Source organism: Crinia signifera, chromosome 4 (genome assembly GCF_055691185.1).
Source record: "Crinia signifera chromosome 4, ASM5569118v1, whole genome shotgun sequence".
NCBI classification, from domain to species: domain Eukaryota; kingdom Metazoa; phylum Chordata; class Amphibia; order Anura; family Myobatrachidae; genus Crinia; species Crinia signifera.
In genome coordinates this window covers 283,244,536-283,367,441 of record NC_139220.1, presented here as the reverse complement: position 1 = coordinate 283,367,441, position 122,906 = coordinate 283,244,536, and the positions used below count along the sequence as shown (strand labels likewise).

Genomic DNA, 122,906 nt, shown 5'->3' with positions numbered 1-122,906 from the left:
CTCTGCACATGTTACATCTGCCCCCCTGCAGTGCACATGGTTTTGTCCATCTAAGAAGGATTTGGTCAGAAAGAGTGGATTAGAATAACCCCCAATGGGAGGACACAGCTGAGACAGGAGGGGCGAGTGTTGCTGAGAGTGGAGATTGGGGCACATGTGAGGGTAGGATTACAATATAGTAATGACATACCTCCCAACATGACCCATGCCAGGAGGGACACCGTGCTCTGCTCCTGGACTTCCCTCTGAATGTATGATTGCTATCACCTGTTAAGTGATAAGAAAGGTGTTTCACCACGTAATCATACATTCAGAGGAAAGTCCAGGAACAGAGCATTCTGTCCCTCCTGGAGAGGGTCATATTGGGAGGTATGTAATTAGTTTGCAGAGGTCATGCTCAGTCTTTCTCTAGTCTCACAGTTAATCAATGTATACCCAGCAATGTGAAGAGCGCTCCGCTGCTGCCTCCATCCATAATGCAGATAACTAGCACCTGCCAGAACTCGTCCAGCAGCCCGATCTCTGACTGATCACAGGGAACACCAGGTGCAGGCACCATGTATGCGCAGTAGCACATGTCCGAGGTCAGGCTGCTGGATGAGTCTGTAGGGGTCTGAGTCTGATCACAGGTAACGCCAGGTACAGACACCATGGATGCCCAGCAGCACATCAGAGGTCGGGCTGCTGGATGAGTCTGTAGGGGTCTCCGAGTCTGATCACAGGGAACGCCAGGTACAGACACCATGTATGCCCAGAAGCACATGTCAGAGGTTGGGCTGCTGGATGAGTCTGTAGCGAGTCTCTGAGTCTGATCACAGGGAACGCCAGGTGAAGACACCAAGGATGCACAGACTCGGAGACTCGCTACAGACTCATCCAGCAGCCCAACCTCTGACATGTGCTTCCTTCCATTGCTCTTTATCTTTTCTGTCCACTCTGCTTAGAGCATACTTATCTATTGTGCCACCATATCCTCCAGGATGGGGCTGCCTGGTAGGCACATAGGGGGCATAGTTAGCAGGAAGGCGGGCTGACCGGGGGCATGGCAACACAGCTCTGCTACCTGCTATACAATGTAAAAAAAGCAGGCACTCTACAGTGTGGGGTGGCACTATGACAATGTGATCTAGTGAAAATAGAGTCCCCCTTGCGCCCCCCCCCCACTTGTACTCAGTTGTGGGGGGCACTGTATTTATTTTTGACCATCTTAGGTTACTGTGATATGTGACTCTCAAATTGTATTATAATTATTTTTTTTATTTCTTATTTCGTAAAATAAAAAAAACTTTATTCAAAACAAAAACTGCTTAAAACTTGAAAAATACAATTCCAAGTACAAAATCAAAACAAATAGCAGAATACAACTGTTGTACAACTGTCCATCCTTTCCATTCACATTCACCATAACAAGTTACTGCTTTGCTGCAGTGTGGTCACTACTGAATGTGAAGGATTTGGTCCTGATACTATATACTGGGCCAACTCGGTTCTCCTTCCCGCGCCACTTCCAGCAGTGTACTGAGGTGCAAGCTCACAGCAATGTCCTCCTGCTGGTAGGCTCTTAAGCTCATCTGCAGGTTCCTTAGGCTGTCTTGTAAAGAGGAGGTTTGAGAGCTTGAGAGTACAGCCGCGTCTGATAGAGGTTCTGGCATGGTAGGGGAGCAGATACCAGTGAACATAAATGACTGCGGCAGGGTGGGAACAACAGAACTTTCCAGAGACCTCTGTAGAGATGGGAGGGCAAGGTACAGAGGCAGGCTGAGAGATGCGTTCAGAGGTTCCTCATCAAGTAGATGCTGCAGTCTTTCATTGTACCTGGAAATCAACATTGAAGATTTATTTTAAATGCAATGACTGGTTTCATAAACATTATTAGCTGTAACTCCTGTACTGCTAGAGTAAGCCTATTTGGCGCTTGGATTTGGTTGATCATCCGAGGCTACTAACATTGAAAGTAAACTGCCCCGTCACATACCCCTTTCACATTGCACAAATAACCCTGGTTATTGTCGGGTCGACAGAGGTCCACCGTGAAAACATCAAAGTAAATAACCCAGATCGAACAACCCAGCATTTTAACCTGGGTTAAACCCAGATCGCAGTGTGTGTAATGGGTGATCCGGGTTTAGTGTGAAAAGGCCTGACCCTGGTTGGAACTGGGTTAAAAATCCAGAGTCTGGCCTGGGTTTCCAATGTAAAAGCAGGACGTGAGACACAGGACCAGGAACTCTGGGCCGGATTGATTTATAAGCAAACCCGATGGTTTGCATACAAATCTGATGTGGGTGATCTGCGCAAGGACAAATCATAGATAGATGTAGAACGAGTTCTGCAATCACGTTTGCAATGACCACCAGACATTTGCGGTTTGAAGAGGGGAGAGGACAAACTTCTCAAATCCGTGGGTTTTCTGGGAGTGTCAGGGCGGGGTCAATGCAGATATCCTAGCCCCCCTCTAAGGAGCAGCAGCGGCCAACCGGGTAACGCAGATGACCAATGGTCCTGTAGAGTGATCTGATGCTGTGCTCTTGGGCGCAGCGGCGGATCATACATGCAGGAGGCCTCTGTTTACTCCAAATGCCTCCTGCTGCATTAGCATGTGTTGGCAGTATATTAATTCTTTAGTGGATGCTTTGACTGGAGATCAGGTCTCATCCAGCCTTACCTTTCATTTTCCTTTTTCTCAGCTAACACTGTGCGGCTGAGCTGTGATAAGAGGGGCTTCAGGTGAGACAGCTCGGCGTGTTCCTGTGCATGTTCTTCTCTAGTTACACACGGAGAGCACAGACTATGAAACACTGGCAAACGGAGCTTTTTCCTGCACGGAGAGCTGCAGTGGGAGGGGCGAGAGAATAGAACAGATAAGTAGCAGCAAAGAAAATACATAATATAATACTATAACATTACTTTGTATGTCTTAAGTCCCCCATACATTACTGCGACTTCTCTGATATATCGCATGCGGCCCTTCTGCATGAGATAACACATGCGATCCCATCCAAGGCTCTGTCCCAGATAGATCCTAAGTACAGAACTAGCGATGTAGTGCCTCCGATTCGATGTGCACTGGGCCACGCATCGGAGCTTAAACACATCCGATTGGCTAGTTTTCACTTGATTTATTGGCCCGTTGCATCGAAATCAGATGAAATCTTGCAAAATCAGACAAGTGTATGGCCGGCTTTAGTCATTATTAGTAATAAACTACAAATACTGATAATCACAACAAAAACAAATATTTATATAGCGCTCTCACTATTCAACGAGTGTAACAGATAGGGTGATCACCACCCTAGAGAAACCATGAACACAACTAAGAGGTTTAGCCTTGTATGGAGAGAATGCTAAGGGTGTGGCAGCCATTTTGGGTCATCAATTGCAGGATTTTTCATCCTACCCAAGAAGAGGATCCAGGTGAGGCAGCCATTTCAGGCAACTACACTGGGCAGAATAGTTAATGCATGGAACTTATGACACCTAATGGGAGAGGTACAATACTTGGCAAGATCCTTGCAAGTACGTCAGAACCATGTTTCATTGTGCACAGAGCACCAGGCGAGGCAGCCATGTTGGACGCAATACATTGGGTACAACGTGTGAATAAGCATTACGTGGAAATAGGACACACAAGGAAAAGATGTGAACAGGATATCACCTGCATGAATAATTCCATGGGTTGCTCAGTCTACTTGTGGATACTAAACTCCTTAATATTGCCTTAACTGGACCCCTCATAGCCGGTAAGGATCCTTTGTAAGAAACAAAGTACTGCTTTCATGTAGAATACTGGAACATAAAAGAAATGGGTACTTATGTAATATCTGGGCTCCCGTTTTTCTTATGAGACCGCGTCCGCTCGCCGCGCTTCGGGCACGGTGGCTCGCTGCGCTTGCCACACTATATAAAATCAACTCCATGCGTAGTTGGATAGTAGGGGTATGAAAAAATGGGGTGCATTTAACATGGGAGCCCAGATAATACATAAGTACCAAGAAATGTTCCATAAGCTGGGAGGCACCAAATGCACCAAAGGAAATCTGCAGCTCTGCGTGTCATTTAAACGCTGCCCGCACATATACATCCATTCGCAGGCTTGTGTGCAGGGACAAAATCATTCAACGGTCGCTGATCATCGAATGATTTTGCAAGCGCTTGCAGACATCAAGTGCACTGTACAGGATGCGGGCGGGCAGCTGACTTCCATGGACACATAAGCATGGGAACGCTTGGCATTTTCATGGGCATGTCCCTTTGCCGCTGCCCCACGCCCTGCTAGGTGCGAATGGGATGGCAAACAGTCTGTCACTGTGCTGATTAGTATAAAAAAAAAAATAATCAAAAAAAAAATCAGTGGAGTGCTGCACCCCACACCTAGATATACCCATGTTTTTGCAAATATATGTATCAAACATGTCTGTCTCACAACTACCATGTGGTTTTTAAATCTGGTTACGGATATCATTCAGTGTGCTGGGGGAAACATTTTGTTTCTTTTCGCTCACCATTGGCCAGCTGCCTGACCAATGGGGTACTGCAAGCTGGCCGTCGAAGTTCCTACAAAGAGGCCAGGTAATAGAACCCATCTAAATTTTTGAAAATGGGGAACTTTATTGCGCCCAAAATGCTGAAGATTGTCAATCAAGCAAAGTCTGCAGGTGTTCTGCAGAAAACACTGGGCCCATATAGAACACGCTCAGTACCAGTCCTGCCTATGGACCCAAAACCGAACACCGGTACTTTGTGGCATGTATTGCAAAACCGGTGGGGCCTGATTCTGGCCTATGGTGTTTTAGGTACTGTGTTGTCATAAAATGGTTATAAAGTGGCAGATTAAGGAAAATAATGCATCAATGTTTCTCGTATTGGCACTGTGTTTTGCCTATTTAACCTGGAATGTGTACTTTTTTTTCTTCTTAGTTTTTCATTGTTAGTTCACTTCTAGCATCATAAAGGGCTGATTTAGCAGCAGGTTGCAGTGTTGCTCAAATAGAAAATACTTTCCCATGCCGGGGGCCGCCCAGCACAGAACAAGGCCGCCCAAGCAAGCAAAGGACCACACTGCACTTGCAATCTAATTGCGAATGCAGCTATTAGGGTTGGCACCTGGCCTTTGTGCAGGCACTGATGCAATTTTTTGCTGGGTCTGGACACGTCTGCGTTGTCTGGATAGCGCCCCCTAAACGCATCACTGTCATTCAAACTGCGATTGCATCCTTCCAGAATGCGACAGCTCCTTGACACTTCGCATGTGCAGAAGTATGAAAAGAATCTGTTTTGCAATGTCTATTGAATCGGGCTTAGCATTATTGTTCTGAGGTAGCTCGGTAGCAGTGCCGTGGAGTGGTACATGGGCTATTTGGTGTGATCTGATGTTTGGTGTATGTGGGCACATATGTAATAGGTGAAATCATCACCTGTGGTCGGCATACAGAGAATCCGTATCGGTGCGGAGGCTAGCTGCCCGCCATGATTCTGGCTGCGAGAAGTTTTTCAAATCCTCCTTGAAGAAATATACATAAAGATCTCCATGGAAACCTGTGGAACAAGACGTGTTCTTTATCGGTGAAAGAAATAAGAGATCATAAAGCAACAAAATGTTTATAATATCCAAACTGTAGACCAGGCATGTCCAAACTGTGGCCCTCCAGTTGTTGTGAGACTACAAGTCCCATCATGCCTTGCCATATTTTTAGCATTCCCGAATAGTAAAATTGTAGCAAGGCATGATGGGACTTGTAGTTTCACAACAGCTGGAAGGCCATAGTTTGGATATGCCTGCCAGTGTAGGCTGTAGTATTAGCAAAACAGTATATGGAACAAATGACTTCATGCTAGACAAAGGCTACAAAGACCGATGCTCCCACAGTTGTGAGTAACGCAGAGTTCACGTCTTTGTTCATATTTATTTTTACATATATTACGAATATAAGATCTTGGATTTTTTTTATTACACAAAAGGAGACTTATGGGCCTTATTCATACATTTTCTCTAGCGAACAGGTAAACGCCGCCCGGCCAAATGGGGATTTGTACGCAAATGAATCCCCTCAAATGCTGCCGAATGGGAGAGAAACCATTCGATGGTTGCTGACCATCGGATGATTTTTCTCCCCTTTTGGTAAAAAAAAAAGGCAGTCTAGTCTGACTTTTATTCCACCGTCATCCGCTGAATTCGGGACGGCGCTGACATCATGTGACACCAGCCCCCTGCCCTGAGCATGTATAGCTATTCCTGCATCATCAGGGGAAAGCCCAATGTTTTTATAGTGACGAAAAACACTGGACGTTTCCCTGCTACCGCCATGTGTGCAACCCCCCCCCCCCCCCCCCCTCCTTTCCCGGAGCGAAGGGCTCGGTGAGTGTGAAACATCGGGGACGGGGATGAATTCGGATCCAAATGAATGGGTCTGAATCGGGCCCCTTCATGCAGGGTACATTTGGCGAGTACCTTTGGCATCTGCAGGAGGTTCCCAGTCTCGCAGTTTGTGGTTTATACAAAGAGCAATCAAGTCATCCCAGGGAATATCTTGCACCGATGGCTCATAACCTCTGACCTCTCCCTTCTTAAGGCACCGTTCCCTTGTGCGCCATAGAAGACACTGCACTTCGGAGATGAGCAGAGGGAGAGCATGTGAGGACTGAGAGATCTGAGACACGTAGTCCATAATCATGGAGCAGACCGGTGTCCAAGGAGCTGTAAGGAAGTGAATATGGAATGGAAACGATAAATGATAAATAAACAACCAATCAGCAGCAAGACACCGATTTCACTACAGTAACAGTTGGCTGAACTAAAAGCGAATAAAAACTTCCGGTACTTGTTTCCTAGCACGCCACCCCCGATTTTCATCTTATGCCATCGTATCGATCACATCGCATGTGACCTGATCGCATGCGATGCGATCAGACCCGATTTTTAATTGTACAGGCACCCTGATGGGTGATTACTATGTTAAATGCACCCCCTATTGTTAACGCCACCCCCACTATCAACGCCAACCCGCGTCCTCCGACCTTTTCATACCCCCACTATCCACGGCGGCGTGGAGTTGATCTTATATAGTGTGGCGAGGGGACGCGGATTACTTCACATGTATTCTGCGTCCCCTCGCCGGGCTCGGTGGCTCGCCACACTATATAAAATCAACTCCACGCCGACGTGGATAGTGGGGGTATGAAAAGGTCGGAGGACGCGTATCGCTGCGCTCGCCATGCTTCGTGTTGGCGTTCATAGTGGGGGTGGCATTAACAATGGGGGGCATTTAACATAGTAATCACCCATCAGGGTGGCTGTACAATTAAAAATCGGGTCTGATCGCATCACATGCCATTGTAATGGCATGCGATGCAACGTGATATTAAAATTGTACTGTGCGGGTCTTTAAGACCCGGAAATCAGGTCCCATCGCATACCTTAATTAGTGGTATGCGATGGCATACGATGGGCGCCGTGCTAGGAAACAAGTACCAAACTTCCTGTCCCACTCTACAGCTACAGTAACATCGATCATATCTTCCCCAACTTAGTGACCTTGATCTTAAAATGTAATTGCTCACCTTCTGGCGGAGGCTTGTCCATTTGTGGAACCTGGAAGGAGAGTATGGACTTCCTCAGTGATGCAAGATGTTCAGGGCTATTCCAGTCAGTAGGTGGCAGTAACGAGCTGCCGGTAGTTGATGCAAATTCTGTTACAGGCCAGGACAATTCACAAAGTTGCTTTGAGGAAACGGCCTCTGCCAGAAATGCAATAACATTGTTGTACAAATCAATGATGGGAGTGGGGTCCTGTGAGGGAAGCCCGGACTCCCTGCGCTCAGACTGATCGCGATGAAAGGGATCGCTGAACGCATTCCACACACCATCCTCTACGTACTGTTGGAAAGGGAGCGAGGCCACTTCCAACGGCGGAGAGCAATGGGACAGTAGGTACTGCACAGCAGAGGAGACCTATGAAGTAAAAAAGCAGAAAAAATATGCGTCGATAAATCGGGAAGACAATGCGATGTTGTTTATATCACTTTATAACATGTTTGCCTACTTCTGAACACTTGCAATGTGCACACACACCAACCAATCGTCCATCTGACATGATGTGAAGTCACAACTGGGCGGGCATTGTAATGTGCTCTGCAGGCTGGATACACAACCACCAGTACACACAGCCAGGTGTGCCCATGTATATATAGATATTTTGGGCATCGGCTGAGCCGTGGATGTTGTCCACAGACATGTTGGTGAGCACAGCCATAGACGGCCTTGTGATATATATCAGCCGCTCACTGTGCAACCCAAGTGTGAATACGCCCTGCAGCTGTGCGTTAGATCTACATGTTGATGACGACACACTGAGCCTCCTCAGAGCTTGTCTATGTGTTTAGTTTTTTACAGGAGAATCCATATAAGCGGCCATGAGAAACCTTATTAAAAAATACATATAGCCATAGGGCATTGTGCTTTATAACCCAAGGCAGGAATTGGCACTGATTACCCCATTGGTATGGGAACATACAGTTACATAATGTGGGTAAGGTGCAATCAGCAGGGCGGGATTATGCAATAGGCTGACTACGCTAAAATATAGGGGGCCCCACACAGATGGGGGCCCCATAGAGATAGGGGGCTCATCAATTATTTTTTTTTGCCGAGGCCCTGTCACCTGTTCCCTAGGGCTCCAATGGTTACAAGTTACACAGCGCAGTGGCCGGGCACACTCGTAGTCATCTGATCCATACTGTGGAGGGGTAGGGGTCATTAGGTCAACCGCGTCTAGGTCAGCACTCAATAAGGTCATCCACTACTGGTCAAAACTTCAATAGGTCGACACGGTTTAGGTCACCATGGTCAGAAGGTCGAACCAAGCAAAAGGTTGACATTACAAAGGTCGACACACGGTTTTCATGTCTATGTCGTCCTATGTCGACAAGGACACTGTAATAGTGTACGGCTGTGCTTGCCATGCTTCGGGCCCGGTGCCACGCTGCGCTCGGCACACTATTATATCCTCCCTCTATGACCACTGGGATCGTGAATGGTGCTTGTGTCGGCCTTTAGCATGTTGAGCTTTTTTCATGTGTTGACCTATTAAGAGGTGACATAGGCACTGTCAACCTAATGACCACATACCACTATACAGTCTGAAAGGAATTGGAGACAAATCGCAAGATAGTGAATACAGGAAAAGCCGTCTACATATTATAAAAACACAGTCACATGATGCCCCATTAAGGTCCAGCTTTTTGGGCACTACCCCAGCGTCACACCCGTGGGCCGAGTGTCCTGCATGAGAGGGTACGGTTTATTAGATGCCATGCACACTTAAACAGTGACCTGGGATGAGCTGAGGGCAGTACAGCATCATGGGCAGTGCTGGTCACATCTCCAGAGTGATGTCAGTGGGTGTTTGATGAGAGGCCACGCCCCCTTCCTAGGACACGCCCTTTCTAGGACACCACGCCCATTTTGCCGATGTAAGCAGAGAGTCCCGACTCCACACTCTCTTATGTTGGGAGTTATGCTCATACACCACCTGCCATAATGCACAAGAACCTGAAGCAATTCCCATGCAGTTCACGTTTTCCCTGATGCCTTACTAAACAGGCATCATTGTGCGAGACTTACCATGTCAGACCCTTTTAAGTTATTCACAGCATCGGGTATTGGGACCACGATATAATCAGATATGAGACCACATGAGACGAGTTCCGGAAGATCAAGTTCTGAGGAAAAAAACACATGGACAATGTAAACTGTCAAGAACATATACAAGAACATATCAGTGGCTGTACTACTGAAGAGTTCCCTCTAATGGGACATCATCGCATTGCATCGCATCAAGTGGTGCACAGTGCAGCACCCGATGTCGCATGCCATCTGCGATGGACATTGGGTGCTGGAAGAGGGGTGGCGTGACGGCTGTGTAGCTGGGACCGGAGCTGAGGAGCTTTCCGGTGGCGGGACTCAGCAGCAGATGACTTTAAAACACTGGACGGCCCTCTGATTGGCTGAGGCCACTCAGAGAGAGCTCTCTCAGTCAATCAGCAGCCTCACATTCAGACGGCCACTGATTGGCTGATTGCATGCGATTGCTCATGCAATTCCATAAATATTATGTGCAGCACATGATATCTATTGATGCGACATCTGACGGCGTGGCTGCGCATCGCGTCGAATGTCCCCTTAAAAATGCATGCAATCATTCGATTTATCGGCCAGATGTGGCCGAAATTGAATGATTGCATGCAATATCTCACATATGTATGGGCAGCATTACATACATACAATGGGGCTGCTAGGTTGCAGATGGCTGCTAGATTACAGATTACAGTCCTAGGTTGGCACTATAATTCCCACTGACCTTCTTCCACCTCTCTCTGCGAGCCTGGGAGAGATCCTGGTACCAGGACAGCAAGGCTTGGTGGTGGCTTGAAGGGCTTGGCTTGGAGCAGCTGCTTCAGCTGAAGTTTTGCAGAGAGCCAGTATACATCAGTGTCATGTGACCGAGGTGGTAAGAGGAGGAGAACCCCACTGGTTCCCAATAATTCCTTCTTGAACTCGGCCTGCTCCAGCTCCGAGTCGGTGAGCGGGCCATGAACCACCTGCCACAGATAAAAGCTATGATGTCCAGTACATTGCAGCTAACAAAATCATCCAATATAAAGACTGTCATTTAAAACAACATATGTTAATTTGCTTGCAGAGCTTACACTCCATTATTTGCTTTCTCTTCCGAATGATCCTTTTACCACTTCCCAGTACTTTCCTGTCAATTTGAACAAAGTGAGATAATACACTCCCATTATTATAGCGAAGCATGTCCTAGGAGTAATGTGTTTGACCGGCTTGTAGGATAGAGCGTCATTACCGACATTGGCCAGATCTGTAAATAGGACTCGGTGCTGGCAAGGAATTGGTAGACCACGCCCTAATTTTTGGATGCAGAATTTTGTTGGAGTTCGAATAGCGCAATTAATTGAGAGGGTGCAGCCTGCTAAAACTGAGAGAAGGTACACCACCTCCTAATAGTACTAAAAAAACAACAAGACCAGTTTGTAGCCTGGCGCAACACTCTCAAAAAGATGTGATGATAAACACCATTTAAAACAACAGGGGTTTATTTGGAGAAGTTTTTTCAATAAAAAAACAGATAAAAAACACATTAAACATACAGACAGGGATATACTTGGGACATCAATGGGGATCACAAATTTTCATATGTTCAGGGTTTTGAATGCATTAAGTCATCTCACCATAAATCGGTGCTGCAGTGGGCTATACTTCAATTGAAGTTTCTGCGGCACCACCGCAGAAGGCTTGATTTTGGATGAGTCCCCAAACATAAAGTGCAAAGTGCCAGAAGGTGCGGTCCCAGTAAAGTGTCTCCAGCTTGAAAAAGGAGACCTGCGTGTCTCCGAAACGCGTTGCTGACCATTTCAAGGACACACTTTGATTGATCCAAACCGTGCTATCCTGAACCTGATGCACTGACACCTGGACACTTGGACACTTTACTGGGACCGCACCTTCTGGCACTTTGCACTTTATGTTTGGGGACTCATCCAAAATCAAGCCTTCTGCGGTGGTGCCGCAGAAACTTCAATTGAAGTATAGCCCACCGCAGCACCGATTTATGGTGAGATGACTTAATGCATTCAAAACCCTGAACATATGAAAATTTGCGATCCCCATTGATGTCCCAAGTATATCCCTGTCTGTATGTTTAATGTGTTTTTTATCTGTTTTTTATTGAAAAAACTTCTCCAAATAAACCCCTGTTGTTTTAACCCCTTCCCGACACAGCCTGTTTTTGCCTTCCTGACAGAGGCCTTTTTTTCAAATCTGACAGGTATCACTTAAGTGGGGATAACTTTTTTTTGCTTTTACTTATCCCAGTGATTTTGAGATTGTTTTCCCGTGACACATTGTACTTTAAATTAGTGGTAAATTTTGGTCGATACAGTTTTTTTTTTTTTGTGAAAAATACCAAAATGTCGTAAAAAAATGGAACATTTTGCTATTTGCAAAATGTAAAATTTTCTGCTTGTGAGACAAATAATCATACCACTCAAAATAGTTAATAACTAACATAAACCATATCTAAACTTTATTATTACGTCATTATTTCAACCTCCTTTAATTTTTTTGGACACTAGGGGGCAGCAGAGTCTAAATTTTACACATCACACAGTTTAACGCTGCTTTTGGCTGTTCACGTATGAACAGCCAATCGCAGCGATCGCCCATGACGGGGGGCATCGCTGCCCCCCCTGGGCAATGAGGGAGGATGTCTGCTGTCAGGGACAGCAGACATCGTCCCTCTGTCACCGCGTCTGTAGACGCGGTGACAATTCAAAGGCATGACGTACATTTATGCCATGTGTCGGGAAGTACATCCCGACCATGACGTAAATGTACGTCAAATGTCGGGAAGGGGTTAAATGGTGTTTATCATCACATCTTTTTGAGAGTGTTGCGCCAGGCTACAAACTGGTCTTGTATTTTTTTTAGACCACTCCCTAAGTTTGATCATAGACACCTGTAGGTATCCTATGGCATCCTGGCTGCTGTGGAACTAACCATGCCGGCATGTAGTGACAGTTTTGCTCTTATTGTAAAACTGTAGCAGGGCATGCTGGTACGTGCAGTTCAACATCTGCTGGAGTGCCATACATTTCTTATCACTTATCTATCTAGCAAAAGCATGTCTATGTACTCGGCAAACATCTGATTTCCATTAACTTCCTTCTGAGCAAGTCTCAGAACCAAGTGCTGGGTGCAGCTGACGAGCCAACCCAATTACCTCTAAGCTGTGCCAGTACTGCACTCGATGGTGCAGGGATTCCCCCATAGGCCTGTGACTTGCTCAGGTACACTGATACGGTGTCCATGTCAACTTACATTAAAAATTCTGGAACCCAAAAAAGTGAAAAAACCTCATGTCAACTTTTTGACTTCCCATTGTCTACCTTTAGTGGTCGATGTTCATAGTGTTGACCCTATGACCCATAGCCGCCGATAATGTGTCAAAGATAAAGAGCGGAATAGATCAGTCAGAATTGGCCGATGGCTGCCATGACAGAGTGCCCAACTCCAGAGGGCACTTCAGAAACACACCTATACCCACCTGGCTGCAGGCTTAAACATTTAGGGTCAGATGTATCAAGCTTCAAAAAATGATAAAGTGGAGAGTGATAAACAGCCAGCCAATCAGCTCTTACAGATGGAGCGTGCTCAATCTTTGCAGGGGCCGGCGAAACTATCACCAGCCCCCGCCAGGGACCACGTGCGCACGAGACGCTCGCGCACCCCGTGGCGACGGAGCTCACCGGCGCTAGAGCCGGTCCCCACCACCGCCCGACCCCCCCCCCCCCCTAACCCTGCCCGTCTCCCTGAAGCGGAGATGGGCAGGGACCTGCTGCCCAGCCGCAGTGAGACGCACGCGATGCACAGTTTAATGGAGTCCCTCACCGCCGGCGATTGCCAGAGGGGACGTTCTAGCGGGCACCGGGCAAAGACAAGAGGGGCTCCATCTGAACCTGTCATTTTTCAAACCCAGCCTGTAACATGACAGGTAGGAGCTGATTGGCTGTTTATCCCTCTCCATTTTATCACTTTTTGAAGCTTGGACCTTAGAGACAAATTTAGAAATGTATGTATCCATTTATTAATAAAAGAAAAATGGCTCTGAAAACCCCGGACTACGGGCAACCTCACCTTAACACACACATTGACCCGCACAGGGTTTCCTTGTTGGGACTCGAAGGAACTGTACTGTGTCAGTGTTTGAACTGACTGATTCTGATCATCTGAAGGCTGAAAATCTGCCCAGGAAAACTTTGCTTTTAACCAGTCCGAGAGAACACTGTAGCGGAGAATAGAACAACACAAAAAATTATATTAAAACTGTGACAATTCAGTTACATATATATATAGTTTACCTGGCACATGCAAAGGTTGATCGTTATCAAACCATCTGAGGATGACAAGAGGAAGTATTGCCCACTGCAACCAATCAAATTGTACAGATGTGTCCTTAAACACGTTTCCCTTTGGCTGCACGTTTTGCATCTTAGTGGGGTATTCAATAAGGGATTCCGACTGTCGGAACGTCCTGACAGTCACAATCCCAGGCCATTTGTGCCTGACCCGACAGTAACTCAACAGTCGGAATTCAATGTTCCGACTGTCGCAAAGTCTGTGGATCAACGAAGAGGGACGTAGATTGACGATAAACGTCCGTGAATTCGACAATCCGCGGCCATTTCTGACAAAACCGATCCAACTTTTAAAAAGTCAGATCTGACAGCCTACAATGCTGTCGGTAACGACAGCATTTAATGGGCGAGTGCTGATATTCCCACTGTCAGGAGATATAGGCATAGATTGAATACCCCACTACGTTCACACACAGTGTACTAGGTATTTAGGATAATTTTGTCTGGTCACAAAGGAACTGGTATATAGTCAATGATTAAATATAACGGTGCAATGAGTGGTTCACTCCTATTGGGCCTTTGGCCTATTTAACCTGGATGTTTTTTTGCCTTAATTGTGCTTTCCCCTAAATTTCCTTGCTGTTAAATCTGCCTCTTAGCGCATCTTCCCCTGTGTACTAAGAGGTAAATTTAACAGCAAGTGATATTCTTGCTACCACTTGTTACTAATGGTGCTCAACCAATCCGCTCTGGTCATGCGTTTGTAAAAATGCCAGTTAAGTTGGGTATATACTTGTTTGAATTCTCCCCTTGGAGACGTCGCATGCAATCTCCCCTTGTTATATCTTATGCGGTCCTTTCACATGTGATCCTAGCCTGCACAGATGCGTTCCAATAGAACGCTTCCGCAGCTCTGGTGCGATGTGTATGGGACTGCGCATCGCATCTGCTGTCAATAACATGCGATTTGGAAGTTTTTCATATGATTTATTGCAGCAATCACTTGAAAAGATCCCAATTGCATGTGAATCACCTTTAGGAACAGATTGGTTGGAGCACCATTTGAGATTAGTAACGGGTGATAACAAGAATATCACTCGCTGTTAAATCTTCCCATAAGTACTTCGTATGAGTGTTTTGCGTGCTAATTGAGACTATTTGGCACAATTTGAAGATAGGTATATAAACACATCTGTAGCAGCAATCTATCTAATACTTTCTCAGAAGAACAGACGCCCATATCCTCCTAGGCAAGACCAGAGGTTGCAGACAAAAAGAGCTACAGTCTTACAGAGGTTGCATCAAGTGTTCTTCAGACCCTTCAAGCAACCCATGGGAGCAGTGGTCCCCAGGTTGGAAGGATAGCTATAACCTGATTGCTGGTTAATGGCAACATCCCCACTTATTTTCTTTACAAGGTCCAATAGATCTCCCACAACTCACCTGTTGGGGTCACTAGGCTCGGTCATTTCAGGCAGAGCGAGGACAACTTTCCAGAAGATGCACTGCTTCCATGGGGAGAGATTCTGCGCAATCAGAGATGGCAACTCTAATGGCTTCCACGCAGCTTCACTGTATTCCAAGAACAGGTAGATTTTAATTGTAAGACTACATGGACAGAATATATATATAAACAAACAAAGGAGTGTACAAACCAGAGTGACTCCTGGAGAAGTGTCTGAGCCCTCATTTGTTGGAAGTTCTGCTCCCTGAGCTGTAGACATCTGGAGGGGAAAAGGAAATGTGGTAGTTACTAGAGGTTAGCAAACAATGACTTTGGGCAATTACTAGGGTATGTTCCCCTAGTGCTACAAAAGCAGCTGTCAATAAAGGCTATAAAAAGCCTAGTTGGGTGTGGCTCACAAGCCAGCCCCTGAATAGAGGTTCCCCCCTGTATCTGGAAGGGTGTACACAATACAGCGTGAACGTTGCCTGTCTTTTTAAAAAAAGTTGTAGTTGCCAAAAATGCATCTTAATCGCAACTGAGATGCACAACTACGCCGATTAGATGTAGGACACTAGTATATTACATGTGACTGACTCTATATATGGAGCAGAACAGAAAAATGCAGCGGTTGCTACACTTTATGCACAGTTTCGGAGACTCAGGCGCACACACACACACATATATATATATATATATATATATATACACACACACACACACACACACACACACACACACACACACACATATATATCAAATTAATATATCAAATTAATCAGCTGTGTCTCCCCAATGTACTAGTTACAATAATAAAGTGTCTGGTGTGACTGCAGCAGGAGTGTACCAGGACACATCTGTAACAACAATGTAATGCTGCCCTGGAGTCCCTTGACACTGGTTTGCAAGCTTAAGGTGTTTTATTTACAATATGATCAAATTCATTCTGTTTGACTTGCTACATACACACATATTTGTGTAGGTCATTATTGCTGCCGATAGCAGAAGTCTAGGCTCACCTGGTTATGGAAACGCACAGTTTTCCAACATTGCCCAAGTCAACGATTCCCTTGGCCAGGTTCTGCATATCATGTACAGCACTGGGTGCCAAAGCCTTCAGCTTTCCATCCTGTCCCAATAAGCCAGGGGCAGCCGGAAACCCTCGCATCTGACGTCTTAGCTTCTTCCTTGCAGCCAAAACTTCCCGCCATCTGACAAAATATCACATTGGTACCAAGAGATTACAAGATGTATTACATTACATATCCCTGCACATAAGACTCTATGGGACAGTATGACAGACCTCTGAATGTACTTGCTGCAACACTGCATCTCAGAAAGTGTCTCCTTGGCTAGATCGCAGATCTCGTCATTCAAAGACTGAACCACAAAACGTTCACAGACATGCCTAGAGCATTGCCGAATGCGTTTTTCATGATCTTGCTGCACTGCTTGCCTAGAACACAAGTATACTGCATCAGACCAAAGCAAACAATTTCTATCATAAAGGCAAATTAAAAGACAAAAATATAAAACCAAACCTCTCCCCCTCGAAACATCATGACCGGAAAGGAGGAATGTAGAGAAAATGAAAGAAAGCACAAAATATTGAGTTCAGGAGGAGAATTTTTTTTCTCTCAAAAGATTGGAGGGCACAGACAGATATAGTCCCTCTTTAGGTAGTACAGGGTACTCGAATGTCTCCTTGGGGACCACAAAGCCTTTATGAAACTCTCATACAGGGACACAAACGTGCAATCCAATGCAATTAAATATGCCAGCAGGCATGTGAATTCTCAGCCATATGCGAGGTAAGAAAAGTGCATAAATAAAGGTGCGGTGACCTTACTGGACCCCAGAAAAGTGACAATTTTGTTAGACTCATATTAGTGGGCAGAAGGAAAATCAACGCATTTAAAAAGGTGTCAAATGGCTGATTTGTGATTTAAAAAAAAAAAACAAAAAAACAATTGGCTAGTGCTTCCGAATTTGCAAGAATGCAAACCAAATTAGAGGGGTAAAAACAGTGCATGTGTGGGAATTTGCAGCTATTTTAAAGTAAGTATAGAAATGAACAAAAGTAATAATTTTTGGCATAAATTATTGCTTTCACTAAACTCTAATGGAAAAGTTGCTTTGGGGCAAATTATGTCCATTTGTTATTTTTTTACTTCCAAATATGGCATGTAATTATTTGCCAAATGAAGCTAATTGAAAACTTCTAAATGCTTAGATACTCATTAGGGGATTGTGGAATTGGAATTCACTCTGGTTCAGTGTGTGTGATTCTTATTGGATTGCAAAATTGATTTTATAATGTGAATGTGTGGAGAAAATGGTGACTCACATCTCACGCATCACACCTAATTGAATTGACACTGGAAAATATGTACAAATAAACCAGCTGAATGTAAATATCCCCGTTGTGACACTCACCGAAACTCTTTGCTGGATATTTTGTAGATGCCATCAGTAATTACTTCATTTAACAGGTCTTCACACTGAGACTGGCTCAACATAGACAGCATCCGCTCTTTTTCCAGAATTCGCCTGTTATAAAAGTTAGACTTAGACACCCACCAGCTTGGCAATACAGTATTAGGTTATGATAAAACTTCACACACAATAGACTTATTCACCCAGCATGCAATACTTGCCTGGCTTCTTCTTCCTTCCGCCTCTTTTCCTCCTTCACTCTTTCAGTCTCTGCTTTTACTTCCTCTACGGCAATTTTGTGGGATAAATCCATTGTCAAATCCCCAAGGAGCTTGTCAGCAGCCACAGAAGACTCTCTGCAGAAGCCAGAGGAATAGATAAATACTGCATTTAGAGAGGAACTGTCAAGTACATGAGTTTTATTGTGTATTGAATAGAGTAGACCTAATTACAGATGAATGATCTCCTAAGCGCTGGGCCACACATAGCGGCCAAGCGGGACCCCCTTGGCCGGAAGAAGCCTGAACAAGGCTCCCATGCAGCCGCCCACACTTTCGAGGACAGGATGTCAGGACATTCAAGAAGAACACTGTGTTTACCTTGAAATCCATCAGGCAGTGGCTGGATCCTGTTCTGCAGGCCACAACACAGTGTATGACCCCACACAGCCTCGCTTGTATGCTATGTGTGGCCCAAACCTTACCCAAGTCATTATCACCTTGGCGTGGATGCTATGTATATTTGCTTTACAAGTTTATCATAAGTGAGCCGCTAGCTAAACTGTACCTCACATATTAACCGAAAAATAGATGATCAACGGCCTAATTAAGATATTGCTTGATACAATGGGGGTTATTCAGACCTGATCGATAGCAGCTGGGGTACTATAAGGAGCGAGAAGACGGGAACGGCATACTACCAAACATGACCTATTACAGGAGGGACAACATGCTCTGTTCAGAGGTGGGACTGCAGCACAGTCCGTAATTCAAGTAGGGGAGTCCTGCCACCCCAACACTGCCATGCACCACAGTCTGGGACTCAATGGCAGTTGGCCCCACCTCTGCAACTGCCACTGCCAAGGAAGTCCAGGAACAGAGCATGTTGTCCCTGTTGGAATGGGTCATGCTGGGAGGTATGCTGATCCCCATTCTTGCTCCTAGCCCCAAGCTGCTATCTATCCCCCCCCCCCCCCCTCAAGCTGGGGGTGGGGGGTGGTGGTGGATCGGTTAGATAACAATTAGGCAGGCAGTATTGGGTGCAGTAGTTACTTCCTTCTTCCTAATGGGAGCCCCCAAGCTAGGTTACGAGTACCCTCTCATCCAGCACCACCTAGATGTCCTTCATAAATGCAGCATCTGGGATGCTGTTGTCTACCTCTAGGCTAGATGAACTGCAGCATTTCAGCTCTATCTTGCATGCTGGCTGAATGAAGTTGGTGTGAATGAAGCGGATGGGGATAGAGGTCCCCAACGTATTGGGGACAACAAACCTGCTTCTGCAACTGGGAGAGCCACAGGGTGGGCTGGGGGTGGGAAGGTGTGGAGTGCCTGAGTAGGAGGATGCGGAGGTGTTGCAGGAGAGCAGCACTCTGGCAGGGATGGAGACCCTGCAGGTGGCGATGAGCTGCGGCGTAGGCTCACAGCGCATCCTGTAAGATCTACTTCTATACTAACATTGAGTGCCAGGCAGCCCAATTTGAGTGAGTCATTGTCATATGGGTTTCTAGCCCCTGGAGGCATTGCTTGTGTCTGCAAGAGCTAAACAGGTAGCAGAGGGGAAGGCAAACATGTCATTTAATATTACATTTCCCACAAATGTAAATCGAACACTAAGGCTGTGGCCTTGCAACCCATGGTGTAATGGTTAGCACTGAGGTCATGGGATTGATTCCCACCATGGACCTAACTGTGCGGAGTTTGTATATTCTCCCCGCACTTGCCAGGGTTTCCTCCGGGTACTCCGGTTTCCTCCCACATTCCAAAAATATACTGGTAGGCTAATTGTCTCCCAACAAAATTAACCCTAGAATGTCTGTGTTTGCGTGTATATGTGGTAGAGATATAGATTGTAAGCTCCACTGGGGCAGGGACTGATGTGATATAAATATTCTCTGTAAGTGCTGCGGAATATGTATACGCTATATAAGAAACTGGAAGTAATAATAATAATAATATATTGGGTATGCCCACACCCCAGAAGGGAAATGCTGTCTCTAGGTACCCTTTCAGCTCTCCCAATTACATATGAGCTTCAATAGAGAGTCAAAACATTTCTCTTTACATGTGTTGCACCTGGACACTCATGCTCCCAAGCAGACGTGCCAAGTGAGGCTCAAGAATAAAATCTTCAACGGCGAGCTGAAACGCATTGGAGCTCCTGGGCTAGCAAGAGGAACATGAACTAGACTCAGAACTCCCTCCTGAAGACACTGCGATGACCAGAGCACTAAAACCTCCAAAGCTGCAGCCGAGCACCAAGGGGTCCAACCCTTCAACAGTCTAGATGACTAATGGTCCACAGGGTTCAGTATGATTTACTACAGTCAAAATACCGACCACCATTGACCGACGGACAAAATACAGACACATTCAAAATGACTACATTCATTATGCTGACATGGTCAAAGTGTAGTCACTATTGAAGTGCAGACACTCAAAATGTCGTCAGGCCAAAAAGTCGATATGATTTTTGTGTGTGTGTGTGTGTCTATGGCGACATGGATACCATAGAGGTTATTCTGATCACCACACTCCCCTGCGTGTTTGTGCAAAGGTGCGATTGTACATAAACTTTTATGCGCATGTGCAGCCGGTTTGTTCACACCAAGCAGTGCGGGCGTGAGGCGGCGGCTGTGCCCATGGGAACGCCCATGCGTGGGGGGATATTCGGCGTGTATGGGGGGCAGGGGCATTTGCGCTGGGGGCGTTTTAATGACATGCAAAGCTGAAAATGCAAAGCTTTGGCTGTCAACCATAATGCCCCCCCCCCCCCCATATGTGTACCACTAAGCTCGCCATGATTCGGGCACACTAATATAATCTAACTCTATGCCCACTTGGATCGTGAAGTAAGAACAAGTCACTTTAAAAGACAAAAAAAATCAGGAAAAACTCGTCGACTTTTTGAACTGTTCAATATTTTAAAAGACAACATTTTGATCATGTTGGCATAATGAATGCCGGCATTTTGAACTCAGTATTTAGACCGCCATTCAATGGTGGATGGTATTTTGACTGCAGGTAATCTGACTGCATCCCGAACCACATGATCAAAATGTCGTTAAAGCTAGAGACAGGCGTGGTGGCAGGGAACCAGCAGTGGAAGCTAAAAGGTAACCCTGCAACCCCCCGGCCATATTCCAGGTATAGCGGAGGTTACCCTTGGCATAAAACAAAACCCCAGAATAAATTATTTAGTAATCCCTGCGTCCATCGCCAAACTGGGCAACTTGAAAATGGAATAAGGAGAAGATAAGAGAATCAGCGACCTTGGAGTTAACAATACGATGCAAATAGTATCTCCATGCCGCTTAGTAAAGGCCCCGATTTTCCCTGAGCTCCTCGGGAGGGGGGAATCTGAGTCAAAAGTGTGGGCAGCCTAGATTGGCTGACAGAGCTCTCTCAGCGGCCTCCTCTTCGGGCAGCCACTGACTGGCTGAGAGGGCTCTCTCAGCCAATCAGCGACAGCCCACTCTTATAGGATTTTGGAATTCTCGCCACACACCGGACCCCGCTCTGTATTGAATACGATAAATCACGGGTGCTGATGTGCCGCTAATGGCTACACATAAGATTTAGCTTATGTGCAGCTCGTTTGACCTCCGACTGCGATGCGCACGGGACCACGCATTGGATTTGATCTAATATCATACACTGGGCCCAAATCGCGTAGTGTATGTAGAAACATTTTTTCCACTTTTATTTTTTATTTGTACAGCAATTAGCACAGCAGAAGTACTGTAAAAAGAATGACTCTAAAGTATTGCCCACAATGCAGAATTATGAACAACAACAGCAGCAGCTTCTGGTAGAGACTATAATATAAACAATAAAGGAATACAAATAACAGAGCAATATTATACCCAAGTGCAGCAGCAATGTACGCAGCTCCAGTTTGGCCAAGATCAGCACTGAACTCTCTCACTGTATCCTCCACAATATCCTCCATCACTGCAGCCACATCCTGTATAAAAGTATAGTACATAAAAAAGGTTAAAAAAATAACGAAATATATCTTGAATGACATTTCAATAGTCAGCATTCATTGCGCATCTACCTCATCAGTAAAAGCCGGCTTAGGCGGAGACGGAGGTGGATAACTTGCAATAACTGGCGGCATGACTGGCTGAGCAGGAACAGAAGAAGATTCCCGAGTGTCTGGTAGAGGCACAGTAGTTTGTTTGACTGACATCTCTTCTGGGGCAGAGACTTTGGCCTCTGGTCTATCTGTAACTAAAATAGTGGAATCAAGAATAAAATGTGTAAGTCATAAGGTGTGTTTAAGTCGGTGTTTTAGCTAGTTAGAGTTAACAATAACATAATAATAAATAATTAAAACTCCATAAAATAAGTCAGAAGTAATAATAATAATGACATATCTGCAGGCTTAAACGGCTACCAGAGGCTTCTTGCGAATGGTAATTCCATTCATGGCCTATTTTTTGCTGCCATTTAAAGTTGAGTAGCTCCATTGGGTATTCTGCCAAAATCATAGCAGTCGGGAGCCCAACAGTTAGAAGACAGGCAGCGGGATCCCATTGGACAGAATCCTGACAGAACCCACCAATAAGCAGCGGGCTTATACTTCCCGGGATGCGGCAAAATCCCAACGTGGGTCTTTTAAGTTTTAGGATCCGGACTGACGTGATATCGTACCCAACCTTTTCATTAATTTAAAGGTTCTTCAATAGTGAACCAGCAGATTTCAAGTTCACCTGGTTGCACATGACATATGAGATGGGAAACCTTACAGAAATCTGTTACCTAGGTGCTGGCACTGCTGAAACTGAAGGAAAAAGCCCTGCGATCAGGTATACGCCTCCCCGCCAGAGTGAAATCCCGCCCTGCGCAAGGATGCGATAAGCCTGTGATTCGCTGCAAATCCATTTGCAGTCACTCACCATCAAATGATTGTTCTAGTGTGTGTGCAGTCTGTGCGCAACCCAGGACCTACTCGGTGGCTGCGATAGAAACAGGCTGTTCGGGGTCGGAGCTTCCCTTCCCTTCAAATGCCTGGGCACACCTGCGTTTACCTCCGATACTCCCAGAAAATGACCAGTTACCAACCACTAAAGCCGCTTCCTGTCATTTAAGTTCCATACGGCCAGCGATAAAAAAAGTAGCATGATTTTATCGCCGAATGGCCTCACGCAGGCATAATACGAGACGCAAGCACGCGCAGTCTATCGATTATCACCTGGCTGACGAATTTGCAGCTGTGCGATCAGGTGTCAGAGTAACCACCTTGTTCCGGGATTTCACAACTTTAAAGTCAATTGACAGAATAACCCGATTGTGTGTTCTCTGTCACTGACCTGTTTCGTCTCGGATTCCTTGCTCGACCGAAGCGTTACTTCCAGTATACTTATTCAGCTCATCAAAGCTGCAGACAGGCATGTGCAAAGTAAACTGTGGCAGTGGGGCTCCATTCACTACCTCCCCAATAGACACTTGGCGCTTATTGCTGATAAATGCGCACCTCTTTGGCTTCAACGGCACCTCGGGCTCAGTAAAGGCTGTACGATTCAACTCTACAAAACTTTAGGGTACACAAAATAATAAGGAAAAACAAGCATCAGTTGATACAACAATGGACTATTTCTCCTGGACTGAATTTGGCCTTGGATAAAAATTCCATTCCCACTTACCCATCCGACACACACAGGCCGTAAGCTGTGAGAAATTCCGAAGCTTCGTCCGCATCTTGGAAAGATAAAAGACGGACTATGTTCTCCAGTGGGAACAAGGTGGGTCTCTGCGCACTGGGCGTGTATGCTACGTTGAAGACACTCAGCGCATTTCGCCGTATCTAAGAGAAAACAAGAACATTGGTAAGAACATTTATAAATGATAAAAAAAATATAAAAAGACAAGCTTTTATGTAGGAGAGGCCAGAATTGACCCATTACCTGAGCAAAATAACAGTGTAAGACACAACTGTTCAGGTACGACGCAGAACGCACCAGTCTGAAGAACCGGACAATGTTTGTGCTGTTAAGTGCAGAGAAAACCTGAACAGCAAATTTTACTTCTTCCGAGTTCCGAACGGTCTCAGGAAACTGCTGCACTTCCCTGTAACAGACAAAGCACAGAACCTTCATTAGAAGAATACACGAGGTGAGTAAAATTGCGAAGGGAAAAAAGTATAAGGTCGATTGGTCGAGCCACATTAAGTCGACATGCATTGGGGCATCCACTGAAGGTTGACAATGGCAAGGTTGACAGTCAAAAGGTCGACATGAGTTTTTCACGTCTTTTTAGAGCCCGAAAGGTGGTGTTTCATGCCCTACCCTCTACTAGGTGTTGAGGGAGAACAAAATTGTGTGCCAAGCGTATCAAGCCCATGTGAGGGGACGCAGTACACTTTTACGGTGTCCATGACGTCATTCAGGATAAAAAAAAAGTGAAAACCTTGCCATTGTCGACCTTCCAACCCTGCCGACCTCAGCCATGTCGACTCAATGACCCATACCTGAGAAGAAAGTGAAAAATGGATGTCCCAAGCGATACATCAGTTTATCTAATTTCCCACCAATCAACTATAGGCGACACTGCGCGGGAAACAGAGGGTTCCCTATAGGATACTGGCACGGTAAAAAAAAAGGGGGGGGGGATTTTCCCTTCTATACTCCCTTATTGTAGGGAATCCACAGTGACTACAGGAGTTGGGGGTTTTCCCCTTTAGCAGCTCTGCTATTGGCAATGTTATTTGAACCCTGTAACTGCTTTGGTGGATACACACATTGATACAGACTCTGGGACTGCTGGATTCCAGAAAAGGAGATACCAAATAAATTACACTTGCCGACCTTTGTTCCAGGCAAGGGGTTGAATATTGAGGGAACCAATCCCGTGCGGTGCAGTACTAGACTGGAGGAATACTAACCTGTGATAGGCCGTTGTGCGCGTCAGTGCTGAGTGTTGCTTCATGCAAGCGAACTCTAGTTTCCTGACTCTGAGCTTACTGAGTCCTTGCAACGCCGCCCTGGCGAATGCACGTTCACCCTCGCAACCATGTGACGGGATGTATCAGGAAGACACATCCCCTTGCATGTGCACACAGCCAGAAAAATCCTTCGCTGGCGACTATGGAATGATTTCTCCAGACGCGCATATATAAGTCAGTGGAGACGGACTTATATTTGCGGGCTTTTGGCCGAAGACAGGGTAGGCAGCTGATGTCATGTGACGTCAGCTGCCCACCCCCGGCACACCTTGTCCCACCTGCAATCCCATGGGATGCCCAGTGTTTTCATGGGGACACCCATGAAATGCTGGCCATTCCCTTGGGCCACACCCAACTCCACCTCCCCGCATCGCTCCATGTTAACGGCTTGGCGACTATGCAGTCCGTTCGCCCAGGGTCCCTGTATATGCGCAGTAAAAAAACATCAGTCCCCAGTGCGAACGTGCAGGGAACCGAATGAACCAGAATGACCCCCTTCGTCTGCAGAAGCACTTACGCCAAGACAGCAATATCTTAAACCCAAGATAAACTGGTGTCCCCAAGACTGGGTGATGGATCTATATTATACTATACAATACAAGTGGAGACATGTTTGTTACCACATGAGGTAATGTTAGCAGACCGTTATTGGGGGCCCCTCAGTTCCTACTTTCAGCATTTCTGTACTGATCCCTTACCTGAGAATATCTCCCTGGTTGAGGTTGAGCAGGACACTGTATCCCCTGAATTCTGGCTCGCATGTGCCCGTCTCCCCACGATTGTGCAAATCCTGATACATCTCCTTCAGGCTTTGCATGCACTTGGTCAAGTTCTCATTGTTGATTTTTGGGTCAAAGGCGCGCAATGGTTCCTCGCACAAATCATAAGAACAGTGGATGTGAAAGCGCGTGCACTTCTCCATCAGGGACACAGTAAAGGGGTCACTTAAGTGCTGCTGTGTGATGTCCTAGCAGGAAAAAGACAACCTCAGATGATTCAGGGTTACAATGAGATGATCCACCACATTATTATTACTTACGCAGTGAGAACAGAGAGACTACGGTTCATTGGGATCAGTCGCTGAGATCATGGAATTTACCGTTTACATTCCCTAACATGAAATCCAAAGCCTACAGCCCCTTCTCACCTTCCGGATCCCGCGTGTCCTGTTCCATACAAAGTCATACCAGTCTCGGTAGTTTGCCTCCCCCTGATCCATGATGTGGGTCACCATATAATCCATAGTCATGCACAGGACGGGCACGGGTCGTAATTCATGAGGCAGCGGCTCCTCTTGATCGGCTGAAGAACGGCTGTACTCTTTAATGGCGGCTGCATGGTTCAGCTGGGAAAACCGGGAATAGAATCAGTACATCGGTTTATAATCTTTTTATTAAATAGTAAACAAATCCATTAAAATTCCCATATTGTGTCATTTTACACAATTATCCATTTTATAATACATTACATCTTAACAGTCATTTATATCATCACATTTTATATGACCTTGTAGACCATTCTCTCTTATTCTATTCTACCTTTTACTCCCTCTTACTTCTTTTCTAATTCTCTACGGTTTAGATTGGATCTCCCTATCCTGGTCAGAAGGGGCGTTCTTCATATCATACCATGTTGTCGTTGAAGCTATTACCCTTATTGTAGTTTGGGCTTGTGGGGACAGGGTTTTGACATATGGCCACCATATACTAATTTTTTTTTTTACATTTTTTGTCTTTGTTTTTATTCATTTCTATCCAATCCATTTGAAACAGATGTGTTATTCTTGGCGTTAATAATGTTATTGTTAAGGTGTTTGACTCAATCTATTGTGACAGGATTGTTTTACGAGTTGCTGCTGCTATTTTCGCTATGAATATACGTTGACCATGTGAATATTTGTTCTGTGAGGAGTTTGTGTATATGTCCCATAAGGCCCATTCTGGTGTGAAGCACATATTTATATTATACATGTTTTGTATATACTGGCTTACTGTGTTCCAGTATCCCAATACCTCCGGGCAGCCCTGCATGCAATGGAATACATCTGCTCCAAGCAATGTGCATTTAAAGCATTTTGAGTCTGTGGACGCTCCCATCAGAAACCTTTTTTGTTTGGAGTATAGTATGCCCTGTGGAGCAGTTTATATTGCATTTCCATGTACTAGGTATTTATTTATGCGAATAAATGACATTAAAATAACCAGGAGGGTCAACTCTGGTAGATCTCTCCATTTTACCATCCCAGTTTGCGTATTTTCTATCTGGATTATTCTTTTAATCCGTGCATATAACAGGGATGTAGAACATTTCTTATTTTTCGCTTGGCCTGTCATTATTTCTAGACCTTCTGTTAAGTCGGATAAAATGACCTTTACATAACTTCTTATTTGAAGGTAGCTAAATCTAGAAATGTTTAGGTCCTTCTATTTCTCCAATAGTTTCTCATAAGGGAATATATCGAGGCTCTTTTCCTCTAGGACATCTATTACCGACCTAATGCCCCTTTCTATCCATTTCTGCGATGTCTTCTTATTCTGACTCAGTGGGGTTTGATTCGTTATATTATAATGTATTGATAAAAATGTTGATCTATTGGGCGATAAGCCCTGTCTGGAGTGTGCCATCCTCCATGCAGTGCAAGTGGCTGTCAACAGTGGGTTAGTTGATACTTTGTTTGGGAATTTTGATGGTCTCATGTGTAATAACTTATTTAGCGGTATGTCTGGACATAGGGCCTTATTCTACTTCACTCTTTCTGACAAAATCCTTCTTAGATGGACAAAACCATGTGCACTGCAGGTGGGGCAGATGTAACATGTGCAGAGAGAATTAGATTTGGGTGAGTTATTTTGTTTCTGTGCAGGGTAAAGACTGGCTGCTTTATTTTTACACTGCAATATAGATCTCACTTTGAAGTAAAACCCCACCCAAATCTAATTCTCTCTGCACAAGTTACATCTGCCCCCCCTGCAGTGCACATGGTTTTGTCCATCTAAGAAGGATTTTGTCAGAAAGAGTGGACTAGAATAAGGCCCATAGTGCTTGCTCTATCGATACGTTTGCGTAGTTGTCTGTGTTGTTTATCCAATCTATCGCATATCTATAGTTGGCCGATAGGACATAGCTTCGTATACAAGGCAGATTTATTCCTCCTAAATGGGGGCCCTGAATTAATTTAAACATGGATATTCAAGGTTTTTTCCCCGCCCAAATAAAAGTTACTTGTTGCCGTGTTTAATACTCGTAGATCTATTTCTTTTATCATATATGGCAACATTTGTATATAATATAATAATCGTGGAAACGCCACCATCTTAATCAAATGACATCTTCCGATGTATGATAGTGGTAGGCACTTCCATGATTTGAAGTCTTTCAATAGGCGTGTAATTATCGGCGAAATATTATTATCATATACATCATTCGTGTTTTTTGATATTTTAATTTCTAAATAGGTCAGGGTTGATGTTGCCCAAGCGAAAGGGAAGGGGTCATGCCAGTCATGTTTTGCTTTGGCATGTAACGCCAATACTTTTGTCTTTGTTTTATTTATCTTAAATCCAGAAATTTGTTCAAAATTAGCTAGTATTTGTATCAAGCCGGGTATTGCTTCTTGTGGGTTTTTAAAGTATAACAAGAGGTTGTCCGCATATGCCGATACTTTCAATATCTCTTTGCCAAACTGGATGCCTTGCCAGGTTTTATCTAGGTAAAAATGTCTTATCAGGGGGTCTATTGCTATATTAAATAATAGCGGAGATAGGGGACAACCTTGCCTGGTGCCCTGGGAGAGTGTGAATTCTGGTGTATTTATGCCATTGACAGTTAGAAATGCTGTAGGAGAAGCGTATAGTTTGCGAAAAAGGGTAATGAACCCTACTCCTAAATTTTGGGCGTGTAGCATTCTGAGGAGGTGTGGCCATGCCACCCTGCCGAAGGCTTTATCTGCGTCGCAGCTGACCATAGCTGTTCTTCCCTCAGTGTTGCTCTCTGCTTGTACCATGACCGCCAAGGCTAGACGTATATTATGTACAGACGACCTTCCCCGCGAGAACCCCGACTGCGACATATGAAGGAGTTTGGGCAGTACTAGTTGTAACCGGTTTGCCATAATGGATGTTAAAATTTTTAGATCTTGGTTTAATAGGGAGATGGGTCGATATGATGCTATTTGAGTGATGTCTCTACCAGCTTTAGGTATAATAATTCTTGCCTTATTAAAGTCTTTATATGCTGGCACTCCTTCTAAAATAGAATTGAATAATGACTGCAGGTGAGGTGTCAGATGGGGTATCAAGATTTTATAATATTCTGCACTCAGCCCGTCCGGCCCAAGTGCCTTGCCCCTGGGTAATTTCCCAATACTATCCCTATTTTCTTGTTCTGAGATAGGTATTGCCAGGTCTATGTTTTCTAAATTTGTTAATTTAGGGATCCCTGCTCTCTTTATAAATTCCATCCCTCTTATTGGGTTGTCGACTGGCGCTTTGTATAATTGGGAATAATATTCCAAAAAGGCCTTAGCAATTTCGGTTAGTAGTATTTATTTGTTGTGGGCCTACCAGCAATTTCGGGATGTGTGTTATTGGGCGTCTATTTCTGATTAGGGAGGCAAGTAGTTTCCCTGCCTTATTTCCCCCTCTGAAGTATCGATTGTTTTGACAATCTAGATCAGGCATGTCCAACGTTGACCCTCCAGATGTTGTGAAACTACACATCCCAGCATGCTTTGCCACAGTTTTGCTATTAGAGAATGCTAAAACTATTGCAAAGCATGCTGGGACGTGTAGTTTCACATCTGGAGGGCCAACATTGGACATGCCTGATCTAGATTGTACTGTGCTTTCTCCGTACAGAGTGCATCGTACATCGCTTTTGTCTGTGTACACTTTACGAGTTTCTATTGTGTTGTTTCCCCAACATGCTAGAGTATGCCCTAGAGACCTCTCTACTAAGTTCTTCAAACCTCTTATTTATTTTTTTGCGTTTGACTGCTGCATATGCAATAATATGTCCTGGTTTGGATGTGGCCCAAAACAAGTTTATATCTTCTATATGTTGTTTATGGTCTTCCGCATAATTTGAAAACTGTTGTTCTGAGAATGTCTTAAATTCGATGGACTCTATCAAGTAGCTGGGAAACCTCCAATTAAATGCAAAAGCTTTAGGAGTAGCAAGTGCCAGGGTGAACCATGTAGGGGCATGATTAGAAATTACTATGTTTTCTATTTTTGTTTGTATTACTCTAACCAGTACATCAATCAGTTTAAATGAGGAATTATGCCAATTGTATCAGCTATATCAGCCACATAATCCATACAATGAATGGCTGCTTCATTCTTTCCCACAGAAGGACAATGCACACATTATTGCAGAGGTAATATGATGACTTCTCATATGACTGTACCTGGTCAGTTCCAGGAAAGAACTCATAGAGACTAAGCTGCTTGCGGGTCTCCCTCATGTATCTCTCCTTTTCGGGGCACATGTCAGGACATGTCCCTACAAACAGTTTGGCTTGGTCCAACTCCGTCCGCTTCACACGGGCTACAAAGGGAGAGGGAGCGAGAAATAGTAGAAGCTGGTGTAACACAAATGTCTACGCATCAAACCTGCTAAAGAGGAGGCATTCGGACGTTGTCCACAGTAACCAGATTCTACCTGTCTTGTTCTAGAATCGACTTGATAAATGACAACTAGAAGCTGTTGGGGTGCTCTGGGCATCTTCTTCAAGTGTCGTCTTTGGAAGGTTTGATAAAACTCCCTCAATTTGTGGAAATGGTCATTGAAATATATCAAGTCTGAAATGTGTTCTCTCTTTGCTACACTGCAAAGCCCACATTCACCCATACAGATGGGACTTCTCAGGCCTCCTCACAAGACCCCTAGCCATAGGCTATCTGTAGCTTGTTCCCCTTCAAGCTAAAATCAATGTGGAAAGAAGAGGGATTTAAAGAGAAGAGACTACTAACTGGTGAATGTGCCCCTCTAGGAAGCAAAGCTACCCTGATAGCAGGTAAGATTCTAAAGCAGGCATGTCCAAACTGTGCCCTTCCAGCTGAAACTACACATCCCAGCATGCCTTGCCATAGTTTTAGCATGCCCTAATAGCAAAACTGTGGCAAGGCATGATGGGGCTTGACGTTTCACAACAGCTGGAGGGCCATAGTTTGGACATGCCTGCAGGGCCGGCGCCACCACTAGGCAAATCTAGGCATTTGCCTAGGGCGCCGGCCACTGGAGGGCGGCATTTTGCCCCCCCCCCCCTGCCGCCCGGGTACCTGTCCTACGGCGCTGTGTATTTAAATCTGGCGGCGGAGGCAGCGGGGGTCCCTGCAGTCCATTAGAAATAACGAGCGCTATCCGCCGGGCTATGCAGAAGCGCTTCTGTTGTGAAAACACTGGCAGCACGACGCACGCTGATCTCAGCCAATCAGCGTGCTGCCAGTGTTTTCACAACAGAAGCGCTTCTGCATAGCCCGGCGGATAGCGCTCGTTATTTCTAATGGACTGCAGGGACCCCCGCTGCCTCCGCCGCCAGATTTAAATACACAGCGCCGTAGGACAGGTACCCCCCCGGCACCGGGGCGCCCCCACCCCGACTCGCCTGGGGTGCTCCGGTGCCTTGCACCGGCCCTGCATGCCTGTTCTAAAGGGCATATTTCATAAGCTCAACTAGGTGGAACCGGAGTAATTTATGCGATATATCTGCTAATTTTCCTGCCCCCTCCCCTTCTACGCACCATGGTACTAATCACCACTGTTTACTGTAAAAACATCAGCTAGAAATGAAAGTGAATTAGAAAAACACTTGAATAAGAAAGAATCCCAAAAACAGAGAGGGAAGGAATGCAGAGTCCCCCAGGTGAATTAAGAGAGACTGAATAACCTCGGCAATTTTTCAAAGATGGCCCAATGGGAAAATATGCTCATATAGGGTTATACAGTAAACTGGGAACTGGCTATAAAAACATCCTATTTCCCGAACTTAATGTACAGATGGATGGCCAGGTAGCAATTTGACACTGTGTCATGTTGCCCAAGAGGTGCTCACCCAAAATATGCACTTGTAAGATTTTTGTGGTGATCCATCTTCCCACCTGTTAAACTTAATTGTGTGTATCAGAGAACACAGAGGTTAGGGAATACAGCAGATCTGTCCACATAAATTCGCAGAGAGCGGATAAGGTCAAGAATCCCAAGATAATCTCCACTGCCACGTATCATGTCTTGACCTACATCCAGAATCACAATATCCTAATTTATATGAAAAATAACCTTAGGTCTGAAATGCAGAACCACCCCAGGAAAATGTACCTACAAAAAAGGGACCACTAACTCTAAAACCAGCCTGCAAGAAAGAAACCTTCCAGGTTAGAAAATCCTATCCTCCGAATGCAAAGGCTCAAAAGGTGGTTTCTGTAGTGCTAAGAGGACAAAATATCCCAAATGAACCAGAGGATAAACATATTGTTAGATATGGGGCACATCCTGGGGAAAAGTTTTAACTTAAAGGTTGGCAGACAACACATGCTGTAAAAATATGGAAAGGGATGAAACTTTGGGAAGGACAGCTTCAAGCCCTGTCCAAGTCATCCTGTATGGGAGGGTGGGGCTAGTTGATACAAAAATACAGTCATTTCAATATATCAAAATCTTTCATCATTACCAAACAGAAAAAATGTACACACAAAACAGTATTTTTTCTTCTATTTATATTGGGTGTAAGATACATGCAACAATTATTTTTAACATTAAATGTTTTTCGGAACAAAAATAATCGTAACAATCTGCCATCTACAGGGGTAAGTGACATCTGGGGAAATTAAAAAGGTGTTTGCTACCGCCTCTCCCCAGGCTTAGGAAATAAAGATATGGAATTCTAAAGACATGCATCACACATCATACACCACTTCTTCACTGTAGATATGAGGACAGGCGGAGAGGAGAGAGAACTGCTGGAGCATTCTGCCTTCATTCCTTTATGCCTCGCCAAGGAGTAGGTGCTCAAGTGATGCCTCATTCATCCAGGGCCCAATATGATCGATGGCTGCCATTTAATTAATTTACAGCAATCTTCATGAAACATGCCAAGTTTGCTGCTTAGAGAGGCCAATCCTTGGATTTGTGATTGAACAACGCTCAATCCTGGGATCCCTGATACTAGAATATGGATTGCTGTAGGGAGTAGAAAAAGTGGGTGTGGGGGCTGCAGCTGCTTTCCTGATTGGCTGCCGGTCCGCCAGCTACCATGCTGCTGGCCCTGTCTGCGTGTCTATGGCTGCCCGCCTAAGTGTCATATACACTGGAGCCAGGCAGTGTCTGAGCCAAGTACTGCTAATGTTCAGAACATATGCGCATATGCAACATAATCCTGTGAATGGTGGCTCCAATCCAACATTCAATACCCGGCATTTCTAGCACCAAGCACCCTGCCCTCAATTCTGAAAGACTATACCCCACAATGTATTGAGCAAGCACTATTTATGCACTCTATCAGAGGTACATATTTAGATATAGCATACACTTTTTTCAAGCTTTGCAAACTGTCATTCTCTCCATCACTATGACATCCCCTCTGATATAGAACAATCTTGACAATTAAGTAGGTAATCTACTTTAGGACTAAACTTTCGGTACACATTTTTTTTTTTTTGATCGAAACAACAATCGGACCGATTATTAGGTGTTGGAGAGGTGGAACAAAAATTGGGTTTATCCATGGACATTTGATCAGATTATTGCAAATGTACACACACTGGTCGATATCAAGAGATTGAGGCCGAGAGTTTTGGTCTTGACCTAACAATTGGATAATGGTAGGCGCATGTTTGTGGCCAAGATTTTACAGATTAATTGTTAAAACACTGTACAATAGAGCATACCAATCACACATACAATTGGCCCAATAATGGTATTGTCTGCACCTAGTGATAGCTTCAAGGTTTTCCCAGTACCTATAGTGTCCAGGAAAAGTATTAAATTCATTTATGATAGCTCCCATGACCACATAGTATTTTATAAGCCAACATTTAAAGAACCCCACCTTGTCGCAACAGCTTATCCCTCTGGTCTAGAAGACGATACTTGTCTTCTGATGTTTCAGCCACTGTACCGACAAGATGCAGAAGTGAAAGTTTCTGAGATGACCACGTGGTGTCGGAGGAAAGTGCCGCAGCATCTGAATTGTCAACATCAAACTGAAGACTTTTGGACAACACTGATTTCTTAATGATGGATCTATGGACACACACACCAAATAATTTAGTATACAACATCTTACAGTCTAATAAGCCAAATGATCAATAAGCGATCCACACTCACCCCTTCTGTCCCTGGATCTGAGAACTACGCAAAGGGGAGGAAGTGGAGCTGGTTGCCTCCTCCGCCTGCATGTCATCCCGCTCTTCCATCGGTTTGCCTTTCTTGGAGTGTAACATCTCCCTCTTTGTTGGACCTGAACAAGAGCATTCGTATAAGGTTTGTCCCACACATTATACCACAATATTCTACTCGAGAAAAATCAAACTCACTGATTTTCTTCCGATGCCAAAATACGGACACGTCCCTGTGCAGTTTCTTCCCTACCTTCTTGGCAGCGGCAGCAGAGTTCTGGATAAAGAATAACAAAAAACACAAAGTGAATTTGTGAAATACAATTTTCTAGGATGGTTATAATACATTTTTCGGTACTTGTGTATTATCTGGGCGCCCGATGCATCGCATCGCATACCACTAATCAAGGTATGCGATGGCATGAGATGGGACCCGATTTCAGCCTTTCCCGGGCAGAGTATACAATTTTAATATCGGGTCGCATCGCATGCCATTATAATAGCATGCGATGCGATTTCACATTCTATACAGGCACCCTGATGCCTATGTTAAATGCCCCCCCCAGACCCCATTTTTAATTGTACACCCACCCTGATGAGTGATTACTATGTTAAATGGCCCCCCATTGTTAACGCCACCCCAGTATCAACGCCAACCCGAAGCGTGGCGAGCGCAGCAAGCCCGCGAGGGGCGGCGGTACACGTCCTCCGACCTTTTCATACCCCCACTATCCACGTCGGTGTGGAGTTGATTTTAGATAGTGTGGCGAGCGCAGCAAGCCCTGCCAGGGGACGCTGAATAAATGTGAAGTAATCCGCGGGGCTCGCCACGCTTCGGGCTCGGTGGCTCACCACACTATCTAAAATCAACTCCAGGCCGACGTAGATAGTGGGTGTATGAAAAGGTCAGAGGACACGTACCGCTGCGCTCGCCACGCTTCGGGTTGGCGTTGATACTGGGGTGGCGTTAACAATGGGGGGCCATTTAACATAGTAATCACCCATCAGGGTGGGTGTACAATAAAAAAAAAAATCGGGTCTGGGGGGGGCATTTAACATAGGAATCAGGCATCTGGGTGCCTGTACAATTAAAAATCGGGTCGCATCGCATGCGATATGATTGCATGCGATGCGATTTTTGGTTGTACAATGCCCTTCGATGAAAATATCGGGCGCCCAGATAATACACAAGTACCCATTTTTCTTCAACTCTGATATAGTATCACAAGTTAAAAGCCCGTCAAAATGATGGCTTCTGCAATGTTTGAAACAGGATCATTGCTCCTGCAAATATTGCCTTCACTTTACACAAAAGGAGAAATTTGGTCCATCATTGAGTGGCCTCTAGTGGTCAGTGGCAGTACTTCACCTCTTATTAGTACTCACCCTCCTGTGTCCAGCAAGGATCAGTGCACTGAGCAGTTGAAACGGCTGTTGGGCCGTGCTTGCGTTGCAATACATGTCCTAATAAAACTGCGTTGGACCTTTTAATCTGAGTGCCGGTTCTTTGATCCTTGCTGGACACAGGAGGGTGAGTGCTACTATTGAATTATATGAACTGTGCACCAATGTTTTTCTAAAGAATAATTATTCTCTGCAAATGAGTGCTGTCTTCACTACTGCAATATATATATATATATATATATATATATGTATATATATGGAAAGAAGGTAGTGGTCCCAATAATGCGCTTTAGAGAGAAGCACCTCTATCGTACCTCGCTGTCAATAAAGGTACAGGTTGGATAGGATAAGAAAAGGAAAAAGTAGGGGTGCGCTGAGTGTACCACTCTGTGGCTTTACATACAATAAATCAATAAAATGGATAAAAACAAATATACATTTATTGATGGTTAATCCAGCATAGCATTTTCATTTCACTGTTTCTGACTAGTGCCACATATAATTCAGATCCGCGGCCCGACGCGTTTCGTCCCTTGGGACTTCATCAGGGGCGATGAACCAATCTATATGAGTGGTGAAATATGCCAGTACTTTTTCCTTTTCATATATATATATATATATATATATATATATATATATATATATATATATATATATATATATATACATATATACATATATTTATATATATATATATATATATATATATATATATAGCATATATCAATCATCGGTTAGGCACTTCACCAATCCTTTGACAGACAGGGCCAGCACACCCTTGCAAATATAATGCAAAAACAGTTCCTTTTATTGAAACATGAGAACAAGATTCATATACTCATCATGTATGTGGCAGTAGCTGAAGACAGCAGACACTTCAATCCACAGTGTAGCCCTATATATATATATATATATATATATATATATATACACACACACATACATACATACACACACACACACATACATACATACATACATACACACACACACAAGGACGTTCAAATGCCAGCAATGGCACCTCATTCTACCCCCATAGTGACCCAATCTCGCCCTAGGCTCTCAGATTTTTGTATGCAGCCCTATGGGACAGGAGTAGTAATTGCTGCTTTTAGCTGCACCAACTTGTGGACCAAACCTATTTGAACTTATGCCTAAAAGCAAACATATTGCATTTCTATGCATGAATTTCTTACTTTTGACCCCAACCTTACAGTATGGAGTAGATCCTTCAACAATAGCAGTTTGAAACCTATATTATTAGCTACAATGGGCACCTCAATGGAATTGGGGGCTTTATAGTGCTGTGCGTACCCATAGATACGCCTGATTCAGATGGCTTTATTTCCTCCAAGGATAAAGGCTGCGAGAGAGTGTGTGGATAATGATGGCCTCTATGAGGTCGAGAGTTTGTATTAGTGACTGCTGCTGAATAGAAAAGAACACAACTTGGCACACTGTGGTTGCAATTGCAGCAGGCTTGTATTCAGCGCTGCATCGCCCAATAATGTCCCTTTAATGGTATCGAGAAGTACGAATGCACCAGGTGAACTCTTGCAAGTGCAACAGAGTGGAAAACTTCTACCACTATAATGCAGCTCCATCAGCCTTTCAGACCACGAAACATCATTTTCCCCAATAAACACTGCACGTCAAATCTATCCCATGCAAGCATGGAGGTACACAAATGTAACAAATACCATGTCAACACGGCACATCATTCAATTCCAACGTAGCTTATAAGTAGGTTACAGATTTACCGACTTACATGGTTATAGAAATGGATAATAGCCATCTTGTTCATCGGCCTGCAGTACAAACGCTGGATTTTGCCAAACTTTTTGAAGAAATTTTCCAAAACCTGTTTTTGATTCAGATTTGGAGGCAGGTTTTTCACACTGATGGCGTTCAGCTCACCAGGAGTTACAGAGCGGTCCACACTATCAGAGCGTTGTCCTTTTTTAACCGGTGTCTTGCATGAGGGCTCTGTACAAAACACCAAGCCCAGTTATTCCTTGCATATCTCTTCCACTCCCGCCAACAAAATGCATTATACACAACCTTATTAGGTTGGCTCTATATAAATAACCCAACCTCCATTTCTGTATAAAAGCGGCTACGGTTAATAAGAAAATAATATAGTGTATGCTACAATAGTCCAGCAAACAGTTACTTATACTCAAGTCACTGGGGTCGATTGTATTCAAAACAATGTAAATAGCGCCTGTGAGTGTTTAGTCATAAATAACGGGATTTTCCTCCCCCCAAAAATGATTTTTTTTTTAAATAAATCAAGATAATTTTTAACTACTTGTGAAATACCTTCAATTTCTTCAGGCAGCTCTCCCTCCTCTAGCAGAGGCTGGACTCTGATGGACATTAGTGGAACAGGTGCAGCTGTAGCGTAGTCTCTGCCCGGAGCTTGCTGGCCTGGTCCTGCCATGGGTAGCGCTCTACTAGCTGTCTGGGTTGTTGTAGCTGGAATTTGGGGCTTACTAAATGTCATTTGACTGGCTACTGCTCCAGAGTTAGTTTTTACTGATCCGGCTGGTCCAGATGCGGCAAGAGGTGGACTTCTTTCCACTGAAGGACTTGGTGCTGGAGCATCTGGTTTAGGAAGTAGAGGGAGATCTTCGTCTTCCTTTTTGGGACTTTTATTGTGCGAGGTTTTCATTTGGCTTTTAACAACATCATATAAACTCCTCACCAAGAGGTTGGCACCACCTGCAAGATCTCGATTTATCCTCCTAGATCTTTTCACTGGAGCGTGATCCCTGTGCAGATCTGGAGAGGCATCAACCAGGCGACTTTGGTCTTCTTTTCTTTTCATTGCTTCTTCTTTTCTGGGATCTTCTGTAAAACTACTGAAACTACTATCAACACTTGCAAACAGAGGCCTGGAAGTCCCGGTTTCATCTTTGCTTTTCTTGTCCGAGGAGAAAGGGAAAAAACCACGACTCTGTCTTTCCCGCGATGAACCTGGAATTCCGAACATGGGCTGCTCCATTGCCTCACTTTTTGCTTGTGAAGATATGGTAAAAGAGGTTGACACTGGATTTGGTTTACTTGTCCCAGGTAAGATTGGCTTGAAAGTTGTATTTACAGGAGGCTTAAAACTGAGGTCAGAACTTGCAGAAGACATACTCGGTAAATGTGAAAATGGTGTGGCTGCCATGCTGGTGGAGGACTTGGAGTTGAGTACAATAGAACCCGCACTCACTTGTGTGGTAGCTCCAAATGCTTGACCTGCACTTATAGTCTGACTAGAGGTTGACATGTCTGGTGCATTACCAGCTGTATCCCCAAACACACCAGCCTTTCCAGAGTGACCAGACTGTGTAGTTGCTGCGATTCCAAAGGTGGATGTCTGTACAGATGTGGCCTGAGCATATGAAGGTAGTTGGTCAGAGTTACGCTGCCCAAATTCAGGAACACTATTGGATTCCTGCCTGGTACTTGGATTACCAAATGTTGCTTGGAAGCCAGATCCACTAAAGTTACTTTGTCCAATATTTGCCTGGCCAGATTGTGTGGAGGCTATCTGACCAACACTTTGGCCAGTTGTAGTCTGACCATGCAAAGTAGCCTGGCTTGTAGCCGGTTGTCCAAACAGTGAACTTGAGTCTCCTACAGTCTGTCTAGATGCCGACTGCTCAAATGCGGATGAGCCAGTAGCTGCTTGTCCAAATATTGTGGCATTGCTTCCAAAGGGGGTTACAGATGACACAGCAGTAGCTTGTGTAAATATAGAAGTAGGTTGGTTAGTATTTGCCTGGGTAAAGTGGGAAATAGATTGGCTGGATGGTGTTTGTACAAAGGGGGATGCAGACTGGCTAGTAGCAGTCAGTCCAAAGATAGATGCTTGATTGGTATTGCCTTGTCCAAAAGGGGAACCTGTCTGCACACCAGAAGACTGCCCAAATACAGCACTTGGTAATGATTGGGCAATGGTTGACTTTCCGAAAAGGGAAGAGGGCTTTCCAGTTGTCCCAAGCCCAAACACTGGAGCTTTTTGACCCGAAGTTGTCTGTCCAAAAGCTGCTGGTGACTGCCCAAAAGTTGGGGCGGACTGTCCAGTTGTGGCCTGCCCAAAAGATAGGGCGGGCTGTCCAGTTGTGGCCTGCCCAAAAGCTGGTGCAGGCTGCCCAGTTGTGGTCTGCCCAAAAGCTGGTGCGGGCTGCCCAGTTGTGGTCTGCCCAAAAGCTGGTGCGGGCTGCCCAGTTGTGGCCTGCCCAAAAGCCGGTGCGGGCTGCCCAGTTGTGGCCTGCCCAAAAGCCGGTGCGGGCTGCCCAGTTGTGGCCTGCCCAAAAGCCGGGGTGCTCTGTGCACCAGTGGATTGCCCAAAAGCTGAGGCAGGCTGCCCAGTACTGGCCTGTCCAAAAGCTGGGGTGGGCTGCCCGGATGTGGCCTGCCCAAAAGCTGGGGCGGGCTGCCCGGACGTGGCCTGCCCAAAAGCTAAGGCGGGCTGACCGGACGTGGCCTGCCCAAAAGCTGGGGCGGGCTGCCCAGACGTGGCCTGTCCAAAAGCTGAGGAGGGCTGCCCGGAGGTGGCCTGCCCAAAAGCTGAGGCGGGTTGCCCGGACGTGGCCTGCCCAAAAGCTGGGGCGGGCTGCCCGGACGTGGCCTGCCCAAAAGCTGGAGCGGGCTGCCCGGACGTGGCCTGCCCAAATGCTGGGCCTGGCTGTCCGGACGTGGCCTGCCCAAATGCTGGGCCTGGCTGCCCGGACGTGGCCTGCCCAAATGCTGGGCCTGGCTGCCCAGACGTGGCCTGCCCAAATGCTGGGCCTGGCTGCCCAGACGTGGCCTGCCCAAATGCTGGGCCTGGCTGCCCAGACGTGGCCTGCCCAAATGCTGGGGCTGGTTGCCCAGATGTAGCCTGACCAAATGCTGGGGCATTCTGTGCAGCAGTGGTCTGCCCAAAAGCTGGGACGGGCTGTGCAGCAGTGGCCTGTCCAAATATAGAACTAGACTGTCCAGCAGAGGCCTGTCCAAATGTAGGAAGAGTGGACTGTCCAGCAGCAGCCTGCCCAAACATAGAACCAGACTGTCCCACAGAGGCATGCCTATATATAGAACCAGACTGTCCAGCAGTGCCAAACATAAAACTGGGCTGCCCGACAGAAGTATGTCCAAATGTTGGCGCAGACAGTCCGGTGGAGGCCTGTACAAATGCAGGTGCCGAGAGTCCTGTAGAAGCTTGTCCAAAAACAGGAGCCGATTGTGTTGAAGTAGTTTGCCCAAAGACTGAAGAAGATTGGCTGCTACTGAGTTGTCCAAACATTGGAGGTGACTGACCAAGAGAAGCCTGTCCAAATGTAGGAGCAGACTGATCCACCGCCGTCTGGCCAAATAAAGAGGTCTGTCCAAAAATCATGTTGTTTTGGTTATTGGAGCCTGAGGTATGCTGCTCCCCGAAGAGGCTGCTTGGGTTCATCTTGTCTGCAGGAACCAAACGCATGTGAGTATTCTATGTCCCAGCGCAGATATCATAGACCTAAACATCAAACAAAGAATAAAACACAGTAAGAAAAAGAATCAGATTTGTTCCTAAAAATACTACATTGTTCTGCTACAGATGAAAAAAAAAAGAATGCAGAAATAGAGACAACTTACTCTACACCGCACACATGTAAACATAGATTTGAGCAGTGATGCTGAACGGTTAGGACTATAGCAGCGATGCCGCAAGAGAACGATATAGTGCATACACACTGACCGATATCATTCATGGTATCGGTCAGTGATGTCACCTTGCCCCGTATATGCCGTAGCTGATGACATTAACAGATTAAGCTGCATGTACAGACAACAGAGAGGGTGGTTAAAGATGTGCAGGAGCACGCATGGTTAACTGTACAAGGATCTGGTTTAAGATCTTTTCTTTAAGTTCATAGACTCCCCTACCCTAGTCTATCAGGTGGATGTTGTCTTGTTCTGTTATGTTAGATCATTGGTCCTCACAGTTCATCCAGCAGGGGCAGGGTGTATCATCCACTGTCACATTTTTAAGAACCACAGGTGACCTGCAAAACATGAACTGTGTGGGGTGGTGAGAACTGAGTTTTGAAACCATTGCGTTCACAAAGGCGATGAAGGCATTTTGACATAGAACATGTACTTAAGTATAATTCTGCCCTTTTCACGTACTGTGGGAACATTACCACTATTTGCATGGATACTGATGATTAGTTACAGGAGGGTTATTCAAAAATCCAAATGGTCTCCGTCACCAGCATTAAGCAGATAATATTGTTAGGAATGTATGACCAATGTAAGGGATGTACTAAAATAATGATCACAGAAAATGACGAGGGTGAGGATCAAAGGGGGATACGGTCATATTGTCTACAGCATTTAGGTCTACAAGCATTAGGTCGACCTGCATTTAGGTCGACATGACTGAAGGTCGACAGGGTCATTAGGTCGACTTTTATAAGGTTGACAGGGTCATTAGGTCGACATGGGGAAGGTCGACATGCAAAAGGTCGACATGGGGTCATTTGACTGTTTTATGAGCCGACATGTGCCGACAGGCGGTATTTCATGCCCTACCATCCACTAGGGCGTGGTGGGAGAATAAAATAGTGTGCCGAGCATAGCGAGTGCAGCGAGCCATGCGAGGGGACGCAGTGCTATGTTGACACTGTCGACGCTTGAAAAAAATAAAAAACCGTATCGAATTTTTCACTGTCGACCTAATGACCCAGTCGACCTTATACCTGTCGACCTAACCCATGTCGACCTTCAGTCAGGTTGACCTAAATGCAAGTCGACCTAATGGTGTAGACCTAAATGCAGTATGACGAATGATCCCATTCCGATCAAAGGCACCTCCAAAAACACCGGGGGCCAAATGTAATAGGGTGAGAGTTTCAGAAAGTGAGAGATTTTGGGAGAGTTTTCCCATGTTTTTTAAAGCAGCAATCAATTACATGGCAAAATCAACCTGCTTTAAAAAACATGGTAAAACTCTCCCAAAACCTCTCACTTTCTGAAACTCTCACCCTATTGTAAACCTGTATACGGATGGAAGCAAACAACTGTAAAAGTATGATTCACAAAGTGACCCACAATGCATCATATCATTATTATATATTAGAGCATATCTAATGTGTACATATTACACAGCTTAGGGATGATGGTATTTTAAGCACAGATATTTAAATACATAGGACTGTTTTATATGTGTTTTCCGTGGGAAGATGCCTATTTTATTTACATGGCATGATGGCATTATAGATACACAATTATGAAAGAACAAACGGCATCTCTCTCAAAGATTGTCCGTTTGTTCTTTCATAATTGTGGATCTATCATTCTTGCTGACCACTAGCCACAGAGGTGTGCCCATACAGTGATGCTGATCGGTGATTCCAGAAATAGTGGCCCTGTAGGGGGAGATTTCACACACTAGACTGGTGTCAATCGCAGTTGTCATATCTTTTCTGGAGCTAAGATAGTTTCTAACAACTTGTCCAAGGTTGCAACTAATGACCAAATTACTTTGGAATAGTGCCAACTATCCTGTTGATTTATAAACTGAAGACCGTCCTTTTGTCAAAAGGAAAGGAGCAAAACGTAAAGTCTGTTACTACAAAACTACTAATGGTCAAAAGGAGCTTATTTCTACTTATAGCCTAAGAAACTCTTTGATCAAGCACCACACAGGGATTCTAGGGTATTTTTGTCTTTGAATCTGCAGTCCAGGACCTTAGCCACATTACATCAGGGAGAAAATGCTCTGTTCCTGGACTTCCCTGGTAATGTATGATTGCCATCACCTGTGGTGAGATAGTTAGATATTGATAAGAAAGGTGTTTCACCACAGGTGATGGTAATCATATACTGTATTACCCGGGAAGTCGAGGAACAGAGCATTTTCTCCCTGAAGGAGAGGGTCAGGAAGGCAACCCTGCATTACATGCCCTAAGTAAACATTTCTGACAGATCTGACTCTCTGGGCGGTATTCAATGAGCCAGAATCGCCAAGTTTTATGGCGATTCTGTGTTTTTTTCATGTGTGCCGGCGATTTTATGAGCTGTATAAGCGAATCACCCTATTCAATGACCTATAATCGCCGTTGAGGACCGGTGAATGAAGCACCAATCGCCAAATGTAATTCTCTAAAAATCGCCGTTTTTAGTCTATAGGATTTTGCATGGGGAATCGACGGTAGTCGAGGGGAATCGCCAAAAGTGTATTCAATGTGAAGTTGGCGATTCCTTTTTCTTGTTACATATCGCCGTTCCTCACCGAGTGTCCCTCGTCATTTTTTTCTGGTGAACTTTGATAGGAACATGTCAAATAATTGGTTTTAAGTGTTCTATTTAACTGTGCAAGTGTAATGTATTATTATTTGCTGCCCTTGTGTGATGTGATGGTCGTAGAAGTGCTATACAAATATATATTTAATTTTTTTAGGTATTTTTTTTTCTCCCACAAAGCACTGTTCTTACCCATGGTGCACCTCACTTACCCATGATTCTCCTCCCCACCTCACTCCTTCGTTTGCCCTTTGTGCAGATTACCCCGATTTTGCCGTCTGCAGTATTGGAAGCGTTTATTCAGGGTAATTTGCATTTCTCTTGCATTTCACTGCATTTTTTTAAACACTGACGACATTACTGACGCTGTTTTGGGAAACGCAGGGTTGGCTGAGAATCGCCGTTAGGGCCGGCGATTCTCAGCCACGTTGAATAGGGTGACTCGGCGACTCCACACGAATCCCCATGCATGGCGATTGGCAGCAAAAAACCGGCGATTGGCAGGCGAATGAAAAAACTGAATCGCTGTGACAAACGATTCAGCTCATTGAATACCGCCCTCTGACTACAACTACCATCCAAACCCTCAACACTATACCAACTGCACTGGCCAATCTGCCGCCAGGGGTTGTGTATGTATGAACTGCAGGTGGTCAGCATTCCAACAGATCCGTGTGAGTATTCTACCCCTATCTGACCCCTCTGCTTCTGGCTCCATCAGCATTGTGATCATCGAGATTCCGATGCTGGGAATGTGACTGTTGGGATCCTGCACCCACTCCGCCACCTGACCCTAGTTTTTTCCCTAACTGCCCCCGCCACCAGTGGCGGAACTTGTGAGTGGCGGGCCCAGGTGCAAAAGAACAATTTAGGCCCCACACCAGTGGGTGACAGGGGTACAAGCTGCTGGCCTAGACAGCAATGGGCCCCTTAGTCCTCAGGGGCCCCGGTGCAATGCACCTGCTGCACCAATGGTAGTTCCGCCTCTGCCCGCCACTCTCAACCCTCTCTGCCTCCAGCCTCCTCGTCCCTCTCTCTCTGCCCCAACATTGTTGCCTACCATCATCCCCTCTAACTCCTCCCAGCATTGCCGTCTGCCCTCACCACTCGCTCTGCCCCCCAGCATTGCCTCCTGCCCTAAACCCCTCTCACTTGCCACCTGCTCCCACCCCTCTCTCTGCCCCCAGCACTGCTGTTTGTCCTCACCACTCGTTCTGCCCCCCAGCATTGCCTCCTGTCCTCACCCCTCTCACTGCCACCTGCTCCCACCTCTCTCTCTGCCCCCAGCACTGCTGTTTGTCCTCACCACTCTCTCTGCCACCAGCACTGCTGCCGGACCTCACCCCTCTGCGCTCACTCATCTCTTTGCCCCAGCACTGCCACCTGCCCTCATCCCTTTCTCTGCCCCCAGCACTACACATGCTGCCAGCGTGAGAGCAATGTATTGTGATGGGACCCAAAAACAGTTTTTTTAATGTGAGAGTGACTGGGTCAGTGCTCCCCATGTTCTGCACTTTTAGCTGTCACATTACAATAATACACATGATTACACAATGTAATAATAACCACATTTAGCAGAAACTACCCACCGAGCAGCGGCATACGGCACACGGGGGGAGAGGGCTCCGGCCTGTGTGAGGATAAATCACCCCATGCTACTGATGCTCACTTCCAGGAAACATTTCACAGTCGTTTGTAAAAACAAAATTCGCATTCCGGAAACACTTCCGGTTCCGGTGTCACCGGAGCTCCTGCGTCCCCAGTCCTTCAGAAAAAGTGTTCCCAGGTGCCCGCACAGCAACGTTCCGCCGTCTTCCCCACTGTCAACTAACTCAGTCAGCCTGCTCTCTGGTCGGAAAGAAAGAGGGCGTTAGGGGCTGATGGGAGGAAGCCATAGGGCGGCAGTGGGTACCCAGCCTCGTCTGTACCACCAACAGGTAAATGTACGTTTAATGTAGTATTATAGGTAATACAGGGTTGCCTACTTTTGAAAAATAATTTCAGGGTAGTGTCTAGATCCCAGGCAGTTTAGGTAATTTTCCCATCATGCCCTGGGTCCACGTATACCTGGAGGGGGAATATAAATCTGTGGCGAGCGAAGCGAGCCACCGTGCCCGAAGCGTGCGAGCGTAGCGAGCCCGCGAGGGTACAATGCTGCAAAAATAAAACAAAATAAACGACACCTACATGAATTACACATACATTTAAAAACGTTGTGAGGGCATCTAACAACTTCCGCCCTCACTGAACGTCACTTCCTGTAAGCTATACTGCATGGGAACTAGTCTCTACCATAATAATTTCAGGGAGAAAAGTAAAAGGTAGGGGACGGGCCTTGCGTCGCCAGGGGGCGGGCCTTGCAATATTTTGTTAAGCATGCAGCCAAATTTTTTTGTAGCACAGTGGATACTTAGGCAGAAGCCTGGCAGATTGGACAGGGCTGGGGCAGCGAGAAGCTGTACAGCACTTGCAGAATATGCCATCAATCTGCATGAATGAAATCAAGTGCTGTACAGCTTCTCGCTGCCCCAGCCATGTCCAATCTGCCAGGCTTATGCCCATCCACTAAAATGATTTGGTACTTGTGGAGTATCACGGCTCCCATCGTATGGCATCGTATGCCATATGTAGTGGCATACGATGCGATGCGATTTTTACCGATTTTTGGTCAAAAATCGTATGCGATCGCATCGGATGCCATACGATGGCATACGTTTTTGATCTTAAATGCATTAAAATTAGTACGAAACATGTTAATTGGCCCCCAACTGTCATTTTTCACTGTGTACCACCCCCAATATCAACGCCAACCCGAAGCGTGGCGAGCGCAGCGGTACGCGTCCTACGACCTTTTCATACCCCCACTATCCACGTCGGCGTGGAGTTGAGAATAGAAAGTGTGGCGAGCGCAGCGAGCCGCCGAAGCGTGGCGAGGGGACGCGAATACCTGTGAAGCCCGCGAGGGGACGCGTATAGCTGTGAAGGTATCCGCGTCCCCTCGCGGGGCTCGCCCCGCTACGGGCTCGGTGGCTCGCTGCGCTCGCCACACTTTCTATTCTCAACTCCACGCCGACGTGGATAGTGGGGGTATGAAAAGGTCGTAGGACGCGTACCGCCGCCCCTCGCGGGCTCGCTGTGCTCGCCACGCTTCGGGTTGACGTTGATAGTGGGGGTGGTACACTATGAAAAATGGCATTTGGGGGCATTTCACATGTTTACTAAACATTTCAATGCATTTTGATGCATTTCAGTGCAAAATCGGGTGCGATCGCATCGCATGCGATTTGATTGTATGCGATGCGATTTTTTTATCATACGATCAGCATACGATCAAGGTCGTGGGAGCCGTGATACTCCACAAGTACCAATGATTTTAGTGGATGGGCAGAAGCCTGGCAGATTGGACAGGGCTGGGGCAGCGAGCTGTACAGCACTTGATTACATTTTTCTGTAGCACAGTATTAGATGGGTGGTAGCCTGGCAGATTGATGGCCGGGGCAGCAAGAGGCTGGACGGGTCATCACATGTTGCACTTGCACTGTGCACTTGGAAGGTGACGACCACTGAGGCACTGAATGAGGTAGGACAGGTGTAGGGGGAGGAGGGGGGTTTTGGAGTAAAATATGGAGATAAAATATGGAGAGAGAACAGGTCACAGATCATACTTATCACTCGGACCAGTAACCTGTCTCCCGCAGCAGACGTTTTCTCCTGCAGCCATCGCTCCTCTGTCCTCTCTGCGGCTCTGTGTGGTTCAGCCGTGTCTCTCCCTGGATGGCTACTGCGCATGTGCAAGATAACAGCGATGACGCCGCCAACGTGATGACGCTGCATCATCGCGTCATTGCGTTGGCGGCGTCATTGTGATTATCTTGCGCATGCGCAGTAGACATTGTGGCAGGGGGAAGCGATGCTCCGGGAGAAAGGGGGCTCTACCCGGGAGTCAGTGAGATTACCCACAATTCCGGGAGTCTTACGGACATTCTGGGAGAGTCGTCAACACTGCGGTAATACTTAATTACCCACTGTTAATACGGTTAGGTCTAAATTGAAGGGGATACGGTCGATGGGTCGACCATAAGATGGTCGACATACTGGAAGGTCTGCAGGGGTCTAGGTCAACATGGGACAAGGTCAACAGGTGTGTAGGTCGACACATGTGTTAGGTAAACATGGGTTAGGTCGACAGTCAAAAGGTCAACATGTTTTTTTTTTTATTTTTTTTTAGCCGACAGGTGGTATTTCATGCCCTACCATCCATGTGGTGGGAGAATAAAATAGTGTGCCGAGCATAGCGAGCGATGCGAGGGGATGAGGTGCACTTAAAACTGTGTCGACGTCGACTGTGTCGACATCCGGGTAAAAACTGTCAAAAAACCCATGTCGACCTTTTGAGTGTCGACCTAACACGTGTCGACCTATATCCAGTGCTATTTTTCAGCAGGCTCCAGCAGGAACTGAGGCCCTTATTCTAGTTCACTCGTTCTGACAAAATCCTTCTTAGATGGACAAAACCATGTGCACTGCATGAGGGGCAGATGTTACTTGTGCAGAGAGAATTAGATTTGGGTGGGGTTTTACTTCAAAGTGAGATCTATATTGCAGTGTAAAAATAAAGCAGTCAATATTTACCCGGCACAGAAACAAAATGACTCGCCCAAATCTAATTCTCTCTGCACATTTTAAATCTGCCCCCCTGCAGTGCACATGGTTTTGTCCATCTAAGAAGGATTTTGTCAGAAAGAGTAAACTAGAATAAGGCCCTCAGTTCCTGCTGGAGCCTTCTGAAAAATAGCACTGCCTATATCCCATGTCGACCTAGACCCCTGTCGACCTTAGCCTAGCTGGGTACATGGCCAAGGCACAGATGGGGAACTTTGAAAAACCTTTGCAATATGTGTGGCCATATGAAGCAGAAGAGTGGGGCATTGACACAGGAAGAAGTGGTTACTTGAGAGAGAGTGCCCCAGGGCATACACATCCCATGCCTTCATACCAGTCTACTTCTGCTGGCGACGTTTATCACAGTCTGACCATGGGCCCTGCCAACAACGATGAACATGCAGACTTATGTCCACTAACAGGCAGACATCAGCCGTAAATAAAAAGCAGCATGTGTCTGGGATCATTGGTGGCGCTGGGACCACTGTCACTACAGTCACCCTACATTAATATCCCCTCTTACTCTTATGATGAGGCCCTGATAACAAGACCAAAGCCCAGGCCCTAAGTAGAAGGCCAGGGGTACAGATGGTATCAGCAGACTCGGCCAGTTGTTGCTGTTTGGGTACCAGGAGCCCAGATATAGAGGATGGTGAGATGTTCAGCCTAGGCTGAAGTTATGGTGGAAGCTGTTGTGGTGATCTGTGTTGGATGAGTAGTTAGGGTACAGGAAATCCCAGATTGCTGCATGTACAAATGGTCTAATTAACCCCTTCCCGACATTTGACGTACATTTACGTCATGGTCGGGAAGCACTTCCCGACACATGGCGTAAATGTACGTCATGGATTTAAACTGTCACCGCGTCTATAGACGCGGTGACAGTTTCAACATGTCTGCTGTCCCTGACAGCAGACATGTCCGTGCATGCCCAGGGGGGGCTGCGATGCCGCCCCCCCGTCGGCGATCGCTGTGATTGGCTGTTCAGTGTGAACAGCCATTCACAGCGTTTTCCTGTGTCACCGGCGAATAACGTTCGCCGGTGACACGGGATCGGAGGTGATTGGTGCTGTAAAGTACAGCACCAATCACCGCGGGGTGTAAGGGTGACACTGGTGTCACCCCACCTCACCCCGCCCGCCCCCAAAGGCCGTGATTGGTCCGTCGGACCGACGGACCAATCACAGCCATGGAGGGGGGTTTAAACTAACGGTGACTGCACTGCAGACGCCATTCCGGTCTGGAATAGCGTGCAGTGCGGTCACCGTGCCCACCTGCCGCCATATACTGACCAGAACCTTGCTCCATACTTACCTGATCACTGCTTCATCACTGCTTGATCACTGCTTGATCTGTGCTTGTAGTGTGCTGGATGCTTCCTGGATCCTGTTGCTACTTGTGCCTTCCTGTGCTGTGAAATTGTGCTGCTGCAGTGTAATAGCTAGATAGAGAGATAGATAGAGAGAGATAGAGAGAGATAGAGAGAGAGATAGTGTCAGAGAGTGCTATATTTTGTGCTGCTGCAGTGTGATATAGTTATAGATAGAGAGAGAGAGATAGAGAGATAGAGAGAGATAGAGAGAGAGAGATAGATAGAGAGGCCTAGTGACAGAGTGCTATATTTTGTGCTGCTGCAGTGTGATAGTTATAGAGAGATAGAGAGAGATAGAGAGAGAGAGATAGAGAGAGATAGTGACAGATTGTGCTATATATTTTTTATATAACTGACTGCTGCCCCCTCCTTTTGTGCTGATCAGTATAAATTAACTGATCAGCAACTTTTTGGGGGCGCAGGTTTTTTTTTATATATAGATATACCTGTCAGTGCTGCTGCTGCAGTGTCATAGAGTGATAGATAGTGAGAGATAGAGAGAGATAGTGACAGAGAGTGATAGAGAGTGCTAAATTTTGTGTCTGCTGCCCCCGCCTTTTGTGCTGATCACTATATCTGAGGTGATCAGCAACTTTTTTGGGGGTACAGAGGTTTTTTTTTTTTTATATATACCTGTCAGTTGCACTGTCAGTTGCACCAAAGGTTGTGCACCTGCTGCCCCTCACTGGTAATCAGTGTCGCATCACTGATCACCTTTTTTTTTTTTTGTGGGTGCTGTGTGGTCTTTTTTTAATTTTTTTTTTTACACACACTGTGATTTTGTGGGTGTCCTGTGGCCACTGTGCGCTGATCAGTGACGTACATCACTGATCAGCTTTTTCGGCACAGGGTTGATCTATTTTTTTTTTTTTTTGATCAAATTCCTGTTGCCTTTGAGCGCTGTTCAGTGACAGACGTTACTGACCAACATCTGTGCTCAATTTTTGGCGCAGGACCTTTTTTTTTTTTTTTTTTTTAACCCCTTCAATTTTTTATTTTTAACCCCTTCATTTTTTTTTTTTTTTATTGGTATAAAGTATTTTTTTTTTTTCTGCACTACATACACACTACACACTACATACCCCCCGGGTTGAAATAAAGTTTGTACCCCCCCCTACACTATACACGTGTTGAAACATTTCACTACCAGTAACACAAAAATAAAAATGGCATCCCAAATGTCCTCCCAAATGTCCTCCCAAATGTCCTCCCAGTCATCCAGGAGAATGTATTCAGTGGAGGAGGCATATGCCATGCTTGCCTCTGACTCTGACACAGCCAGTGATGCAAGCGGGGAATTTGAAGGATTCGTCTTAAGCTCCTCTTCCTCCTCTGGTGATGAGGGACCCCCTCAAAGACGCCCCCGTAGAGCAGCTGAGACCCCCCCCCCAACAATTGATCTCGTATGGACCCCACCACCAGACAATTTTGAGCCCCAGGTTCCTGAGTTTTTGGCCATGCCAGGAATCCAATTTGATTCCACAGGTCTCAGAGAAATTGACTTTTTCAAATTATTTTTCTCTGATGATTTTATAAATTTAATGGTGGACCAAACTAATTTATATGCCCAGCAGTTTATTGCTCAAAACCCCACGTCATCATTTGCTAGGTGGACCCCTGTAGATGCAGTAGAGATGATGACGTTTTGGGGTCTGGTGTTTCATATGGGCATAGTAAAAAAGCCAGAAATTAGGCAATATTGGAGTACAGATGTTCTGTACAGTACTCCATTTTACCGTATGGCCATGACCCGGACTCGATTTGAGACAATTCTTAAATTTATACATTACACCGATAATGCACAGTGCCCACCCAGAGATGATCCCACCTTTGACCGGCTATTCAAAGTCAGGCCGGTCATTGATCATTTCAGTGCCAAATTTGAAGAGGTGTACATCCCTGAAAAATTTATTTGTATCGACGAGTCCCTTATACATTTTAAAGGAAGGGTTAAATTCCGCCAGTACCTTCCCAGTAAGAGGGCAAGGTATGGCATAAAAATGTATAAACTGTGTGAAAGCACCTCAGGGTACACCCACAGGTTTAGGGTTTATGAAGGGAAGGATTCAAGAATTGAACCGCCAGAATGCCCCCCCTCCCTCGTAGGTGTTAGTGGGAAAATTGTCTGGGATTTAGTGCACCCCTTCCTGGATAAAGGTTATCACCTCTATGTGGATAACTTTTACACTAGCATCCCCCTGTTTAAGGCCCTTGGTTCAAGAGGTACAGCAGCTTGCGGTACTGTGCGCAAGAACCAAAGAGGCCTCCCAAAAACGCACATTGCCCAAGTAATGAGAAGGGGTGAAAGCAGGGGAATATGCAACGAAAATATGTTGTTGGTCAAATATAAGGACAAGAGGGATGTCCTTATACTGACAACAATTCACGGAGACAGTACCACCTCCGTCCCTGTACGAGGTACCAGTACCCACACCTCAAAACCTAATTGTATCCTGGATTACAATAGGTACATGGGCGGAGTGGATCTTTCAGATCAGGTACTGAAGCCGTACAGTGCCCTGCGGAAAACAAAAATCTGGTACAAGAAGGTGGCCGTGTATATCATCCAGATGGCACTGTATAACGCTTACGTGCTATTCCGTTCTACCGGCCAGAGGGGGACATTTATGCACTTTCAAGAGGAAGTCATAAAGGGCCTAATATTTGGGAACCAGCAGGCAGAGGGCCCCAGTACTTCTAGTACTGGCCCCCGTATTGTACCAGGGCAGCATTTTCCTGATGAAATCCCCTCCACTGGAAAAAAGGGCAGGACACAAAAAAGGTGCAAAGTTTGCTATAAAAAGGGAATAAGAAAGCAAACTATTTTCCAGTGTGACACTTGCCCCGACAAACCCGGCCTATGTATAAAGGAGTGTTTTAAAATATACCACACATCTATGGAATATTAGGTTCATAATTTCACCGTGCTTCGGGGGTCTTGCTAATGCCACATAGCACCCACCATTCATTCCACCAGAATCTGAGCCGCAAAATCCAAAAATCACTCCTTCCCTTCTGAGTCCTGCCATGCACCCAACTGGTATTTTTTGGTCACATGTGAGGCATTGCCGTACTTGGGAGATATTGGGGCACAGATTTTGGGGTGCTTTTTCTCCTTCATTCCTTGTGAAAATGAAAAATTTTGAGCCAGAACTGCATTTTTGTGTAAAAAAATGTAATTTTTCATGTTCACTGCCCAGTTTTATCAAAATTGGTGAAACCCCTGGGGGTTTGAAATGTACACTATACCCCTAGATGAATTCCCTGAGGGGTGTAGTTTGCAAAATGGGGTCACTTGTGGGGGGGTTCCACTGTATTGGTGCTTTGGGGGTCTTGCTAATGCGACATAGCACCCACCATCATTCCACCAGAATTTGTGCTGCAAACTCCAAATATCACTCCTTCCCTTCTGAGTCCTGCCACTTTTTGGTCACACATGAGGCATTGCCGTACTCGGGAGAAATTGGGGCACAGATTTTGGGGTGCTTTGTCTCCTTCATTCCTTCTGAAAATGAAAAATTTTGAGCCAGAACTGCATTTTTGTGTAAAAAAATGTAATTTTTCATTTTCACTGCCCACTTGTATCAAAATTGGTGAAACCCCTGGGGGTTTGAAATGTACACTATACCCCTAGATGAATTCCCTGAGGGGTGTACTTCGCAAAATGGGGTGACTTGTGGGGGGGTTCCACTGTATTGGTGCAACATAGCACCCACCATTCATTCCACCAAAATCTGTGCTGCAAAATCCAAAAATCACTCCTTCCCTTCTGAGTCCTGCCATGCACCCAACTGGTATTTTTTGTTCACATGTGAGGCATTGCCGTACTCTGGAGAAATTGGGGCACAGATTTTGGGGTGCTTTTTCTCCTTCATACCTTCTGAAAATGAAAAATTTTGAGCCAGAACTGCATTTTTGTGTAAAAAAATGTAATTTTTCATGTTCACTGCCCACTTGTATCAAAATTGGTGAAACCCCTGGGGGTTTGAAATGTACACTATACCCCTAGATGAATTCCCTGAGGGGTGTAGTTTGCAAAATGGGGTCACTTGTGGGGGGGTTCCACTGTATTGGTGCTTTGGGGGTCTTGCTAATGCGACATAGCACCCACCAAAATTCCACCAGAATCTGAGCTGCAAAATCCAAAAATCACTCCTTCCCTTCTGAGTCCTGCCATGCACCCAACTGGTATTTTTTGGTCACATGTGAGGCATTGCCGTACTCGGGAGAAATTGGGGCACAGATTTTGGGGTGCTTTTTCTCCTTCATACCTTCTGAAAATGAAAAATTTTGAGCCAGAACTGCATTTTTGTGTAAAAAAATGTAATTTTTCATGTTCACTGCCCACTTGTATCAAAATTGGTGAAACCCCTGGGGGTTTGAAATGTACACTATACCCCTAGATGAATTCCCTGAGGGGTGTAGTTTGCAAAATGGGGTCACTTGTGGGGGGGTTCCACTGTATTGGTGCTTTGGGGGTCTTGCTAATGCGACATAGCACCCACCAAAATTCCACCAGAATCTGAGCTGCAAAATCCAAAAATCACTCCTTCCCTTCTGAGTCCTGCCATGCACCCAACTGGTATTTTTTGGTCACATGTGAGGCATTGCCGTACTCGGGAGAAATTGGGGCACAGATTTTGGGGTGCTTTTTCTCCTTCATACCTTCTGAAAATGAAAAATTTTGAGCCAGAACTGCATTTTTGTGTAAAAAAATGTAATTTTTCATGTTCACTGCCCACTTGTATCAAAATTGGTGAAACCCCTGGGGGTTTGAAATGTACACTATACCCCTAGATGAATTCCCTGAGGGGTGTAGTTTGCAAAATGGGGTCACTTGTGGGGGGGTTCCACTGTCTTGGTGCTTGGGGGGTCTTGCTAATGCGACATAGCACCCACCAAAATTCCACCAGAATCTGAGCTGCAAAATCCAAAAATCACTCCTTCCCTTCTGAGTCCTGCCATGCACCCAACTGGTATTTTTTGTTCACATGTGAGGCATTGCCGTACTCGGGAGAAATTGGGGCACAGATTTTGGGGTGCTTTTTCTCCTTCATACCTTCTGAAAATAAAAAATTTTGAGCCAGAACTGCATTTTTGTGTAAAAAAATGTAATTTTTCATGTTCACTGCCCACTTGTATCAAAATTGGTGAAACCCCTGGGGGTTTGAAATGTACACTATACCCCTAGATGAATTCCCTGAGGGGTGTAGTTTGCAAAATGGGGTCACTTGTGGGGGGGTTCCACTGTATTGGTGCTTTGGGGGTCTTGCTAATGCGACATAGCACCCACCAAAATTCCACCAGAATCTGAGCTGCAAAATCCAAAAATCACTCCTTCCCTTCTGAGTCCTGCCATGCACCCAACTGGTATTTTTTGGTCACATGTGAGGCATTGCCGTACTCGGGAGAAATTGGGGCACAGATTTAGGGGTGCTTTTTCTCCTTCATACCTTCTGAAAATGAAAAATTTTGAGCCAGAACTGCATTTTTGTGTAAAAAAATGTAATTTTTCATTTTCACTGCCCACTTGTATCAAAATTGGTGAAACCCCTGGGGGTTTGAAATGTACACTATACCCCTAGATGAATTCCCTGAGGGGTGTACTTTGCAAAATGGGGTGACTTGTGGGGGGGTTCCACTGTATTGGTGCAACATAGCACCCACCATTCATTCCACCAAAATCTGTGCTGCAAAATCCAAAAATCACTCCTTCCCTTCTGAGTCCTGCCATGCACCCAACTGGTATTTTTTGTTCACATGTGAGGCATTGCCGTACTCGGGAGAAATTGGGGCACAGATTTTGGGGTGCTTTTTCTCCTTCATACCTTCTGAAAATGAAAAATTTTGAGCCAGAACTGCATTTTTGTGTAAAAAAATGTAATTTTTCATTTTCACTGCCCACTTGTATCAAAATTGGTGAAACCCCTGGGGGTTTGAAATGTACACTATACCCCTAGATGAATTCCCTGAGGGGTGTAGTTTGCAAAATGGGGTCACTTGTGGGGGGGCTCCACTGTATTGGTGCTTGGGGGGTCTTGCTAATGCGACATAGCACCCACCAAAATTCCACCAGAATCTGAGCTGCAAAATCCAAAAATCACTCCTTCCCTTCTGAGTCCTGCCATGCACCCAACTGGTATTTTTTGGTCACATGTGAGGCATTGCGGTACTCGGGAGAAATTGGGGCACAGATTTTGGGGTGCTTTGTCTCCTTCATTCCTTGTGAAAATGAAAAATTTTGAGCCAGAACTGCATTTTTGTGTAAAAAATGTAATTTTTCATTTTCACTGCCCAGTTGTACCACAATTGGTGAAACCCCTGGGGGTTTGAAATGTACACTATACCCCTAGATGAATTCCCTGAGGGGTGTAGTTTGCAAAATGGGGTAACTTGTGGGGGGGGTTCCTAAATTTTAGCATCTTATGGTGCCTAGAAACCTACATGGTGCCTAAAAAATAATCTCATAAAAAGGAGGCTCCAAAATCAAGTAGGTGCTCCTTCTATTATGAAGCCTGTGGTTTGGTCAACGTGCACACTAGGGCCACATATAGGATATTTTTGAAAACAAAAGAATTGGGGGAATCAATTTTTAGTCACATTTCTCTAGTAAAATGTACTGTGTTCCTTAGAAAAATGTATTAAAATTGCAAATCTGCAAAAAAAATGAAATTTTGAAATTTCACCTACACTTTGTTTTAATTCCTGTGAAACACCTAAAGGGTTAACAAACTTCCAAAATGCTGTTTTGAATACTGTGAGGGGTGCAGTTTTTGAAATGGCATCATTTATGGGGGTGTCTCACATACAAGTCCCTCAAAGTCATATCAGAACTGAACTGGTCCCTAAAAAAATCAGTGTTTGAAATTTTCTTGAAAATTTGAGAATTTGCTATTCATATTGTAAGCCTCCTAGTGTCCAAAAAAATTAAAAGGAAGTTGAAATAATGATGGAAACATAAAGTAGACATATGGTCTATGTTAGTTATTAACTATTTTGAGTGGTATGATTATTTGTCTCACAAGCAGAAAATTTAACATTTTGCAAATCGCTAAATTTTCCATTTTTTCACGACATTTTGGTATTTTTCACAAAAAAACACAGACTGTATCGACCCAAATTTACCACTAATTTGAAGTACAATGTGTCACGAAAAAACAATCTCAAAATCACTGAGATAAGTAAAAGCAAAAAAAAGTTATCCCCACTTAAGTGAGACATGTCAGATTTGAAAAAAATGGCTCTGTCAGGAACGCAAAAACTAGCTCTGTCAGGAAGGGGTTAATAGATCTAAAAAGTCATACTATTATTATTTTTAATTTATAAAGTATGCATATTACAGAGCACTGTACATTGAGGTGGCCATGGTGTCATACCAACAAATTACCATTTTGTGCCTGCAGAGCGATGTCTCTCCTTATACGGAACATGCAGCACGTGGTCTGTCTGCGCAGAGCTGCTCTTCGCAAGAATCTAGAGATTGCCAGGAGCTGTCTCGGAGTAGGCGGTTTTCATGTCGGGGTGATATGTATAAATGATGCAAGGATCAGACAAATTAACAAACATTATAGAAAGAAGGACGCAGCTACGGACGTTCTCTCATTCCCGTTTCATGAGGTACAAGATGGCTGCTCTCTCATGATGTGTAACATGCTGATCTTTCTGATGTTTGCAGTATTATACTTTGTATGCTTGCAGGGTCTGTGTCCTGGTTTCTTGCCTGAGCCATCATTTCGGGACGAATACAGTTTAGGTGACATTTACCTTGGCGCTGAATATATATACCGCCAATGCCAGGAAACACAAGAGGACTTTACGAATGTCTTGACAGTAAGTTATACAGTATCTGCATTATGGTATTTATGATAGCAGATGGTATGGAGAGGTACTTGTGAGTTATCCGGGCTGCCGATTTTGTCCTTAAGTTTAGTTAACTTAAGGACACCCGACCGACGCGATGCCCGCGATTTAGCCCCAAATCGGGGGCATCGCGTCGGTCGTGGCCGTTATAAGGGGCCGCGACGCGATGCCCGCGATTTCCCATAGACAGTAATGTTAAAAGACGCGATGGACCCGATTTCCCATAGACAGTATTGTTAAAAGACGCGATGGACCCGATTTCCCATAGACAGCAATGTTAAAATAAAATGACAATGTGAAATTGGCCAATATGGGCATTTCACATTGGATATGTTTTAAAAAAAAATGTTTCATGGCCCCCCACCACCGTTAACGCCACCCCGCTATTGACGCCAACCCGAAGCGTGGCGAGCGGCGGCGGTACGCGTCCTCCGACCTTTTCATACCCCTACTATCCACTAGGGCGTGGAGTGAGAATAGAATAGTGTGGCGAGCCTGAAGTGTGGCGAGGGGACGCGGATACCTTCACAGGTATCCGCGTGCCCTTGCGGGCTTCACAGGTGTCCGCGTCCCCTCGCGGGGCTCGCCACGCTTCGGGCTCGGTGGCTCGCTGCGCTCGCCACACTATTCTATTCTCACTCCACGCCCTAGTGGATAGTAGGGGTATGAAAAGGTCGGAGGACGCGTACCGCCGCCCCTCGCGGGCTCGCTGCGCTCGCCACGCTTCGGGTTGGCGTCAATAGCGGGGTGGCGTTAACGGTGGTGGGGGGCCATGAAACATTTTTTTTTAAAACATATCCAATGTGAAATGATATTGGCCAATTTCACATTGTCATTTTATTTTAACATTGTTGTCTATGGGAAATCGGGTCCATCGCGTCTTTTAACATTACTGTCTATGGGAAATCGGGTCGGAAATCGGGTCCATCGCGTCTTTTAACATTACTGTCTATGGGAAATCGCGGGCATCGCGTCGCGGCTCCTTATAACGGCCACGACCGACGCGATGCCCATGATTTCGGGCGCGATGAAAAAATCGGCAGCCCGGATAACTCACAAGTACCTATGGAGACAAGCGAGAACAATGTGGCTGTAATTTCTTTGTACCTGGATGGAAGATAGTATATAAGATAATAGTTCAACAACAGATGGTCAACATGTTCAAAATGTCGACAGTTAAATGGTCAACATGGACTTAAGTAGACAGGGTCAAAAAATCATCACGTTTTCATGAATTTTATTGTTAGGCTGCAGAAGGAGTCAGTTGGTATTAGGCGCTATGAGGGTTATGGGTAGGCGCCAGGAGGAGGGTTATGGGTAGGCACCAGGGGGAGGGTTATGGATAGGCACCAGGAGGAGGGTTATGGGTAGGCGCCAGGAGGAGGGTTATGGGTAGGCACCAGGAGGAGGGTTATGGGTAGGCACCAGGGGGAGGGTTATGGATAGGCACCAGGAGGAGGGTTATGGGTAGGCACCAGGAGGAGGGTTATGGGTAGGCACCAGGGGGAGGGTTATGGATAGGCACCAGGAGGAGGGTTATGGGTAGGCACCAGGAGGAGGGTTATGGGTAGGCACCAGGAGGAGGGTTATGGGTAGGCACCAGGGGGAGGATTATGGATAGGCACCAGGGGGAGGATTATGGATAGGCACCAGGGGGAGGATTATGGATAGGAACCAGGGGGAGGATTATGGATAGGCACCAGGAGGAGGGTTATGGCTTGGCTCCAGGTGGAGGATTATGGAGAGGCACCAGGAGGAGGGGTACGGATAAGCACCAGGGGGGAAATTAAGCAGACAAGATTCTGTCTTGTGTTGTTTGAGTGCACAATCAGGCATTTGCCTATCCTTAGAATTTAGTATGTTATATTGTGTTCTTATTTGTTCTGGCCTATAGTGTAACAATGACAGTCCAGGATCTATTGACTAAACACACAAGTCTCAATTGTTCGTGCTTACAGTTAGGGGTGTCTGTCTTACTCAAAAACCCAGTAAAATGGACAAAAACTTTCACCGAAATAGTTTAAATCAAACATCCATCTACAGCACCTTGTCTGAGCGACAGTTCTTGTCAGTTTCCAGCATTCGGGAGTGAATGACTGAATTGTAAATTCATTTGTAAATTATATTTGCTCCCAACCAGTACCAGGTTTTTATTCCATTCATCCTAGTTGGACAGTTGGAGAAAACTTGGTCTGATGTATGGCCAGCCTTAAGCTACCCACACACTAGAACGATTTTTGGGCCGATTGGCCGATTTCCGATAAATCGGCCGATATATCGTCTGATATTTACCGATAATCGGTCGAAAATCGGCCGATTTTTGTCCGATGCGCGCTCCCGTGGATCTTTAGCTGAATCTTCTGATCTTACGTGCTGCACAAAAGATCAGAAGATTTAACAAATCAGCACAGGGGATCTTAAAAAAAATCTTTGGTAAAGATGTGCGCTTGCCTGAAATCTTTTGTCCAGGATGGACAAAACATTTCAAGGCTAATTTATGCGCACATCTTACAATCGCAGATCTTTCTAGTGTGTGGGCACCTTTAGTTTCCCACCACCCCTCCAAAATCTGTATATAAAGGGACTGGCACAACCCTCAGAGTTGCTGAAAGAGAATGTTCATTTGTAAAATAGTTAATCTTAGGGGATGGACAGAAGTGTGCCGGGGAAATGGTTGGTGATCTACTCGGTCCCATCTGTTAGAGAGTTATGTTATACAGTATATAATTATTGTGTTCCTTTATTCTCTCTGACAGGTGACTGCTGTGCATGGCTTATGTCACCTCCTTGGCTATACACATAACAGCCCAGAAAACTGGAGGAAGGTTGGTTTAGTAACATAAATGAACATTTTGCCGTTTGAAGCTTTTAGAGAGCAGATTGGGAGCCCCGGGAGGAACTGGCCCCCTCTCCCAGGGCCCTGCACCATCCGCAGTCCTTGCAGTGATGGATGTTTCACCATTGATCCTGCTTGAAGAGCGGAAATTACCAACTGTCATTTTTCAAACCCACAGTCTGTAACATAAAATGTAGGCGCCTATTGGCTGTTACCAGTGGGACTGAGACAGGAGAGGAGGGGGTACTATTTACCCGGGTCTGATGGAGGGGCCCAGTGGGGCCCATGTTACAGTAATAAGGAACCAATAAGCGAGATGAAGCACCAAGGAGAGTTTGACTAAACTTGAATTAGTGCAAATATATCTTTCTGTGCCCAGTCTCGCTGCAGCTGGCCACACACAGGCTATGTGTATGCCGCTCTCTGGCACCAGGTATAGGTTTGGCCAAACACATAAGTGTTTCAGCCCCAAAGTATAAGTAGCTCGATTGCTTCTGGCATCCCTGGTGACGGTACACATATTTGCGCATGCCTAGACCCCCACCATCGGAAAAACGGGGCTGAATTCTGACTATAGTAAACGGGCTGAATCACCCACATAGTGTAAAGGGAACGCTCTAAGGGGGTTATTCTGATTCACTCGGAAAGGCACAATCACTCTCTAATGGACAAAACCATGTGCACTGCAGGTGGGGCTGATGTAACATGTGCAGAGAGCGTTCGATTTGGGTGTTTTATTGTTTCTGTGCAGGGTAAATACTGGCTGCTTTATTTTTACACTGCAATATAGATATCCGTTTGAAGTACACCCCCCCACCCAAATCTAACTCTCTCTGCACATGTTACATCAGCCCCACCTGCAGGGCACATGGTTTTGTCCATTAGAGAGTTATTGTGCCTTTCCGAGTGAACCAGAATAAGGCCCTTAGTGTGGACGTATAGGATTTTCTGCTGTACTTTGCCCCGGCGCATCCCTTTCAAGAATCCAACAATAGTCTGCAAGCATACTTGGACGCCACTTGCCCTGATATCACTCTTCTATTATGGAAATATCCTGATGGGCCCGTTTGCCTTGTTTAATGCTGACTGCTTCAAGATTTGCTGGGCAGAAATCCAGGTGCGAGTACAAGAAATGGAAAGACGTGTTACATCCCATGGTCTAAATAGATTTTAGACAATTGTCCCCTCTTTCTTTGTAGTCTGCCTTATGTTTCCCTATGAAGTCCCGGCAGATATTCCTGAAAGACTGCCATGCAGCTTTTTTTAGCCTGATTCAACTGACCATCGAAGCTTTAATATTGAATCAGTTCTCTTATTTGAGGTTTTACAGAGATCCCCTCCCTGATCTTTGCATCACCAATATATACCAGAGCCCAATTCAATCTATTGCTTTAATAGAACCAGCTTTATACGGAGGGGCGTTAGGTATAGTGTTTCTGGATCAGCAATTGGTGCATTGACAACATTATTCTTTCCCAGGTTACTAATGTTCGCTTTGGCCACTGCTTCTGAGTGGAATGATTTCTCCATTCTCTGCTGTCAAAGAAAACAGCAGTACATTATGTCACCAAGTAGTAGTCCAAGAAAAACAGCAATGACTTTTAGGTCACTGTAGACTTGTATTGGTCATGCTAGAGCAGGACTTCCATGCTGTCATATGTTTCTTTCAAATCAGCAGCATGAGCTAGTGGTACTGATGGAAACTTATACTAGGCACACACTGGTCTACATATCGGCCATTCTAAAGCTGATAGAAAAATATGAGGTAGGTTGATAGATAGATATGGCATAGATAAATATCGGATAGATATGACATGGATAGAAGGTAGACGGCTATGGCTGGGGGGGGGGGGGGGGGGGTGGCGTTGCACCTATACACATTGGCAACAAAATACTAGACCCCATTATACTTGCCCCTTATACATGATGCCAAATGGAATGAGCCAAAATTCACATAATGCCACATGGATTGTGTCAAAATTCACATGACAGGGGGGGCACGTGCCCGGGTGCCCCCCCTGTCATGTGAATTTTGACACAATCCATGTGGCATTATGTGAATTTTGGCTCATTCCATTTGGCATCATGTATAAGGGGCAAGTATAATGGGGTCTAGTATTTTGTTGCATAATGTGTAGAAGTCGAATATGGTGTTGTACACTACACTCAAGGACACGCCCCCTGTTGAGTGGCCACACACCCTTTTCCGGAGCACGCCTTCGGCGCGCGCACAACTACATCCTTCACTTTTGTCGCTATGGTGGGCCTGCATACTTTAAATGCCAGGGCCTATTTTTAATCCCATTCCCACCCTCTCTCTGCCGCTCTCTTAGCATGTACACTGGCACCTTTGACACCGCCACTCCCCCACCTAAACCCTCTTTTATCATGGTGCCCCCCCTGTCATTTTATCCTGGATCCGCCCCTGCCTATACACAGGGAGTACACGATAGATAGATGTACTGCACTAACTGATTACAGGCTATTACTAATTGGTAATAGTAGCGATTTGAGAGTATAGCATACACAAATCATTCATTTATATTTGTTCTCTCCAACAGATGTTTAAGAAGGAAACTGAGGTTCTAATGGAGATAAACAGAACCACTGGATCTACATTGAAGCCACTGTCTACAAACCACTTTGAGCATTGATACAGCCTAGAATGACACTCCCAGTTCTCCGTACGGGGAGAACATTCGGGACAAAACACACATAAAAAACTCATGTCCACCTTATGACTGTCAACCCATTGCTAACCTAATGCTTGTGTCGACCCCTTGCATGTCAACCTAAAAGCAGTGGACCCTATGACCGATACCCATGGTATCTACAATGACTGAGATCATTTCAATATCCTTACATTTTTTATTTCGTTATCATGTACATTTTCTTTTTAATAAATAAAGAGACTTATATATATATTGATATTTAAATATTTTTTTCCTTATTACTTATCACATACATTATGTATGTATAGTACTGCGTACCCAACGTCTGTTAAAACCATAGGGAAATGATGTCAGTAAGTCCATGCTCCGAGAGGTCCTGAGAGTGTGACGACCAGCAGCGCCCATCCTGAGCTTATCATGTGTGGTATCTAATAGGCATCGCCATTGAATCAGGATGCGTGTGTTCAGTTAACACAAATTTACCCTTCAACGTTGATAGTTATCGCCTGACCAATACAATAAGGGTCTGTGCAAGAAAAATGTGTGTGTTATAATTAAGTATTGTTGTTGTTTTTTTTCAAAGAATTTGGTAAAGTGTGCAGGAAAAAAAGAAGAAAAAATAAAATGCAGGTCACTGCTGAGGAATAAAATGAAGGCCTAATTTATCCCAAGCTCGCCAGCTATCACCCATGGGCAGTATGACTGGCGAGTCCCTGAGCGCCCATTCACATGTGTTTAGCATCATTACAAGGGGGGTTACATGTGTATTAGCCTAGGGCACCTGGAACCTTTTGTCAGGCCTTGGGTCCTGCACATGCACAGTCCAAACAAAACATCAGAGATGTACGTAAACTATAGTGAAAAGATAATTAAGTTCTACCACTAGATGGCGGCAGAATTCTAAATAATATATAATCGAATTGCAAAGTATAAAACCAACAGAACTAGATGGCCCCAGTCTGTGAAAAGACCAGACCAAAGGAGCCCATACTGGTCTTTTGGAACAAAGTATCTTTCCATTACACCATGCACATTCAAAATTGAATCTTCCTATGACCGTCTTTCATAGGAGGACCCTAATAAGGGAAAACTTCCAACAGTGCACTTTCCCTAGGCATTCTCTAACACCAGATCCACTGCCTATAATCTTTATTGTCCATGTTAGATTTCTGGGCCCTCACCCACCTGTTCACTGCTGACAGGTACTCAGGGCAGTAGAAACATTGGATAGTTCTCCACCTTGTACTCTTTATTCTGCATACTTTCCTACATTACAGTACATTGTTGAACTTTCTTTATACCAATTCTAAAGTTATTATTTATAGTTTCCATAGATACAGGTTTATAAAAAAGAAACTGATTGTTTAATGGTGGTTTCATCTTAACTTTTGAGTGCTCAAATAAAATAGTTTTCATGTTACTGTATATAGAATAATTGATGCAATGCGCGATCCCGCACGTGTCTCCCCGGAGCCTGGGAGTCGCATTGGCTGCACAAGAAATCTCTTGCTTTGCTTCTTAGCCGGGCCGGCTTGGCTGGGATCGCTTGTGATGTATTGCGTGCAAAAGCATCGCATGTGATTCAAGGTTCCATTCGGCTAAAGGGGGGATCGCTGGTGACTTCTCCGAGGGGAGGAATCACCCTAATGTATCTGGCCAGAGAACAAGTCATTTGCTTCCACTCATTGGGGAATATTCAATTCCAGCCGCTATTTCTGACAGGGGAAATAGAGGCCGCAGCCTATTTAATGCTGCGTTTCCGAAAGCATTGAAGGCGGGTTTCGACTTTAAAACAAGGTGGATCTGTTTTGTTGGAAATGGCCGCAGATTATCGAATTCAAATTTTTCAACAATCTGCGGCCATTTTTCGCCAACACAACGCCTTTTCGCCACTTGAAATTCCGACTGTCGAGATCCTGTGAAGCGGGCCTGGGATTCCGATTGTCAGGATGTTCCAACAGTCTGAATGCCAGATTGAATACATTGTTTCCATTCTCTGTGATTTACAAGTGTTTGAGTTTGTTACAATCTCAGTACAATAATAATGGTTTGATGTATGTATACACAACAATACAGTATTTACTTTTACTACCGAGTAGTCTTCTTGAATTTACAGGCTGAAACCATAGATTGTTTGCCTATTTATATATGACCCGGCATATATATTTTGATACATTCCCAGGAATATTAAACCCAATAATTGATACATATGTCTCTTTATCATTTTGGTTTATTCTTTTATTTTTTGAGCAGGCAAATTTGTTTACCTTAATATTACCCTGAGATATGTCACAAACCTGTCAGTTTACTGTGGTCAGGGCAGCCAAGAGGGGGGGGGGGAGCGTGTATTAATTACCTTGGCCCGGGCTTACTGGAGGGGCCCTTCGGGGGGCCCTGGCCTGACCCCCCCCCCCCCCCTTCCCTCTGTCCCTCCTGGGCAGCAGCAGCACACACCGCTACAGCATGTGTTGTGCTGGCAGCAGGCTCTGTGGGAGGTGGCCACATCTCCCATAATTAGGCCACGGCCACAAAATTTAATCAGCTGCCATGACTGTGGTATGTACTGCAGAGAGCCCTGGAGTACTGCTTCATGTTACAAGCCTCACAGATCATCTCTGCCTTGTGTTATAAATGCACTGTATGTATTCATCAAAACAAATGAAGTAAACCACAAAGTTAAAGCCATTATTTTAGTAAAAGTCTTAGTATGTATGTAAAATGCATTTAAACAACTAATTTATTACCTATTTAATTAAAATCATACTCTTGTATGAAAACATTTGCATACCTCCCAACCGTCCCGATAATCGCGGGAACCGTCAAGTTTTCGGGGATGTTCCCGCGTCCCTCCCGCCACCAGCAGTGTCCTGCGGTGGGGGGGACAGTTGGGAGGCCCCCGTTAGTTGCTGGCGATCGGAAAATAGACGCTGTGCGCATGTGCACAGCGTCTATCCTCCGCATCCAGAGGGGCTGGGGGCTTGGCTATAGGCTCACAGAGCCTCAGGGCCATGCCCCCAGTGTAAAACGGGGCGTGGCCTCATGGTACGACATGGTTATAGACCCCTAATTTCGGTTGTGCGCCTTCTGCGCGCGCAAGTGTCCCTCCTTGGTCAAACTAGAAGTTGGGAGGCATGCATTTGTCCTCCCCTACTAACTAGAAGTTGGGAGACATGCATTTGTCCTCCCCTGGCACATACTGTACAGTGTATTTATATTACTAGTCTATGAATTCTCCAATACCAGTATGCAAAGTATGCCAAGCTGCACATTCAGGTATAGCCACCAGATGGCAGTCTTCCAATAGCAGAAAATGTTCACACTGTGGCCCTTATTCAGATCTGATCGCAGTACAAATTTTTTGGAAAATGGGCAAAACCATGTGCACTGCAGTTGGGGCAGATGTAACATGTGCAGGCCTGTGGGTGAAATGTAATAGCTTGAGAGATTCAGAAAGTGAGAGAGATGGTAAGAAATCTCCAGTTTTTTTTAAAGCGGCAATAATTTACACTTCAGAATTAAACTGGTCTTGCAGTGTAAATCTGATGAAGCCGCTGATTTGGAGAAAGGCGGGGAAATGCGTCATCGCACGTCATCACCTATCGCCACAAACAAGCTAGCCACGTGAGCCGGGGAGACCTTTTGCCGGAGCAGAGAGTCCCAGAGAGAGCTGCACGCAAACACTAGCAGCGGGGACCCGCTCCAAAACAGCAGCACGGTTCTATTCCCAAAGTGGATTACAAATTATTCCTAAATTGCCGGAGCTGCATACAAGTGGAAGCCTAAAGGTGCCCACACACTAGAACGATTTTTGGGCCGATTGGCCGATATTTACCGATAATCGGTCGAAAATCGGCCGATGCTCACTCCCGTGGATCTTTTGCTAAATCTTCTGATCTTACGTGCTGCACAAAAGATCAGAAGATTTAACAAAAGATCCATAGGAACGCACACGGGATCTTAAGAAAAATCTTTGGTAAAGATGTGTGCTTGCCTGAAATCTTTTGTCCAGATCGGACAAAAGATTTGAAGGCTAATTTATGCGCACATCTTATGATCGCAGATCTTTCTAGTGTGTGGGCACCTTAAGTATTTCTACAAATCTTACTATACGCAATCTTGCTTGTATGAATGGGCACCTACAGCTCTATCTAGAGCACTGAGCATTTTAAAGGCTGTATATTTTGCAAAGCTTTCTGCATGACTGACTAATCTGCTTGCTATCTAAAGCTAAAACCTATATGCCTTTGCTGAGACCTTTTTTTGAATCTAACATCACTAATATCCATCAAAGTGAAAATATTATTCATCAAGCCTCAGGTCCTACTTATATCGGCCCAATTGGGTCCTCAAATCATTAGGCCAAATTAGGTATGGCCAGTAGCCTTCTATGCTGCAGCTTAATGTTTTAACTTAATTAATTTTATGATTGTGTACACATTGGATTAATCTACCGGCCGGTGGTATTGTAACATGCAAATTGTTTGTTGTGCTGTTTAAAATAAATTTGTACTTTCTGATACTAGTAGTATTGTTCATTAGCGCCGTTTACTCTCTGTGTGTAAATTTGCAGTGTAAATGATTGCCGCTTTAAAAAAACTGGAGATTTCTTACCAAATCTCTCACTTTCTGATTCTCCCATCCTATTACATTTCACCCTGTAATTTTGTTTATCTTTCCAGGCAAAACAAGAGAGCTCTAGTTATGGGAAGATGACTTGTAGAGTCAGTGGACACAAACAGAAAACCGAGAAAGGTGCGCCAGTGAGAACCTAGTCCTTGTCTATACTACAAAATGCTACTACTGCTGCTGCTGCTATTATCATACCTTCCAACTGTCCTGATTACAGGAGGACAGTCTCGCTATTTGGTGGGAACCCATTGCCGGCAGTGTCCCACGGGTGGGGGAGGATAGTTGGGGGAGCCTGTAATCACTGCTGCTCTGCACTCACATCGGGTGCCAGACAGCTCCCCGACAGTCGGGATTCCGACAGTCATTACTCCGAGGTCGGAATCCCAACTGCTCCCTCGTGGGGGTCCACGACCTCCATAGAGGGAGAATAAAATAGGTGGCAAGCGCTCCTCCCCCCCCCCCCGCGCTGTGCAGTCGGGATTCCGACGTCTGAGTAATGACTGTCGGAATCCCGACTCTCGGTCAATTATACCACACCCGTCACATCTCCTACACCTTGTATAAATAATAATTGGGGCAGTACGAACGGTGTAATGGTTAGCATTACTGCCTCACAGCACTAAGGTCATGAGTTCAATTCCCACCATGGACCTAACTGTGCGGAGTTTGTATATTCTCCCCGTACTTGCGTGAGTTTACTCCGGGTACTCTGGTTTCCTACCACAATCCAAAAATATACTGGTAGGTAAATTGGCTCCCAACAAAATTAACTCTAGAATGTCTGTGTGTGCATGTACATGTGGTAGGGAATATAGATTGTAAGCTCCACTGGGGCAGGGACTGATGTGAATGATCAAATATTCTCTGTAAAGTGCTGCGGAATATGTATGCGCTATATATAAGAAACTGTTAATAATAATAATAGTAAATTGATTTTATCAGCTAATAAAATAGTTGGATTGAGTTTTTATGAGTCATGCATAATTCTAAGAAAATTCTAATTCTAAGAAAATGGGAAAACACAAAGCTGTCCATGAAATTCCACCCCGATGTCTATGTCTTTGTGTCTGTACATTCTACTCATAGCAGGTACACAATGCTGCCTCCTGCACAGGGTTTATACAGCACATTGTGGAGAATGGCAGATACAGTGTAGCCACTCATTTAGAATTTTTGATCAAATGTTTTTCACAATGTCAGACCAAATGTGACATGGGGCACGGATTTCAATGTCAGCCAGTGCTTGGGGGCCCATTAATCAATGAGTGTTAAAACTTGCTGGTAGCCGCTCACCTGCTCCAGTGGGGGAGCAGGCGCCATCGCGACCGCCTGAAGCTGCCTGGCGTGTGGATGCGCCGGCCCTGTGCATACATGTATTTTTCACCATGATGGTGGCATAAATGCAGTTTTCTTAATATTGCTACAGACTTTCCCAGTAAGTATAAACCTGTTACCTCGTATGGGTAATTTCAATGGGAGGCGACTCTTACCTACTGTCACTAAGCTCTAAGACAGGGTCAGTTCTTATCTCCTACAGTTTCCTTATTTTCTACATAGAAAATATCTTGGTTGCCACATCCTCCTGTTATCCCAATGGCCATGACTGATCTTTGAGAAACAAAATGTATGCAGTTCACTGTGGAGTAGATTAACTGTCCCTTTTTAAACCCAGCCTGTAACTTAACAGTCAGGAGCTGATTGACCAGTGATAAAGTACCAGGCACTTTATCACTTCTTCTCCCTTATCACTGCTTCATACATCTACCCCTGTGTTACTTCTCCCATGTTATCGGATGCCCCGGTACACTTCTTGGCTGAATAGAATCAATCAAGCCCAAGCGCCTTCAAGCATCTCAGAAACATTAATGGTTACCAGCAGAAACAGAATGGTGTCAACATGCTATCGGTGGGATGGAACCATGGGGCCTCTGCCATGTACTGTAGTTGTGTTAGTTACCAATCAGGTTTTATTGTTTATTATTTTTTATACAAACAGTTTTTATTGCAGGAAGTCATACAAACTTAGGAGCATACACATAAAATAAAGGACAGCAGGATAGATAACAGTACAATACATAAAAACATTCAGTGCAGGACTAATGATGGATGTGAGTTGAGGAGGATCATCTGTGGATTGATTGCACTCTACATTGAGGCTGCTGTATAAACGTAAAGGGACCCTGATGTTTACTCTCAAGACCCACTTCTTCAGCAAACCCCACCAACTCTCATCCTAACCCTCTGTCCCACGTTCTGTGTTTACCCCATCTGTGTCACCCCACTCTATCTGGTCCTCTAAAGAGCAGGGTCTACTTTCACATGTGCTCTTCCATGTCTTACTTAAACCATCTTCTACTCGATAAACCCTTAGATGCACCAAATCCTGCAATTTTCTGCCAACCTAATACTTATTTCAGAGTCATCTGCTAATGTACAGTAGCTATGTTTGTATACCCTGTACTTATCCTATACTGCCTTGAATTGTACAGATAGAACCATTCTTAACGTCTGCACCAGCGGTATAATTCTGATGGCTGGCGCACCAGTGAACGTGGCCGCATGACCGTCTCTCAAGCTCACACGTCTATTGCCACGAATGGGGTGTAATAGAGTCTCAGATGCACACGAGCCACATTCGCTGACTAGGTGAGTCCGGCTGCATCTGTAAGTCACTGTTTTTTGTTATCCTTATTTGTTTAGGTATGCTGTAACTGGGCGCCCCTGATCCCTTGTGGCCCTATATAAAGGACAATAATAACTGCTGTTGCGTCCACTCTCCAGTGTGTAGACCACGCTCAGAGCCCTCTGCCAGTTACGCTCTTGTGTCTGCCCATTGTGTAGACCATGAAGTTGAATATCCCAGTAAGGATTGTGTCATCAATCATGAGACAATTGTTGTGGCCAAAATAGTCCATATTATCTTCCGGGGAACATGATGTTTATGTTCTTGCGCCATAACTTCTGTCCTGTCGGTTAAATGATGAACGTAACACACAACAAATGCACAATGCATCCGGTTTCTGTATTAAATGCTATCATAATTTATTAGTTACAAGTTTAGTAAATAATATACATAGAAGCATTTCCCAATGACTGTATAGGATTCTGAGTGAGTCAGGGGAAACAAAATAACCTGAAAGGGCAAAATCCTCGATCGGACAGTCCTCTCGCAGGCATCTCAGGGTGACGGGAGCCGTGACCCGATTAGGAAGACAGCTGCACACACTACTAAAGTAATTCTAGGAACAAATGATTTATTTCTCTGCATTTATATACATAACGCCTCAGCCAATCCTTGGGGCTGAAGGCACATAGACACACAAGATGTGCCCAAGTACGGCAAGCAAAATATCAATGAATCACTTGCATGGCCATTAATGGTTCTGTGCAGTCAGCCTAAAAGCAACAGCCTCTGGCCAAAAACCACACTTCCATTAAGAAGAACGTCTGCTTCTGCGGAAGAGACCACCAGGTTGTTTAAGGTAATGTCCTGGCATAATCATTTTTTTTACTTAACTATGTTATACATTAACAGATAAAATAAAATGGTCCGTTTGCCTATGTAAATTTCTCATTGCTGACATAATGACTGTGAGCCTGATAACGATTGTTCCTTGACAAGTCCCGTGCAGAACCTCAGAGCTGACTCATGGAGAGGTGGAGAAGACCTTCCAGGGGGAGATGATGAATGAGCCTTTAGATTGTGTCATTCTCATTGCTGGATGACAAATGTTGTGGAAACTCAGGAATACAAATGAAGGATGCCAGATAGTCTTCCCTTAGCAGCTTGCTCCACGTTCTGCACTTGGTAACATCTGTGTGATTCCCATCTGGATTTCATATACTATGAGTGCTATATGTAACTAGATGAACCCTGCACTGTAGACAAAACAAATGAAAGTAAATGGCACCATTCCCATGTTGATGTTCTGTATTATATTTTATATTTGCAGCATTCCACAGTCTTCCCGTACCAGCATTGCTGACGGAAACACTTAATGTAGTGGAGTGGTCCACTGAAAAAACTCGATTGGCCAGGACTTCTCTAATGCAGAATTGTGACATTGTATTGGCAGCAGAAATCCATTACAAGGTATTAGGGTTGTGTTGCCCACCTACCTCTTTCTGGCTTAATAACTGGGATGGGGGGTCATTTAGATTTGCTCAGCTGAGCAGACTTCAGTAATGCTTCAAGCCAATGGTTAACCATAGTGCCATCGTGTGAGGTGGAAAGTTTGGCAATCGCATCACTGTTATATGAGCACTGCGCCTGCAGGTTAAGGCTAGCCACCTGATTGTGCAGCCAAGAAGACATTTGCCGGCCTGCCATCTTTTGGGTCATCGATGCTGCACACACCTGCCATAGTCCGTTACCGCAAATGATCTAGTCATACCTGTGTCGTTCGGACCACTCCCCAGCAATGCCACGTTGCGGCCTGTCCTCTGCCGGCTCATAGACTGAAGTTGCATTTTTTGGGGGAATACGACCAGAGTTTCAGGGCTCATGCATACACCCCACAGCGTGCAAATGCGCAGATGACCAAAAAACACAATCTAAATCTTAAGCTAATTGAGGGCCCATATTCAGGGCCATCTTTCCCACTAGGCTAGGTGGGCTACTGACTGGGGCCCCGCAAGCATAGGGGCCCCAGAGCAGCCTATGGCAGGGCAAATAAACAATAAATAAAAAGAAAATGTTGCTTATGGCAATCCCGTTAGCGCTGGCCAGCATCCCTCTTCCCCCTGTTCTCCTCCTCCAGTGGTTGCACTGAATGTCAGGTGTGATGTCATCACACCCAACGTTATCAGTGAGGAGCGTCAAGAGCGCTGAGGTTGTGTAGGTATTGGCCCCACTGCACTGATTTACTCAGGGTCCCATAATGCTGGTATGATGCCCCTGCCAATATCGTCAATGACAGCATGCTCCTGGATGTGGTCACTGATCGATATCGTTTGCAACATTGTTTAGTGTGTTTGCCATATATCGTTGTCGGGGAGTTCCAGGCAGTTTAAGGAAATCGTTGATGACATTGCATCATTTGAGGTGTCATCTAATGTGTACCCTGCTTATTAAGGATCAGGTGTTTACCAGTGATGCCTACAGGGAAGTAACGTCTGATCATCCTGACAGAGAGAGAGGTAAACAAGCCAAGGTCAGGACAATGAAGGCTATGCGAGTAAGCGCAGGAAATCAATTAGAAGAGCAGAGTGCAGGACATGTATCCCCACAGGTCAGCAATCAATATAAGCAGCACTGAGCGGGTTGACTTCCTGCCTTACATATAATCCCCACAGCCTGCCACTTATAAGACCACAAGGTCCCAGGATCAGTTTATGTGGAGCAGGTCCGTATTCCTTATTGCAGGATCATGACCCTATGGTCTTACAACTATAAAATGTTCTGTATATCGAAGTGTGATTGGTGGATGGGATTGGAGTACTAAAAGTATTGGTGCCTACAAGTTTCAGTAATGTGACTCTAGTCCAGATGATAGACCCTCTTGCCAGAATGATTCGGGGAAACAGCTGTAAATGATTGTAAGCTATCCTTTATCTTATGGCCCCCATACATCAGCAGCCCTGATTGCCGGCCTGCCAGCACCACTGATCCGCTGACCCTATCAGCGTCCACCAATGATTGACAATCTGCCAGGGAAAGATTAACAGATGGGATCAGGGAACTTTAATTTTTAACCGTTTAATTTCCCAATTCCCTGACCTGGCTGTTAGGGATTTGGGACAATCAAGGGGTTATTAAGCAGCTCCGTCCCCAATACAGTGGATGCACTGCTAGATGGCTGGGCAGAGAGGAGTCCTCTGTACCCCCTGACAAGTAATTCCAAGAGGCTAATACTTCCCTTGTCTAACGATCCAGGTTTTAACTCCATGCTTGACCACAGTCGACTTGATTAACATTCATTTTGAGTAAACGATCTGTGCTAGAGCTTTGAATATACGTAAAACCTGGACTGTTAGGGTGCCTCGAGGAATGACTTTGGGAACCACTGCTATATACTTTGCTAATAATGGGGAAATAATCAATGGCGTAACTACAAAATCAGCCCCCCCCCTCCCCTGGAATTACGGCCGGCAGATAGGCAGTCCCTCCCACCCAGAATTTTAGCAGGCAGCCCTGCCTTCCCCCTCCGCTTGCCACTGCCGGGTCTGTGACTAGGACCCACAGATCTACTTGCCTGCAGTCCCGGCACTTCTCCTGGACTGACTCCTAATGAAAAATGACCTTCATAAAATGGCTGCCCCTAACAGCAGACCGTTATTAAGGTGTCTGCTGTAAGGGGGCGGACATTTTGTGAAGGTCATTTTTCATTTAAGAGGCAGAGCAGAAGCCACTAGGAGTGCCAGGACCGGTGCAGACAAATAGATCTGTGGGTCCCGGTGACGGCAAGCAGGGAGGGTGGGGTTTAAGTCAGGTCCCAGTGCAGCACAGCAATAGCCCCGCAGACGCCTGGCACCCTCACTTACTCAGCACCTCCCTGCCACCACGGGGTCTGCAGGGCTATTGTTACGCCACTGGAAAGAATAATCTGTAGTGCATATGAAAGAGAATGTCTACTTATCTTCATATCTCCTCTCCTCACCCTTCATCCCTCATACAGTATAGATTGAGCATGGCATTTAGGAAGCTGTCTGGTATATAGTATAGATTGCACTGTTTTGCTTTTATGCAAGCTTTTGCTTGCATGTATGCACTACAATGTGTTGAAGAAATGCTGCGTGCCCCACATGCAGCAGTGCTCCTCTACACAGGCAAAGCCCTATAGTGACCTACTGTATTCTTTCCCCCAGTTCTCCTAATAAAAAGGAAATATTACAAGCTTTCGCAATCCTGTGGTCTCCGCGTTAGTAAAACTGGTGGATGGATGCGCTGACATAACTGGCGGGTGGAGGATTGATGTCTGTTAGAGTCATTGGGAGAATGAGTGCGGAAGCAGTGACATGCTATTTCACAGTCCAATCCAGTATTGGTTAATTAAATGACACTCTATGGCAGAAAATAATTAACTAGTGTAAATAATAGCTCAGAATCAGAGATGTAGGTTAGGGAAAATACAGCATACATAGCATTTACAGACGAACTGTGTGTTTATGTTAAACCAAGCGCATCCAAGCGTTAAAGAAAAACCCAGCTAAAGGCAATAATGAGCTGGTTCAGGATTGGCCCATCTTTCCTAACAATGGGTTTTCCTCTCACTTCTGTCTTTGACACTTCCCACTCAGAGGAGTGACAGATGGCTATGTACTATAGATGGTGACATAACAGTTATGGCTCTGTGCACATGGTATAATGTACTGTACACAGTGTTATTGAACCAGCAAGGCTGAGAACCATTCACTCCAACCTACAGCTGTCCTGCAAACGTGCTGCAGGTTCGCTGCTTAGTGCTGAATAGTGAAATGAAAGGTAATCGTTTATTTCTGTTGTGGAGAGGTATCGAACCTTTAAGACAGATATAGTGAAGTTGCCCATAGCAACCGATGAGCTATCATTTATCTAGTCTATAAAATGACAGAAGCTGAGTAGTGATTGCGACGGCCGACTGTTCCATAAGAATGTTTGATACACCTCCACACGTTTAAAATTCTCGAATTGGGATTCCTGCATTTGCCACACACTCCTGAAAAGGAGGCAATGCCACAATTGGGAGCTAGGCTCCCGTTTGCCAATACTGGGCTCTGGGAGCTGCTGGATTGGCCCCATTATTTTTCTGCCATGAATAGATACTGTGCACATGCACACAGGCTCAGCATCTATTCACTACTTATCTGATAAGATGATGACAGGGGGACTCTCAACTGGCATCTGCACAGGGCCAGCGCTCACCTGCTCCGGGGCGGTGGGTGCGGTAGTGTTGTGGCGCAGCTCAGGAGGGGGGGGGATGCACCCATGGAGGTGGCCATACCATCCAGGGGGGGGGGGGACCCCTGCTCCATCTTCCGCCCTCCAGTGGCCGGTACCCTTGGCCAATGCCTAAAGCTGCCTAGTGGTGGCGCCAGCCCTGCATCTGCATATACAAATTTGGGAAAAACATCCCATGAAAAGGAAACATGGATTGCTGCAGTCCATAAGCAGCCCAATGAAAATGATCAGTCACTTGTGGAAAATGCCTTTAAATTGATTGAAAGTACTCTGATTGTCCTCTGCTGGTGATCAGCCAAAGTCATAGTTATCTCTATGGCGTTTCCAGACTTTTCATTTTTACTACATGGAACATACAGATGGAGTGCCTGTGGTCTAGCTGGGTGCTGGCATCGATTCTGATACATTTCTAGCCAATAGTTTGCATCTTCAGCTCATTTCGCTGCCCCATGCACTGTATCAGCTAGAGACAGGCCCCAGTCACATCCATCTTCGGATCGTTACACATTTGGGTCTAGGGGGCAGATGTATTAAGCCTTAAAAAAAAGGATGTGGTTGATAAAGAGTGATAAATGTCCAGCCAATCAGCTCCTAATGTTATAGGCGCTATTTAAAAAAATGGCAGTTATGAGCTGATTGGCTGCATGATCACTCTATCACCCTTGCGTTTATCTCTTTTTAAGCCTTAATACATCTGCCCCCAGGTCCCTTAGCGTGACTGGAGGTCACTGCAGGGTCCGTCTGGGCTCCAGGATCAGGGGCTCACACAGCTAGGACAGTTCCTGTCCTCTGATATGTAATCAGCAGCATTTCAGCTCCTGCTAATCACAGCTAATAATGAAAGGAACACAATGCAAAACAGGAAAACAATAAGGAAAGAAATGCAGGAAGTCCACACTGTATGTGGTGGCATTAGGCTGCCCTATTTATGTACTTTATATAACTTTGTATCATGTGAATGCACTAGGTTAGGACCAGAGGCAGTTGATGAGTGGAGGGGGACTGTGTGCATGGGCCCCCTCCTCTCCAGCGGAGCAATGTGTCAGAGTCTACTGTGCATGTGCAGGTCTCCGGGAACATGGCACAGGATGCAGCCCATAGAAATCAGTACGCATGTGCCCCGCCGCTGTCATGGTTTTTCCCCTACTCCCCGACACTGCAGCTTGCGCGCATGCATACCATTCATCACAGTGCAATGGGAAGATCTACGGCCAATGGGAGCAACAGGAGCTAGGGACAGCACCCCCAACAGTTACGGGTAGGAGCCACCACTGGTTAGGACACAAATTATAAGATCCATGGAACCCTGTGCGACCTCACTGAAAATCACGAAAGTTTAGGTATATTCAGGGTCGGAGCTAGAATAAAATGATAGGTGGACACCATGACAGGAGAATAGAATGAGGGGGTATTTGTGCATGCTGCAACAAGGGCATGGCCTCGGAAAAAGGGAGTGGCCTCACAATAAGGGCTTGGCCTCAAAGGGATTGCTGTATCAATCAAGGGAGAGAGGGTGATGGAGATATAGTGACACAGCAGTGGGGGTTATTCGGGGGTGGGCCCACCTGGATCTGCCTATGGGTATATTTCTAATTATAAAAAGTTATTTTGTTCTATACTTCGCTAATAAAATGCAGCTCTAGCACCGTCTCTATCTTCCGCATGGTGAGACCTCGAGAACCGTATTATTCATTATTATCTGCCTTACTGGTACATATATATCGTCTCAACTATGGATGGTGCAAGCGGGAAGGAGCTGGTCACAGGATGGACTTATTTACATGGGAACGTCTTTAATCTTTGCTAGCAGTTGGCAGAACAAACTTCAACAGGGGATAATGGCACAATCTAATCAGGATACATCATAAGAGAGGAATGTACACAAAGCAGTAATGAAAGTAGCTCATCAGACTTATATAATACTTAGGTCAGTGTGTATTTATAGCGCTGATTACTGTGTGGAACCTACTGCTATGTGCGCATTGCCTCTGTAGGTCTTATTATTTATTATCTGACTTTATACTGCCTACCAGAATGTTCCCTATATACAGGGCCGGAGTATTCAGATGTGGTAATGGTCTATTGTGCTGGTCCAGCCATGTTGTGTGTGTGTGTGTGTGTGGGCTGCTTCTTGGCCCTGACGGCGGTGACCCAGATCCGTTCCCTCCATCGATGATAGCTGTATGCCACTGCGCACAAAGCTGCTGGGCTGTCTTGACCTTTGGCTTAGATCAAGTGTAGTATCTCTTATCCTAGGGGATTGGATGGCCTCTGGTGGCAAATGGAGAACCACTGGCTGAAGGGTTGGTAGCTTGAAGCCCGACGTGCTATGTGTCCCAGGTGTTGCCTGAGCCAGGGGGGCCTGAGAATACATTGGTGAAGACTACACACCATGCACTAATAAGGCATGATCCACTAAGCTCTTTCATTTTCAGAATGCTATTTTTTTGTATTTGGCTAGAGCAAGGATAGATTATTTTCCCCGGCCTTGGGGCAGGGGCTTATTTATTTATTCACTTTTTCACGTGTTTGCACTTTTTGCACCTACAATCCAACTTTTTATCTTGTTTCACATTTTTGTGTTTTTTTCCCCCTAGTGATATTCGAGAAAATGGCACATGTGCGCTAGAAAATAAAGACTCTGTCACAGTGCCAGATTATTTGATTTTACTCACTGCGTGGCACCATCTTCCCACAGTTGATACTGGAAAGATAGCACTGCTGAGGTGGAAGGACCAACTTCCTGGATCAGCGAACTCATACCAAGGTTGCAGACTTTCTAGCTGCCCTCTCCTGGAGAGGACAATCAGCTTGACACAGCAGGGGGATGGGGTCATGGCTCTATGTAGGAGGCGTTATAGGGGGCTTGACCGTGAGGGTGTGTCATCATGGCCACACCCTCACTGCCCATTGCCGATACTACAGGCATTTTACACCAGGGGAAGGGCCACAATGACACAATTCAGCACAAATCTATCTCATCGTCAGGTCCCCTTGGACTGCCAACTTCTATTCTTAGCGAGCAGCAGAGGGGGTCCCTTTTCCAGGGGGCCAAATTCAACAATTTATTGTCCGATTTGAACAGAGCAGATTTGGCTTTTAAAAAAGTTGAATCTGCATTAGAGAAAATGTCCGCCAAATTGTCAAATATTTCCACATACTAAATACTACCCTATGTCTGAAAGAGGTTGACCCAGGATGTGGCCAGGTCAAAGGTGTAGTGTGAGGGTGGGTCTCGAAGAGGTAATTCCAGACCATCCAGGGCAAGTTCGGTGATATTATGCACCATCTATTTATAGCACCATACCAAAATATATGTTTAAATTCAATTTGTTCTTTGGCTACATTTTTGTGTACAAGTTTTTGTTTAAATTTCTAAATATTTTTTTTCTTCTTGGAGATGTTAAAAGATTAGTTAATATATATATATATATATTCCCAGAAGACAAAACAGACCAGATTGATAAATATTTAAACATGTTTTTTTGTGTGTGTTCTAGAAATAGAATAAATCATTTTAGTTTTTTTCTCCAAGTTCTTTCCTCACAGCTCCATGAAAGAACATTTTTTGTCAAAAATAGTGTTTCCTTGTATGGTGCAGGAGGTATCGTTAGATCGACAAGGAAATGCAGTAATTGGCTTTTCATTTAGAAAGGCTGAAGTGGCTTTGAAGAAAACAATTAGAGATATATCATTCTCTTCCTTTGGCCAGCAGCCAGTTTTGAACATATGGAGGTAATTTCCTGTGCGAAAGATTTGTTTGTAGCAATGTACGGACCAGTTCTTTAAGGTCAACATTTTATTACTTCATTTGACTAATTTTGCATATTTTGTTATATGTTTAATAATCACATATTTGATAGCAGAAGTCTTAGATTTTTATATTAATTATCAAACTTTGTCTTATAAAAATGTTTGGTAGACATTTTTTATTGTATTTTTTAACAATTTGCTGTTGTTTTTTCTTCTGTATACTAATATTTTGTTTTTAATGATACACTTTTAATTTTGTATATAATTGTTTAGTTTTGTGGTTGGATGTTTCATTTTATAGTGCATATAAATGCATTGATGTGATAAACATATAAGGCTTCTTTGCTCACATCAATACGATTTCACCTTTTAAAATGTATACAATTACCATAATTACAAACAGCACTTCCTGAAGTATCTACATCTTTTCCGTTAAACCTTTACATTGACAAGATATAACCTTGTTATGTTAAATTGTAACTTACTCATTTCCTCATGATTAACTAGTAAGTAGTTCATCGAAAAAGTAAAAAAAAGTATTTGAAAGGTTTTTTATTTTCTATGAAAAATAATCAACAGCATTTGAATGTGATAATGTGGAAAGAAGCACTTGAACGTAAATATATTTATTTAACTCTATACAAAACCAATGCAACTTGTTTTAGGCTATTCACAACCAAATTGTTTAAATATGACTGTTAACTAATACTTTTTCAAATTGGCTTCATTGTTCAATGCTGTAAACATTTGAATCAATTGTGATTTTGTTATTAAAAAAAAAAAGGTAAAAATTGATGTTTTCTAATACATGTTATTTATACAGTGTATATATATATATATATATATATATAGTTTAATGGGATTGATCCGGCTCTCCCTGTATTTGGCTGGTCTGCGCCGGGTGCCCGCTCCAATAAATAAGTAGAAGGCAGGGGGGCGGGGAGAAATGCAGCACTCCAGGCGTCTTGTCAAAGAAACACGATCAGGCCATCCAATATGGACAACGTTTCATTGCTTTTATTTCAGCAATTTCGTCAGGTCATGGCATCAACAATAAACAGAGTTCATGTCCTACCTTATATTCACCCCAGTGTGTGACAGCGTCTTCCGGAGTCGGGACCGCACGCCCGTCCGATTGGCGCTGTGTGATGACGTCACCAGCGTGTAAGTCCTGTCTGTGCTCCCGTCACCAAGGCAACCATTCAACAGGAAGGCGCACCGTTACATGCGCTACTATAACAATAATAATAACCGCATTAATAAAATCAAAGCGATGGTACATACAGGCTCCAATACATGTAATGGAGTGGTGATGCACCCAGTGGCGGCATTGGAAAGAAGTAGGATATATATAGCAGAGAAGTAAAAAGCTGGGGGAAAAAACACATACAGTACACAAGCATTCTAAAGTTCAGAATATTTAGCAGAGCAGAATAGAGAGAAAATCATGCATACAAGATGATAGATAGCATAGGCATAGCAATTATCATAGTGCATAATTAGGCATAATTAAGCAAACATATAGAAATACTAAGGCAAGTCCATGTCTGTGCATACAAAAATGAGAAATGCACTAATGCACCAATAGGTGTGTAAAGTCAGATATATTTAGCAGAGAAGACAAAGTTAAGAAAGATATCACACATCCAGATCACATATATACAAAAGAACAGAGTATTTAGCAGAGAAGAAAAGCAAGAAATCATGCATACCGGGAGAAAAAAGATGAGGAGTATTTAGTAGAGAAGATATATATATAAAACACAATACTCCACGACGCGCTTAACAATATCAAACAGAAGAACTTTCTTTTAACAATATATACTGAGGCTGCTATACCACAATGTTACTCGAGGGCCGGGTAACTTACATACAACATACACTTCCCAAATGTGGTTCAGCGCCCTTTACTCAATTGGTAGTCCATACGTCATTTCTCCAAGATAACAATTTATTAAAATCTTCAAAGTTTGATTGACCATCTGGCCGTACAACAAAATCCCAACGCGTTTCATCCTAAGACTTCATCAGGGGATTGTTTACAGTCCGAATATTAAATTTCTTATTGAAACGATTAGGAGATGCGATGTCGGTGAACAATTATTACACCAAAAAGAATATATGATATGTCTCCTATCCTTGTCATGTAAGCCCTATGAGGCTAACCAATTGCAATGGTAGAGATTAGTTTGTTCTGAAAAGCACTCGGCCTATTACAGTCTCTCTCAGGGAGCTCTATCTCTTGCAAGGAAGGAAAGTAGGGAAACGCATTCTACTTTCCTTCCTTTAAGATATGTCATACTGTATAGCAGTACTAATAATTGCTGGGTATGCTAGGAAGTATGTCCTGCTCATTGAGACTCCATCTGAATTCAAATATAAAATAAAAATGCTTTATTTGGAGATAAGACCTTGTAAGTGCTCCAGACACCCAAATACTAACTATGTCATATCAAAATATAGTTTTTTATTTAAAAGTATATAAAGCCGGCAGGTATAGTAGGAAGTGTTACACTTAAAGATGTGCAGGCCCGGATTTAACCGGATCTCAAAACGGGATCTTATTTGCTATTCAGCTGTCACATGTTTTGGAGCAAAAACATGTGACAGCATATAGCCAATAAGATCCTGTTACACTTATCTTGAATTCCTCTCCTCTCCCCTCCCCTCCCCTCCCATTAACTGTACACAAATTCCTGTAGGCTTGGTGTATTCTTTTATATTGAGGATATTCACAATATTAGTAGGAAACATAGAATTGACTTAGAATGTCCCCCTTATTTTTAAATAAAACATTCCAAACCTACATATATTTGTGGTGAGACAGTAAATGACATTCATATCTCTACAAAGTGCATTCACTTTGTGCCGTGACCCATTAGCAGGGGTTGTTCCTTTAATAAGATCTAATTACATACGTTTGCCACATTATAGTTCTATCTAAAACCATCGAACGTAACCTGATTTATAAAACCAACCGACGTCCAGAAAATTGAAAGTCAACGTCACCAACATAAACTGATTTACAAAACGATTAGTAGTCTAGTCCATTTTGCTGTAAAAGCTGTTATTTTTCTCTGGGGCCTTGATAAATACTAGTGATAAAATAAGGCCAATGATGGCAATGCAGAAATGCTAGAGAATTGTGTTTTAATAATCTACTTCCTACCTCATCAGTCCAACCTTGCAGGGGAATAAGTAATGCGGGCTTGGAGATTGCATATTATGTTACATTCCACAGGTCTTGTCAAACAGCTGCACGATTGTTGCTTAATGGATAGATATAAAATGTAATTTATACATTGCGTTGAGTGAATACCTTTTAAAAGAAGAAACTCGCATAGGAAGATATAATGTAAATTACATGAACATGTTGGGCAGTATTCAATGAGGCTGATTCGCCATGTTATACGGCGATTTTTGTGCTATTTTCGTGCTGTAAGGCGATTTTTTGACTAAAACGGTGAATCACCCTATTCAATGACCAGATGGCGAATACATTTCAAGGTTTTTATCGCCATGATTCACCGAGTAGCAATCGTTATCTTTTTATGGTGAAGTGGAATGTGAACTTTTAAAATAAAGTGTTTTGTTTTTTACATTTGGTGTCAAAAAATCAGGAATTTTATTCTGAGGAGGGGCATGCTATTTTTATTCATGTGCTGTAAGCACATGAATATATATTTAATTAAAAACAAAAAAATATATATTTTTTTTACACAGAGCAGCCAGCAGGGGGCCGGGAGCCGAGCCGCTCATTAGATATTCATATATTCACTGCACCCGATCATTACATATGCACGATCGGGTGTAGTGAATACCCGGTCCCCTGTTGGCTATCCCGGTGGGCAACCTGTGCTGCCTGGCTCCCGGGGAGCCCACCTCCCCCCCACAAACGTTCTGGGGCAGGCAGGGAGACTTCCATCTCCCTGCCTGCCGCCGTCCTCAGGCTCCCTGCGGCATCGCCGCAGGAGTTAAAATTCGCCGGTCAGGGGCAGTGAGCCCGACTCATTGAATACTGGAGCCGGCGAGGCTCCGGAACGTGGCGGGCAGTGGCGAATGTGCAGCGAATCCTAAACAGGATTCGCTGCACATCGTCAAAATTCTCATTGAATACTGCCCATTGTGTTTTTTTTTTTATATCTTCCAATGAGCCATTGTTTTCTTATTGGTTCTTCTGATAGCTAAGCACCTCCTACACCTTACATCTCTGAACATTCAAAAGAAAAGCCTACATATAGCAATTTTATACCAAACTGCTTGAGACTATGGGCGGGATGTATTAACATACATTGACTCCCCTCACCACGCCCCCCGCCGCGATGCTAGCGCATATGTATTAACATATTTGGCTAGCATCGAGCTGCGGTGACGGAGGCCCCCCGCGATACCTGTGATGTGGTACCTGTGATGTGGTGTGCATCACCTCCTGGGCTCTGCAGCGGTCCCCCACTTCTCCTCCTCCCCCCTGCAGCCGGAAGGACATCCCCGGCTGTGAATGCTGCTGGGGGAGGAGGAGCAGCACGGAAGACGGGGAGAGGGGTCTGCATCTTCCCTGTGGTTTCTATTGCCAATCCACCCCTGCACCTGTGTTGGATTAGTGGGCCGTATTCAGCTTTGTTAACAAAGCATAAAAGCATACAAACACGGGCAAAAGGGGGTTTCCAAATGGGTGTTTTTATATATATCATCATTTGCATCAGTATAACCCTAACCCTCCACCCCCGTTGCCTTACCGTAACCCTTCCCGTTAGTGCCTAAACCTAACCCCTGTACCCACTCCTTAACCTAACCCACTCCCCACCCCCGAAGCCTAACCCTTATTCCCCCCACTATAACCTAAACTCCTCCCCCCTTCCTTGCACACTACCGCTCTCCATATACTCAGCAATGTCGGCTGCCAGTGTTGTGGCATCGGCACCCGGATACTTGTAGAAGTTCCAGGTTGGGATGCTGGAGCTAGTATACTGATCACCGGCATCCTGATAGAGGGTGGGTACAGGGGTTAGGTTTAGGCACTAACGTGAAGGATTACGGTAAGGCAATGGGGGTGAAGGGTTAGGGTTACACTGCTGCAAAGGATAATATATATATATAAAAACACCCATTTAGAAACCCCCCTAAAAAATCCTGCGTTTGCTCCTGTGTTTGTATGCTTTTATGCTTTGTTAACAAAGCTGAATCCGGCCCACTAATCCAACACAGGTGCAGGGGTGGATTGGCAATAGAAACCACAGGGAAGATTCCCAATGGGCCGGCGCATCCAGGAGGCTGTCTGTGTCTGGGAAAGGATAGAGGATGACAGACTGGTGGTGTAGGTGTGTTATGGGGTACAAGGTGGCCATCTGGTAATGTGGGCGTGTAAGGGGGCTACTTTTTTGGAATATCTTCAAGGCCACTTTAAATCCACAATCCACCCATGATACAAGGGAAAGGGATTGAAGTGGAATTAGCATAAATAGACACACACACACACACACACACACACAAACACATAAAACTGCAGGAAAAGACACAAAGATGGTGTCCAACGCAGACTAAGGCCCTATGATGAGGGATCCAGCCCCTTCAATAGACCCCACCCCCATTATAGATCCCGCCTCCATGATGGGTGCTTCAAGAAATTTCCCACAACCATCGCAACATCAGCGCAACTGAATACACCATCACAAACGCTATGCAGATGAGTGGAATATCGACTCCCTGAGTGTTTCAAGGGTATCTGGACTGCAGGGGCTGCGATCTTGCCACCATATTTTCTGCTTATGAGATTGCAGCTGGACACGTACGTAGACACGTCCTGATAATGGTTGCAACACGCCTGCATTGTTGCTCCCACTCTCCTATAGCTCCCCCAAAACAATCCCTTCCTATCAATCACTATGTGATTAATTCATTGGATGATAATCGCTCTATTGCTTACAAATCTTCATTGTCAAAGAATCTGAATCAGGCCGAATATTTATTCAGTCACCCTGTTCTATGGGTATAGCTAGTATTATAGTATATACAGGGCTATTTTTCAGCAGGCTCCAGCAGGAACTGAGGCCCTTATTCTAGTTCACTCTTTCTGACAAAATCCTTCTTAGATGGACAAAACCATGTGCACTGCAGGTGAGGCAGATGTTACTTGTGCAGAGAGAATTAGATTTGGGTGGGAATTTACTTCAAAGTGAGATCTATATTGCAGTGTAAAAATAAAGCAGCCAGTATTTACCCTGCACAGAAACAAAATGACTCACCCAAATCTAATTCTCTCTGCACATTTTAAATCTGCCCCCCTGCAGTGCACATGGTTTTGTCCATCTAAGAAAGATTTTGTCAGAAAGAGTGAACTAGAATAAGGGCCTCAGTTCCTGCTGGAGCCTGCTGAAAAATAGCCCTGAGTGTATATATATATATATATATATATATATATATATATATATATATATATATACTGTATATAAATTAGGGCCACACAGTAGCAATCCAACCACACAAATGGTATTCTTTCCATGTGATTTTTTATAGTTCCAATGCTAAAAGCCCAGCATTACATAATCTGTGGAGACACAAGCAATGGAGTAGGTGTCAATTTAAAAGAAAATTTGAATTATGGGATTGAATGATATATTTTATTGGCACCAGAAGCAGTAGCACTTTAATTCCATTGTAACCATATGGCCACTGAATATAAGTGTGATTGACTCTAATAAACATCACAATCAACAAGATTCCTTCCTTTGAGTTCGAAAGAGAAAAAATAAATCTGATCCCGGGGTTTGGCCCCAAAATGTGCTTCTGATCCTGGGATTTTGGTATTATACTGTGCATGTGCAGTCTAATGCCGGGTAGGGTCTGAGCACCCGCTCAGAAGCTGCCCGGCTTTTCCCGGCCCGGTGTTCAGCCTGCACAGCATGACATTAAGAGGTCGCGCTGCGCAGGCCACACTGTCGCACTCGTCGCTCTCCACCTGGCCACTCTGTCCGCACGCTCTGCTGCTGCCTCGCTCCCGGAGGCATCAGTCACCCGCTCACTGCTGCTGTCCACCCTGCTCCCGACCGCCCGACAGTGTAAGTAAATATGTGAGGCGCTGGTGTGGATGGTGTTTTTTTATTATTATGAATGCCAATCCCGGGAATCCCGGGATTGAAAAAATGCCCCAGTATTGGCATACCTACTCCTGACATCAAATCAATCAATCGTCTAAATGAATCATAACAGCAACATTGCTACCAAACATTTTGAACACGTGCATTTGCAAATAATTGCTCAACTACAGTATGTGAACATCAACATTGTGTGTGGCTCAGCATTAGGCCCTATGACAGTGGTTCCCAAACTGGCTTCTGTGACACCTTGAGGTTGCCTCAGGTTGGTGGTCCAGAACCAAATCCAATTAGTTATGTTCATTGTGGCAAAATCAGTTAAGGTGCGTACACACGGATAGATTTGGCAAAAGATCTGGGCGTTCCCAACAGATTGAAACAACCAATCGCTAAAATCTTTCCATGTGTATAAACGATATCGATGCCAATGTGAGTACCCACGGTCATTGCTAGAGGTCTATGGTCTTTCCTGCATGCAGAAAGATCATAGACCAATCTTTAGTGATGTGTACCAATCGTTTCATGTTTATGTCCAATGAACGATTTGGTAAAGTTGATTGATTGACTCCCACTCCCCTCCACCATCGGTAAAGATCAATCGTTCATGTGCAATCGGTTGTACAATCCTATACTATTTGACACTAAATAATTTGCCCAGGAGTTCTGAGGAAATCGTTAATGAGATTGGATCGTTTGCTAAATCTTTCCGTGTGTATGCACCTTTATTGTGGCTGCCAATTATAAAATGTATGTGCAAACAGCAGCTCCACCCTGTCCACCACCCCATAACAGAAATTAACAATGACAAATAAGCACAATTTATGTAGCAGAATATTTTTTATGAGTTCCTCAATTGGAAACTGTTAGCCTAGGGGACCCGTGAAAAAAAAAAAATACTACTACTCTAGGGCAGTGGTTCCCAAACTTTTTTGAATCACGGAACCCTAGAGCATCAAAATATTTTCAAGGCACCCCTAGGCCAAATGCTTCTTATCGAGAAATTCAGAAAAAAAATATGAAATGAAGTGCATTGTGTGTATATGTCACAGTTATCTGGTGAGGGACAGGATTTGCTTCTGTTTGTCCACATATTTTATGTTTGGCAGCCACAAGCACTGGTTTTCCCTGGTTCATTGACCCTAAATAATATGAATTGATCTTGGTCCACCAACCCAAGGCACCCCTGCAAGTGTCCTGAGGCACCCCAGGGTGCCTAGGCACACAGTTTGGGAACCACTGCTCTAGGGCGCTGAGATTCAGGAAAGATTGAGAACCACTGGCCTAGAACTCAATGTACAGCTGTCATTAACCAGCATCTGTTACTATTGACATAGTGTACAAATTACATAAAGCCTTTCCCATGTAAAAATATCTCTAATCCCTAGTTGCCTTTCTTAGAACTACTGGTGGAAGAAACGGTATCTATCCTTTGAAGTCTGGGAATTGTCTCATATAATTTTGGATCCCCATTGATCAAGGGATTCATTACATAATGTTTGTTTCTAAATGTTGTGGAATAATATATATATATATATATATATATATATATATATATTAAGAATTAACAATGAAAAGCTCTCGCTGCCTATTAGTCGTGTGTCTGTATGTTCTACAAATCTGTTATTGGTCCAACACTGGTGTATGGATACGGTCACTACGTCTACAAGTATTGGGTCGACAAGCATTAGGTTGACACCACTAGGCCCACATGCATGAAGGTCGACATCACTGAAGGTCGCCATGGGTTAGGTTGCCATGAGTTAGGTCGACAGGGTCATTCAGTCGACATGTGTTTTTTTTGAGACGGCATGTGCCGACAGGTGGTATTTCATGACCTACCATCCACTAGGGCAAGGTGGGAGAAGGAAATAGTGTGCTGAGCATAGCGAGGCGCCGTGCCCGAAGCATGGCGAGCAGACGCAGTGCTACGTTTCAGTGTCCTTGTCGACTGTGTCAACATTCGGGACCAGAAAAAAACAAAAAAAAAACACATGTCGACATTCCCCATGTTGACCTAATGCATGTCAAACTAATGACCCTGTCGACCTAACCCATGTTGACCTTCAGTCATGTCGGCCTTCCTAATGTCACCCTTCAGTCATGTCGACCTTCCTAATGTCACCCTTCAGTTATGTTGACCTTCATGCATGTCTACCTAGTGGTGTCGACCTAGTTGCTGTCTACCCAATGATCCGTACCCCTGGTATATATAAGGGGTTAATCTAGACTACAAAGAACAAACACATTCCCCCAGCATGCCATCATTCCCCAGCAAAAGTACATCCTATATGATAATAGTAATGTAGAGATCTCAGGGGCCAATGTGATCAAGCCTGGTGAAGTGATAAAGTGGAGATACAGTGGAAGGTGATAACGCACCAGTCAATGAGCTGTGTTTCAAAAATGACAGTTAGGAGTTGATTAGCTGGTGCGTTATCACCTTCCACTTTCAACTGAGAATGCAAAGGCAGCATGCCCAGACTTCATCACCTCTATGAGCAGAGAGTCCAGTTTCCATTCAATACCTTGGAATGTTACACAGGTGACTAATCAGGACTTCAGCTACCAGGCACTCATTCATTTGAATGGTGAATCCAAATTTACTATCAGGCCATATTCTAAATAGGGCTAAATAGCGTGGCGAGTGGCGGCAGTATGCGTCCTACGACCTTTTCATACCCCCACTATCCACGTCGGAGTGGAGTCGATTTTATATAGTGTGGCGAGCGCAGCGAGCCACCGAACTAGGGATGCCAATCCCGGGGCATTTTTTCAATCCCGGGATTCGGGATTGAAAAATGCTCAATCCCGGGATTCCCGGGATCCCGGGATTGGCTTCCCTAATTATTAATAAAAAACTCCATGGGCGCCCGAGCGCTGGGTGGGTGGGCGGTTGTCAGGGAGCGCTGGGTGCCGGTGAGCGGGCGAGCGCTGGGTGCCGGTGAGCGGGCGGGCGTCAGCGCTGGGTGGGTGGGTGGGCGAGCGGGCGTCAGCGCTGGGTGCCGGTGAGCGGGCGGGCGGGCGTCAGCGCTGGGTGGGTGGGTGGGCGAGCGGGCGTCAGCGCTGGGTGCCGGTGAGCGAGCGGGCGGGCGTCAGCGCTGGGTGGGTGGGTGGGCGAGCGGGCGTCAGCGCTGGGTGCCGGTGAGCGGGCGGGCGGGCGTCAGCGCTGGGTGGGTGGGTGGGTGAGCGGGCGAGCGCTGGGTGCCGGTGAGCGGGCGGGCGGGCGTCAGCGCTGGGTGGGTGGGTGGGCGAGCGGGCGTCAGCGCTGGGTGCCGGTGAGCGAGCGGGCGGGCGTCAGCGCTGGGTGGGCGATCGGGCGTTTGGCCGGGAGCGCTGGGCGGGCAGCCGTGGATGTGCGGCTGTGCCCTGCGCAGCGTGACCTCGTCACGCTGCGCACTGCGGGTTATGGGAGAAGCCGGGCAGCGTCTGAGTGCTCAGACGCTGCCCGGCATTAAACTGCGCATGCGCAGTTTAATCCCGAAATCCCGGGATTGGAAATTCCAATCCCGGGATTGAAATCCCGGCGTTTTGGGGGCCAAATCCCGGGATCCCGCCGATCCCGATCCCGGGATTGGCCACCCTACACCGAACCCAAAGCGTGGCGAGTGCAGCGTGCCCCGCAAGGGGATGCGTATTACTTTACATGTTTTCCGCGTCCCCTCGTGGGGCGTGCTGCGCTCGCCACGCTTCGGGCACGGTGGCTCGCTGCGCTCGCCACACTATATAAAATCAACTCCACACCGACGTGGATAGTGGGGGTATAAAAAGGTCGTAGGACGCGTACCGCCGCCCCTCGTGGGCTCGCTACTCTCACCACGCTTCGTGTTGGCGTGGATAGTCGGGGTGCCGTTGGGGGTGCTTTAAACATAGTAAGCACCCAACACGTTTAACTTATAGGGGCCACTTTTAACAAGGGAAAACCCTTTAGGGTGCTTATACAATTTTAAATTGCATACCATTGTATATGCAATATAATGGCATACAATGCCATACAATTCAATGGTATACCATTTAAAATTGTATAACATCGGCTGCCATTGATGCGATGGGCGCCGTGCTAGTACACAAGTACCCAATGGGTGATATGGGCATTTCTTAAAAGTCTTTGTATCTGTGTTAAAGTCTGTTTTTCTTTGTCCCTCGTTGAGGACCCTATAACATAGGGGAAGAGAGAAAGAAAAAAATATATAGTGTAGTACGGTCAATAACCAATTTTTTTTTTTTTTTTAAGTCCAGGTTCCCCTGTAGTTATGGTTGTGAAATGATATTTCTTATGGATCACTACGTGATACAACTCATCATGCATATGCTTACTTAAAAGCTTACATAGATAAGGTACCGTATGTTCCCATAAAGGTTTCTTTTTATGTAATTATTCCAGCACATGTGGGATATGTGTTTTGTAGAAAATGGCTTACATATAAGTTACTTGTATACTCCTAGGCTCCTCCTATAAAAGTATCTCCTATAAAGATGTCTCCTCTGCATTAACGGCTGGCGGCTGACACTGCCTTACTCCATATGGTGGCTTTACAAGAAGCAGACACCTTCTGTGTCTCAGGCCCGAAGAGCTGCCAGCTGTACTGGTGGATAACTCTCACCAGAGCGTTGTTCTCCGCATTGGTGAACTTCACCGCATTGGTGAACTTCACCATCTTGCCACTTGGTACAGAAACCTCACGGGAGACTCTTTAGCAGAGTATGTCTGCTCCTCGCTTTCCACCACCTGACTACTCACTCTATCAGAAACAAACATTGCAAACACAAGTACAAACACACTGAAAAATAAAAAGACAATCAAACAAAGAGCACCCTCCTCACCTTACCTCTCACACATACACATACAAACTCTTCCCACCATGCATATCTAACCCAGAAGGAGATAGGGAGCATGTGTTTTTTTTATATGACTGAGAGAACATTCCCAAGTTTATAATTTTAGCCAAACACAACGTTACTTTCTGTTAAGCAACATTTACATACGTATTCTTCAAAATCCGTATGTATCAAACAAAAAAGTATTATTTTGTTTTATAAGACACACATTAAAAAACTTGGTGAGGTATACACTTACACATAAGTAGGGCTAGTAATCGACCATTGATGATTTAAAATCATCGATAGTTTATGGCCAATGTAGAATAGCTGTGCCTTTCGAGTGAAGAGAACCAGATAGTTTCCCTCCTTCGATATCAAGCATAAACAAATATTTTTTTTCTTTTTTACCCAAGGGGCTGGGGCTCGGAGCATTTCTCTTCCCCAGACATGCATGAAGCCCAACCCCCGGGTTTTGATTGTCCCAAAGGCCATTCAGTCAAAGAAAATGGATGACCATCAATAGGAAAAAAACATTGATGGTTATCCATTGCATAGTATGACACTATCGATGGGCAGTTGCACTATTACCATTGATCAAAAAAGAAAAGAGAAAAAGTACTCTCTTTGTTTGGGGGCACGCTTAATTAAAACTTAACGTTTAATTTTTTAATCATTTAAAATGGTTTTATAGTAAGTTTGGACATAACATTAAACATACATGACATACAGAACATGTACACACAATTCCTTATGTTTGTAAACTCCCGTCTAGGATTGGCAGTATTTTCTACAGGTTTCGAGACAATTTATTAGTCAATATAAGCAAGACTGCCTATCTAGCGGTAGTGATATTGGGTGATAATAAGTTATAATAAAGAATTGTTTAGAGGGCACCTCTATTAGGTGGGTGGATTGCGAATTTCCTTTACTATATTATCAATATTGAAAAAAGACATAAAAAAAAGACATTAAAAAAAGACAGAGTACCCCTGGTGTCAGGGAAAACAAGGGGGGGGGGGATTTTTTTTTCAGCAAACGCACAGTATTGGCAACCATCAATGACAACGATGGTCATCACTATATTTTAGCTACCCATTCCGGTAGAGGGCTGCCAGGTCAGTATATCAGGGGAGTATGAGTCATGACCATCAATAGGAAAAAACATTGATGGTTATCCATTGCATAGTATGACACTATCGATGCCCAGTTGCACTATTACCAACGATGGTCATCCCTATATTCTAGCTATCCATTCCGGTAGAGGGCTGCCAGGTCAGTATATCACGGGGGGTATGAGTCATAACGGTAGGTAGGGGCGTGGCAAGACTAATGATGATGATCCAAGTGAGTAGCTTCCGTCATCGATGCTACACCCTGCTATATAATACTGAGATTACTGGCACGGCATGGGGTGTAGCTATGGTGACGTAATTAAGCGTGAATTGTGCCATCGCTGGGACAACTGGTGGGAGCAGCCATATTCTGAAATATAGTACTTGCTCACCTTTCGGGAGAGTAGGCAATATGAAAATAAAGTGTATTTTGTGAGTTTGATTAAAATTGATTTATAGTGAATAAATATAAGGGTATATTGTAATGAAAATCCTCACTTGCCAGGGAGAGATAAGAGATTACATAGATTTACAGTACAGTATTTAGTATTCAGAAGCAGGAAATGGACAGTTTCCTAGCTGCTTTGAATATTTCTCTGCCCACCTATTTTGTCCAACAATTCATTTTGTACTTCTAGGATTAGGGTGTTTTGTAGTAATGAATGTTCCGCCAAGTTCTAATTGCTTCCTTTGTTTGGGAAATGTTCACACTCCAACAAAGCTGGCATTTTCTTTACAGATTACTAGGAAGATGCCTTCCCTAGGAAGGAAAGTTATTGGCATCTATGTTCTGTGTGGAATGTCCTCGGGTGCCTATTACGTCAGACGATTGTTGAGAGCCACAGCCTGTCTCTGTCATCTTTCCAGAGAATTATTTTATTGTTCAATTAAATGGACATGTATTTTATCTCTGATAATGCTAACACAAAAGTGCAAGCATTACTTTACAGGAATATGCAAGGCTCCATCACAAGTGCTCCCCAAGGTGTATAGCAGTACAGTATGTGCATTTCCTGCTCACTCAGGCCCAAGGCTCTGTATGGAAGAGGTCCAGGCTTTCTCACAGGTTACACATTCCATTAATGCTGTGGTCATGTCAGTTCACTGGAAAATGAAAGAAAGGGTAGTAATCAAGGATGTAACTACCTGAGAGGGGCCCACCTTGCATGTCAAAGTAACATGTGCTACAGTATATACAAATATTAAGTTACGCCCAGTGGTGTAACTATAAATTTTGCTCCCACCTGTCAAAAATTTTGTGGCGCCCCCCCGGACTCCTCTCCAGCGTGTTGCCCCAGTGTGTGACATGATGATGTCACGCGCATAATTAAGAAGCTGAAGCAGGATAGAGGAAGAGAGACCAGCAGATACTGATGCTTCCCTTGGCTCCGATGCATCCCAAGAAGCCCTAGCACGTCCATCTGCCCATCTTGTACACAGTAGCCAATAGCCGGCTCTGTGTACAGTCAATTGAATCAGTGGGGGGATTTGTCATCTCTGCCATGGCCGCACCCGCACTGCGGCTAACTAGCCTCAAGTGCTCAGCCAGTGGGCAGCGACAGGCAGCAGCATATCAGTGCGTCGAGCGGGTGCCGGCGCCCACACAGACGCCACTGTGGCTTGCTCCCCCAAACGGCAGCTGGGGCTGCCTTACAGTAGTTACGACACTGGTAGTTAGCAAAACAACCAGTAATGAAATACCCATAGCGCTGGCTGTACCAATGATGTAGACAAGATGGTTCTCAATTTAAAACAGTAATTTACATATCAAACATATATAGCATATAAAATGCACATAAAAATTATATACTAAAAAATGCAAATATATAATTAAGAATGAGCAATACGAAAAAATATCACAGGGATATTGAATGTGTATCTGAGAGTATAAAATGGCTTGTATAAGATGATTGTTTGTATAATTATGTATATTACCATCCAATATTTTCTGGTAAAATTTGTATAGCCTGAGGTAGACTCAAACCCTCCCTAGGAATAATGCAGATATCCCAAAATTTGAAGTCCAGAAAAGACAGGAAAATTGTGGACGTCGTGGGAGGATGGACAGGTCACTTGGAAAGATGGATCAGCAATCATTAAATAGGTTCAACGCGTTTCCCCGGATAGTCTATGTCCGGCGTCCTGAGGAAGCTGGACATAGACTATCCGGGGAAACGCGTTGAGCCTATTTAATGGCTGTAATCATTCTCTATTTTTTTATCTCAATATTTTTTGGGTCTGACAACCCAGTTTCTTAATGAAATACCCATATCTGCCAACTGTCCTGATTCTGAGGAACTGTACTGTCGTCCCCTCGGGACTGCTGAGAATGGTGGGCACAGAACAAAGATGAGTTGATCCAGTGTAGGGAATGCAGTATGGGGATCTCAGTGTAGAGATGGCACCAAATATTGATGACCTAGTAAACATCGTCGGTTTACTTACAATGAGTGATGTTTTGCCATTAGTAGTGGATTTGCAATGTTTCTCCATGTTGCACATACCTTAGCCTGCCCTTGCCCTCCCACTGGCCACTTCTTAGCCCTGTCTTCCTTTGATGATTGGTCCGCTGCAGTTGCATAGCCGCACTTGTGCCACTGCCGATTGTGCAAACCATGAATGGTTTTCTGCTGATGGTTTGCTGCCATCAGTAGTAAAGCATTCCATGCCCATCCCTTACCAAGTTTGCAGAGGTGCAAGGCATTCCCCGAGGATGTTCAGCGACATCATCACTGATATGTAGTCATGAAATGAGATGAAATTCAACTTTATTGTCATTACCCCAATACATCAGGGCAACATGAACGGCAATAATACAAACAATCCATTAGCCGGATGAGTGCTATCCTTTAAAATATTATGCTCCTGACTCAATAGCGCTTCCTCTGTATGTCCTCTGCGGCTGGGTGAGGAGTTCCTATGATCCTTTGTGCAAGTTTGACCACCTGTGTGCTGCAAAGCTCGCAGCTTACCGAGTCCCAGAAAGGTTGCCCTGCGAAAATACACCCTCCCCCCGCCGCTGTATCCCCTCGTGTTACGAAGACACATCCCCTCGCATGTGTCCGCAGCAGGAGAAATCATTCGATGGTCAGTGACTATTGAATGATTTTCCATGCCTTTGCAAATATAAGTGGAGACTGACTTATGTTTGCGGGCAGCGGGATGAAGACAGGGCTGACATAATCTGACACCAGCCACCCGCCCCCGGCACCCCATGTCATGGCTGGTTTTACATGGGTAGACGTCGGAGCGCCGTCACCGCCCTCCCGTGCGAGCGCCACGCCGGCAGTGCAGGTCGGCGAGGGTGATCGCACAGAAGCCCTGCACATGTGGATAACTGATTATGCGCAGGGCACAAACATCTGTCCCCCGTGCGAACATGTGGGGGACCGATGTAATTAGAATGAGGGCCATTATGCCACAAGATTTACGGCCCTGGTGGATATTAGTACAAAAAAAGATAGACAACCACAGCGCAACAAGGTATTTCTGCCCAGGGTGACACACAGAAGCCTTCACCACCTACTCGCCAGTGGGTACACGCAGGGCCGGTGCCACCACTAGGCAGCTTTAGGCTAGTGGCACGATACCCCACCCTCGTGTAGTGGGTGGGAGCAGGTGGCTGCACTTTCCAATTCCTTAAGTTTTGATGGTACTGGATCCAGCTGCCTGATGGCCCGTTCGATTTCATTCCACAGATTCTCAATTGGATTGAGATCTGGTGATTGTGCAGGCCAACTAAGCAAGGTAAAGACTCTATCATGCTCTTCGAACCATCTGTGGACAATGCCAGCTTTATGACAGGGAGCATTGTCCTGCTGGAAGTATTTATCCCCGGCAGGGTACACTATTAACATAACAGGATGTACTTGATCTGCGATAACACTCAAATACCCTTGGCCATTCAGATGCTGTTCCACAGGAATCAAAGGACCCATACAATGCCAAGAAAACATCCCCAAACCATAATATTGCTTCCACTAGCTTGAAGTGTTGTGGCAATGCAGTTAGGGTCCATGGTTTTGTGCTGTTTTCTCCATATTCGCACCCTGCCATCTGCATGGTGTAATTAAAAACGCAATTCATCGGACCACATGACCCTTTTCCAGTCATCTACTGTCCAATCCTTGTGCTCCTTTGCGAACTGGAGACATCTGCTCTTGTAAAAGGCTTTCGAACAGGTTGTTGGCTTCCATAGCCTATACCAGTGATTTTCAACCTAAATAAGATTTTAAAATTGCCAAGGCACACCATGAGATCCCCACAGAGCAAAACACATTGGCCTCCACAGGAAAAAACCAAACCTATTGGCCCCCATATAAAAACAATCCTACTGGTCCCCACAGGTTACAAAAATAAAATGCATTGGCCCTTTACATGAAAAGAAGAAACTCGTAAATAAAAGTTGAATTGGTGGTGGCTTTATACTGGTTTGGGCATCTCTAGATCTGGGGGCACACTTGAGAACAGCTCAATGCATACTAGTGTGCCACGGCACAGTGGTAGAAAAACACTGCCCTATATGATGTCATGTGCGGTGAACAGTTCATTCAGAGACCTTTGCAGTTGCTCCTTGATTAAGATTCCCCGCAATTTGACGTACTGTTGCTCTTCTGATGGACTGAACAACTCTGGCAAGTCTCCTTTCAGATTCAGTAGCCTGTGACGACTACAAGCCTGACGACATTAAGACCGGGTTTTCTGCTTGGTAGTCCACTCTCTGTAAACATTTGTAAACACTAATAACTGCTTCTCTCGAAAACTTCAAGCCGTTTTGCTGATACTGGTTCTGACGGTTCGAGCGTCTACATTCATCTTACGTTCAAACTCAGTTAAATCATGTTTTTTGCCCATTTTTTCTCAAGAAACACAGTGCAATTGATGCTTCCCTTGTCCTGCATTCCCTTTTTATAGCTATCTCGCCCTCTAGCGGCAACAACGTGAAGTTAAGGCCGATCTGCGTATAAGTGTCAAGTGGTCATAATAATTTGGCCACTCGGTGTATAATCACATATATTACATATGTTCATGGTGTGTTTTATGTTTTATATCTCATTAGTGTCTAATTTATTCCATATTTTAATACCAATCTGTGATATACCCTTACTACCCAAGTGGAAATCCTGGTGACTTCCATGTAATTGGGAATATAAATAGGTTAAATCTGGGTCAGAGGCTTCTGTTAGGACTCTGGAGGGTACCACCAAACCTGACCCCTAACTCTGTTGCCTCTCCTTGTGGTTGAAGGACACGTGTGGTGCTCCAACCCCTTACATGAGACAAAGTGTCCGCCAAGGCAAGGAGAGTGCAAGAGGACAGCTGACTAAAGAGACACACAGGATGGGGTACTCCCGGAGTCTACACAAATGTGGGTGCAACAATGCACTAAGGTGTTAAATAACAAAACACGCCCAGACTACTGCCCAAGGAAGTAATGACCCTCAGAGAACAAACCAGACCCCCAGCGTGAGCTGCTGCAACAATGCAGAGATGGTACTGTACAAAATAATAATAATATCAGAAGCAGCTGCAGGGAGAGCCCTTTACTTATCTGGAATGATGGTACTCAGCAGACAGAACTCAGGAAGCTGCAGCGCAGGCAGGCAGGAATGCTGACCAGGAACACGGACACTGTAACACAAGCAAGGCCTGGATTTCAGGACGCTCGACAGGAGTACTTGCTGGGGTACACAGGGCAGTATCTGGGCTCTGACAGGACTAGACAAGACTCAGGACAAGGCTAGGAAGAACTCCACTGGAACTCTCTGCAGGCTAACAGGCAGCTAGGACAGAACTCTGACTAGGCTTAAACAGAACTAAGACAGAACTATAACTGGCAGGATAGTGCTGGCCAGAATGCCTTATAAAAGACTCAGGTGATCAGACACCTGTGCACAATCAGCCCAACTCCCAGTAGAGATAATGAGGTCAGACTTGTGCATAATTATACACAGAGAAAAAGCTGCAATGGCACAGACTAACCACCGGAGGCCACCAGAGAGTAAAATACCAAACAAAGGGGCAGATGTATGAAGGGTCGTTATGGGTGAGAAGGGGTATCAGCGCACGTTATGTGCACTGATACCGCTTTTCCCCCATGTATGAAGCAGCCAGGGACAGCGCTGTCCCTGCTGTCAGCTGTGGGCTGCGCTGGGGATCTCGCGTGAGTAGCGAGATCCCGCGCATGCCCAGTGCAGCCGGCCGGGGGACAGGAGACAGCGCATCAGTGTAAACTGATGCGCTATCTCCAGGAGGGGACATCCCCGGAGGGGGGGAGTTAGCGCTCCCCCGCTTCGGCAGACAAGATGTAAATACATCTTGTCGATGTCCCTTCCTGCTTCGCCTCGTTAATGAGGCGCAGCAGGAAGTATTATAGCGGCGCGATAAGCGCTGCTATAATACATTTGCCCCAAAGACTGAAAACAAGACAGAACAGAAAGACAGATATGAGCGATTAATAATGGTTCCTAATAGTATCCCCTCCCCCCCCCCTCTTGAGGAGGGGTCAACGGACCCCAATACCAGGTTCTCCACAACATGGAAACATCCAATACCCTGGCATGTACTAAGAACCAGATACATGAAAAACAGAAACAAACAGCTTCTCACCACCATAGAGTGAAGTGGTTGTCAAACTGTGTGCCATGGTACCCTGGGGTGCCTTCGGGTACTTGCCTTTTGTTGTTGGTCCAGGACCAGTTAAAATGTTATAGTCTATATAACCAATGTGATAGGCAAACAAGTGTTTGCTGCTTCCAATCAAAAATATGTGGACAAACATAAATAAATCTTGCCCATTACCACATAATTGAACATAAGGGTGACATATACACATTTTACTTAATATATTATTGTTTTCTTAATTTCTCCATAAGAAACCTTTTTCCCAGGGGTGCCATGAAAAGAATTCAGATGCTTTAGGTTGCCGTGAATCAAAGAAGTTTGGGAACCACTGATATAGCGGTATTCAGAATAAACTCCAGCCAGAGCCTGAGCAATACACATGGGATGTATTGGTAAGAGACAGACATTACAGTGATAAAAAGATGACAACTACCATCTGCACCACATAAATCATAACATATTATTACTGTTCCCTGCACCACCGATATTGTTAATTAGTATATCAGTATCCAGTGTGTACCAGGGACGTGCAATCAGGGGAGGCAGTGCCTCCCCTGTCATTAATGATTAATATAATAATACAATTCAAAGAAAATACTTATGACACATATTATGTGTCATAAGTATATGCTTTGTATTATTATAATCATTTTTACCATTTTTTTAAAATTAGTTTGAGGCATCAAGAGCGGTGCCTCTCGCTGTCTATATTACAGCAAGAGACACAGGGGCGGGCAGTGGGCAGGGAATGACACAGCACTATCAAAATACAAACACACAGAATTAAAATCTGCTTCCCAGTTCTACCCAAGCTACATGAAAGGACCACAAGTAGATGCCTTCATAAAAATGGTAGAACATGACATTGAAGGCATCACACATAAACCATCCAAAAAGAACATCACCAACAAAGAGGAAAAAGCACTAAGAGACCTACAAAACAATAAGCAAATAATTGTGAAACCAGCAGATAAGGGGGGAGGCACGGTGATCCTTAACAAACAGGATTACCTAGATGAAGCACACCGCATCCTCAATGACAATACCACATACATGATACTCAAAACTGAACCTACATTAAAATTCAAAACAGAATTAGAAAAACATCTTAAAAAAGGCAGCGAATTAGGAATCATTAATACACAAGAACATAAATTCATACAAATCCAAAATCCCGTGATACCTGTATTCTACTATTTACCCAAAATTCATAAAAACCCCACCAAACCACCAGGCAGACCAATTATATCTGGAATAAACTCACTAACATCCAACCTCTCCCGTTACATTGATACCTTCCTACAACCATACGTGCAAAAACAAAAATCATACATACGGGACACAACACACATACTCAACCATCTACACAATCAGACATGGGAAAATGACTTCTGGCTAGTCACTTCCGATGTAACTTCATTGTACAGTATAATAGATCACGAACAAGGTACCAACAGCATCAAATATCACTTAGATCATTTATCCTTAAACACAACTATGTGTGGTTTGAAAACCAATTCTACATTCAGACGACAGGGACCGCGATGGGCACGAGATTTGCCCCTGGGTACGCTAATCTATTCATGAGTTGGTGGGAGGACCACCACATATGGGTAGAGGACGGACCAGGGGCAAATCTCGTGCTATGGAAACGCTACATAGACGACGTTCTGTTCATATGGAGAGGAGACGAGACATCCCTACAGAATTTTTTACAACACATAAACCACAACAACAACAATTTGATATTCACCAGCAATTACAGTAAAATACAAGTAGAGTTCCTAGATCTCAAGATATTCATAGAAGACAATAAAATACACACTAACACATACAAAAAATCCGTTGACGTTAACAGTTTCATGCTATCCAGCAGCTGGCATCACCCAAATTGGTTACAATCAATCCCAAAAAGTCAGTTCATAAGAATAAAACGCAATTGCACAAAAAACTCAGATTTCATAGAACAAAGCAACAGCATGATAACACAATTTACAGAAAAAGAATACAAACTGACCGACCTACAAAAAGCACGTAAAGACATAGAGGGAGTAGACAGAACTGACCTCCTAAAATACAAAGAAAAAAAGAGTGGAATATACCAAGAAACACCTTTCATTACTCAATACTCGCAAGAATCCAAACAACTCCAATATATACTGAAAAAACATTGGCCATTACTATTACAGGATGAGACACTTTCAGATATTCTTCCAGAAAAACCGAAAATAGTATATAGGAAAGCTCCTGACATCAAACAAAAATTAATCAATAATCACATTCCCCCCAAAAAACAAATACAGCAAACTTTAACCAACAAACCCAACAAAGGCTTTTTTTATTGTGGGACATGTATGGGATGCACTAATCAAAACCAAAAAACAACCCAACCAGTTATAACTTACACATCAACATCAACCCAAGAAACACACAAAATCAAAAATAGAATTACATGCAACAGTAAAGGGGTGATATATTTACTACAATGCGGGTGTAACAAACAATATGTGGGACGTACTACAAGACCCCTAAAAACAAGAATCAGCGAACATATCAGAAATATCACCAAAAAAAATGTGGAACACAACCTATCCAAGCACTTTTCAGATCACCACAACGGCGACCCAAGATCACTGACATTCATAGGCATTGCAGAAGTTCACAACAACTGGAGGGGAGGAGATTTTACACATAAAATAAACAAACTTGAACTCAAATACATGTATGAATTAAAAACACTAAAACCGCGGGGACTGAACCTTGACAATGAAGTGAAAGCAATAATAGGGAAAAAATGACATACAGATAACAGTTGAGAGGGATGACCCCACAGCAGACAGACAATAATGTAATTAACAAATGAGATACCCATGACAGTTGAGAGGGATGATCCCCCCAACAGACAGACAATAATTTATATGACTAAATAACAATCATGACAGTTGTGAGGGAGACCACCCAACAGACAGAAACTCACTTAATCAAGTCATAGACAGACAATAATTTATATGACTAAGGAACAATCATGACAGTTGTGAGGGAGACCCCCCAACAGACAGAAACTCACTTAATCAAGTTAACTGACAAACTAGATGGGTGACAAGCCACAACACCATTCTAACAGATTAATAAAAACCGTAGTAGTACCAATACAGTAGCAATTACCATTCTAATAGACTAACAAAATCCGTAGTAGCACCAATACAACAGCAATTACCTCGTAAACTACAGCTAATAATAAAATACCCATTTTTTATTAATAAGAAACCTCCAAATAGCAAATAACTGCTTACTAATTAGATGCATAAACACAGGGCTCATTAACACCCCTTCTTTTCCATAATGAAACAATAGCTTGAATAAAAAGTGAAAATTAACAGAACAGTTATATAATTAACAAGACAATTAAGACAATTAACTAATCAGCAGTGAACAGCGTACGTAACTGCAGACTGACACATGCATGCATTGGCCCAATCAGCGATTGAACAACCAAGCCAATCAAAAAATAGTAGTGCAAAATGGAGGGACATTTAAACCCAGAGACACATCACACCAATCATCTCCCTAGAAGAAGGCAACGATAGCCGAAACGCGTTGGAGGTACACACATAACTGTAACAAATCCTGCAGAGAGAGAACCACAGCCGAGGACCGACATCTGACACCATCACAAGCAGCCAGCAGCCGGCGGACGCACACGCCGCTGCGCCAGCAGTAGCCGCAGCAAGACTGACAACAGTTGGTGTAACGGCAGCGGTGAGTATACGTGAGAGGGAGAGCGGGTTGCAGCGGTGAGGTCCTGTAACTGTGAGGAACGGTCACCGCAACGGAGCTACACAGCATCCTGACACGGTGAGCCGCGCTCACTCACACAGACGGGCAGCAACTTCTGTACATCCCGTGTCCCGGTTAGCAGTGCACCGCACTCAGCTACCGGTGACGAGCGGGAGACAGAGGCAGCTTCACCCATCCAGGACCCCCACTCCCCAAGCCACCTCCACAATTACCACCGTTCCCGAACACGAATTCAAGGTACCAGAACATTGCAAAGTACAATAAGGATTACAAATAGCGGGACGCCGCTGAACTTATTCACTCCACTCAAAGTTCACTTATTTTTGAATATCAGGACCAATCCTGCACACTCGTTTTATGAGCGGGTACACACCACGCAATCAATTGAACAGACAATCGGAATCAGCATTTTTTTGCACGATTTCCACCTTTTATTATCCTGCACTGTCGGTCAAATAACATCATTTCTCAAGCAGTGACAATTGTTCAAAATCAATAGACTATTTGTGACAAAACTGTATATTTATGATACAATTTTGCCCCCTTTTTTTCTTTTTCCTTTTCATTTGTTTCATTCATCCTGTGTAGACTAATTGCCCTTGAAGGAATACATATTCTCCAGCCTCAAGTGGCTGGATACTGTATTGAAAAGAGCATTTGTTATATGCAGGTTTTTTTGCACAATAAAAATCACTTATTTTACCAAACCTTGTAGAATCTTAGTGACAGAGCGCAGCACTGAAACCAAATCTCCTATACTGTAATCCACAACGGACCTAGTCACCCGTTCTAAAGTGCAGCTGCTAGTCCTAGGTACACCCCAATAGAATCTGTGCGCAGGTATACCAAAAACAGCCCCTGTTTTTTCCTACTGTACTGAGCACTGGGCTGCAAAAGCTCATTTAGAAAAGTCGTATAGGCGGCACCTATAGCAGTGCCTCGGTGACAGGGACGTGAATTCTGCCTATATGAAAGCACACCCCTGTCACTGAGGCAGAAGTGATTGGGCGCAGTGGTGCTGTCTCAGTGACAAGGGCATGCTTTCATACAGGCAGAAAGCACGTCCCTGACCGTCACCGTGGCTCTACTATAGGTGAGGTGCCCACCGTTTATTGCACAGTGCCATTTTTATAAGTGAGCGGCTCATCCGATGACTTGTACTGCCGGTGGGGAGCGGGCGGAGCTGGGACGGGCTCCCAGCTCCTGCTGTTATCTGGACACCGGCACCGGCGCACGCTGCGCTGCCCTTTCGTGTCCGGTGTCACTCTTCTGCCTCCCACCGGCGCTCTCGTTTTGTGTCCGGGTGCCTGTCCCGGGAGGGATGTTCTGGATCTCTGCTGGAGGTCTGTCTGGGTATCCAAGCAGTGCGTGGGCTAAACGGTAATGTGTGTCTGGGGGCTGGGTTTTTGTAATGGCACAGGTGTTTGTGTTAAGAGACATACTTGTGTGTGTGCTTGTGTTAAGGGACATACTTGTTTGTGTTGTGACAGAGGTGTGTGTTTGTGTAAAGTGACAGAGGTGGAGGTGTGTACTGTTTCTGTGTGTTTGTGTAAGTAAATTTTAAATGAAGTATATTTTCCTAATGTACTAGCCTCAGAGGTTCTTTTAAAGAGTATTGGGCCAATATACTTGGGCCAATACCCCGTGGCTACCAGGTGCAGCCCAGCCAAGTTTCAGGTTGCAGCAGCTACACGTGATGTCACACAGCGGCCGCCTCCTCTAGCATCCTCAAAAAGTGACTGCTGTAAGGTGTTTTGTGTGAGGTATTTTTTTCATTAGCAGGAGCCAGCCAGGAGGAGAGCCCGGACCGCAGACAAGTAGATCTGCGGGTCCCGGCCACACACCCGGCGGCGGCATCAGCAAGCAGCGGGGTAAGGCAGGGCAGTGTAACGCATCGATAGCCCCGCAGACCCCTGGTGCCCACACTTAAGGTGCCCATACACTAGTAAGATTTATCTTCAGATCTGGCTGGTTGGAACAAAAACATGGTTATGGATGATTGACAGTTTGTTATTTTTCCAGCATTTTCAAGCAAATGGTCAACTGTCATTTGCTCTCATCCATAACCATGTTTTTGTTCCAAACAGACAGATCTGCAGATAAATCTGCGTGTGTATGGCCACCTTTACTCAGCACCTCCCTGCGACCACGGGATCTGTGGGTATATTGTTACACCACTGATTGAAAGAGTTAAATACTTTATTGAGTCTCCAAGCAAAAAAATACCATCTCTGGACAAACCTTAGTTGATTAATGTTTGTGGTGAAAACTGTAAGTATTTGTCTCTTAATATATTGTCCCCGACAGGCATCAAATGTTAAAGGGTACAGAAATGCACTGCAATATTATTAATAACAAATAAAACTTCTGCAGAGGTCAATTCCACACGGAGGAAGGTTTTGTGACTGAATTTACAGTTTATGGCAACGAGTCCCCTGTCCTGAACTTATGTTAAATGACTTTTAGATGTACAATAATCGCCTCATTCCACATGGACTTCAGTATTTAGTGAAGTCATTTTTAAAGATCAAATAGAGAACGCTGAGAAAATACCAGAGATGCCTCAACATAAATTCATTGCAAGGCAATAAAAGAACTGTAGGGAGCTTTGTGAGTTCAGAGATGAAACAATCAAGGGAAAAGTATAGAAACAAAGAACAAAATAAGCAAATCACATATATCTGTCCTAGTAAGTTGTGACAATTACATGGCATAATGCCCGAAGCTCCAAAAGCTCACTATGTGGTGACGAGGAAGTGTCTGAGAGCCCTCAGGCCTAAATCCCAATGAGATCTGAAGAGAAAATAAATGTATTATATGTCAGATCAGGCATAAACAACACAAGACAAAATAGGAGCAATACCTACCTCAGTAGTCTTTGCACTATTAGCCCACAAAGGTAAAGGAGGCTGCAGAGGGGAGGAGAAGATGCCGGGGACCCCGCAGAGCCCAGGAGGTGACGGAAACCCCCCCCGCAAACCACAATACATGTATCGGGGGGGTCTCTGTCGCCGCACCGTGATGCCAGCCGCATATGTTAGTACATATGCGCTGGCATTGCGGCGGCCGAGCGGCGAGTGGCAGTGATGTATATTAATACATCCCACCCTAAAATCCTTAAATCAATTAGGATACTGAACATAAGTAGTGCTGGGGCAGGATTGAGTCATGCTGGGGTAGGGGGAGGGGTTAGACATTTCTAAGGAGGGGGTAGGAGTTAGGCACTAGCAGGGTCATTAGGCAGCGGTGAATTTAGGGGTCAGGCCGCCCCTAGGCACAAAATTTATGCCCCCCTTATTTTATATATAACACACATAGTGCAGTATCATCTAATTTATTAAATTCATTTAAAAGCTTCAATGTACGTCATGCGTACCAAGTTCTCCTTCAGTGGCGGACTAGAAAAAACACCTGACATAACATAAAATCCACACTGGCAATCAGCATTTAATGTGGGCATAGAAGGACCCGTTCTGTGCTCTCACGGTTCCAGGGCTACACACTGGCTGTGTGCAGTAACGGCTTCAACACGCGGCTCTACTATGGCAGTGTAGAAGATGAGCAGCAGCTCCTGCGGGATGTTGAATTTCTTGAGTTGTCTCAGGAAGAACAAACGCTGCCTGGCCTTCTTGACAGTTGTGGTAATATTGGGCCCCCATTTGAGGTCACAGGAAATCTTTGTATCTAGGAATTTGAAGGAGTCGACCGTAGACACCACTCTGTCAGATATTATGAGTGGGTGCATGGCATTTGGTTTCCTTCTGAAGTCCACCACCATCTCCACTGTTTTGAGGGGGTTGAGGCCAAGGATGTTCCTGCTACACCATTGAGTTAGCTGATCCACCTCCCATCTGTATGCGACTCGTCTCTGTCCATGACTAGGCTGATGACAGTTGTGTCGTCTGCAAATTTTATAATTTTTACCGACTGTTCTGCTGAGGAGCAGTCATTTGTGTAGAAGGAGAGGACACATCCTTGGGGGGCGCCAGTGCTGATTGTGCGCTTGTTTGAAGTGAAAGTGCCTGCTTTCACCGCCTGTTTCCTTTCAGACAGGAAGTCATTGATCCAGGAGCATGTGGGTTCTGGGACTCCTAGTGATCTGAGTTTTTGTTCCAGGATGTGGGGGATGATAGTGTTGAATGCCGAGCTGAAGTCAACGAATAGTATCCTTGCGTAGGTGCCTGGACTGTCCAGGTGCTGTAGAATGTGGTGCGTCCTCGACACTGTTTGCTCGGTAGGCAAACTGCAGGGGGTCAAGGTTAAAATGTGTCGCAACTCTCAGGTGGTTCAGCACCATACGTTCAAAAACTTTCATGGCCACTGATGTTAGTGCAATCAGTCTGTAGTCATTGAGGTCTTTCGCAGTTGAGCCCTTGGAAACCGGGATGATGATTGAGCCTTTGAAGCAGGAGGTGCGGGTGCCTCCTTGGGCAGATACTTCCGCTTTGCCTGTTACCCCTGCCTCAAGGGATTGAGCTAGTGCATGGTGGTGGCCCGGTGTGCCATGGGCCAGAGCTGTGCCAATGCTGGGTTAGGGTGCTCTGATTTTGCCCTTGGGATGGGGGGCACCTCCTATTCCTCCCTCAGTGCCCAGGGAGTGAGCCTGTATGGGGGGGGCTGGTGCAAGCTTGGGGGCTGCTGCAGCCATACACATCCATGCACACAGCAAGGGCATTATCCGGTGATATCAGCTGCCCGCCCCCTGCACCTGCGTCATGGTCTCATTAGCATGAGAATGGCCAGCATTCTCATGGGAACGCCCATGAAACGCAGGGCGTTCCCATATGCTAATGGGGCTGTGCGCCACCCCACGCCCCTTTCCAGTAATGTCCATCTGTCTGGTGTCACTTAACTTAATTTCCACTAGTGTCTACTATTTACCAACTGTGTACACCAAAGGATACACACATAGCAACATGTAACACCGTAGAGAACTTTATATATTACCTATTGAGTGGAGAAGTTCCTGGTAGAGCTACGTACAAATAATCATAAACTGCCTCCTGTACTTTCCAGACACTGGGCGGGATGCTCTAACCCAGAAATGCAGTAAAAATGATGTTATCTGGGTATTTACCGCATTTCGGTATTCTCTAACCCCCCTCCGCAGCGCAGGTGCCGGCACTGGACTTCCGGGTCTGAGACCTGGGAGTCTGTGAGCAGAGTGCCAGAGCTGGCCACAGGGCATGCTGGGAGGGATCCGTGATGGAGGGACAGCTCTTATCGAGAGAGCTGTCCCTTGTGTTAATGATCGCATATGTTAGAGCATATGCGATCATTAACAATGTGATGCCGTGGGCTGCAGATGTTAGAACATCCCGCCCATTGAACAGAAGTGTCTGTTACGTAAGGATGCAGCTGAGGCCTGTAGACAATGACAGACATGGCAACTCGGCAAATAAAATGTTTTAGCTCTTCCATTTTGCAGGCTGCGAAGTGTCAGGTGCAGCTTTACACACTGTACATTCTTGGAATAAGCAGGAACAGTTGCTTAGCAAAAAATAGATGAGTGTTGGCATAAGTGTTCAACACTTCCTTACAGAGAATACATCCATCGTTATTGCAGCTTGCGTCTAATGAAACTTTCAAAGCCTTATTAACAAGCTGGGGCTCCATCATGAAGAGACGAGCACCTGATCCTGGGCTGCATCTCATGCCTACATGAGCCAGGTCAGGATATGTTACAATAACATTTGCATGTTACAAGTATAGAATACCAGTCTTGGAATGGCAATGAGCAGAAGGGGTCCTGTATTGTTGCACACAGTGCCCACTGAGCTGCAGCCTGATTGACAGGCATTGGCCGTTTGGGGGTGGAAAGTGAACGGAGCTGGGCATCTTCCAACAGAGACTTTATGGCTTCAGCTATGGAGCTGCAAGAGCCAATGGGCCTTATACTGGTTCACTCTCAGAGGCAAATTCCAAATGTAACATGTGCATAGAAAATGTACCCACAATAATATTCTGAATGTGCTGCTACAGTTCTGTGACTTGTGGTTTATTCAGCACACTTAGGATTTAAACAAACTGACACTAGGTAGCAGCACCTACTTGTCATCACTGTGGGACTGAACCTGCATTCAGCTGGTCACCAAATGGGCCTTAAGACCTAGCACATCCCTTGTGTCATGTGCGTGTCCCCTATGCAATGTTCTGCATAGGGGACACGAAAATGTAAATTAGTCAATCAACACAATGGCTGTTTGTTAGTAAAAATGTGCTCATAAAGGACCTGGGGTCTAATTGACAGTCTACAATGGTTCATGCACAACTCCATTGTTTACTGATCATCCAACTTATACCTCCCAACTTGTGAAGTGTCTATTCACCTCAGCACTGGGCAGGGGGGACTCCCAATTGCCCCCCCCCCCCCCACACACACACACAACACTCAACGGGACACTGCCGGCCCTGGGCAGGATGCGGGATGCCCCCCCCCCAAAAATGGGGCGATTGCAACTCTACATAGCCCGCAATAAACGTTTCCTACAGTATGTGAGTGTTCCCCAATTACAGCCCAGCTATGTCCCCTCAGTAAGGGTAGATGTGATGGAAGCTCTGCATCAGTTGTACTTGTGCCCAGTTACATAGATTACGCAGCAGGAGGACAAGCAGCATTTTCTCTGCAAACAGCCCAGAAGCATCTCTGCTTTATTTGGGCCCCAGTTAGGGGTAGGCAATGGCCATTGTCACGAAGGGTTAAAGACTGTTGGATATTCCCATACACACTTACGGGAATGTACAAATCTAGATAAAAATATAAGTCAGAGAGAGATAAATCACTGATCAGTCAGGGGCTGGCATTTTATCACTCTCCTCTTTCTATTTCTCCAGTGCTTGATATATGACCCTTTATTATAGAAGGCCTCCAGAAGATTCCCTTAACAGCTCATACAATTATTTCCTTTGCTGTAAAGCATGTACAATATTAAGCCACTGTGGCAGGAGAACCACCTCTCTTTGTAATACGGAGGTGTACAACTAGGTTCCTCAGATTCGGCACTTTGATGTTACAATGCCAGGTCTTATCTCTAAGCTCCTTCCATTATTACCAATGTGAGGAAAGCTTTATAAAATGGCCCCAGAGAGCATTCCCTTTTGTGATTAGAACTGGTGACACAACAAAAGGTCACTTATTAATGAAAACAAATAAAAATATGGTCATTTCCTTTCTTTAGTATATTCCCCACATGTTTCCTCCTTGTAACAATCCAAATGATCTCATTATAAGCACGAGTGGAGGGAACACAGTGGGCATTGTTACATTTTCCCATTTCTGTCACAAGACTGCAAGGCCTTCAAAAGCAGCGCCTCATTCTGCAATTGTCTTGTGATTATGGCACCATTGGGGCATCGTTCTCAGCTGGTTATCCTGGCATGCATCTACCTCCTGATCCAAATCTTTTGGAATTTATGACCAGTGATGTCTAGGGGACATGGGTCAGCAGACTTTAGGTTCCTTCAAATCAATTCACAGATACAAATTCAGATGAGGCCTATTCTACATTACTGCAAGTTAGGCTGCAAATGAACTCCCCTGTCTATGGCCAGAACAGTAACTTGTCCATTTTAGCCTCTGCAGCCCTCCCATAATGCATCAGGACTCATTGCCTGGTGTTTCAATACTATGGGCCAGATGCACTTAGCTTCATAAGTGATAACATGGAAAGTGATAAACAACCAATCAGCTCCTGCCTGACATTTTTCAAACACAGCCTATGCCATGCAGGTAGGAGCTGATTGGCTGGCTGTTTATCACTCTCCATTTTATCACTTTTGAAGGTTAGTGTCTCTGGCCCTATGAGAGATAGAGGCTGCAGATGTGATGCATGTCCATATGTGACTGTATCTAGCAATTTTTAACACCGTGCACTAGTGAACATATGCATATGATCCAAATACATCTCAGCCCTTTCTCTCAACCAATCAGCTTCCTAACTGCCATGTTACAGGCCCGGTTTGAAAAATAACAGCAGGTAGGAGCTGATTGGTGGGTGGTTTACCACTTTCCACTTTATCACTTTTCAAGGCTTAGTACATCTGGCCCTATATGCAATGAGTGTTTCTGAGCTGAGCAGTGGCATAACTAGAAATTGTGTGCTCCCTGCCCAAAAAAATTCTGTCACCCCCCGACACACATTTAATATATATTTTTTTACCTACAGTAAATGCTCGTTGCAAGGAGTTACATGTTTGTTTTAGGGGTTTCTTGCTCAACGCAAGGTGTTTCAAGCTCATTTCTAATTCTGCTTTCCCACTGCCTACCCGGGTAAAGACCCGTTTTTTTTAAATGGGTCTTTACCCAGGTAAGAGCCACAAAGACCCTTTCCCACTGCAGCTTTTAAACGGTAAATTACCGTTTAAAAGCAGTAAATGTCCCATTCACACTTACCCGTGTAAACCACAAAGCAACACGTTTAAACTCTCTAGTAAACCTTGCCTGTCATTAAAAACATCACATGCACCAATCATGTTCTTAACCTTTATTATTATTTCTAAATACCGTTTAAAACCCTTTCCCATTGCCAAAAAAACGGCTCTTACACGGGTAAAACACTGCTTTTTACCCGGTTAACAAATACCGGTATTTGTTACCCGGGTAAAGCATCCTGGAGCTTTCCCACTGCAGCTCTAGCCGTTTAAAAAGGCTAAAAAAACTGCATTTTACCGTGTAAAGCCTGCAGTGGAAAAGGGGCATTAGTGTTTATTATTCATTGCAAGGGTTTTTTTTTTGCTTGTTACCAGTTGGTTACATGCTCAATGCCAGGGGTTTACATGCTCATTGTCAGCGGCAAGATATATATTCCTTTAGCATCTGTCTCATGCAAGACAGTCGCCATTTTTGGAGAGACATTTTCAGCAGATTCTATATAGATCGGCAAACCCATTGGAATCTGCAGAGACCATGTGCCCCCACAGTGCTGGTTGCCCCAAGCCACCACTACTGCCCATGTGCAGTCCCATTGTTACGCCCCTAGAGCTGAGCTTAGCATCATGGGAGAGTGCTAAGTGTGTAACCAGAGTTATACCCTATAGTTATGTGCTCTATGAGGGCCTAATCTCTTGCACCCAGTACACGATGTGTGCGTGCCTGTTACTAATGATATGGCTTGGGGCAAGGGGATGCTTTAGAGGGCACATTCGTTGCTGTCCATTGCTCTTCTATATCTGTAACAGTGAATAGGGTAAGTAAACCACAGAATCTGGTTAAGATACCTGACTGATCATTGCCTACACAGGTCATGTCACTGGAGTTGTTGACACCTGATGAGGCCAATAACCTTAGGTGCGAGTGCCCCAAAAGGGTGTGTGGCCTTGTGGGAAGGGGCATAGCCTCATGGAAAGTCTTTTAATGACATCATTATAGGGCGTGGCCTCATGGGAATCCCTGGAATACCTTTCTCTGGGGTATAACCCCCGAAAAGCTGGCAAGCACCCAGAGATTAGTGTCTGCATGTGTCCACTCCTTCTCAGTGACAGGAGCTAGGCTCAGCAGGGTAATGTCACACTGTCTCCCGGTCCCAGGAGCCAGCATTCTGGAGTCACTGAAAAAAATGTGGGTGTGACTGTGCTGCATAGTATTCATCATTTAAAACAATGTTTCAGTTGTGTACACGAATATAGTTTTTCATTATAAAATCAATTACAAATCAATTAAGAGACTGCATATATTGATACATATAGTATATTCACCCAGTAGGTAAATTCATTATGTGTTCATTCCTATTATTCCCTGTTGGAAAGTATAGTACACTTGCCGGTGCCAGGGAATGGAGATCTTTGGGGTTACGGATAAGTTCCGGTAGCTGCTAGAGGTTTAGCTGTATAGTTGCTATAAAAGGATCCTGACTTCGGCAGTGCTCTGTTCCGGTATGAGGTACCCAGTGTAAGACTTCAAGGCTTTACAATGGCGGTCGCAATGGCTGGTTCAGTCATTTGGTCATAGCAATGTACAGGTGCAATCAGGGGGGCATAGGTGGGTCAGTGACGTGTTTCGCTGCATCCCAAAATGCAAAATCAGAGCGCCCATTTGATATTTAGTATTTTTAGCATCTATAGTTTTTAAAGTACCACATATCTATTCCTGTTTTGTATTTTGGTTTCCCTCCCCTGAAATGGTGCCACCTGGGTGCGGTCTGCATCCGCCCCACCCTTCTTGTGATGTCTCTGACCTACACAATACACTATGGAGGTCATTCTGGCTTGTTCTCACCATTGCAAATTCGCAACGGCGAGTGATGTTTATGGGCTGCGCATGCACACAAACACTTTTGCTCATGTGCAGCTTACCTGTGTGAGAGGATGCGGCGCCTTGTGTAGTCGCTGGCCCGTTTGCACAGATCAGTGCATGTGACCGGAGACTGCAGTCGCGCCTATGGGAACGCCCAGTGTTTTATGGGGGCATCACCATGAAAACGCTGGGTGTTCCACGGTAGTTCACCAATGACATGGGTGCCGGGGGTGGGCAGCTGATGTCACCAGATGTCAGCTGCCCGCCCTTTTCCCGTAAACGGTAACTGCATATCTCGGACACCAGAGAGTGTCTTAAGGGGGTCATACACATGCAGAATTATCTGCAGATCTGGCTGGTTGGAACAAAAACATGGTTATGGATGAGAGCAAATGACAGTTGACCATTTGCTTGGAAATGCTGGAAAACTGACAAACTGTCACTCATCCATAGCCATGTTTTTGTTCCAACCAGCCAGATCTGCAGATAAATCTTACTAGTGTATGGGTGTAATAACCAGAACAGGTGTTACTCTATAAATAATAAGCAAATAAACTTTGGTCCCTCATTGAGGGAATAATATTTGTAGAAGAGACTTTTAGTGTTAAGGAACAATGTCAGGAGAGCTGATATACCCCTCAATCCGGACACAATGGACTAGTCCGGCTGTCTAGTAAAAGCAGTGGGGCTGCGGACCAACTCATTTCTCCTGCAAAATAGGGAAAAAACTGAAAACCCTCCGTGAGATATTAGAAAGTGTTAATAAAGTTGGGAGGCTTGAGCCCCAACTCTGCATGCCCAGAGGAGCCGTTGACAGTTAAAGGTTGTTGGGGCTGAGTCTGGGATTAAGGCAGAGCTGTGCAGCGTAGTGGAGACGGAGAGTGGCTGCTGGGACAAGTCTGACAGCTGTAAAGAGACCGGAGAGGCGATACTTACTCAGGACGGGGATCCGGTGACCGGGTGCAGGAACCGATCGCAACCCGGTCCGCCAGGAGGCGTGACACCGCCCACTGGGCGGACCCGGAGCTCTGGGTATCAATAAAGAGGTGAGCCGGGTAGATGAAGGCCGGCGCTGGGCGGTCCCAGAGCTGTCCCTTGAATCCTGAAGGCAGACAGAGACGCTGAAGGGCGGTCCTGGGCAGTGACGAAATAGCCGGCAACAGTGATTACCCCAGCAGGAGGCGGGCTGTTTACAGCAAGGAGGCACAGAGGGGAATGGTGAGTGCTAAGCCAAACCCCTAATTCCGCATAGTACCACCTCCGGACTGTCCCAGCCAAGCCTAAAGCCAATTAGAGAGATCCCTTGAGAGATATAGGGACAGTGGTCACAGAAGCCATAGTAGACATTTGTGAAGAGGAATATAAGCTGACAGGGAGTGTAAGGCAGAGACAGGCTTAAATGAGTATAGTCACAGCCCTAACTTATGTCACCAGTGTATGGATTACAGTGAACCAGGCTGCATATATATCTTCACTTTGAGCAGTGAAGGAGTCCAGGAGATGCAGTAGTCAAAAGTAGAATAGAGCTGCCATCATAAGTAAAAGGGAAATGGCACAGAAGCAGCGTTATTATTAACCATAACAGAGTTCATTCAACGCCAAGGGTCAGCAACAGCGCCATTTGAGCAAGGATCATCAATTTCTAAAGTTAATAGGAGAGCATCCAGTATACCTATTGCCAGCGTTTAGGATTACAAACTAAGATAGTGAAGCAGGTGAAGCTTTCTTCAGCAGTAGTCTTAACAAGACACAGATATTGTTACACTGTGACCAAGACTTATACAAAGTAGCAGCAGAACTAAACTATAAAGCCAGTTAACAGGAGACCCAGAACCCTGGGAGGACAGTGTACCGTAACTGTATAAAGCTGGTTGTATTATACTATTTATGGGTTTTATTGTAATAGACATGTTATGAATTTGTGAGAACATGGTTATATTATCTTACGTTTAATTGCTTAATTTAAGAGAAGTTGTAGGTACTACCGAGTCATTAATACAGAATTTGCATGATAAGTGAATATGTAATGTATTGTCGCATAACCCCAAATTGTAATTATTCCGCTGCATAGTTTGTGACAGCTCGAATGCTTTAAATGTTGCATATTTATGATTAATTACCTAGTATAAAATAAACTACTTATACTTACCGCAATTGGAACAGTTCTTGTGGTGAAAGACGACAGAAGAAGAACCTGTAAAAGAAGAAAGGTAGTGAAACGTTAGAAAATGATTCCAAGTATATTACATGGGCACCGTTAGATTTGCGAAAACCTTAGAAATCATTTGATGGTCTGTGACCATCAAATGATTTCTTACCCGCACGCATGCTGCAAATGGATGTTTATGCAAAACATCCATTCACATGCGTGCGGAGACATGCGTGTGGCGGGCATGCATGCGGGCGGCGTTAGTTGACTCCATTAAATCAGTCAGAATGACCTCCTGTAACCGCTGATGTGTACAATATTCTGCCCAAGACTGCGCACTGTTAATGCTGTGAAATCAGTTTTTTTGATGACTTTAAAACACTGCACCTGTTTCACCTACAAAGTTGGACCCATACAAACATCACTTACATTTTCTGGAACCTAAGCAAAAAATGTGGGTTTATTCTGTGAAGCGGGAAGACTACACTACACTAGTTTTGACAGGGCCGGGTGCAAAATTGGATGCGCCTGCCTCAAAAATAAGAAATTGGGAACTGTGCGGGCACCGGATCAGGAATGCACACACAGAGGGAAATCACTAGTGCGGAAAAATGAATTCGTCCATCATTGGACCCAATATTTTAGCTGGGTACACATCAAGATATTTCCAAATGTTATCCATAATATTGAAATGATTAATGATATTGCCATTCATATTGTTTATATATCGTTAACACGTTGTAGCGGGTCATTAACGATCCCCCCCCCCCCCCGTCGTCTGAACATGCTGTCAGATCTGACTCTAGATGCAATTCAGGATGACTCGCTGATCGTCGAAAATCGTTATTTGTCAATTTTATCGATGTGCGCATGTGCGAGCCCCGAATCTGTGGTTGCAGGTTCAGTGTTTTAGCCCAGGATTCTTTGTATTGCCCAGTATACATAATGATATCAGCGGTGCCGTGAATCGTATAGTGTATGCCCAGCTTAAGACTTGAAGATCGAGATAAAGTACCAGCCAATCAGCACCTAACTGTCATGTTACAGGCTGTATTTAAAAAAATGACAGTTAGTAGCAGATACGCTTGTGGTTTATCCCTCTCCAAGTACATGTGCCCCTTTAAGGTTATTTCAAGCTTGTTAGTGGGAAGTGACCATGGATGCGTGCAACTTACCCATGATTGCTCTATATCTGAATTCCCAAACAATGAGAGCCTCACCACTAGTGAATAAGGGCCTTGATTGCTAATTAGAGAATTTGCAAATGGAGCAATTATTGCATGACTGCACAGAGAGTGAACAGCAAAAGAATATATATATATGGATCGTAAACACAAAGCGGCAAGAGCTTGACTGACAGGAAGCCAGCAGGCTCGCCCAATCGTTTTAAAGGTGTGTTTGGGACATCACACCTCGCAGTCATATGCAACTTGCAGGTTAACAATCAGGTGTGAACCAGGCCCTACAGTAGTTGGAAAATCCAGCATTTTGTTGAAGGCATCGCCTATACTTTCTCAGACTTTCCTAGCACTCAGGCTTCGGAGGAGAGCTGACATACTGTAAAACCCTTATCTTCACTAATGTGAAAACATTACAGAGACAAGTTGTTTTTGACAGTAGTTGGGAGCTGTTGGCAAGATACTGCTTTTAGCTCAGTAATTGGTCCATGCTGAACCTTTGCACATATTTTTGGTATCTGCTTCGGGGATCTCTGCCTTTGATGTGCTGGAGATGTATTTTTAGTGTGTTTCCCTTTTAGGATTTAAACAAACTGTATGATCTGTTTAACCCATAGTCTGCTGCATAGGAAATGCTCTATATACTGACGGCCGGAGGAGGCATGCCACCCTATATACAGTACACTGACTTCCTGCCATCCCATCTACTGCCTGGAGGAAGCCTTTTCTAACGGTTCTCTATTGGTGCATATAACACTGCCAAGGAAACTCTTCTGTTCCATGGTAGTTGAAAATATACATATACTCTTTGGGACTGAGTGCCAGAGAGCCCGCCTGACAAAAATCCACCCTCCGATGCCATTTCCCCATGCAACCATGTGTCCACTGCATGAGAATTCATTCGATGGTCAGCGTTTTAGCACTTTTTGAAGCTTAATACATCTGGCCCTTAGACCCTAATAACCAGTGGCAGATCCAGATGTGGGGCTAAAGTACAGTCCAAATTTCAAATAAGGAACCACACCAACTGCCAGTGTGTCTGGCCGGCAGTGCGTTTGGAGTAGCAGTGGGAGTGGATCCCCTATTTGAATTTTGAACGGGGCTGCAGCCAGACCAGGGTTCTAGATTGTCTTTTGCAATTATACTGTTACTCTCACTCCTCAGAAATTGGAATCTCCCACAATGCTGATTAACATGTCACTTAAACCTCTCCTCAGCTATTGAATTTCACTCATCCGTTCCCTAGGGTGAGGGTGCAGGCTCCACCAGACAGTGTTAGACATAGCAATGTGTACAGTATGTATCGTGTATGGAGTGAGGGCAGTGTGTAAGGAGGGTTTGCAGGCAGGACTGACAGCATGAAGTTACTGGTGACACGATGGCTCGCTATGATAAAGCATAGTATAGGATGAAGGTGGGACATGAGGGCTGATGTTTTAGCAGATAAATGTTTTTTTTGCCTGGTGTGAGCAGGGCGCATCTATATTGGTATTGTCTGTTTGTATTTATATAGCATGTTGCCCATGCATATTATAGTGGAGCTAGGTAATATTTCTAGAGCTTATGAATCTCAGTGAAAATAGGGTAACAAAACACAGTATTAACCTGTTGTACTTTTGCTGCTTGCACTGGTTTCCTTGACACATATGGATGGGTACTTACTAAACAACTATGTTCTGTTTGAATGTGTTGTCTACATTATAGAAGCCAATTAGATTTGACCTTCATTCCGTTTGGCTTGAATAAAGGATTTGAAATCACTCTTTTTGTTAGAATGATTAATACCCATTTCCCACTAACTAGCGCTTGCAAGCCGGGAACAAAATCACGGGTGCAACCTGGCTTGCAAGTGCTTTCACACTAGTCGCCCGACCCGGCATAAAGCCGTGCGGGTGACGTAATCTGCCCCTGGAATCGCAAGCGTCCCGGGTCCAACCCTGGTCAAGACCCGGGTTGAAATACAGGAATGCTGGACCCGGGACAATCTATCAGGACCCTTTCCCAGTGACCAATTTCCTGGGTTGCGCGTTCATATGCATAACCCAGGAAATATTTGTCAGTGTGAAAGGGGTATTATTCATTTATGTCCTTTAATACACTTTATCCACTTTTTATTGCATTTTATTTTACTTTTTATTTTACTTTTAATGATTACCGTGTATTATTTTATTATATAAATTTGTATATTCTTTGCATACAAATATTCTTTTTGAATATAAAGGTGTATTTTAATATATGATGTTATATATGATGTTATAAGCCTAAAGATTTGATTGAGTGTATTTTTTTTTAAAAGTACAATGCTGTAATATTGTTGCTATTTTTGGAAGATGTCTTTTTTTAGAATAAAACAATGTTTTCACATTAATTTAATGATTAGGAATGTTTAACTAGATGCGACAGTACTGACATGCTATGGTAGATTTCTCTAAATACTTTTTAATATGGGATGTCTTACAGTTAGAGGCGGTTTTTACCTATGGGCTGCAGCCCTCCCAGGTAAAATCCGTCACTGTTCTCTGCCTATTGGAAGTCTGACCTGCCAGTCACTCAAGGCAGTCCAATTGGAAGGTGTTACCTCCCTCCAGAAAGCCCCGCTGTGCGCAAATACGGGGCAGCCCCAAAAGCGGGATCTGCGCATGTACAGTACCGTGGACGACACTACGTATGTGCCGGACTCTGGAACATGATTATGCCTCTGGGGGCTGCTGAAAAGTCAGCCCATGGATGCTTGGGCCAGCTCATGCGCAGTATGTATGAAGTTACTGTGCATGCGCTGGTTCCATGCAGGGGACCGGTGGCTGGGACCAGCAGCGGGGAGCATAGCGGATGGGGGGCCCGCATCGCGGCAGCCCACCTCCTCCGCAAGGGTAAGAGCTGCATCCAGTTGCTATAGGTAGCCATTTAATTGGTTGCCTCTTGTTATTTATAGGATTCTGTGGGGACATTGGGCAATACTCCGGATAAGGGCCTGATTTGGAATGAATTTGCACAGTGGCCGATTATTGATAGACTGTGCATGTATCTGTATCTATGTATGCGTGTGAGCTACACATGATTGACAGGATGCCAGCGTTTGCGTGGTAACTGGCCGTTTATTGGGAGTGCCAGAAAAATGCAGGTGTGCCAGGCGCTTTAGGGCAGGGTGTGTGACGTCAGCTCAGGCCACCATCAATATGTTTCCGTCACAGCCACCGAGTAAGTCATGGGCTACTCAGAGCCTGCATGTCTGCTAACACTGAGGAATCATCAGATGGTGAGAGGTTTGCGAATGGTTTTGAAATATTCACATGGCTGCGAATAGATTTGCAAGCCATGCACATCTGTTCTCAAGGTGGGATTTCACTCTGGCGGGGCATCGTTTACATGATCGCTGGTTGCTGCAAATTAGCAGCCGTGTCATCAAGTCTGAATCAAGTTTTGATGATGAAATGCATAGAGGCATGGCCTAATGCAGAGGCGGCTCTTACCTTTGTGGAGGAGGTGGGCTGCCATGATGCCCCTCCCCCTGCTCTGCTCGTGGTCCCCGCTGCTGGTCCCCAGCCTCTATGGGCTGCTTTTGCAGCAGACTCAAGAAAGAGGCATACTCCTGGTCCGGCGTCATCATACTGGGCATGCGTGGAACCCGGTTTTTATGGGCTGCCGCTCAGCAGCCCATGTAGAGGCGTCCCGGAGGTGAGGGAACACCTCCCAATGGGACTGCCTTGGGTGACTGGCAGGTCGGACTTCAAATAGGAAGTCACTGCTAGTCACAATAAAGCTGAGCAGTCTTACGGACTGCATCTGGCTTCACTGAGACTGAGAACAGTGGCGGATTTATCCAGGGGGGGTGGGCTGCAGCCCTAGAGGCCATAGGTAAAAACTGCCACTGGCCTAATGTCTACTGCAATTCCTCTGTGAGAAGCCTGGTGGTTATGCCAGTGGTACCTGTTTAAACCTGTATACTTATTGGTGTATTGGTACACATGCCATTCTTGTTTTTACTTTGATGCTTAAAAAATGATGTAATGGTTTATGCAAAATGGGCAAAACCATGTGAACTGCAGGTGGGGCAGATGTAACATGTATAGAGAGAGTTAGATTTGTGTGAATTATTTTGTTTCTGTGCAGGGTAAATACAGGCTGCATTATTTTTACACTGCAATTTAGATTTCAGTTTCAGCACACCCCACCCAAATTTAACTCTATCTGCACAGGTTACATCTGCCCCACCTGCAGTGCACATGGTTTTGTCCATTTTCCAAACAAATTTGTACTGAGCTCAGATCACAATAAGGGCCTATGTGATGTCTCCTTTTTCTTCTCTGCTTTTAGAACACATATAGGACCAGATGCACTAAGCTTCAAAAGTGATAAAATGGAGAGTGTTAACATCCAGCCAATCAGCTCCTACAGGTTTAAACAGGTACCACTGGCATAACCACCAGACTGTGCTTGAAAAATGTCAGACCAGGAGCTGATTGGTTGGTTGTTTATCACTCTCCAGTTTAACACTTTTGAAACTTAGTGCATCTGGTCCATAGTACTTTTGATGATTGGATATGGAAGGCACCGACCCAAACTGTTTTTTTTTGTGTAAATGAACCAACAGTTCTACTCAAAATTAATTTGTGAGACTGGTTCATTGGTATTAAGGTGCCCATACACGGTACAGTTTTTGAACAATATCAGCAGTATATGCAGAAAGGCTTCCAAGGAGCGCGAACAGCAATACTTCAGCAATGGTCTGTACAGTATGTGCTGTGGGCTGTTGTATTTACTTGTTTCTGTCTCAAGCGAAAACCAGGGGTCAGCATCAGGCATCATAACAGGCTAAAGGCTTAAAGTAGCAATACAGTGAGAGGGCGTCCTGTCATCACAACAAACCTCAGTAGCTTGTGCTTACTTCTCCTGAGGACATGTTGCTGCAGAAACACAGAACAAGTGTTGTGATGCCTGGTGACAAGTGATGATAAATAGATCATAACAGAACACTTACTGCTTATATGGACAGGCCGGAGCCTCACGCGTATCTTTAGCAATAGAAGAGTAGGAACTAGTGTTTTTTGTTGTTGTGAGTTATAGGTTTCAGGAGACACCTGCACTTCATCTGCAATTAGCCAGCTGTTATCCAGTAACACGCTGTAGCAATGAGGTCACCTAAGGACAGGACACACGCTGAGTGATACCAACACTGCTCTATGTATGAAAGATGCAATTATTTGTTTACAGCAAAGTCATATAATAGCACACATGACTAGTAATGAGTACATAAGTCGGTACTTCCTCATATTTGCGGCCACCGCTACGCCATACTTGCCTACTTTTGAAAACTAGTTTCAGGGAGATTATAGTTGGTAGTAGAAATTTGCACAGAGCCCCATGGGGGGGGGGGGGGGGGGGGCGTGTCTAGTTCCATATATGGAGAAATTGTGAAAAGAGATTGTGAACGTGGCACCTAGAAGCGTGGGTATGTTGTGCTACATCGGGGAGGAATCTTTTTGAATGACTTACAGTATATCCAAATGTAGATGAGCCCCAAAGCAGTTAGTAAGAGCTACTATACTTGGTAAAGTGCTGGGAAATGGTGCTGATGATTCTATGTAAATGTATCTATCTCTCACTCCTTTTTTCCCCAAAAATGTAACAGTGTAATGTGGGCTAGGTGACATGAGGGAGATTGCTAGACTAATGAGGGAGAGAGGGAGATTGCTGTTATTTCAGGGAGTCTCCTGCAGAATGCAGGGAGATAGGCAGCTATGCGCTACGCTAGTTATGTCAGCCGCTACGTAAGGATTTCTGACAAGAGAACCGTTACAAATCTGCTGTAGAGGCATTTGTTGAGGTAAAACATTGGTGGCGTGGACTCCGACAACTAACGGTACTTTCACACCACCACCCTGTGTCCACGCCACCATCTACCTTTAGCAAAGTTGTGGCGAGCGAAGCGGAGTGCAGCACCATTGTCCCCTCGCAGGCTCGCTTCACTCACCACGCTTTGCAACTTTACTAAAGATAATAGATGGTGGCTTGGACACAGGAGAATGGCATGGACCCAGGGTGGTGGCGTGGACCCAGGGTGGTGGCGTTGCTTATTTTCGGTGATCCTCGCGTGTACAGTACGGCTCGCCGTATAGTACATAAGTTCTGTAGCGTAAGCGGTGGCCGCAAAGATGAGGAAGTACCCATACTGTAAGTCAGTTTCACCTTACCATATCTTTAAAACTTGGACTATTAAGGTGCCTTTAGCACCATGCTTGAATAAAGTATACTATTAGCT

The 122,906-nt window shown here is 44.9% G+C and overlaps 2 protein-coding genes across 6 annotated transcripts; one reads left to right on the top strand and one right to left on the bottom strand.

The window, feature by feature from the left end:
- Nucleotides 1–1,260: 1,260 nt before the first annotated feature.
- On the bottom strand, nucleotides 1,261–45,785 carry MCM3AP (minichromosome maintenance complex component 3 associated protein). Of its 2 annotated transcripts, XM_083184791.1 has the most exons (29): nucleotides 45,573–45,785; nucleotides 41,623–41,755; nucleotides 38,041–41,212; nucleotides 37,487–37,704; nucleotides 34,513–34,591; nucleotides 34,304–34,436; nucleotides 34,026–34,219; nucleotides 30,387–30,526; nucleotides 26,127–26,324; nucleotides 25,678–25,946; nucleotides 23,943–24,105; nucleotides 23,682–23,842; nucleotides 23,349–23,572; nucleotides 22,091–22,266; nucleotides 21,897–21,997; nucleotides 18,034–18,168; nucleotides 17,813–17,926; nucleotides 16,680–16,832; nucleotides 16,396–16,587; nucleotides 15,588–15,656; nucleotides 15,376–15,504; nucleotides 13,712–13,859; nucleotides 10,356–10,596; nucleotides 9,620–9,717; nucleotides 7,558–7,948; nucleotides 6,449–6,694; nucleotides 5,415–5,535; nucleotides 2,666–2,830; nucleotides 1,261–1,815 (listed from the first exon to the last, which is right to left on the bottom strand). In XM_083184791.1, the coding sequence occupies exons 3-29, from the start codon at nucleotides 41,174–41,176 to the stop codon at nucleotides 1,467–1,469; spliced, it is 7,743 nt and encodes a 2,580-aa protein (XP_083040917.1). In that variant the 5' UTR covers nucleotides 41,177–41,212; nucleotides 41,623–41,755; nucleotides 45,573–45,785; the 3' UTR covers nucleotides 1,261–1,466. The 2 variants fall into 2 exon arrangements, with proteins under 2 accessions (XP_083040917.1, XP_083040916.1); XM_083184790.1 differs by lacking the exon at nucleotides 41,623–41,755.
- On the top strand, nucleotides 44,544–63,635 carry YBEY (ybeY metalloendoribonuclease). Of its 4 annotated transcripts, none has more exons than XM_083184794.1 (5): nucleotides 44,544–44,657; nucleotides 57,421–57,634; nucleotides 57,716–57,847; nucleotides 60,634–60,702; nucleotides 63,275–63,635. In XM_083184794.1, exons 2-5 carry the CDS (start codon nucleotides 57,425–57,427, stop codon nucleotides 63,365–63,367), a joined length of 504 nt encoding a protein of 167 aa, XP_083040920.1. In that variant the 5' UTR covers nucleotides 44,544–44,657; nucleotides 57,421–57,424; the 3' UTR covers nucleotides 63,368–63,635. The 4 variants fall into 4 exon arrangements, with proteins under 4 accessions (XP_083040920.1, XP_083040918.1, XP_083040921.1 ...); XM_083184792.1 differs by lacking the exon at nucleotides 44,544–44,657 and adding an exon at nucleotides 45,760–45,920; XM_083184793.1 differs by lacking the exon at nucleotides 44,544–44,657 and adding an exon at nucleotides 45,773–45,926.
- Nucleotides 63,636–122,906: the final 59,271 nt, after the last annotated feature.

Bases quoted from the DNA above. Each gene is read 5' to 3' on its own strand.
- MCM3AP (XM_083184791.1), bottom strand. From the start codon at position 41,176: ATGCGTTTGGTTCCTGCAGACAAGATGAACCCAAGCAGCCTCTTCGGG. The intron at 37,705-38,040 runs GTATTTCACAAG...TGTTTTGTACAG, and splicing joins GCTGCCTGAAGAAATTGAAG to AGCCCTCATGCAAGACACCG. The intron at 16,833-17,812 runs GTGAGTGTCACA...CTTGTGTTCTAG, and splicing joins ATATCCAGCAAAGAGTTTCG to GCAAGCAGTGCAGCAAGATC.
- YBEY (XM_083184794.1), top strand. From the start codon at position 57,425: ATGTCTCTCCTTATACGGAACATGCAGCACGTGGTCTGTCTGCGCAGA. The intron at 57,635-57,715 runs GTACAAGATGGC...GTATGCTTGCAG, and splicing joins TCTCATTCCCGTTTCATGAG to GGTCTGTGTCCTGGTTTCTT. The intron at 57,848-60,633 runs GTAAGTTATACA...TCTCTCTGACAG, and splicing joins ACTTTACGAATGTCTTGACA to GTGACTGCTGTGCATGGCTT.